Below are 144,179 nucleotides of genomic sequence, written 5' to 3' on the forward strand. Positions count from 1 at the left end.
AAGGGGTCCCAGTCAGTCTCTATGTCTCCTGGCTCCTGTCTCCACTGCAAGGTTTGGCCTCTCTCTGCTGGGATGTTTCTCACCAGATTTCAGCAGCACATCACCTCTTGGAATTAGTGGGAGAAGTCCAGCTTTAAGTCAAGCAGGCTTTGCTATAGGGTAAATGACATCACTAACTTGTCATGATTTCCACAAAAGGGATTGGTGGAGTGTCACTACCCCCCTCCCACCTGTGTGCTGATAGGACAAGGCGATGGGGGAGTGCTTTGGGTTGGCATTGTAAGAGAAAACGTCATCATCCCACTTTGACATGTGTGCTTTGTCTGCATTAAGACTTAAAATTCTCACTGCATGGCAAATACCCCTAATTGTCACTTCTTGACATGTATGAATACATTTTTGAGCACTCCATTGCAAGGCAAATCAAACGAGACTAATGTGGACTCTGCACACCTTTCCTGTGCAGAGATACAGTTTTTCCTCATTTACTCATTAGTGAAAAATATGCTGCTTTTGTGGGCATCATAGTAATTATGATGGTCATGCTTTTATCAACTGATCGCATCTCTGTAAATCACGAGGAGGCCCAAATCACATTCTCATTACTAACTTTAATTGTGTTTATCCCTCAAAAAGCGTTTGAGAATGGTTAGAATGGGTTGACTGTCAGCTTTAATGAAAGCCTGGAATGACATTTGTGCAATGTACATGTCCATTTTACACGATAAAATGTATTTCTCCCATTTTAAAGCAATGTACAGTTTTACTACTCATTTTCTAGACCCCCACCTTTTTTAAATTTTCACTTCTCCCCTGTTAGGCACATGGCGTTGGGGTAGCAGTAGGAAAAGGAAGCTGGTCTGTGGGATATTGTAGATTTTGGCGGTAACTAGAGGCACAGCCTCGACGTCAGCAGAGGGATCTATGTTTATATTAACCTACCCCTTCAAGGCCTAATGGCCAAGCTAATGCACTTTTTATGGGACTTGTGACCTGGAGGTCACACATGCTTCTAGAACAGAACGGGCTTATCAGTTCCCCACTGTATTTTCAATCTAAAACATTGCATTTCTTTCTCTATAGTGAAGTATTGGCTTTGATTGATGATGACACAAAGGCCAGATCTTCAGGGCAGCAGGGGGAAGAATGCTGAGGTTAGTTTCACTTCTGAAGAAACTGAACTTTGCTTTCATGCACCCAACCACAAATTGCCTTTTAAACTCACATTTCACTTTTAAATACACTGTTAGAAGGCAAGCAGTTTCAGCATATATATAAGTGTCTGTACTAAATTGTCCCTTGCATAGCACTTTTAGATGAGAACATCATATTCATATTTTCTGTGTTGTTTTGACGACCATTTCGGTTTACAGATTGTCACTTTGGAGAGAAAAACAAAATGACATTTTATTTATTTTACACATGAAATGAACTCTGATTCACTGCAGCTGTTTGAACACAATTATGGTATCTCATTGAGGATTCTGTGCACTGCTGTTTCATATGTGGGGTGGAGCCCTCCGTGGATTTCTCAAAACATGATTTCCACATGTCTTTCGCTTCCTTCATGAAAGGCAGTTTGCATATTTTAGCATCTTGAGATTTGGGACTACTTTTTTCCTTTCATGTTTTAGTTTCACTAGGCCTTATGTCCGACATCATTTCTGTGCAGGACTTGTATTTTGGTGAGTCCTTATAACTGACTCTGGCCTCTTTATTCCCAGCATCCAGGGGTTATTGCACCCCACAAGCAGCAGGTTACTTCCCAGAATAAGTGGAAAAAATCCCAGGTCTGATGCAAACTAGTTTACTTATAGGGCAAATGACATCGCAAACATGTCATGATTTCCACAAAAGGGATTGGTTGGTTTTCTCAACCTACCTCCCACCTGTGTGCTAATAGGGCAAAGAGATGAGGGGTGTAAGTCTGGAAATCTGTAGGAGGAGAACGCTTTGTCATCCCAAACTGACATGTGGGCTTGGCATGTTCAAAACTCTGAAAATCTATCAACATGGCAAGTACCCTAATTTTTCAAATCTTTCCATGTATGAATATATTTTTATGATCTACATTTTAAGGCAAATCAGATGTTGCTAATCTGAAGTCGACACGCCCTTTCTATGCAGAGGTACATTTTATCTTAATTTACTCAGGTGCCGTACCAGTGAAAAATATGCCACTTCATAGTTCCCATGTTAATTTTGTCCTTCACCCTCACACCATCTTTCAAATCTCTCGGAATCAAGGGAAGGCCCGAATCAAATTTTCATTAAAAATATTAGTTATGTTTATCACACAAAAATTGGTTTAGCATGGTTCAATGGGGTTACAGTCACCTTTAATAAAAGCCTGGAATGACTGTTGTGGCATATACGCTGCACCTTTTATGAAATAATATGTATTTTCTTATATACTAAACTCCAGTTTTTTTCTTTATTCGCTTTCAGTTTCATTTTCCCTTGAGCATGTGATCAGGCAGAGGCTGGCTCATGTTTATCTTCGCCCCTCCCTTCATGGCCTTTAATGGCCATGGCTGCTACTCTATTGGACATTTTATGGGAATTGTGACCCCAACGGCACTTCTGCTGAAAGAACAGGCATGGCCTTATCTGTTTCCACCATGGTTTAATTCTAGGCAGTGTATTTCTTTCTATATTTGTAAGCAATGGCCCTGATTGATGGTTGACAACCAGACCCTCCTCTTTAGGATCAGCAAGGAAAAGGTCTTGGAGGTTAAGTTTAATCTTTAGGAGAAATTACCAGCTGCATGTAAGATTCTGCAAGCGATGGCTTATAAACTCACATACAATACATTTTAAATGACATTTTATAAGGCACTTGGGCCTTATATCCATGTGTAACATACTTCATTAACCTCACAGTTGAAAAATACATGAATATCACTTCTGGACTGTCCATATGTATAGGGCAGTTATATGATAAAACCATGTTCAAACTCTGAAAGTCTAGTGAGCGCTTCTCTTAGAATACTGTCATTTTGATGAGGAAAAGGGAAGTTCTTTTATTTTTTATAATTGCAATGAGCTCGGTTTCACTTGAGATGACTGGAGCACAATCTGGTATTACATTGAAGATAATGTACACACTGCTATCTGTCTCTTTAAGTAAAAGTGCAGCTCTCCATGGATTTACTAAAACAACATTGCCAGCCATGTGCCTTTCTTTTAATTGGTGAAATGCATTCTGCATATTTTTGCACTTTTGAGATTCAAGCCCACTTTCTTTCCTTTGAGATTTCGGCCTGTTTTGGTTCAATAGGCTGCATGTCTGACATCACCATTTCTGTACTGGCCTGATACTTCAATGGGACTTCCCAAATCACTCTGGCCTCTTTGGCATTCAGGGGCTCTATTTCACCTCACAACGTAATAAAAATCAAACTTCACTTAGCATTTCAGTTCATGCCTAGACAGAATCACAGATAGAACTGCTCCTGGTTGGTACTCAGCAGACACTGGAAAAACTCTCTGCCTCCTATTAGAAGTTCAGCACATCTGGCTGTCCCATAGAGGTACTTCTGAAGGTTAATACATTGGGGGTTTACCTCAACGCCACCTTGTCAATGAAATATCATGCAAATTCTCTCACCTCTTCCTCGACTTACCATTTAGGACTACTTGATAAGATCTTGCCTTTTATCTCAGAAGGTAAGGATGCCAAACCTATTGCTCTGCATTTCTCTGCAAGTATATGTGGGATTTGGGTTAAGGTAATGAATACGGCAAGGAGTGTATGGGAGCAGCAGGTGGTCTCCCCCACACATACTTGCAGTAAAAAGTAAAGAACATTTTGACATTTTCGTATTCAGATGTTTTCCCCTCGCTGTGATCACATAGATCCGAAGATAACAGTGCTGTGCATACACGGGCAATCATAAGTGCCATGATTGGCTACTGTGGGAGTCTCCTGGCTAGGACCTCTGAACATAATCTTTCAAGGCTACAAGTAGTCCAGAATCAGGCAGTGAGGAAGTGTCTGTACTGCATGTGACGAGAACTGCAATCGAAACACAAGGCACCAGTGGGTAGAGTACTGCCCTTCCAACAATGCAGTAGGTTAAATTCTCTTGTATGTACTACAATGCGCTACTCTACAGAGGAAAGCTACTTGGAAGTGCTTGGGAAGGGTCGCTCTAGGAGCATTATAATGACTGCCGTCTATTTAAGTGAGGGCCACCCAACATTTCCCTCTCTCTGCAGGTGGTGCCACTTCCGTACTGGCCCTTCCCTTCCCCTCCTTTCCTTCTGTGTCGTGTGTTACAATACAAACATAAATAGAAACCAACTGGAAAAGGGAAAAAGTTCAATGAAAAAAGCTCCTTTCAGTGTTGAAAAATTGAATTGCCAATGAATGGCTGCAGGGTGCCGCGCACCGTATACGCTGCACAGAATGTGCTCTACATAAAGGGAGGCATGGCTCTGTGGAAAACACTGCAGTGGAATCGGGTAGAAAGGGCTAGCTGTAAAAATAGTTTATTTTGGGGTTGCTGTATGTTTGGAAGCATGTAAGTGTGCAACAACTACTACAAAAAATCTTCCTGTACTTCCAAGAAGGGCAGGAAGGCATTTTGGATAGGACGTGCAAAAATCATAATGGCAGGAATAGTCAGATGAATGCTATTTGTTGGAAAAACTCTTTGTGCTGTGAGATGTCATATTCCCATTTCGGAAGTACAACATTTTCACATCGTAAAAAGGCACAAATAGACTTCTTCACAATGTACCTCACTTTCTCCATTTCTGGACCAAATGAAAAATAACGCAGCCACATCTGTGTCTGCGTAATGCAATAAAAAATGATGCAGGAGATTGGAAATATATGCATGACCTGGGCAAGTGCCTCCTTCATCGCAAACGGCACTGAAACTCTGGTAACAAGGTGTGAACATTTCCTTCCACAATAAAGAACAATAATGTCGGCTAGAACGTGCATCATCAAAGTCACAAAAAGACAAACCAAAATCAGTCACTTCATTGCAGGTACTCCATACCAGTACAAATCCACATGATAGAATCCAAAATGAGCAGCCACTGCAGTGTTTTCCATTCACTTTCAATCAATGTATTCAGAACTCCCCCAAAACCCGTACGCTGTGCCTCGTGAAACACACAGCCATAACCTCACTTCTGCAGTTCTGTCGACAAATACACTGGGCCTCATTCCGAGGTGGACGCAAAGGGATACCGGGCACCGTTAAGGACAGTAATCCCTTTGCGCCCTATTCCGAGGTCCCTTAGTGGGTCCCGCAATGGTCACCTGGTTTTACCAGGCACCCTTAGCGGGAGCCGCTATGGGACCAGAGAGCTAATAACGGTACCGCAAATTGCGGTACCATTATTAGCTACTTCCCCATTCCCATTGAGCCCTGTGGGGGCTCAAATGGGAATGGGCAATGGATTTATCAATGGGGATTTACCGGTCCCTCCAGGGTCGGAATGGACCGGTAAGTCCCCATTGAACCAGGTCGGATCCGGACCCGGTATGGGAGGTAGTCATGGTACAAATAGTGCCATGACTACCTCCATACTCAGAATGAGGCCCACTGTGTACCACAGTCTGTGCATACAAACCACACCCAGAAACCTTATTGCACAATCCCGTAGCCTCCACAGGGCCATTTCTATGGCTGCCATCTGCAAAAGGGCTGGATGTGACACGTCCAACCCTGCAACTATCGTAATGTCTGCAAACTTATCTTGCTGTGCACGTGGGAGTGGGGGAATACATTTCAATCAGGGAAGGGGATTTCGTTTGTAGTGCTGCCCCTGAAATGAGCCTTTGTTTTTAAAGCTGCTTCCATAGAAACACCTTTTTCCAGTTTTTTTCTTTTTTGTAGTTCGCCTCACATTTTTACAGTAGCATCTTCAGTGCAGCCTGTTGATTGTAAAACAAAATATTATTGCCACTGGTCGTCAAAGAAATGCCATTTGCCTTGAAAAGGTGTACATATCAAGACCCAATGTTGTCATTCTCACAGGAGAACATCTCAGCAGCATTCAAGAAGTCACACATGCTTCTGTTGATAAGACCCCTTCCGACCTCTGGCTCGCGACAACATTCATTGGAATAGTGCCATCATTTGCTTGGTGTTATACTTGAGAAAAGCACTGTCGCAGTGGGAAAAATGTGCTTCACTGCTATCATCAACTGCTTCAGTTGATGGTACACACGTGAACAAGCCGTGGAACCCAAATGCAAGGCTCCATAGTGCACGACCACAACATGTACAGTTGCGAAAGTGGCCACTCGTCAACATTTTGCAAGCACAACGCAGACATCTGCATTGCACCACAAAGTCTCCACTCCCTCCAAATCAAAATTGCAATAAAAGCCTCTTTCGTTTGCATGCTGGAACACATCTATCACAAAGGCATCACCCACGGTGAAAACTGTGCGTCTCTCGATATCTGCCAGCCTTACTACACAGAGTAATAAAAAAAAATATTACTGCCCTTTCCTGTGATGCACACCCTGAGCACCTGATTGGAGAATCTCCACAGTCCCATTTCCATTGGCCAGCATGCTGAGAAGCGCAGAATGTGGCACGCGTGCTTCCCCAAGTACAGCTAGGGCCGTGCCCCAGTAAAGCAGGAGCAGTCTTTCTTCCCTTTCCACTATTCTTTGTCCCTCACTACCTCATTGGGTACTGTTAAATAGTCACACACGCATCCACCAATGGCATCCAAGATGTTAGCATCTAACACTGTCACTTCTGTACAACACTTCGTATGTACCATTACACACTCAGCCTCCGAGTGTCGTGTCATTGGAAAGCACGTCCAGTAGAAAGATCAGTTAAAGAATGCAAGATTTGTGCATCAACATTCATCCACATGAACACCCATCACCACAAAGTGGAGGTATGAATACATTTTCTGCACTATGTTTACTGCTCTGTTCTAAGTGCCTGTGCGCATGGTATCTGCCACTGTGCATCCATTACATCCTTAAAAAGCATACCATCTGTTAAGACGGATTTCTGAACTCTGTCCTGGTGGCGCAGAAGTTCAGAAGGCCAACCTAATTACTTGGAACAGGGTAACTTCTGGACAAGCCAGACCAATCAAGGTAGCGATCGCGGCGGTCAAGACTAGGTCTCAAGAGGGGTGAGGGTGACTGAAAGCCCGCAATGAGCACACAAAGCAAGATCACTTACAAACTACTCCAAACAGTTGTTATATTAAAAATATATACACATTTATTACAAGGCCTTTAAAACAATGACCGTAGCGAGAAAATCACAATATAATGATAGTAAACCAACACATACCATATCAACACAATATATATACAAATACAACAAGTCTCAAGCGTTATATGCACGAAATGTGTAGTCCACCTAAAAGGGAGGGAAAACAGGCAGTGCGCAATAATGCTTAGACCCAGTTCACCTTCAGAGGCACCTAACTAGATGGAAGTCCGAGCCCTGCGAAGAGTGGAGCCTTGTGCTCAAAAGTACCTGCACGCGCTGGTGCCAATGGGCAAAAGGAGAAGCTCTTCGAGGGAAATCAGGCAGTTCAGTTTAGTGCACAAAAGAAGAAGAACAAGTTCCGCGACTCAAGCGCAGCCTCCACAGTGGGCAGAAGCAGAGCGCGAGTACGGAAAAGGGTGCTGTTTGACACAGCGGGGAAAAGCAATGGGCTCCTGCAGGAGGGCGACCAGATCCTAGCTATGCTACTCACCGGTCCCCGATGCAAGCAGACCCAGGCTTCTCCGCGTCAGTTTCAGCAGCTGGCAGGTTCAGAAGAGCAGGGAATGCCTCGTCGTCGTGTTGAGTAAAAAGACGTCCCAATCGAAGAAACCGGCACAGTTTGTTACCACAGCAGGGCAACGGAGCGGCCGTGTGTATCTGAGCCAAATGTACACTACTCACTTCAGACCTGGGAACGCCAAGTGTACGAAGCGTGTGAGAGTGACAAGGACTCGAAATACTACACAACCTGGCGGCGGTTACAGAGCAAGACTCCCGTGTAAGCTGGTCAGTCAGCTGGATGGCCCAGAGACGCTTCCGAAGGCTTACTGGCAGGAGATGGTGAAGATGCCGAGAATAGCTGTTCCCGCTATTCCAAGGGTCGAAGTACCAGTACAGGCCTTCTGGTTCGATCAAAGGTGAAAAGGGTTTCACAAGACGACAGCAGTGCAGAGGAGAAGTCCTTCAGCGGGTCACCAGCGATTCCTCGGTTCAGCCTCTTGGTTGCAGGATACTTGGCTCCTGTATTCCTTTGTTTGTGAGAACTCAGGAGATCGACATGGTAGTGGTGTTTCCAGCCCCCTCTTATCCACGGTTCCCTTCGCGCCAAAACGGAGGGGACCCAATGGGAGATCCGCTCATCAACACTCACACCATTCGTGGACCAATCACAGACCACGGTGGTCCCAGGCATTCACACCACCCTAGACTCTCTGGCACCCAGGATGTGTATTGGGACCAGACATCCCAGCCCACATCCTGGAGGCACACACAAGACATGTAGAAGCCCGCGAAAGCATCCGTGTTTCGCGGGAAAGTACATGCCCAAATAAGGAAGGCCCCGGGTCGGCTCGACCTGGGGAAGGTGAAGGGAGCAAGACGGTCAGCGGACAGGACAAAGGAGCCTCGTGGTCTGGCCATTTTGGGAGCCAGGCCACCATTTTGGGTTAAGCGCGAGAAACGCGCTTAGAACGCCAAAAGGAGCTCAAAACACAAGAAACGATCGCTGCCACCATTCCTGTCCCTGAATCACTTGCACCGATCAGATACAATCCTAAATGAGTATCTAGGGTCTGTAGAAGGCTAGAGACCCAAGAGGGCTGTAACTTAGCTTACAGTGCCCTCTTGTGTCATGTTGCACGAAAGCCGCAACATGATAAAAGAAACTACGGGAAACAGCGTTCCCCGGTACTGACTGTCTTAAGGGCATGTCAGTTTCCCCGTAAGAAAGGAGCGAAAGCCCAGAGGAGTGCGGCAGAAGGCTGCACTTCTCTGGCAAAGTCAAGAACAAGGTGAAAAACAACAGCAAAAAGTTTAGGGGTTGCCACATGGAAGGAAAATTACCTACAATTACGAAATCTTTCCTAACACTCGGCCCTCCCAGACTATGGACAGGGGGAACTAATCCACCCCTGGATGAGTCTCTTGTTCAGGTCGGTTAAACATTCTGGACAACCCATCAGCATTGCTATGTTGGACACCTGGCCTATGCTCAATAGTGAAGTCGAAGCCTTGTAGACTTATGGACCACCTAAGCAACTTTGGATTCTCCCCCTTCATGTTCATTAGCCACTTTAAGGGCTTATGGTCAGTTTGCACAGTGAAGTGGGTCCCATAGAGGTAGGGCCTCAGCTTCCTTAGGGCCCACACAACAGAGAAACATTCTTTCTCTACCGTGGACCATCTGAGCTCTCTGTCCTTAAGCTGGCGGCTAATAAAACCAATAGGGTGTTCCTTACCCTTCTCATCTACTTGTGATAGTACAGCTCCTATCCCAGTGTCAGAGGCGTCCGTCTGCACAACAAAAGGTCTTTGATAATCAGGAGCCCTGAGGACAGGGGCCTGGCACAAGGAGTCTTTTAAGCCATTGAAGGCCTTCTCACACTCGTCGGTCCAAGTTACCTTCTTGGGTTTCTTCGGAGTTGTGAGGGCAGTCAGAGGGGCAGCTATGGTGCCATAGTCTGCCACAAAATTGCAGTAATACCCCGTGAGTCCTAAGAAGGCTCTCACTTGGGTTTGCGTAGTGGGGGTAGGCCAGTCTTGTACTGCTTGTACTTTACTGGGAAGAGGCTGTATCCTCCCTCCACCTACTTCATGTCCAAGGTAAACCACTGAGCCTTGTCCAATCTGGCATTTACTAGCCTTTATGGTCAGGTGTGCTTTCTGAAGAGCCTGGAGCACAATCCCGAGGTGTTTCACATGGTCTTCCCAGGTGGCACTGAAAACTGCTATATCGTCCAGATATGCAAGACAGAATTCGTCCAACCCATTCAACACATGATTCACAAGCCTCTGGAAAGTGACAGGTGCATTCTTCAACCCGAACGGCATTACCCGGAATTGGTAAAGGCCGTCTGGAGTAGAAAATGCTGTCTTCTCCTTGGCATGCTCTGCTAACGCTATCTGCCAATAGCCAGCAGTGAGGTCAAACGTGCTGAGGTACTTGGAGGCACCCAAAGTATCCACCAGCTCATCTGTTCTAGGCAAGGGGTGTGCATCTGTCTTGGTGACAGCATTCAGAGCCCTGTAATCCACGCAGAACCTCAATTCAGAAGTGCCTGCCTTTGGAACCAAAACCACAGGGCTGGACCAAGGACTACTAGAGGGTTCAATCACCCCAAGGTCTAACATCTTGTTGACCTCGGTCTTAATATAAGACCGTACTTTGTCTGACATCCTGTATCCCCTACTTTTGGTAGGTACACTGTCTCCTGTGTCAATGTTATGTTTGCACCAAGGTGTCAAACCAGGCGACTGTGAAAACAGGGGGGAAAACTGCCTAAGCAAACTTTTCACCTCAGCCTGCTGATCAGAAGTCAGGTGAGGGGCCACTCGGACACCCTCAAAGGAGCTATCTGAAGGACCGCTTTGGAACAGGTCGGGGAGAGGTTCAGACTCCTCTTCCACAACATCTGAAGCCAGTAGCAGTGCTGCGATTTCGACTCTTGGGACGAAAGCCTTCAGCCTATTCACGTGAAACACTTTTGGAGCCTGTCCAGGCCTTCCAAGGTCCACTAAATAGTTAACCTCACCCAGGGGCTCCACCACTGTGTAAGGGCCTGACCATTTGTCCTGTAAAGCTCGAGGCCTTATGGGATTCATGATCAGGACTTGCTGACCAGGTGTAAAGTTGATGAGGGAAGCTTTCTGGTCGTACCAATGTTTCACCAGCGCTTGTCCTGCTTTCAATTTATCACTAGCCAAGCCCATCAGAAGTACCATCCGTTTTCTGAGCCCTAGCACATAATCAACTACGTTGGTAGTAACAGGGGGAGTGGGCATCTCCCATCCCTCTTTGATGATGGCTAAGGGTCCCCGTATGGGATGACCGAACAGAAGTTCGAAGGGGCTGAAGCCAACACCTTCCTGTGGTACCTCTCGGTAGGAAAACAGTAAGCATGGTAAAAGAAGATCCCATTTTCTTCTCTGAGGTTCCTCCAGAGCCCCAATCATGCTCTTTAACGTTCTGTTGAAACGTTCCACCAGACCATTGGTCTGGGGGTGGTATGCAGAAGAGAACTTGTAGGTGACCCCACATTCTTTCCACATAGCCTGCATATACTTCGACATAAAGTTGCTGCCACGATCCGACACAACTTCTTTAGGGAAGCCAACCCTAGTAAATATGCCAAGTAAAGCTTTTGCAACTGACTTGGCAGTTACAGTTTTCAATGGGATGGCCTCAGGATATCTGGTTGCATGGTCGACCAGCACCAGGATAAACCTATTGCCCGAGGATGTTTGCGGGTCAAGGGGACCAACGATGTCGATCCCTACCCTTTCAAATGGTACCCCCACAACTGGGAGCGGTACCAACGGAGCTTGGATTGTCGCGCCAACCTTACCAGACAACTGGCAGGAGGCACAACTCCGGCAGTGACTTTCTACTTGCACCCCCATCTTGGGCCAGTAGAAGTGCATGGATAACCTTTGCTTGGTCCTCTTCATACCAAGGTAACCAGCAAGGGGAACTTCATGCGCCAACTGCAGGAGGAAGGGCCTAACAGCAAGGGGAACCACCAACCTCCTATGGTCTCCTTCTGTAGACTCTGTGGGCTCACTATACAGGAGTCCACCTTCCCAATAAATCCTATGCGTCCCAGGAGGTTCACCCTCAAGCTGGGAGCAGGCCTGTCTCCTTAGGCCTTCCAGAGATGGGCACTCACATTGGCCTTTACTGAATTCGTCCCTATCAGGACCTCATTCAACTAACAAGTCTTTTAGTTCAGGATGATCGTTGGGGTCAAATACTTCAGGCATCGCCACCTCCTCGTCAGGCCCGGGCGATTGACCAACTTCCTCCACCGCAGTGGTAGGCAAGCTCGGGGGAATATTCTCTTCCCCCCGTCTTGACTTGTCGACTCCTTTCGCCTTGGGTTTCCCCTTCGGCTGGGGCAGCGTATTGGTCTTGGCCAATGCTGCCCGTGCTTGAGACCGTGTGTAGGGTCTTTCGGCAGTGTCTCCTACGAGCCCTAAAGCTCTGAGATCATTACCTAACAAGACCTTTCCCGGGACGTTTCTCTGAATGCTCACTGGAATCCTGACTGCTGTACCATTTAAAGTAAGATTTACAGGTATTACTGGGAACATACGGAGTGGGCCGTCAGCCAACTTAGTGGGCATCAGAGTAGCTCTGGCAACTTCCTCTGAGTCTACCAAGGTAGAATCCACTACAGTGCGACTGCACCCACTATCCCTAAGAGCTGGAGTATCTACTCCATTGATCAGCACACTGTCTTTAAAGTAGTGCTTGGTATTATCCGGAATCCTAGCATAAGCCTCTGCGACTTTAGGCTCCCAGGAACCCAGGGACACTAAAACTACCTCAGTCTCTATCCCGCTGGGAAATGAGTCTGAGGAGAAGGATGCTCCTGTAATCTCTTCTTCCTCGTAGGAGGAGAAGGCCAGATTAGCGGAGTGGACCGCCAAAGGTCTAACCTTACACCGGGGATCCCCCTTCACGTGGTCAGTTGCTCCACAAGCAAAACAAGATCCATTGGGTCTGTTTACATAGGGAGGCTTATTGTAACCAGAGTTCTGTTTCGGAGGCTGACCTCCACTACTCTGTGAGTTCTCTTGTGTCTTACCCTTATTTTTCTTTTTGTGGCCCTTATGAGAAGAAGATTTATCAGATTCTCCACCCTCCATATCTTTGGACTTTTTCCCTTCCTCCTGCTTACCAGGATGAGTTTTGTCCTTATGGGACACTCGATGTGACTCCCATAAGTCGGCTGCAATGGCCAGCTTCTTAGGATCTATCTCCTTCGAATCGGCCAAATGCTGCTTAAGCTCCGGGGAAGAAGATGCAAAAATGTGTTCCAGCATGACAAGATTTATCATGCCTTCGAAGGTAGAAACCTTATAACCTTCGACCCAGCCAGTTAAGTTTTTCAACGACTCAGTGACATAAGATACCCAAGTACCACCTTCCTTTTTCTTATACTCTCTGAAACATTTCAAATATTGGGCCGGAGTCTTCCCAAACTTTAAAATGAGAGTTTGCTTTAACATTGCGAAATCAGCTCGCTCAGCCTTTGACATTTCCATAATGGCACTACAGCCAGAATGGGGCAGTCTGCTGAGTAACCAGGCAATCTTATCAGCATTGTCAACTTGTTGAACTTCGCATGCATACTCAAACGCATTCAGCCAGTACATAATGTCATTCCTTTCCTCATACACACTGAGCAGATCTTTCGGAAACCGTGGATGAGAGGAGGCCCCAGACCCATGTCCAGGACCCTTGGACCCATTTGCAACCTGAAGCCTGGCCAGTTCCAACTGGTGATCCCTCTCTTTTTGTTTTTCTGCCTGTTCGATTTTTAGTTTGGCTATGCTGAATTCAAGCTCCTGCTGCCTAAACCGCAGCTCTTGCTTCTTGAATTCAAGCATAGCCTCCCCATCAGCACTGGCAGAGGAAACATTAGACATCTCGTCCTCCCTGTCCTCGTAGTCGCGATGGATCAGTGCAGCGGCAGAACCGTCGGTTCTACCAGTGAGAGCAGCCCCACCTCCTTCCGCACTGTCCTCAGAAGTTATAGCGTCAATCTGCGCTTCTTGCCACGCCACGATTCTTTGGATCATTTCCAATTTCGTGCCTTGAGAGGAAACACCTCTCTCCGCACACATCTTTTTCAATGTTTCTGATTTGGAAGCATTTAAAGTTAACAAGGTATTTGTTTCCATACTGTTAGATAGGACTATGGCCTTTTTAAAGTTATACTACAACAATTCACTACGTGTCCTGGTTGGAATAACCTGAAATGCCTTAGTTCGTGCGCAACACTGGATACCTTCAGTCGTATCCCACCGCTGTACACCAATTTGTTAAGACGGATTTCTGAACTCTGTCCTGGTGGCGCAGAAGTTCAGAAGGCCAACCTAATTACTTGGAACAGGGTAACCTCTGGACGAGCCAGACCAATCAAGGTAGCGATTGCGGCGGTCAAGACTAGGTCTCAAGAGGGGTGAGGGTGACTGAAAGCCCGCAATGAGCACACAAAGCAAGATCACTTACAAACTACTCCAAACAGTTGTTATATTAAATATATATACACATTTATTCCAAGGCCTTTAAAACAATGACCGTAGCGAGAAAATCACAATATAACGATAGTAAACCAACACATACCATATCAACACAATATATATATAAATACAACAAGTCTCAAGCGTTATATGCACGAAATGTGTAGTCCACCTAAAAGGGAGGGAAAACAGGCAGTGCGCAATAATGCTTAGACCCAGTTCGCCTTCAGAGGCACCTAACTAGATGGAAGTCCGAGCCCTGCGAAGAGTGGAGCCTTGTGCTCAAAAGTACCTGCACGCGCTGGTGCCAACGGGCAAAAGGAGAAGCTCTTCGAGGGAAATCAGGCAGTTCAGTTTAGTGCACAAAAGAAGAAGAACAAGTTCTGCGACTCAAGCGCAGCCTCCACAGTGGGCAGAAGCAGAGCGCGAGTACGGAAAAGGGTGCTGTTTGACACAGCGGGGAAAAGCAATGGGCTCCTGCAGGAGGGCGACCAGATCCTAGCTATGCTACTCACCGGTCCCCGATGCAAGCAGACCCAGGCTTCTCCGCGTCAGTTTCAGCAGCTGGCAGGTTCAGAAGAGCAGGGAACGCCTCATCGTCGTGTTGAGTAAAAAAACGTCCCAATCGAAGAAACCGGCACAGTTTGTTACCACAGCAGGGCAACGGTGCGGCCATGTGTATCTGACCCAAATGTACACTACTCACTTCAGACCTGGGAACGCCAAGTGTACGAAGCGTGTGAGAGTGACAAGGACTCGAAATACTACACAACCTGGCGGCGGTTACAGAGCAAGACTCCTGTGTAAGCTGGTCAGTCAGCTGGATGGCCCAGAGACACTTCCGAAGGCTTACTGGCAGGAGATGGTGAAGATGCCGAGAATAGCTGTTCCCGCTATTCCAAGGGTCGAAGTACCAGTACAGGCCTTCTGGTTCGATCAAAGGTGAAAAGGGTTTCACAAGACGACAGCAGTGCAGAGAAGAAGTCCTTCAGCGGGTCACCAGCGATTCCTCGGTTCAGCCTCTTGGTTGCAGGATACTTGGCTCCTGTATTCCTTCGTTCGTGAGAACTCAGGAGATCGACATGGTAGTGGTGTTTCCAGCCCCCTCTTATCCACGGTTCCCTTTGCGCCAAAACGGAGGGGACCCAATGGGAGATCCGCTCATCAACACTCACACCATTCGTGGACCAATCACGGACCACGGTGGTCCCAGGCATTCACACCACCCTAAACTCTCTGGCACCCAGGATGTGTATTGGGACCAGACATCCCAGCCCACATCCTGGAGGCACACACAAGACATGTAGAAGCCCCCGAAAGCATCCGTGTTTCGCGGGAAAGTACATGCCCGAATAAGGAAGGCCCTGGGTCGGCTCGACCTGGAGAAGGTGAAGGGAGCAAGACAGTCAGCGGACGGGACAAAGGAGCCTCGTGGTCTGGCCATTTTGGGAGCCAGGCCACCATTTTGGGTTAAGCGCGAGAAACGCGCTTAGAACGCCAAAAGGAGCTCAAAACACGAGAAACGATCGCTGCCACCATTCCTGTCCCTGAATCACTTGCACCGATCAGATACAATCCTAAACGAGTATCTAGGGCCTGTAGAAGGCTAGAGACCCAAGAGAGCTGTAACTTAGCTTACAGTGCCCTCTTGTGTCATGTTGCACGAAAGCCGCAACATGATAAAAGAAACTACGGGAAACAGCGTTCCCCGGTACTGACTGTCTTAAGGGCATGTCAGTTTCCCCGTAAGAAAGGAGCGAAAGCCCAGAGGAGTGCGGCAGAAGGCTGCACTTCTCTGGCAAAGTCAAGAACAAGGTGAAAAACAACAGCAAAAAGTTTAGGAGTTGCCACATGGAAGGAAAATTACCTACAATTACGAAATATTTCCTAACACCATCCACTACCGTCAAGTGGCACTTCAATTGTATATGCTTGCAACGTTTCCATTTACCCATATCACCCATTGTAATATCGAATTAGGAACTCTCTTCTTTCCTTTAGACAATACTATGACTTATTTCCGCACTAACCCATCTGTTACATAAATTGTAAAATGATGGCACCAAAACCAGCACTGAATGTATGTTACCAACCTAAAGCAAGTTCTTAAAAGCTCACTGTCTCCACAGTTGTGGTTGTCTCTAGGCTGGACTATTACAGCAGCCTTGTTCTAACTCTGCCAGCTTCTACTCTACACCCTCTGCAACTTATCTGGAAGAGGACAGCGCGCCTTGTCCTTGGCCTCAAGTCCAGGCATTATATCTCTCCGGGACTAAAATGTCTGCACTGGCTCCCAGCAGCTCCGAGGAATAATGTCAAAACCCTCTGCATTATGCACAAGGCCTTCTGGGCCCTCGGCCTGCTATACTTGCAACTCTCATTTCCTAAATATCTCTGTGCTCCAGCTCTTCCCTCATCCACCTTCAACTCTCTCAGGGCCACTCGCTTCTGCAAGCAACCAGTTGGTGGTAGCTCTCTTTCTTTGGCTGGGGCCTCCCTCTGCAACAGCCTCCCTGCCTCCCTGAAACTTGAGGAGAACCATTGTCAATTCTGGAAGCACCTCAAAACCTTTCTCTTTCACTCTGCTTTTTGTCCTCCTCTCCCCTGCTGACTTCCTGTCTGAAACTGATTCTGCATTTGTTACCTGGCCACCCTCTGATCTGGGCCCCAGACCACCCTCACCCGTCAGTCGGATCCCGCTGCACTGGCTTTCTGGCAAACCCCTCACTTGGGGACTGTTTTCTGTATCTCTAACAGTTCCATCACCACCTGATGTCTGCAGTTATCCTTGCACTTGCCACCATCGGGCCATATTTTTACATATTGTCATGTTTTCTTCTTCCCATGGACTGCTCTTTCTCCTCCCCACTCCCCATGCACTTGGGTGATCTGTGTGACACCTGGCCTAGTAGGTTTGTTGTCTTTGTCTCCCCTCTGTTCGCCCTCCCGTGCCTTGTGGCGCCTTCAGAAACTTGTGTATATGCGCACTACAAATGGCATATCATACAATATCATATCATATCATCTACACATTGCTTTCATGACAACAGGATGCCTGCCACTTACCTTGTACACTTCACAGATTATTTTTCCACAGCACCCCTCTTACTACAAACACACGAAAAATGATCTCACAAAAGCAACACTAAGTGTTTATTAGCAACTTCAAACAAGTAAATACAGTGCATGCATACAAACAGGATGCCTGCCCATTACCTTGCCCACTTCCACCATAGCCTTCTGCATTTCTCTGTACAAAGAGACCTTATGCCACAGGTGTACCCGTACACATCACAACCGGAAACCTTATTGAACAATCCCTTAGCCTGCACACTCCCATTTCCATGACTACCATCCTGAAAAGGGCCAGATGTGGCATGTGTAATTCTGAAACTACTGCAGAATCTGCAGAGTTATTGTGCTAGGAAGAGGGGATGGGGAAGAAGTATGTACTGGTTAGGGGACTGGGTCTTTATTGCTCCCTTGGAAAATACGTGTTTTTGTGTGTGTTTTTTTGGTGTTTTTTTCGTGCTTCTAAAGAACCTTTTTTACTTTTGCTCTTTATGTGAGTTTCCCTTTTGCTTGCCTCCTTATATTGTTACAGAATTGTCTTCAAAACTTTTTGCACAGTAGAACACAAAACAGCAATGCCACTGTTGGTCAAATAAATGCCATTTGCATGGAACCACTGCAAATTCAGCTCATTAATGATGTCATAGTCAGTGGAGAACCTCCCAGCAGTGGACATAAATTGACACATGCTTCTGTTAATGAAACACCTTTCTATCTCTGGCTGGGGACAAATTACACCAGCATGGTGCCATGCTCCTCTTGGTGGTATGCTTGAGAAAACCACCCTGACAGTGGTAAAAATCCACATCACATCTTCCATAAACTTCTTTAGGTGACTAAGAAAATGTCCACATGACAAAAACCCCAAATGTAGAGCTCCATAATGCAGTACAACAACATCTACAAAACTGACAGAGGCCACACATCTGCAAAGGTCATCCATACCTGCCCTCATAGACGGTGCCCCAGAAAGCCTCCACTCCTTCCAACGCAACATTAGCAGCCATGCTTCTTTGCACGGCATACCTGTACAGATCTTGCACAAAGGTATCACCCACTATTAGCACTTTGAGTCTCTCCATCTCTGCCTACCACCCTCAGTACACACTCAAAAACACAGGTGAACGGATCAAAGTAACAAGCACCTGCTGATGGTGATCAAACCCTTACTGTTCGATCACCATCAGCACATAACAGTCAAGTACCACAGTTAAACATTTTGTATACTGGTTTTTATGTTTTGCAGTATCTACATTAGGATTATTTTAGGTGTGGTGCTGAACATCATAGGTTTCACGTTAAGGCAATAAAGATTTGCACAATTGAACAAAAAACAAGTGAGATTACTTCCACATATGTCTATACAGTCAACAAAAATGCAAATTCCTACTGTCGATACATAACGGATCACATAAACAGATGAAACAAATATACAGAATGTATTTCAAAACAAGGACAGTGGAACAACATTGGCGACACTGTGGTTGGAAAAATGCATTCGTCTACACCAGGGTGTTTCAGCCGTCTATAGGGACTAGGTGTGCCACAAATTTCTCACAGCCTTTGTCAGGACGGAAAAGACAGTGTTGTCAAGATGCTCAGAAAATGCTGAAAAGTGAATGAGATTCAGTAAGGGGAGTGCTAAGGACATGATTTTGGCAATGTACAAATCACTCTATGTCTCACACTTGGTTAGTGGACATGGCTTACCTGTGGGATAGTAACTATGCCACAGATGTAACAATGGGAACAGCAATGTCCCACCGGTGAGGGTCGCGATGGACTCCTATTGACAATGGAAAGATAAAAGTAGGAGAGCTAAATGTAGTCTCCTGTTTCATTTAGGAAAATGGGGAGGTTGTTGGGTGTGGGGGGGAGAGGAGGCACATATTAGTTGTGCAGTATAAAATGTCAACAATAATCCAGCCTGGAGGCACTTACCTAAAGTTGGATATTGCTGTAGATGCAGTCACTTCATGTTTGGCTGGACTGGATCCAGAGGACGTACCCTAAATAGAGCACAGAGTCAGTGTGCGTTTAAATCTAACGCAAACATCGTGGCAATCTGATGCAGCGATCTATTGATGAAGAACAGGATGTCAAATACCTTTAAGGGTACTTTTCTACATGTGTACCCTGGAGCGTTGGGATGCCCAGGGATCCTGTATGCCTAGGGGAGCGTTCATCAGCGTAGGCTTCTGTTCCGATGTAAGGCATGAAACTGCAGCACTACGGATGCCATTGCTAAGTCACGTAGTGATATATTGTGGCAGCCATTTTGGAACGGTGTGTGTTTGATCAAATACAATACATCAGGAAAGCCTAACGAGTGCCGATTTGCCCCATTACAATAATTATGGTCAAAAGGTAGCTGGTGCTCAATAAAGTCGTGAAATTAAAAGGCTTGTATATGGCCGTTGCCATGCCAACGGTCCGGCGACCAGTGCAAGGCTTGACACAATTATGTTGTGTCAATATCCTAGAACGGCTGTGGTTGCAGTCCCGGGGTGAAGTATAAAATACACCCCGATCACTCCAAAAAGAACAGTACTCTGTCAGGGGCATGTGGATGTGATATGCATACGGATAGAGCCTTTGGCTATCCGCCCCGTGCTGGGAAGACCATGAGAAGAAGGCATGCACGTGTCCCTGTGGATAGTTCGCAAAGTAAATGTCATATTCACATGATTTAGCTGGACAAAAGATATTCACATTTGATTCTTATTGGAAATTGCATATAATTCGTATTAGAGACAGCATTTGCTAAACATCAGGAAAGTCTATCTGCTTTGTTTGCGGATTGCTACACTGGCAAGCAATACACAACAGGGGTTTTCATTGAAACAGGCCAGTTAGTGATACATTGTGTTACATTCACATATCGAACTGGTAAATTGAGAGTGCTTTGTTGACAGCCATACATGTTGAAAGTCCTAAATGTATCTGTTTACATGTGCTCTCTGTATTGGAACAGAACAGTTACACATTGATCTTAACTCAACCAACATATGTGAATATGAAGAAGGGCTATTTTCTCCCGTCATGGAGGGTGTCTCAGTGAAATTACCCATCTGTAGAGTTTCATATACAGACAAAAACCCATCTGATGATACAAGTTCTTACATTCTCATCTAGACCTGGCAGTATGCGAGTGCTTGGTGAAAGACCATATATACTGGCGAGATCAATGTGGTTCACTAGAGGAAGGATTTCCATTCAACAGAGATATTTGGGCATGACTGCACAGTGTCCAATTTGTGAACCCATCTCGGTTTTAATTGGGTTAGGGTCTTAAGATCTCCCTTTCTTATGATGGGTGTCACTTTTTGGAGAACAAACCATCTTAAGTCTGTGTCCTTGTTGTTTTTCTTAATGAAGTGATCTACCAACGGTTTGTTGGGGACCTTGTTCCTAATACAGGAGCAATGCCCTGATATGCGCATTTTGATCGGGCGGATGGTCTTGCCTACATAGAGGAGGTCACAGGGGCATTGTATGATGTAAATGACACCTTTAGTGTTGCAATTAGTATGTTCCTTCATAGTCCACTTGATGTTTCTGTGTTCAAAGACTTTCTTTTGTAGCGTAAGCTCACAGGCCACGCATTTTCCACATTTGTGGTGTCCTACGACAGGAGGAAGGTTCCACAGAGTGTTGTTAACTCATGGGGCTGGTTCTCGGAAAGTGTGCACAAGAGAATCTTTCAGATTCGTGTTCCTTTTGAAGGCAAACCACAGGACTTTATTCAATGACCTTGCTTGTTTTACCAGATGCCAATTCTTTTTAATGGTCTTCTGTAGCATATTGCTTAAGGGACTGAAGATGATGACACAGACAAGCCTGTCGAGTTCCTTTTTGGGCTTGGTTTCTAGACAGACGTCTCTCTGGGTGTGTGTAGCCTTTTTCTGGTATCTCTGATTGCCTTACACGGGTATCCCCTTTCTGATAGCCTATTATGTAGGTCTTCTGCATGTTTTTTTAACCTGTCTCCTTCCGTGCAATTCCTCCGAATCCGTAAAAATTGGCCATATGGCAAATTATATTTAAGACCCTGCGGATGGTAGCTCTGGAAATGCAATAGACTGTTATGATTTGTGGGTTTCCGGTACAATTCAGTCTTTAGATGTTCCTCTGATCTGTATATCTGAAGATCGAGAAAATCAATCTGATGGTAGTTCCATTGCTTCGTGATGTTGATGTGTGGGTTGCGCTGGTTGACCCATTGGTGGAAACTCTGTAGTTTAGTCACTGATCCATTCCATATTAGTATTATGTCATCTATGTACCTTTTCCAGAGGCCGATGTTGGGTAGAAAGGGATTCTCATTTGAGAAGATGTTGATTCTCTCATATTGTGCCACATATAAATTAGTGAGATCAGGGGCAAAAGTCACCCCCATACTAACCCCTTTGGTTTGCTTATAGATCTGGTCGTTGAATAGAAAGACATTTTCAGACATCGCCAGCCTCGTGCACTCCAAAATGAACTCTGTGGTGGTCGAGGTGATGTTACTTCTTCGGTTAAGGACCTCTCGGATGGCTTCTATGTCTTCAATTTGTGGGATAGATGTGTATAACGCTTCAACGTCCATAGTAGCAAGTAAACTGTTGTGTTTCAGATGTACATGGTCAAATAGATTGATCCATTAATCTACTTAACCTGTTTTAATGAACACCCCGGGTTGTGTATTGCTTGCCAGTGAAGCCATCCGCAAACAAAGCAGATAGACTTTCCTGATGTTTAGCAAATGCTGTCTCTAATAAGAATTATATGTAAATGTCGCTTGTTCAGTTAAATCATGTGAAAGATTAGCGTTATCCCAATAAGACTCAAATGCGAATGTCTTTTGTCCAGCTAAATCATGTGAATATGACATTTTCTTTGCAAACTATCCACAGGGACATGCGCATGCCTTCTTCTCATGGTCTTCCCAGCACGGGGCAGATATCCAAAGGCTCTATCCATATGCATATCGCATTCACATGCCCCTGACAGAGTACTGTTCCTTTTGGAGCGATCGGGGGGTATTTTATACTTCACCCCGGGACTGGAACCACAGCCGTGCTAGGCAATTGGCACAACATAATTGCGTCAAGCATTGCACTGGTCGCCGGACCGTTGCCATGGCAACGGCCATATACATGCCTTTTAATTTCACCACTTTAATGGGCACCAGCTACCGTTTGACCATAATTATTGTAATGGGGCAAATCGGCACTCGTTTGGCTTTCCTCTCTCACTGGCTCAGCATCCACTGACAAATCACTGTGTCCCCCTCATCCTCTTGGAACATTCTCCAGAGTTTGGATATAGCCATGCTAGTTCCCCTAATAGAAAGCCTGTATGTATGTCAGTAGTTATTGCTGTACATCCTTGGAGAATCATCTGCATGGTAGCCATGGTTTAGTCAGCTTCCTCTCTGTGCCTTTAGACCATTATATGCTATATTTGTATATTTTATCCTTATAGGGTGGGAGCGTCTTACACAGGTGCTGAAGGAGCGTGTCTAACCCCACACTTCCCTTGATACATTGCTCTTGCGGTAACCTGACCTCAAACTGAGGGTTTTGATTGTCCGCTGCCAAGGAACAAATACACTGCAATCACATTGTTGTTAATGTACTACAAGCCTCTCTGTCTCTACAAACTGTCAGGCATGTTCCGCACCCCACCTTATTTCAAATGTGTTGCCTCCGGCATACTCACAATCTTACGCATGCACCTTCTGCACACCACCACTTGTTCATCTTGCGTGCCAAATTCAAGTTTTTCAATGATAGCTCCTCACCGTCTCGTATTCTCTGTGTCTTATGTACAAACCTGCAGGTGATATCACCAATACACTAAGCCCATAGCGCTGAGAAGCCAAATACTGCACTCACAATGTTATATCCTGTTACCCCACAATACACAAAACCCCAACACCAACCCCACAGCTGTCTTCCTGCCTCCAGGCACAGTATATTATTTTCTTGTGTTTGATTTTGTTGGGTGTCTTGACCCACGTTCAAGTTATTAGGCTACAACATTTGTGCTGTGGGCTTTGGAAATCCAAGAGGGCAGAAAAGCCCACATTGCGCCAGAATCCAGGAAAACCGTGCAGTTTTGCGCACACCAAAATGGTCGCCTGACCTGCCACCCACCAGTGCGAGTGTGATAGGCCAGAAGCGCCATGAGTGAAATGTGGTGCCCAAGGAAAAACAGCAGGGTCTGTTAGATAAAAAGCGCTTTGAAATCACCTTTGTTTCTCTGAAATGCAAGCTAAAAATGCCTATTTTAAGCATTGCAAGATATTCAAAAATCTCACTGAACACCAGCAGACATTTGGCAGAATGTATTCTTGTGTGCATACTAAATCTGGAAAGATAAAGAGCCCAAAACAATGTTTATAACAAAACTGGCTGAGCTGTGGATGTCAGCATCTGAAGTGAAATTGGACTGAAAGACATTAAAATCTAAATGTTTAAAATAAATGAGTGACCTACTGTTGAGTGTCACATAGTTTGCAACTGTTAAATGTCATAGTTTTGAACTTAGAATCAGTGTTCTAGCTGCATGTGTAAAAATTGCAAGTTTGGTTTGAATGTAGAAAACTGGGAACAAAAGTGACATTTAGCTGAAGCCTGGCTTAAGAGAGTGAATTCTGCCCGGCAACTACCCCCGACAGGAGTTGAAACTTGATCAGCAGGTGTGCTCCCAGGCCTGGCTGCATTCTGCTGCCCGTGTCAAAAGGAGATGACACCTCTCTGATTGAATCAGGGGAGGAGCACCTGGGGACTGCAGGAAACTAAACAAATCCCTGTCCTTGGCCCAGGCAAATGTTAAATTAGGGGGGTTGTAAATGGCTTCCTCTTGGAAGGAAACGGGGAGGAGCACTGCATCTGTGAGCAAGCTGAGCTTGGGGGAAGTGGATAAACCAGAAATTCCACCATGTGCTTTGGAAAACCACACTCCTTTGGGGCCAGAGCATAATTTTAAAAAGATGGATAATTCATAGTGCGGACTTGTAAAAATTATATAAATAACATCATCATTCTTGTGATTTTTCTGTGCACATTTTAAGAGGTGTTAGGACTCAGTGATATGTTCTTGGGGATAGTAGCGGAAAAAAGGTTGGTACTCCAAATGTATGCATGTTAAAAATCTGACACTTTATCATCTGAAACCCATATCCCTGGTGCACATTTGTGTAAAATCTGGAAAGGTTTAGTGATCGTTATCTGGATGAAAAGGGGAGAATTCTGTCATAAGTGGACGAGACATCTTACAAAGACAGGGACCGGATGGTTTGGTGCTACAGAAAATATGTTAACTGGACACATAATATTAGAAAAATGGTACATCGATAAATATGTATTTGGATCAGAAATAGATTTTTGTGCAATTTGACAAGGGGAGGATCCTCTGACCAAAAACCTACCTCATCACTCTGACTCACAACCCAGTTCGCCCAATCAAGGGAGAGAGGAGGAACTGGCCAATGATAAGTTGAGAGGGTTAGGCATGCAGAATGAGCCGACCCACCCACTTTCTAAACACATAAAAGGAGACTGTGCAGGACAGGTAGGGACATTCAATTTCCATTTCCTTGCAGAGCACGCTGACAGACGACTTCACATCCAGAGATCCAGACTTCAAATCCATCAATCTCCAGAGACCAGAGAGACCAGACCCAGACCAGATCGCTGAGAGCTGACCCAGATCGTTGTGAGCAGAACCAGAGAACCAGTACCCAGTGGCGAGAGAACCGCAGCAAATCCTGACCCGATCCGTGACGAAGTCGCATTCCTGTCCAAAAAATAGTGTGAGTACTCAGCCAGAACTGTGCAAAACCAATCTCTTAGTTTAAAATAATCTAATTCAAACTATGTTAACCTATTGAGAACTGCATCATAGAAATCGTGTCCCTTCTTTTGATTCAAAGCTGCAAAACTGTCATCTGTCATTCTGAACTTTAAAATTTCATTTCGAGAATCTACCTTCACAAAATAGTCTGTATCTCCGGAACCGTTTGTCTTAGGAACGTAATCTAACTTTCATCTTAAAGCTAAGATTCTAAGCTTTCCAACAAGCCCTACACCACTTGCTACTCCTTATAGTGCCTGCGTAATTGCGCTCGACAAGCGATGCCACGATTTGACATTTTACTTCATTCCAGCCACGTGTGAAAACATTTATCTTTTGCTTCCATCACGGAATTCTGTTTTCAACTTGATAACCATCCCTAAATCATTGATAGGGCTGGCCTGAACTGATGTAAAGTATCTCTCACTCACCCTGAACCTCCGATAGGGAATTAAAAGCAATTTGAGTATATTTTTCACTTCATTGCCACCACATTTAAAAGGATTTTGCCTGTGTTTAAAATCATACCTGTTTTCCTCTAAGCTCGCTGGGGGGAACTGGAACTTTGTATTGCATTTGTGTGTATTCCTGAGAATTGTGCGTGTTACTTCCATCTCCTTACATTGCATAGGGGGGGAGTGAATTTTCAAAGAAAAAGTGATCACATTATCTTTTGCTGAAATCATATCAAGTTTATTTCTGTACTGCCTTTTATTCATCTTTGCATCTCCTTGAAGCCATAAAGCATTCTCTGATACCTTATTCCCCTGTTCCTAGTCATAAGTCACCAGAACTGTGCTATTGTAGGATTACCTATTGCTGATTACTGCTCATATTCACAAGTGTGATATCAATTATTAATTTATTATAAAAGTGCGATATATATATATATTGTTTAATTCTCAAATAAACCTTTTAAATTTGCAAAACAAAAACTTACTTCTTGGCTCAGTGTGGTCAGGGGTATTCTAAGAAAGGGGTGTTATATAAGGGTTGTCATCCAGAGTACACGGACTGGACATAAAAATCTATAAATAAGGGCTTCCCTTGGGCATCCCAGACCAGGTACTGACTTAGTGGTATTGCTTGATTGGAGTCATTAACAAAGTGGGGGCTCGTAGCCGGGGATTCTGGATTAGATATATCACTTGTGCAGATTAATACAGTGTGCCAGCTGACAGGATACATATCCGGTTAGATCACCACGCTGTGTCACGCTGTAAAGCACTCCTCAAAGGAACGCTCTAAGGAAACGGTCTGTTTTGCAAAATAAAATACAAACGTCTGTAAGTCAGGAAGCAAATCAATCTCCAGAATGACGACCTTGGTAGATATGAAGATAGCTAGGGAGCACCTCTTACATAAACTGTTTGTGAGAGGTGAATGGTCTGAACAGGACCAAAATGTATGGGTGCAGGCGATCACACAACAGGTCACTACAACTGGGTCAGATATGTGGAGAGATCAGGGTCCCTTACATGTGGCCCTGAGTGAACTATATATGGCTCCCAAGGGCAAAGATGAAGACAATAAGATTGCCAGGATAGCGGCATATGTCTATCTATATATGGGAGCTATCCAGGACAAATGTGCTGAAGGCCAAGATCTGGCAAATAGGCAACAGATGGCGTTAGAAAAGGCCCAATCTGACCTGGTCTTTTCTGAGCAGAGGCTGCACGAGGCCAGGAGTCAGAAAACGAGAGTAGACAATACATCATTAAAATGAAGGAGGATATGGATATCCTGCAACAGGAAAAGGCTGACCAGGACACCAGAATTCTGGCTTTGCAGAAGGAGCACCAAGACAGTTTGGACTCCTTACTGCAGAGCCAGAAAAAGCTGGAGCAACAGATAGATTTCAACAGGGCATGCACAAAGCAGGTAGCCACCCTGCAAATCCAATTGGATAGAGAAAAAGAGGAGAGCAATAAACTGATTCTGAAAGACCTGGACACCCAGACAGAATTTCAGGAAGAGCGCCAGAAAGCTGGTGCCTTTCAAAGGCAGAGGGACGACCTGGAGGCACAGATGCAGGATCTTAGTCAGGAAAGAGACACCTTAGGCCAGGAAGTCTGCCAATTAAAAGAAAAAATTGAAGAAAATCACCTGGCCCTCCAGGGGCTGGGTGACCTCCAAAAAGAGTATCACGACTTGGTAGAGCACACCAGGAGGGTGGAAGATGCTCTGGCAAGAAAGGAGCAGGCCAGTAGGGATGGGACTCAGGAGGTAACCCTCCTGCAGCAAAGACTGGCCCAGTACTCCAGGACCAATCAGGAGGCACAGAGAGAGAATGAGGCTCTCTGTCAGCACAATGATAGGACCCAGCAACAGGTAGCCATGCAGGAGAGACTGACAGAGACTAGTAAGGCCTTGGTTGAGGAACTGAAAGCCCAGGCTCTTGCATTGCAACCAGGAGCAGGGGCTGATAGAGATGAAGTTCGCTGCGAAAGGGAAACACCTGAGCATAACCTCAGGAGCCCTAGTACCAGAGGCCTTCATCTCTCCCAGTCCCTGGACTCTGCCACCCTCATGTCCCCTGGCGCACATGAGCACAGGGCCACAGGGATGGCAGATTACTAACCAGCCAAAAGGATGGGGCTCATAGGCCAGTAACACCCAGGAATGGATGGGCGGGCATCCGGGTATGGGCACACAAGCACAGTGCAATTTAGTGGGGAACCCCAGGAGAGTAGGCCCACTAAGGGCATCCTGAAAACCTGTGCCCAGTTAGGTCAGTGGGGGGGTAACCAGCAAATCCTGGTAGCCAGGAGGGATCTGAAGACTCCTCTGAGCATCACAGGACACAGGAGATCAGGTCCCCACATTCTGCCAGCCATTCCCAGGCTCGGGAAAACCTGGAAGATCAGACGGGCACCTCTGGGAGGAGTGCTTCTGAGTCTGAGGATGAATGGACCAGGGTTACCCGAACCAAAAAGGCCAATAAGGCAAAAAGGGCCTTGCTTAAGGACCCCTTAAAACAGATTAAGGCAATCAGGAGTGTCATCACGCCTTATCACAAGAACTCCAAGTATTCTGTGTGGGAACACTTGGAGCTCTTTGAGCAAATGATGGAGACCTTCCATTTGAAGGACAGCAGTAGCTGCATCCAGTACGTCAAATGGACATTCTCCCCTGAATACTCCAGTTTCTTTGCGGGCCTGGAGGACCAAAATCATTCAAGATGGTCCACCTATAGGGCGGCCATCTAGAAACATTTTTCTGATCACCGGAATCCCCAAGAGGCTCGCAAGGCAGCCTACAATTTGCAATGTGGTGAGGTTCAGGCCCCACAAGAATTCGTGCAAGAATTGAAGCGTGTCTTTGCGCAGACCACCAGAAGGGTGCGCACGGACAGCAGAGAATTCATCAACACATTTTTCTATGCTCTCCCCAAATACATAATGACCCAGCTCGTGAGATATTTTCACAAGAAAAGATCTTTAGACTGGGCCATTGAGCAAGCCACCCGCATCTATTAGGTGCAGATCTTTAGACTGGGTCATTGAGCAAGCCAACCGCATCTATGAGGTGCGGAAACCGGTGGAAAATGAGAATCAGCCCAAAAACCCCAAAACCAACAACACCCCTGCTGCTGCCAAGGTGGCAGACGTAAAGGTTGCCCCCGTTTTAGATTTGGAGATGGGGGGACCTAAAAACCAGCCTGCACCAAATAATTCACAGCCCAGAAGGCCCTCGGGCCAGTCACAGACAGGGAGTCAAGGAGGTAGTCCCACAAATGGGGTCCCCCGCTCCCATGACTATGTAAGTCCCCGCTATAAGGGAAACAGACCAATCCTGGGTTATGTGTGGACCCCTCGGGCCCAAGGGGGGGGATCCAACCAAGCGCCCAACCCAGGGAACTTCCCTCCGCACTTCCCCCAGGAGGGCAGAAATTCACCAAATCCTGGGCAGAACTTGTTCCCCAGGTATCCACCAAACTTCCAGCCCCAAAATCATCCATCCTTCTTTCCCCACTTTCCTGAGCCCAGACAACCTAATCCGGGAGAGGGGAGGCCAAGGGTGGAGGGGTACCCAAATCTTCCCAACCCACGGTATTACCAGAGAAGGGATAGCTGCCCTTCCCGGGATCAGCCCAGGGGAGAAAACAGGACCCCGTATCAGCCTGAGCGGCTTTTTCCAGTTAGAGCGCCAGGTTCAGAACATGGCACAGGATTTGGCCCGCATGCTGAGGGCCCAACAGAACCCTCAGATGGGCATGCCTGCACAGAATGCCCCAAACTCTGGACCTAGTGCTCCAGAACAATTACGGGGGCAGCACCCCGATAACCCACCGGTTCCCAGGGAGGAGGCACAAGGGGAAGGGGGGTGTAAAGCCTTGGAGGAAGCTTCCTTCCCCACTTGTAAACAGCCCCTGGAAACCCAGGAACCGGAAACAAAATCTCCTACCCCTGGAAGTCTGCCGCCCAAGGAGCAGAGAGAAGGTAGGAGAAACAAAGTACCCAAACAGACCCATTTTGTGGAGGAGGTACAGGTCTTCCAATTTGAGGGAGAGGGATCCCAAGAGGATCTTGGGGAAAGGATCTTCTCCTTCAGAGATGGGGGAACTCCTCCCAAGGAAAAATGGGTCCCAAGGGATTTCAATCCAGACTGGGTAGATGTGGGGATTGAGCTGTCGCCGCCCATCATCCCATCCAAGAACCAACAATACCAAAAACCCCTGGTTCAAACCCATCCTGGTGACTGCCTCCAAAAAGGGGAGGTCGCCCAGAACCAGGGGAACCTAAAAACCGAATCAATAGACTGGGTAGATGTCGGGATTGAGCTGTCGCCGCCCATTATTCTATCCCATAAATAACAATACCAAAATCCCATGGGTCAAACCCATCCTGATGACTGCCTCCAAAAAGGGGGGGGGCGGCCCAGAACCCGAAACCATTTCCAGTTGCCAACTTTTTCTTTCAGATTCCCCAGGCTCTTCACAGAATTCTGCCCAAATCTCTTCTCTCGCCATGTCCAAAACCAGAAAATTAGCCCACCAGTTGTCCAAAAATGTGCATTATCTGTCCCCCCTTGAGGAGAAGGAGGGATGATACTATGCCCCGGTACAGGTACAGGGGCAGGGTACAATTTTGGCAATGGTGGACACTGGATCCCAAGCTACCCTTCTGTCCAAAAGGGCCTTTGATGTACTAAATGCAGGAAGGGGTAGAATGTCCGTATTCCTCTCACCTCTCTTCCTGGACAACTCCAGAACTTTGACGGGAAGGAAATTCCTGTCGAGGGGACGGCAGATTTTGACATCAGAATTGGGCGACATAAGGTGAAACACCCGGTCATAGTAGTGATTCCAGAGGGCACCCCTTGTTTACTAGGGAATGACCTCCTGAGAAGGTTGTCACCCCTAATAGATTGCGTAAACAAGGTCCTCTGGACCCAGACTAGCCGACCAATAAAAGTAAAACAGAGTGTCAACCATGTTAGTTTAAACGGCACCTGCCACATGGTTGAACAAAAATCTGACCAAGCAGAATTTCACTTCCAGAACAACCAAATTCCAGATGTGACAGTAATAGCAGTAGGACAACAGACTGGTGATGGGGGGTCCTCTCTATTTCTGAAAATCAACCTTCCTTCCAGTTTAAGGTGGCATTCCACACTGGAGGGAAACACCCTGAAATTCTTTACCAATCCACAATCAGACACTCCCACTCCTATAGTCCAGAAAGATGTGAAATTAGCTCAGAGCCTGGCTGATATTCAGCAAATTGGAGAGCAGTTGTTCATCCCTGTTCAGTTAAATGATGGGAAGGACTCTGTTCTCGCTCGAGTGTGTGTGAACAACGGTAAGAGCTTCATCAGCGAAGCCAAGTTCCGCCAACTCCCAAAAGATCCAGCCATTCCCACATTCAAACTGATAGACAAATGGGAAATGGACCTGGAAGCACCCAATTCCAAACATCCTCTGCCAAGCAGGTGTATGCTCAAAATCTCCATTGGCAACAAGAGCATAGTCCATAATTGTTGGGTCGTGCGAGACGTCACTGCCGCCTTTTACTTAGGCAGTGACATTCTCAATCGCTTTGCCATTAGATTGGACCTAATAAACTTCAAAGCTTGGTCCCGATTATCGGATAATCCAATGGGCTTTGTTGATCCAGAAAAAGCATTTAGGTCAGCTCAATTGCTACCTTATGCAGTTGAAATTCAGATTAAAGAGGAAGTCACCATCCCAGAAAGGACCCGACAATTCTCCCTGGAATTGAAAGTTAAAAGAGGACAAAAATTGAAAAACCCTGATGCTTATATTCATCTAAGTGCTTTCCTTCAACAGCAAGGGTTAGGGGTAAATCCAACACCATTAGTCAACGTAGAACATGACACCATTCAAATAGAGGTGGATAACAGCGACTTAAAGAGTATTACTCTAGCCGCAGGCACCATTATTGGAATGGCGGTTGATGACCGACATTTCTCCATTGATTTAGGAAATGAACTGTTAGGACCAATCCCCAAGGACTGTTTTGACAGTGACAGTGATGACAATACAACACCAGACAGGATCTTCACCCGGCATGGGGGGAACTTCCTGGTGTACACTTCCTGCCCTTATGATAGGAGGAGGATGTGACTTGTGACTTCAGAAGGGATGAGGTGATTTTCCAGGTCCATGAGGGCTGCCTTTCCCACCTGAAGCCCCCAGTCCAAATCAGCACTCTGACCAGGGACTTCTCCACCCAGCTGGAGGAGGCTGCGGAGATAGAGAAACCAGAAGTCTTTCCAGGCTTCAGGCAGATGGTGGAAGAGAGAGTCAACCTAGCTGATGCCTGCGTGACTCTGGAACAGAAGCAAAAGTTGAAACAAGTTTTCTTGGATTTCGAAGATCTCTTTGCGGTAGACTCATATGACTGTGGTCGCACCGACATCCACACAACAACAATTCCCACGGACCCTGGAATGACTCTAGTGTTTGTGAAGCAAATTTGTTTGCCTCTCGCATCCATGGAGTCCCTTACTGAAAAAATTAAGAACCTTGAGTCCCGGGGAATAATCCGTCCAGTACACAGCACCTTCAATAATCTGGTGCTGGGAATATTGAAGCCAAACGGCTAGTGGAGACTCTTTGCCGACCTTAGGGAGCTCAACAAACGGGTCCATACTTCCCGATGGCCTCTGCCCTACATTGACCAAGGGCTGGCCCAGATTCAGGGGTCACAGGTATTCACTGCAATAGACCTGACCAATGGATACTGGACAGTGCCTGTCAGTAGGGAGGACCAATACAAACTGGCTTTTACCTTTGGGGGCCAGCAGTACACATGGACCCCGACTCCTTTCGGATACCTCAACTCCGGCAATGAATTCAACATTTTCCTACACAAGGCCATGCCCGACCTGGGTGCGCGGGGTAACTTGGCTTATGTAGATGATGTCCTCATCAAAAGTTCATCTGTGGAGGAACACATAGCGGAGATCCAATATGTTCTGACACAGTTGAGGGCCACCGGAGCAAAACATTCCTTTCAGAAAGCACAGTGGTGTAGAACCCGTGTCAATTTCTTGGGGCATGAGATTACTCCTCAGGGTCTCTGTCCCCAGGAAAAGAAAGTGGTAGCACTTCAGAAACTAAAAGACTCCACAACTCTGCGGGAACTAAGGAGCCTCCTTGGACTGACTAATTACAGCAGAAAGTTCATTGAGGGCTACGCAGAGATCACTAGACCCCTGATTCATCTTTTTTGAAGGGGGGGGGGTCAAGTGGAAATGGGATCCAGAACAATCCGAGGCAGTAAGACAGCTCAAAAGGAGCCTCTCACAAGCACCTTGTCTAGCTTACCCTGTCAGAAACAAGGAGTTCTTCCTGGAGACAGGGTTCTCTAATACGTGTTTGACGGCAGTATTATACCAAAAGCAAGACAAGGTCAATAAAGTAATCTCCTATGCGAGCAAAACTTTATCCTCTGTGGAGGAAAAATTCAACGATTGTGAGAAGGCACTCCTGGCAACGGTGTGGGCATTGAAGAATTACCGACCGTTCATCAAGGTGGAACACATCATAGTGGAGACTCCACACCAGCCTCTGCAATACCTCCAAAGTGACAGAATCCGGGCCGGAAATGTGAGTAATTCCCGAATTACTTCCTGGATTCTGTCAATGCAAGGCTTTCCTGTGGAGGTCAGACATGGCCAAAACAAGAAGAGTCCCCTCGCGCAAAGTCTGGCTGACTTGCATGATTGTGCCAGAGAAAACTGTCTCGAGGACGAAAGTCTAAAAATCAAGGACAACATGGAGGCATACCTTAATTCCCCACACAAAGTCTTTGAAGAAGACAAGTGTGAGGGAATGCCCACTGTCTATGTGGATGGATGCTCTTACCATGTTGTCAACAACGGGGAAAAAGAACTGGTGGCCGGCGTAGGGAATGCATGGGTGAATGAGTCCCCAGAACCCTCCGCTGGGTACAAAATTGGTCCCCGAGGTAGTCAGGTAGTTGAGTTGATGGCTGTGCATCAAGCCATCCTCACTGCTGTCCAACATCAACTCCACAAACTGGTCATAATCACGGATTCGGATTATGTACGGAACGGGTTCGTGGAGCACCTGGTCAGTTGGAAAACCAGAGGCATGTTATGTGCTAATAACAAACCCCTGAAACATGGGAAGTTAATCCAAAATATTGATGATCTGGTCACATCGAATGGGATGACCATCTACTGGAAAAAGATGAAGAGTCATTCCAAAGTAGAGGGACCAGACAAAACTGGAAATGACTAAGCTGATCAGCTGGCCAAAACCGGGCAGTGTCCTTGTTGGGGGAAATCCAGGTCACTGCTATCACTAGGTCCCAGACAAATGCTCACAATGATCTTTCAACTGCACAATGGAGTAAGGAGACCCCTGATGCTGATTTAATTACTGCTCAAACGGGGGATCCAATAATTGGTAAGTTTTACCAACACATTGAGGACCCTGAGTACTTTTCCCTGACGGATACCGATAACATTGGGAAGGAGGACCTTAGAGTGTTGATGAAATGTCCATAGATGTTCCGAATCCAAGACGGTTTGTTGGTAAGGAAATCCCAAGCTGGCCATGATCAGTGGGTGGTCCCTACCTCATTCCGAAGCCTGATGTTAAGTCATGCCCATGATGCGGCCACAGCCGGTCATAGGGGGTTTCACACAACACTTGAGATCTTAAGAGAGGTTGCATACTGGCCACACATGGGGCAGGACCTCGACCAATACTTGAAGTGGTGTCTGGTGTGTGCACAATTTCAGCCATCATCCCTCACACACCGTGCGCCTCTCCAAAAGAGGGGGATGACACTGCCATGGTCAGATTTGCAAATCGACTTCGTAGGCCCTGTGATTTGCTCGTCTAAAGGAAACAAGTACATGTTGACGGGCACATGCTTGTTTACCAAGTGGGTGGAATGTCTCCCGGCCCCAAACTGCAAGGCAGAAACAGCAGCTGCCCTGATGATTAACCACATCTTTTCCCGTTTTTTTCTACCTCAAAGGATTGAGTCAGACAGAGGTAGCCACTTCACTAGTGAAGTGATGGCAAAGATGTGGAAGATACTGGGCGTCAAAAGGAAGCTACATATTGCTTGCCGGCCAGCTTCTTCTGGGGCAGTAGAACGCTACAACCGGACCATTGTGAGCATCTTAAAAAAGTTTGTGGCAGATTCTGGGCCAAGTTGGGATATCCGATTACCTCTGGTCCTAATGGCCATCAGATCTACCCCTTCATCTGCAACTAAAATGTCACCGTTTGAGCTGATGACTGGACGCAAGATGGTGCTTCCCCAGCATTTGCTCTACAGGACCAAAGAGAAGACATTGATAAATGCCTCCACAACTCATGAGTATGTGGAGAATTTAAGGAAACACCTTCAACATGCTTTTGCCAATGCTCAGCGGAATCTAGAAAGATCAGCTGATAGCATGAAGACCCATTACGATTTGAAAACTTCTAGGAAAGTATATAATGTGGGAGACCGGGTCTATCTATACAATTTCCAAAGGAACCAGGCCAAACAGCGAAAATGTTTGCCTACATGGAAGGGACCGTTTGAAATTATAGACAAGATCTCCCCAGTAGTTTATAAGATCCGCATCCCCAAGGTAGTCTGGCGGAAGGGGAAGACAAGTGGGTCCATATTAATCAGCTAAAGTGTTGCCATCCCAGGCACACTCTGCAGCAACTGGAGGAGTCCTCTGCAATACCAGAGGGGACCGCTCCAGATTAATTCAGTTCCACCCTAAAATATTCCACATATAGCCTATAAAATTCTATGATTCTTGAATATGTTCTTGCCTCCTGATTTAAAAAAATATATATGTTCATGTTTTTGACTATAAAATGTATATGCCGCCCCACTATATAAATAGTGGGGGAGAAATGTCTACAAATAGGTATTGCCGCTTTTGCTTTATCATCCTAGGAGAGATGAAACCCGGAGACTGACCACGGAAGACGACCTGGAGACCGGGAGCAAAGATCCGAGGGGCCCGGGATACCACCCAATATTCCCATCAGGACAGGCGAGGAGAACCGATCGATCCAACCGGATGGAGGAAAAGATGCTGAACTGTGCCATCTGCGGAATTGGAAGAAGATGATGCGGACATCCCAACGCGTGGATCAAAACATCCTTTGCCACCGACTCCCCCTTGACTCGAAGTGCAGTCAGGCGGGGGGGTTTGTTGGGTGTCTTGACCCATGTTCAAGTTATTAGGCTACAACATTTGTGCTGTCGGCTTAGGAAATCCAAGAGGGCGGAAAAGCCCACATTGCGCTAGAATCCAGGTAAACCGCGCAGTTTGCGCACACCAAAATGGTCGCCTGACCTGCCACCCACCAGTGCGAGCGTGATAGGCCAGAAGCACCATGAGTGAAATGTGGTGCCCAAGGAAAAACAGCAGGGCCTGTTAGATAAAAAGCGCTTTGAAATCACCTTTGTTTCTCTGAAATGCAAGCTAAAAATGCCTATTTTAAACATTGCAAGATATTAAAAAATCTCACTGAACACCAGCAGATATTTGGCAGAATGTATTCTTGTGTGCATACTAAATCTGGAAAGAGAAAGAGCCCAAAATAATGTTTATAACAAAACTGGCTGAGCTGTGGATGTCAGCAGCTCAAGTGAAATTAGACTGAAAGACATTAAAATCTAAATGTTTAAAATAAATGAGTGACCTACTGTTGAGTGTCACATAGTTTGCAACTGTTAAATGCCATAGTTTTGAACTTAGAATCAGTGTTCTAGCTGCATGTGTAAAAATTGCAAGTTTGGTTTGAATGTAGAAAACTGGGAACAAAAGTGACATTTAGCTGAAGCCTGACTTAAGAGAGTGAATTCTGCCCGGCAACTACCCCCGACAGGAGTTGGAACTTGATCAGCAGCTGTGTTCCCAGGCCTGGCTGCATTCTGCTGCCCCTGCCAAAAGGAGATGACACCTCTCTGATTGAATCAGAGGAGGAGCACCTGGGGACTGCAGGAAACTAAACAAAGCCCTGTCCTTGGCACAGGCAAATGTTAAATTAGGGGGGTCGTAAATGGCTTCCTCTTGGAAGGAAATGGGGAGGGGCACTGCATCTGCGAGCAAGCTGAGCTTGGGGGAAGTGGATAAACCAGAAATTCCACCATGTGCTTTGGAAAACCACACCCCTTTGGGGCCAGAGAATAATTTTAAAAAGATGGATAATTCATAGTGCGGACTTGTAAAAATTATATAAATAGCATCATCATTCTTGTGATTTTTCTGTGCACATTTTAAGAGGTGTTAGGACTCAGTGGTATGTTCTTGGGGATAGTAGCAGAAAAAAAGGTTGGTACTCCAAATGTATGCATGTTAAAAATCTGACACTTTATCATCTGAAACCCATATCCCTGGTGCACATTTGTGTAAAATCTGGAAACGTTTAGAGGTCGTTATCTGGATGAAAAGGGGAGAATTCTGTCATAAGTGGACACAACATCTTACAAAGACAGGGATCGGATGGTTTGGTGCTACAGAAAATATGTTAACTGGACACATAATATTAGAAAAATGGTACATCGATAAATATGTATTTGGATCAGAAATAGATTTGTGTGCAATTTGACAAGGGGAGGATCCTCTGACCATAAACTTACCTCATCACTCTGACTCACATCCCAATTCCCCCAATCAAGGGAGAGAGGAGGAACTGGCCAATGATAAGTTGAGAGGGTTGGGCATGCAGAATGAGCCGACCCACCCACTTTCTAAACACATAAAAGGAGACTGTGCAGGACAGGTAGGGACATTCAATTTCCATTTCCTTGCAGAGCACGCTGCCAGACGACTTCACATCCAGAGATCTAGACTTCAAATCCATCAATCTCCAGAGACCAGAGAGAGCAGACCCCGACCAGATCGCTGAGAGCTGACCCAGATCGCTGTGAGCAGAACCAGAGAACCAGTACCCAGTGGCGAGAGAACCGCAGCCAATCCTGACCCGATCCGTGACGAAATCGCATTCCTGTCCAAAAAATAGTGTGAGTACTCAGCCAGAACTGTGCAAAACCAATCTTAGTTTAAAATAATCTAATTCAAACTATTTTAACCTATTGAGAACTGCATCATATAAATCATATCCCTTCTTTTGATTCAAAGCTGCAAAACTGTCATCTGTCATTCTGAACTTTAAAATTTAATTTCGAGAATCTACCTTCACAAAATCGTCCGTATCTCCGGAACCGTTTGTCCTAGGAACGTAATTTAACAACCGACTTACTACTCCTTATAGTGCCCCCGTAATTGCTCTCGACGCACGCGACTAAATTGCCGTGATTTGACATTTTGCTTCATTCCAGCCACGTGTGAAAACATTTATCTTTTGCTTCCATCACGGAATTCTGTTTTCAACTTGATAACCATCCCTGAATCATTGATAGGGCTGGCCTGAACTGATGTAAAGTATCTCTCACTCATCCTGAACCTCCTATAGGGAATTAAAAGCAATTTGAGTATATTTTTCATTTCATTGCCACCACATTTAAAAGGATTTCGCCTGTGTTTAAAATCATACCTGTTTTCCTCTAAGCTCGCTGGGGGGAACTGGAACTTTGTATTGCATTTGTGTGAATTGTCAAAGAAAATGTGATCACATTATCTTTTGCTGAAATCATATCAAGTTTATTTCTGTACTGCCTTTTATTCATCTTTGCATCTCCTTGAAACCATAAAGCATTCTCTGATACCTTATTCCCCTGTTCCTAGTCATAAGTCACCAGAACTGTGCTATTGTAGGATTACCTATTGCTGATTACTGCTCATATTCACAAGTGTGATATCAATTATTAATTTATTATAAAAGTGCGATATATATATATATATATTGTTTAATTCTCAAATAAACCTTTTAAATTTGCAAAACAAACTTACTTCTTGGCTCAGTGGGGTCAGGGGGATTCTAAGAGAGGGGTGTTATATAAGGGTTGTCATCCAGAGTACACGAACTGGACATAAAAATATATAAATAAGGGCTTCCCTTGGGCATCCCAGACCAGGCACTGACTGAGTGGGATTGCTTGATTGGAATCATTAACAATCTGTACATGCTGCGTCGCCTAGCAAATGATACACTTCCTCGAGACTTAACCAGTCGAATCACCTTCAGCAATCTCAGGCAACTCCCTTGCTAAACTTTACTGGGATACCGTTGTCTATGACCAGAGTTAAAATGCCCAACCCACAGGAAATCTACTGTTTACATACTTCTGTCATCCGTGACTTGAGTCAATAGTCTAGGTTATTCAACAGAACCATTTACCTCTAACCCTGAATGTGCCCTAAGCACAGATAATGAAGTCTACCTCCGCTCCTGTCCCTACTAAGCATCAGCAATACAAAACAATACTTTGACAATACTCAACAGTACTCAACAATACTTCACAATACTCAATACCTTCCCCACACCCACAAATACTGTGTGACTGGGTCAATACTTAAACTCTGTGGACTGCTGGTACTGTTCGGCTGCCGCATCCCGCAAAGCTGCGCTTCCCAGTCCTGGTCTGTCTGGACACCTTGCTGGCCTCAGGCAGGATATTTTCCAAGCTGGCTCCTGATGGCCTATCCACAGGTATGCATTCTGTGGGGTACATTTACCAGCCCAGCAGAACCCCCCTGCACCACCAAACTGCATTTTCAGCAGTTACAAGAATAACGGCCTTGCTGGGTCTGCTGAGCACATATTCCCTTGCATCAAAACTGCATTTTAGCAGTTACCAAAAATAATGGCTGCGTTGGCTCTGCTGAGCACATATGGGGCGAGATGGAACATAGAATACCCTGAGAATGGCCGCATTTATTTTCTTCATGTGCACCAAAAAGAAAAATTCAAAAGCACCCTGGCTCAGCACTGCTATGCTGCCAGCTCAAGACTTCCAACTGAAACAGAAAATGTTCTGTGTTTAAAATGACTGTGCACTGATGCTATTTCCATCTTTTCAACATTACACAGTTTGGTTCAACTAAAACACATCCATGCCCATCTATCTTCAGGATGAACACCATCAAAGGAGGGCCATTTCTCCCTGAAAGAAATTGTTAGTCAAGTAAAAAATTTGAAAGAGCAAACGTTTACTTGTGCAACAAACTAACACAGGCAAAACTCTCCACAAGAAGCTCTCTCTCTCCCTTTGCTTATGTCAGTTTCAAAGAACCCTTTTCTTGAACAGATTCCTGTAAATTAGTAATTGACCAGAGCTATGGAAATGTTCAGAATGAAGATGCAAGGAAAATCGCATTTGTAAATGAACAGGAGAAAGGAAAATGAACCTGTGTTGCACTGCTCTGCTGTGACAGTGTAAGTGCCTGGTCTCCCTTTTCTCCCCCTTCTGTCGAACTCTCCTCACCTGAACCGCCGGTATCGCTGTCGGGGTCCTGCAGACGCCATCGGAGTAGATAATCCTTCTCCTATTTCCGATGAGCTTGCTCGTCACGGAGGAAGGCCACCGTGACCGCTGAAGGGAACAGCTGTCTGAGGACCTCCCTTCCGGAACCAAGCCGAAATAGGGGAAAAAAACCCCGAACGGGGAAAAACCCTTGGACTCCTCTGGTCTGTAGCCCGGAAGACGTAGTTCCAGCAGAAAAATAGACTTTCAGATGGGTAGGAGGTAGATAGTAGACTGGATCCGTATGCGTAACTGAAGGTAACACTGCAGTGGAACAGGGGAATCCTGTCGTGGAAGCCGGAACTCCCACCAGCCAAGGCCTGCAAGCGGGGCAAGGACCGGAGGAGAGGTAAGCAAAGGAGAAAGGCGCCAGGCAAGTAGCGGAGAGAGAAAAAAAAAGAAAAGCGCAGGGAAAAGGGGCGGTGCCTATCCGCGGGGATGGGGCCGCAAGGAAAGAGAAACAGAAACCGCCGAGGCGCGGCGGCAGCAGAGAAAACTGGAGGGAAGAGAAAGTAAGAAGAACACTCGCTGTAGGGCGCGAGTGACTGGAGCCTGGACAGAGCGAGGCAGGAGCGAAGAAACCCGGAAGAGCGAGAGCTTCCCAAGGAAAGTTGCAACGCAGGGACCGCTGGGCCGGGAGAGTAGATATACTCCCAGCGGCCCCGCGCTACAAGGAGAAAAAAATAACGGATACAAAGGAGGGACTAGTACCTCCCGTACCTATGTCCCAAAACCCAGCGCGGAAGAAACCGCCAGTCGGAACGCCTGCGGGTGACAGTATGCCCCCTTCTAGTCCGCACCACACCAGGTTTCCCCGGGTGCAGGCGGTGGAACCTAGCGAGCAAGCGAGGAGCATGCACCTGAGAAGCAGATTCCCAAGAGTCCTCCGACTCCGGATAACCTTTCCAGGACAAAAGGTATTCCAACCTTCCTCGGTAGAACCTAGAGTCTCTAATGTTGGAGACCTCAAATTCTGCTTGATTGGGTGTCTGTGAGGGAGTGTGTCTGGGCACTGGTCTGTGATGAGAATCGGAATAGAAAGGTTTTAAGAGAGACGAATGAAATACAGGGTGAATGCGATTTAGAGAAGGAGGCAGCCGAAGACGGTGAGCCAAAGGATTGATCCTGAGAAGAATGGGAAAGGGACCCAGAAAGCGAGGGGAGAGTTTAGAGGGCCTTGTCCATCTGGGTAAAAACCGAGTGGACAACCACACCTTGTCGCCTGGCTTCCAGTCTGGACATTCTTTGCGGTGTTTATCTGCTCCGATCTTCGATCGTCTCCTTCTGTTCTCTAAACTTCGCAATGCCGTGGCATGGGCTTCTTTGATCTGATCCAATACCTCTTCGGCCGCTGGGGAGTTGGTGAAATTGGGAACCTCAGGAAGAATGGACTTAGGGTGGACCCCATAAGTACAAAAGAATGGCGAGAGACCAATGGCAGCGTGCCTGGTATTGTTATACGAGAATTCAGCAGTAGGCAGTAGAGAAACCCAATTGTCTTGATGCTGAGTGACGTAACATCTCAGATATAGTTCTAGAGTAGCGTTCAGACGTTCCGTCATCCCGTTGGATTGGGGATGGAATCCCGAAGAGAGTGCTCTCTCAATCCCCAACAGGGTACACAGGGCTTTCCAGAATCTCGAGGTGTACTGACTACCCCGATCAGAGATGATCTTGTCAGGTAAACCGTGAAGTCTGAAGATATCTCGTGCAAACACCTCAGCCATCCTGGTGGCTGTAGGAACACCAGAAAGAGGAGAGAAATGTGCCATCCTGGAGAACGCATCCACCGTGACCATGATGCAGGTACAGGATTCGGATAACGGTAGGTCTACAATGAAATCCGTAGAAACCAACCCCCAGGGGCGAGTAGGCATCTCAACTTGGGTGAGTAACCCCAACGGTTTCCCTGTAGGATATTTAGACCGAGCACAAGTAGGACAGGTCTTCACAAAGTTCAGGGTATCTCTTCTCACAGTGGGCCAGGAAAAATTCCTCGAGATGAGCTCCAGGGTGTTGATTCCCCCACGGTGACCTGCAAGGCGAGAAGTGTGACACCAATCCAGAATCTTCTTTCACAGCATGCCTTCTGGAACATACAGTCGTTTCTTGAAGAACAGCCAGCCGTCCTTCTCCTGGTAATGAGAGTCGGAATGTAGCGGTAATTGGGGAAGTTCCTGAACCACAGCGGCTTTAACCTCTTGTAGGAAAGAGCTAACGAGGGCCAATATCGGGTTGCGAGGAAACATAGGTTCAGCGGATAACAAAGCCCTTTCCTTGCTGGAGTCCTTGCGGGATAGGGCGTGTGCCAGACGGTTTAGTGACCCAGGAATGTAAGAAATCTGGTAATCATATTGTGAAAAAAGATAGGCCCAACGTGCTTGCCTGGAATTAGAACACTCCATTTCCTGGAGGGCTTTCAGGTTCTTGTGGTCAGTCCTGATAAGGAATGGATGTCGGGCCCCCATGAGCAGATGGCGCCATTCGTCACAAGCCAATTTCATTGCCAACAGCTCATTTTCTAGAACAGAATAACTCAATTGACTGGGTGAGAGTGTCTTAGATAAGTAAGCTACCGGATGTTCCACTCCACCGACAGCCTGAAGTAGTACCGCTCCGATGGCAATTGCAGAGGCATCGGTCTCCAGGATGAAGGGCTGAGTTTGGTCTGGGTGTCGGGGTATCGGAGCTGAGCAGAAGAGATGTTTGAGCAACTTGAAACTGTTCTCGGTATCGGTTGAACAGCGGAACGGCAAGGCCTCTTTCTTGAGTAGGCGAGTGATGGGTACACCACTTCCGAGAAGTTGGGGATGAACCTTCGGTAGTAGTTGGAGAGTCCCAGGAACCTCTGCACCTCTCGGACAGAAGTGGGGGCGGGCCATTCAAGAATGGCCTGCACCTTCCTTTGATCCATGTCTATTCCCTCTTCTGATAACTTGTAACCCAGATACTGCACAGAAGGTACCGCAAATTTGCACTTCTCGGCTTTAACCAATAGCTCGTTCTTCTGTAGACGTTCAAGAACTTGAGTGACATGAACGATGTGTTCCTGTAAGTTTGAGGAGTAGACCAAGATATCATCCAAATAGATGATGACAGAAGTGGAAAGCATGTCGGAAAACATTCTGTCCATAAATCTTTGGAACACTGCAGGAGCGTTAACCAGTCCAAATGGCATCACCTTATACTCGTACAGGCCGAATGGAGTGCGGAATGCCGTCTTCCATTCGTCACCCTTGGAGATTCTGAGCAGATGGTATGCGTTTCTGAGGTCGAGTTTGGTAAAAATTCTGGCTCCTTGTACAGCCTCGATGATATCGGAGATCAATGGCATGGGATAACGATCTCGGATAGTCACCTTATTTAGGCCTCTGTAGTCTATACAGGGTCTAAGTTCAGTAGAATCCCTTTTCTTGATGAAAAATAAGGGAGCCCCTGCAGGGGATTTCGAAGGCTGAATCAGCCCATTCGCCATATTTGTGTCCAAATAGTTACGTAACACAAGCTTCTCCGTAAGTGTTAAAGAGAACATTCTGCCGAAGGGAACTAGTGCATTGGGTACCAGATCTACGGTACAGTCCTCGGGCCGGTGGGGTGGCAGTTTGGAGTGAAGGCTTTCTTGGAATACTTCGGAGTATTTCAAACAAAAATTGGGTAGTGCAAAAACCCGCACACAGTTGGAGGTGTGAGCCGTAATAGATTGAGGGGCCTTCTGACTCTTCGGTGGAAGACAGTGTTCGGTGCAGTATGTAGAACAGAAACTCAGCTGGTTGTTAGTCCAATCGATTTGGGGATTGTGTCTGCAAAGCCATGCGATCCCCAAAATAATTGGAAAATGTGCAGCCTGGATGATGTCGAACCTTATCACTTCCGAGTGCTGAAAAACTGTTAAGGATAGCTCTTCAGTGGTATGGGTGATGAGTCTGGATGATAGTGGAGAGCCGTCAACTCCTTCTATCTTCTGACCTTCCTTCCGGGGTATCCTGCGTAGACCGACCTTATCGGCCCATAGCGTATCAACGAAGTTTCCTGCTGCTCCGCAGTCCAATAACGCGAGAGTCACCACCTTCTCACCTTCTATCATGATGATAGCTGAAACTACCATGACTCTGGAATCTTCCTTGGAGTTGGAAGAAGAAACAGTTAGAGAAACATAGGGACGAGTAGACAGAACTGGAAACCCCCAGACACTAGTCCCTATTGATGCCGAGGGTGATTGTTTCCCTGCCTCTTGTTAGGCAATTCTGTGCAGTCCTTCAGTAGGTGTTGATCCGACCCACAGTAAGCGCAAAGTCCTTTTTCTCTTCTTCGCCGTCTTTCAGCAGCAGTCAGAGGTGCTCTTGTGAAGCCAATCTGCATCGGTCCCTCTGAAGCGGCAGCGGGAGAACGACTAGGGGGAGAGTATGTCCGAGAATCCGGGAGGAATCCTGAGCCTCGTTGTTTGCGTCTTTCCATCTTCCTTTCCTGTAGGCGATACTCGATATGTAGTGCCGCAGTTAGCAGGTCCGAGAAAGTAGGTGAGCGAGTAGATCTGGCTAACTCATCCTTAATCTCCTCTTTTAGACCCCTCCTGAAAATGGCATACTGTGCCGGTTCTGGCCAGCCTGCGCCAGAGGCTACTGTTTTGAAAGCAGAGATATACGACAGGACGTCCAAAGAACCTTGCTTTACATCCAATAACTCTTCAGAAGCAGTAAATGACAACTCTGGGCGTTCGAAAGTCTGTCTCAGAGAATTTTGGAACGCTGCGTAATCCTGGAGAATGGCATTGTTGCTTGTGACTAGGGGAGTGGCCCAGGTCAGAGCGTTGCCTGTCATGTTCAAGATTAGGAAGCCGACCTTCGCTTGGTCTGTAGAGAAAGTGCGGGGTCGGAAAGTAAAGTAGACGGTACACTCCTCTAGGAATTCCTTCACTTTCTTGGGGGCACCATCAAATTTTCCCGAGGATAGTGTTGTAGGCGGTAGTTCTGGAGGAGGAGGTTCCTGGGCGGATACCATTTGTCTAAGGAGGGCGTTCTCAGCTTTGACTCCCTGAAGTTCCTGAGACATAGCTTGAATTGCCTTCCAAAGTTCTTGCACTTGCCCTTCGGCTGACATGGTGTCTTTCTTTGGCGTTGCAATCTGTGACAGTTTAAGTGCCTGTCTCCCTTTTCTCCCCCTTCTGTCGAACTCTCCTCACCTGAACCGCCGGAATCGCTGTCGGGGTCCGATGAGCTTGCTTGTCACGGAGGAAGGCCACCGTGACCGCTGAAGGGAACAGCTGTCCGAGGACCTCCCTTCCGGAACCAAGCCGAAATAGAGGAAAAAACCCCGAACGGGGAAAAACTCTTGGACTCCTCTGGTCTGTAGCCCGGAAGACGTAGTTCCAGCAGAAAAATAGACTTTCAATGGGTAGGAGGTAGATAGTAGACTGGATCCGTATGCGTAACTGAAGGTAACACTGCAGTGGAACAGGGGAATCCTGTCGTGGAAGCCGGAACTCCCACCAGCCAAGGCCTGCAAGCGGGGCAAGGACCGGAGGAGAGGTAAGCAAAGGAGAAAGGCGCCAGGCAAGTAGCGGAGAGAGAAAAGAAAAGAAAAGCGCAGGGAAAAGGGGCGGCACCTATCCGCGGGGATGGGGCCGCAAGGAAAGAGAAACAGAAACCGCCGAGGCGCGGCGGCAGCAGAGAAAACTGGAGGGAAGAGAAAGTAAGAAGAACACTCGCTGTAGGGCGCGAGTGACTGGAGCCTGGACAGAGCGAGGCAGGAGCGAAGAAACCCAGAAGAGCGAGAGCTTCCCAAGGAAAGTTGCAACGCAGGGACCGCTGGGCCGGGAGAGTAGATATACTCCCAGCGGCCCCGCGCTACAAGGAGGAAAAAATAATGGACACAAAGGAGGGACTAGTACCTCCCGTACCTATGTCCCAAAACCCAGCGCGGACGAAACCGCCAGTCGGAACGCCTGCGGGTGACATCTGCAAAGCAGTGAGTTGACATTGTACAAGCCCAATGGAAATAATACTGTAACATGCCCAGAAACAAAACTATATATTTTGGGAAGAAAAGCTGCCAAAATATAGGTAAATTGTACTCTGTGTAGTTTATTTTCCCCCCACAAAAATAACTTCAACATCCTGGCTATGCTCAGAGATTGCTGTCAAACCAGTTCTTGCACGGCAGGCACTTCTAATGTACCAGCCCCATGGGAAAGGAAGTTCCTTTACCACATGAAAGGCCCAGAGGTGTGGGAAGTGGTGACTTTGTCAGACTGAGCGGCGTTGCTGCAGCATTGGACAATGGACAGCCCTGGCCTGTCACTGAAGTGTGAATTCCTCTGACACCTCTCCTCAGCTTCAACTGCCTATTATCAAAGGGGAGTCATAGCAACCTCTGGGCAAAGCTGACCAGTGCATTACATTTGGCTCAGGGTTGAAAGGACTGCCCACATTTCGGAACTAAGCCGGCCCATGTGATTTAAAAGACTTTTGAGACATTTATTTCAGTAATCTAAAGAAGCAGCAATGTAAAGTTTTGACAGCTCGAATGACATTTTTGTGCCATGAAAATTAGACGATGTGGTTCTTCCTAGCATGTGGGGGATGTGAAAAGCATTTAATTGACATTCCTGCTGGAAGCGTACACAGTACAGTTATGAAACTTAAATGCAAATATGTCCAACATTGATAAGCTTCTGTGTATGCATTTGTAGATTTTTAGGGGAAATAGTTTCCATGGAAATTGTGAAAGATTGCCAGAAGGACTGAACAGCATCGTACACACTTGGGGTTTGGAATTGTATTCTACATGTGAAATATGATATTTGCCTATCTAATTTTTTATAAGGGTGATGTTTATAAATAGAAGAGTTTTGTTTCATAACTAATTTTGGCAAAAGTAACTAGTGTATAACAAAGTACCTCATAAAATCACCCACACTAAAACTGAGTCACTTCCTTCAGTCCAATCTGGTTACAGGGAGGCGGCGACATTTACAGCCTGACCTGTCCCATCTTAGAGGTAGGTCTAGGTTATTTCTGCCCACACAGTAAAAATCCTCTGATGTCATCAGGCCTATATAAGGAGGAGACAGTCAAAATTCAGGACTTTCAAGAATCAGGAAATTCATAAAGCAACATCCAGAGATCCAGACATTCAACATTCAACCTGCAAGATTCCAGATTCCAGGGCCAGGCCAGGGGTAGCTGATCCATATCCATGCAGTACCTCCTATCCAGGCAGAACCACCATCCAGAACTAAAGCCTACAAAAATCCCAATAATTCAAGGAGAAAGGGGGAAAGGCTGCTGAACCCTTTTGGGATTATCATGTGACCTGACCTGCTTTGCCCAGCTGATGCACCCCGCTGTCCACTGAGACCAGACCCCAGTTGCCTCGCTGTGTCCATAGAGGAGAGCCGCTGCTGCACAGTGACCATACCCCTATCCCACTGTCCAGAAACCCGTCTGGCCGTCTGAATTACCCCATTCAAGTGCTGATTGTAAGTATTATCTTCCCCAGTAACCAAAAAGCTGCATCCATTGCTTTGTTACCTTGTATTATGTCCAATCCCTTAGAAATCGTATAAATGCCTTAGTAAATTCTTATTGTCAGAATCCTCTGTGTATCCTGTCCTTAGGAAAATCTGTGTTAATGTCCATGTGTTAGCGCAATACTTTCCAAATCATTTCAGTCCGTCGTATGAGTCCTTAGCACTACTTGGAATAAATTAATTAATTCCCATATAAAGAGGCATACAGCGTGAATGGGTTAACATTGCAAATTAACCTCGTGGGCAGTGTCCTTCTTTAATAATCTAGCCACTAAAAAAATAGTCTTAGTAGAACCTTAATTTTCCTCTTAAAACTGATTTTGCCCGTGTAACTGCTTTCATTATAAAATCCAAGTGTTCCCTTCCATTTAAGAATCCCATACTGTCCCCATCAAGAGTCACCCTTTCACTTTAGTATCATACCTCTTATGTGCCTTTGTCCTTTATCAGCAAAACCTATTTTTGATTTTGTCTGTTTGTAAACTGTATGCCCATTGTTAGTACCTTGCCTTGTAGCTTGCAAGTTTTCTTGCTTCTTTGATACAGCCACACATTCTTGCCTTATCCGTTCAACCACACATGTAAAATCACCATTCAGTAATTCCGAGTGCCACTTTGCTTATTTTTCAAGGGTGCTTAATCTTGCTTTCATTTAATTGTGCATTGTTTGTCTTATGGTAGAAGGTTAAATTAAGAGTTTCCTATACATTTACTCTCTAATTATCACTGCACTGGTGATTGCTGCCCTATATTGAATGTTAAAAATAAATAAATATTTTATTATTACACACCAACCTGATTCATGGTGCATTGGGCCACAGGGTGTACGTTAAAGGGGGTGTGAGACGGGTTGGCTGGCTTCTCAACATTTTTATCTGAAGGTAATAAACTTAAAAGCGTTTTAATTGTGTGCTGCATCCCTGGCCAGGAGAAAGAGTCCTGGTCTGGAGTCTGCCGTATCTTTAAAATCCTTAACATTTCCCCGTCATTTCTCAAAATATAAAAGGATCCTGCAGTCCCTCAGGTTCTGTGGCGGAGGAGACAGCTTTGTGCCAGGCTGGCGCAGCCATCCATCAACTCTGCTTGCTACCAACTTGTTGGGTGGAACTCCCAGGTATGCTAGAGCGAGACTGGGTCTCCGCAGACTCAGTGGCCCAACACCCTCCCCAGAATAAACAGAGGACTCAGTCAGACGGCAAGTACAACTGCAGTTTATTGCAAATAAAACCAACAAGACTCAGTACAAGAAAATAGGAAGTATCTGGTTCATCTCAATTATCCATGGAGTTCAGGCCAGTTTTGTTTGATTTCTACATCATAATTTGGGCCCTTCTCCAAAACCCTATCAGTCCGAAGGATTGGGTATTGAGAATTCTATGACCTAAACAATCACCTATAGGTTTTATTCTACTGGCTCTTACATGTTAGGTGGGTGGCCTGTCCCATCCCCAAGGAATGATATATTACATTGTTTCAGAGTTAATGGCTTACTATTGGTTCATACCCTTTGCCATCCACCCCTGGGTTACTAGGCTGTGATTGATTAGAGCTGATCCTCCCAGGCCTAGGACTCGTTGGAGCACTTGTTCCTTGCGATTCTGTGTTCCTGAATTTGGGTAATGGCAACAATAATAAAAGCATTGACAGTATGTATATGTATCTGTCCTCTAACTATAGAACTGTCCATTCAATTTCTTCATGTATACGAGTATGTGTTTGTGTAACTCTGAGTGCGCTTCATTTCTAATGCTACTATGTCATGGTGTCACTAATGACGTCAAAACCATGGCTTCTTGGTGCTTAGTCAAGGCTGTACATATAGGCATCTCTGTCCATGATCATTGGCTCTTCTCCCACACAGGGAAAGATTTGCATTGTATTCGGTCTGTATGGCTGGCTAAGAGGATACCTTTCAGTGTACTTGTCATTCAAGGGTGCATTTGGGATATGTCCAACGCAAGATGAATGGTGACAAATGTTTCTAGCTCTTCGTCCTGATATGAACTTGGCTGTGTGGAGGGGTGGTCTTGTGACCTTCTCTACTTTGTCTCTTCCTAACAATTTGGAGGAAGAAGGCACACAATCCACCTTGTGAAGAGGCATGTCACTTTCAACATGTTTTTGTTTCCTCTGGAAGAACAGGCCACTGGTCCAATGATGTCTACTTGAAAAGCAGACCATGGTAATGTGAGCCCTCTTTTCTGTCAAGGGGCTCTGTGTGTTGGAGAACTTGGTTGGAATTGAGCAAACACAAGACTTTCTAAAAATCTCCTATAACCAGCAGTAGCCATGTCATGCACATGGTTTAGCACCAGACCTCAGAATGAGGTAGGTACCACCCACTGGTCATATCCAGACTGGGGTTTTCTCCCAACAGCCAATCTTGAATGAACGTTTTCTGCAATTTCATCAGAATACAAAGGCCTTCCTTTCCTTGTCTGGATGTTCTAAGTACTCATAGAATTTCCCAATAATGGGATCCTTTTTTGGAGCAGCAGTCAAGTATGCATCAAGAGCATCTCTACTCCACTGAGCAGCCTTATGTTCACTGTCAGTGCATATTTGTGATCAGGTCACTGCAGTGACCTGGATTTCTCCCAGGATTGTTCCTTGCAGAGTTCCTGTTTTGGCTAATTGATCAGCCAAGTCATTTCTAGTTTTAATCCGGACCCTGGAATGACCTTTGATCTTCTTCCAATAGATGGTCATTTTATTAGACATCACCAGATCATCACGTCTGGATCAATCTTCCATGCTTTAACGGTTTATTATTTTCACAAAGCATGCCTCTGTTTTTCCAATTAATCAGGTGTTCCAAACCATTTCACACATAATCAGAATGAGTGATAATCACCAGTTCTGTGAGTTGGTGTTTTATTGCAGTGAAGATGCCTTGATAAATTGCCATCAGTTCTGCCACTTGAATACTTTGGTGGCCTATTTTTTTATCAGTAGAGGGATTAGGAAGATCATTTACCCACGTATTACCAATGCCAGCAGCCACTTCTGCATCCCAGTCTTTTGTAACATGGTAGGAATACCCATCCACATAACCTGTGTGTATCCCATGACATGTATTTTCTTGATATTCCTTGTGCCGGATGTCAGGTATGCCTCCATATTATTATTCATGATTAGACTTTTGTCCTCAAGACAGTATTCTTAAGTCTGCCAATCCTTGAGTGAGAAGTCTCTTCTTATTTTGGCCTTACCTGACTTCTACAGGAAATCCCTGCATTGACAGAATCAAATAAGTGATTTTTGAATTAGAGATATTCTCAGCCCATATTTTATCAGTTTGTGAAATATTGTAACAGATGGTGGGAGGTTTCTGCGATGATGTGTTTGCCCTGAATAAATGGGAAGTAGTTTTTCAATACCAATACTGTTGCCAGGAGTACATTTACGCAATCATTGAATTTTTTGTCTACAACGGCTAATGTTTTACTCCCACAGGTGATTACTTTCTTGACTTTGTCATGTTTTTGGTATAACACTGCCATGAAGCAGGGATCTTGGAAACCGTTTTCTGATAAAAACTCCATATTTTTGATGGGGAAGCCAACCAAGGAGCTTGTGACAAGCTTTTGTTCAATTGCTGCTTCACTGCCTCGATTGTGCTTCACCCCACTCCCATGGTACCCCAGTCTTCAATAAATGTACACTTGGAAGGGCATTGAGTGAGGATATTCAGATGGAGACAGGCAGGCAATACAAGTTTGTTAGTGGATGTGTGTCTGTGCATCTGTTGACACTATATTCCAGTTTATTTCACATGATCTGGCCTTCCAAACTGCACTGTTGAGTTCCTGAATCTCTAAAACCTTCTGTTCATCTGCTTCCATTGTAAGCTGAAGTAAGGAAGTCAGGCAGTCATGTAATCCCTAAATGTAACTAAAGTTAAGTCTGTGTGGAGTTTGTGTATTATGTGGGATAGAAATCAATTGTGAAAGCAATGCTGTGCATAAAGTAGCAAGAGTTTGAATCAGGGGGATCGAAATGCAGGCATTGGGGACCACAGACATGTCCAGCTGTCAGGGCATTACTCATTAATAATGACAAGACACATGTTCATACAATGATTCTAAAAATATGCAAATTTATCTCCTGAATATGCAACATGTTTGAACCCCTGCAGGCCTGGCGGTCAACATGCCTTGCTCAAAAAATTGAGCAATAATCAAACTGGAGTAAGAGGATGGGAGCAGGACTTTGGTACAAACAATTAGTAGCCATGTTTCAGACAATCAACTCCAACACAAATTTGCAGACAGAGTGGACAGCAATATATCTTTGCACAGCAGACTTGACCTCAAGGGAGACCTTACACAATTTCACAGGACAGTCAAAGTAACTGGGGACATTTAATCCAAAGTTCATCAGTTTATGTAGGAAGATCTGGTGCTTAAGAGAATTGAGGCAGAAGACCTTAAAACAGAGAAAGAGGGCAACTCAGTGCAGGGGTGTTGGCGAGCAAAGGAACAGAATGTGGGACAATGATGATATTATGAACGCATTGGGTCTTTTGCATCAGGCCACCGATTTAAAGGAGGACATGGATGAGGAATTTGTACCAGTCACTGCTTGAATAGAGAACAAGCATGCTGAGTGAAAAAGAGAGGTTGTAGGAGGGCACTTAAGTAGTTGAACAGTGTGTGAAAGGCAACAGTATGAATGTTTTCAAGGTGTACAACTAATGTGAGGGTTGGATTCTGTTTGGAGGTAAATTACATTCATTTTTAACTAAAGCATGGGCATTTCGGCATACGTTTCTACACCAATATTTAAAATAAACTAAATTAGAGCATAGGTTTTAGGGTGTTTTAAACTACATACTGCTTTGCAATTGCTGCTATCTGGATGCAACATACATTCTATCTATACCAACACAATAATGAAATCAAAGTATGTAATAGTTGCGTCCTAATGCGCTATTATAATCTATGAATAACTTTCTTAATGTATTTCTTCAATTGAATGATGTCAGAGCAATTAATTAACTCAGCATATCAGTTTCTCAAATATATTAAAAATAAATTACCATGATTTAACTACCCCTTTAAATATATTTCAGAATAACATTTCTCAATGTTTGAATAGTCCTTAATACATGACATTAGAGGAACAATTGCTATGTTAAATAATTCAAAATCTCAATATTTGTCGAATATCCTTCAATCTTGAAATTCCTTGACCTTAATATTCCATAGTGTATGAAATGATTCAAAATTCCTAAATAAAAAGAATATTCTTCACCGTTAGAGTTCCTTGCCCTACACGTGTTTAACCGTATGCAGAATAAGGTCCCTCGGCATCGCCTGCTTTTCAGGGGCTAAAATACAAATTGCATAAATGACCTATCTTTTTACTAATGGGGAGTGTTACTGCCTGGTTCCCCAATTTTAATAACATTTATATACTGTAGTTTCTCTTTCTTCTAATGTGATGATCTTCTGAAATATCCAGTGCCGAATTGCACAAGCAATTCTTTTATCCTGAAACAATGTATTCCCTAAAATTAATTGTATGCATATTTGTTGTGATATTCCAAAAATCTTTTTTCTAAATCACTTCTGTATTTGATGAAATTATTATAAACGTAAATTGAATAATTCATCATTTATATTTATTACAAATAAAGATTGTCAAGTTCTCACTTAATAGATCCCATGATAGGGATCCCCTGTACTTGGCTTCTTTTATTGTGTCATAAGGTTTGATAGCCTAGACAAATATTTTATAAAAATTGCCTATCAGATCTCTGATTTCTCCTCTATATTCTTAGCTCCATATTAAGATTTATCAATATTTGTAGGACTAGAACAGCCATTACCTTCTCTTCAAGTGACCATACGCGTTAGGATTCCTGTGTGTTTCCTGGCGTCCTGAATGCTCTAGCACCATTTTGTATTAGCTTTAAGTTATCATATACCATTAAACATATCTGGAGGGCTAATTTTGGTTCCACAATTTCAGCTATCTTTAAATATATAGGTTGTGCTGTGTAAGGGGATTCAATTCAGCACTACAGCTAAGTTAACGCCTAGTCTAGAATACTGAATGAAAACCCTTATTGATATATCTTTAGGTCCAGTTCATGCGTTCTGGATGACTACCCCTATATAACACCCCTCTCTTGGAATCCCCCTGACCCCACTGAGCCAAGAAGTAGTTCTGTTTTGCAAGTTTAAAAGGTTTATTTGATAATTTAAAATAGATATATCACACTTTATAATAAATTAATACTTGAATATCACCCTTAATCTGATATGTTAAAGATTAACAATGGAGAATCGGGCACTAGCACACTTCTTTATAATCACTAATGAGTTGACATGAAATGGATAAGATAGCACACTGGTAAATAGGAACAAAATTATAATGTGGTAGAAAATGCTTTATAGGGTTCAAATGGATGTAATGTTGAATGAAAATGCAATACAGAAAATACTCAATATGATTTCAACAAACAAGGTAATCACTTTTCTCTGGCAATCCCCTCCCCCCCTTGATGCAATGCAAGGAAATGGAAGGAAGCACACAGTTCTCAGAAATGCAATCAATGTAATCAGTTCAATCCCCCCCAAGCTTACAGAAAACAGATAGGAGTTTTGAAAACACAGGCCCAAATGCTTTGATATGTGCTAGCAATGGATGAGAAATATGCTGGAAATGCTTTTAATTCCCTTTCAGAGGTTCAGGGTGAGTGGTATCTAGTTAATATTAGTCCAGGCTCACACTAGCAATGATGCAGGGATAGTTAGCAGGTTAAAACGAATTTCTGGCAAATGAAAAGCAAGAAGCAGCAGTTTTTACATGTGAAGAAATTGCAAATCGCGGTAAAATTCGCGGATGCGTGTTCCACGATTGCGGTAAAACTATAAGGGGTAGGAATGTGGTTCTTGGTGCGATTCAAAGCTACGATTCTAAGCTATCAGAGGAAAGTTACTGCAAGTCTCTAGCCCAAATGGTCGCGGAGATATGAGCGATTTAATAAAGGTCGTTTTTGGGTTTGCAAATTTCAAAGCTCAAAATGACAAGTGCAGCTTGCAACTAGCAAATCACAGGTGACAGCTTTACAAGTGACAAGTGACAGGTGACAGTTAGGAGACAGTTCTACTTAGATTAAAATAGGATTGAATTATATTATTTTAACTAAGAGATTGGTTCTGCACAGTATTCTAGGTACTCACACTATATTCTTGAGTGAAATGGGCCTCGCCACGGATCTGGTCAGGGTTTTAGACTGGACTCTGGTCTGGTCTGGTCTGCACTTCACAGTGATCTGGGTCAGCTCTCTCTGCTGGTCTGGGTCTCTCTGGGTACAGCACTGCTTTCTCTCTGGTTCTCTTAGTTCTGGATAGATTGAAGTCTCTAGTTTGGCTTTCTGGAGGTTGATGGAGGTAAGTATGGATTTTTCCGGCAGAGCGTCCCGCTGCAGATGGATTTGGAAAGTCCCTATCTGTCCTGTCTGTCTGCTTTTATGTGTTTAGAATGTGGGTGTGTTCTAGCATCACTGACCCTACCTCTCTCTCAGCTTCTAATTGGTCAAACTTCCATTTATCATTTGATTGGGGAATGAACTGTGAGTCAGAGTGATGTCATTTTACAGCCTGCAGAAAGTCCACTCCTCCTGTCAACTTACACACAAATCTAGATTTGAAACAAATACATATTTGCAGAGGTACATATTGTTTTAAAATCATATGCACCCATCATGCATTACAGGAGGTATACCCTGTTCAAACTCTGCTCTTCCTGGGAGCTTGCCTTCAGAAATGGCACATATTTCACTTTTTAACTGATTTTGCAATTTCTGACATTGACCCAACTTTACATACATGTGTGCAGGGAGTAGGGACATTAACTGATGAAGTTTCAGATTTTTAACATGCATACATTTAGAGTAATATCCATTTTTCCGCTAAAACCCCCCTGAACATGCCACCGGGTCGAAAAACCTCTTAAAATGCGGGCAGAAAAATCACAAGAATTATGGTATCATTTATAAAATTTTCACATGTCCGCTCTATGAGTTATTCATCTTTTTAAAGTTATGTTCTGGCTCCAAAGGGGTGTGGTTTCCCAGGTCACATGGTATAGAAACCAGTCTTTCCAGTTTCTGCCAAGCCAGCTTGCTCTCACAGGCAGTGCCCCTCCCAGCTCTTGCCAAGAGGAAGCTACAATTTACGACTGCGGTAATAAAAACCTTTGCCTGAGTGAAGAGGGCTTTGTTCACTCTCTTGCAGAGCACAGATAATTCAATTATCAGATAGATGGCATATCCTTAGTGTGGGCAGCAAAAGGAAGGTTGGCCTGGGAACACAGTGGTGACTCAAATTTCACTCCTGATGGGGGTAGTTGCCAGGCAGAATTCAGTTCCTTAAGCCGGGTTTCAGATAAAATATCACTTTTTGTTCCCCAGTCTAAGTCAAGACATTTTTTTACATATGCAGCTAGAAGGCTGATTCTAAGTTTAAAACTATGACATTTAAACAATTTCAACCTATGTGACACTCAAAAGTAGGTCACTCAGTCAATTTGAACATTTAGATTTGTAGTGTCTTTCAGTCCAATGCAACTTAAACTGCTGAAATCCACAGCGCAGCCAGTCTTGTTATAAACCTTGTCTTATGATCTTCATTTCCCAGATTTTGTAGGCACACAAAACTCCATTCTGCCAAATGTCTGCTGGTGTTCAGTAAATATTTTGCACATATTGCAATGTTTGAAAATAGGCATTTTGACTTGCCTTCAGGGAAACAGAGTGGTTTTAAAACGCCGGCTTTTGGATAGTGGTGAGTACTGGTACTGCACCCATTTTTGGGATTTAAGAAATGAACTCCCCACAATTCTAGGTTGCATTTGGCAATCAGCATTGCCATTCCCAATGGTTTCAGACTACTGTGCGGGTAGTCCAATGGTGGTTTTAGGCAGCGTCCTTCTGTGCCCATAACATCGGCAAAAATGGGTGGCAGCCTATTCTTCCTGCATTTCCCTGTGCATTTTCTGGGAAGCTCTGGCCATCATGATGTTTTCCATGTCAGTACTGCACAGTTTTGAGGTAGGGCTAGGATGCATGGGTAAATACATCCCACAAGCCCCCCTCTTGCGATGGCCATTCTATTTCACGAATGGGACTCGCAAGATCTGGGATGTTTCCTCATCTTCTTCCAATAGATGGCACAGTTCAGCATCTTTTCCTCCATCCGGTCGGATCGATCGGTTCTCCTCGCCGGTCCTGATGGGAATATTGGGCGGTACCCCGAGCCCGTTGCGTCTCAGCTCCCGGTCTCCGGATCGTCCTCCTTGGCCCGTCTCAAGGTTTTCTTTCTCCTAGGACGACAAAGGAAGAGCGGCAATACCTATTCATAGACGTTTTTCCACCACCGTTGAGATAGTGGGGCAGCATATGCATTTCATCATCACGAAACATTACATTCTTATTTTGAAAAAAAAAAAAACAGTATAACTAAGAGACAGTTTCATGCAAATCACAATATTTTAGAGACTAGATGTGGTATGTTTTATGATTGGAACTGAATTAGTCTGAGACAGTACCCGCTAGGATTCCAGAGGATTCCTCCAGTTGTTGCAGAGTGTGCCTGGGATGGCAACATTTCAACTGGTTTATGTGGACCCACTTGTCTTCCCCCTCTGCCGAACCGCCTTTGGGGATGCGGATCTTGTAGGCCACAGGGGAGATCTTATCGACGATCTCAAAGGGTCCTTTCCATGTAGGCAAAAATTTGCGCTGCTTGGCCTGGTTCCTTTGGAAGTTGTATAGATAGGCCCGGTCTCCCACCTGATATTCCTTCCTGGAAGTTTTCAGGTCATAGTGGGTCTTCATGCTATCAGCTGATCTTTCTAGATTCCGCTGAGCATAAGCAAAAGCATGTTGGAGGTGTTTCCTTAAATTCTCCACATACTCATGAGTAGTGGAGGCATTTATTAGTGTCTGCTCTTGGGTCCTATAGAGCAAATGCTGAGGAAGCACCATCTTGCGTCCAGTCATCAACTCAAATGGTGACATTTTGGTTGCAGATGAAGGGGTAGATCTGATAGCCATTAGGACCAGAGGTAATCGGATATCCCAACTTGGCCCAGAATCTGCCACAAACTTCTTTAATATGCTCACAATGGTTCGGTTATATCTCTCTACTGCCCCCGAAGAAGCTGGCCGATAAGCAATATGCAACTTCCTTTTGACCCCCAGTATCTCCCACATCTTTGTCATTACTTCACTGGTGAAGTGGCTACCTCTGTCTGACTCAATCCTTTGAGGTAGACCAAAACGGGAAAAGATGTGGTTAATCATCAAGGCAGCTGCAGTTTCTGCCTTGCAATTTGGGGCTGGGAGACATTCCACCCACTTGGTAAACAAGCATGTCACAGTCAACATGTACTTATTCCCCCTAGCCGAGCGAATCACAGGGCCTACAAAGTCGATTTGTAAATCTGACCATGGGAGTGTCATTCCCCTCTTTTGTAAAGGTGCCCGGTGCGTGAGGGATGATGGCTGAAATTGTGCACACACAAGACACCCCTTCAAGTATTGGTCAAGGTCCTGCCCCATGTGTGGCCAGTATGCAACCTCTCTTAAGATTTCCAATGTTGTGTGAAACCCCCTATGACCGGCGGTGGCCGCATCATGGGCGTGACTTAACATCAGGCTTCGGAATGAGGTAGGAACCACCCACTGATCGTGGCCAGCTTTGGATTTCCTTACCAGCAAACCGTCTTGGATTCGGAACATTTGTGGACATTTCATCAACACTCTTAGGTCCTCTTTCCCAATGTAATCGGTATCCATCAGGGGAAAGTTCTCAGGGTCCTCAAGGTGCTGGTAAAATTTACCAATAATTGGATCCCCCTTCTGAGCAGTAATCAAATCCGCATCAGGGGTCTCCTTACTCCATTGTGCAATTGAAAGGTCGTTGTGAGCATTTGTCTGGGACCTAGTGATGGCAGTGACCTGGATTTCCCCCAACAGGGACTCAATCTCAATTAGATCCCCTTGGATGGCCCCGGTTTTGGCCAGCTGATCAGCTAAGTCATTTCCAGTTTTGTCTGGTCCCTCTACTTTGGAATGACCCTTGATCTTTTTCCAATAGATGGTCATCTCATTCGAGGTGACCAGATCATCAATGTTTTGGATCAACTTCCCATGTTTCAAGGGTTTGTTGTTAGCACATAACATGCCTCTGGTTTTCCAATTAACCAGGTGCTCCACGAACCCGTTCCGTACATAATCCGAATCTGTGATTATGACCAGTTCGTGGAGTTGATGCCGGACAGCAGTGAGGATGGCATGATGCACAGCCATCAATTCTGCCACCTGACTACTTCGGGGACCAATTTTGTATCCAGCGGAGGGTTCTGGGGACTCATTCACCCATGCATTCCCTACGCCAGCCACCAGTTCTTTCTCCCCGTCGTTGTCAACATGGTAAGAGCATCCATCCACATAGACAGTGGGCATTCCCTCACACTTGTCCTCTTCAAAGACTTTGTGGGGGGAATTAAGGTATGCCTCCATGTTGTCCTTGATTTTTAGACTTTCATCCTCGAGACAGTTTTCTCTGGCACAATCATGCAAGTCAGCCAGACCTTGCGCGAGGGGACTCTTCTTGTTTTGGCCATATCTGACCTCCACAGGAAAGCCTTGCATTGACAGAATCCAGGAAGTAATTCGGGAATTACCCACATTTCCGGCCCGGATTCTGTCACTTTGGAGATATTGCAGAGGCTGGTGTGGAGTCTCCACTATGATGTGTTCCCCCTGGATAAACGGGCGGTAATTCTTCAATGCCCACACCGTTGCCAGGAGTGCCTTCTCACAATCGTTGAATTTCTCCTCCACAGAGGATAAAGTTTTGCTCGCATATGAGATTACCTTATTGACCTTGTCATGCTTTTGGTATAATACTGCCGTCAAGCACGTATTAGAGAACCCCGTCTCCAGGAAGAACTCCTTGTTTCTGACAGGGTAAGCTAGGCAAGGCGCTTGTGAGAGGCTTCTTTTGAGTTGTCTTACTGCCTCGGCTTGTTCTGGACCCCATTCCCACTTGACCCCCCCCCTCAGGAGATGAATCAGGGGTCTGGTGATCTCTGCGTAGCCCTCAATGAACTTTCTGCTGTAATTAGTCAGTCCAAGGAGGCTCCTTAGTTCCCGCAGAGTTGTGGGGTCTTTCAGTTTCTGAAGTGCTTCCACTTTCTTTTCCTGGGGACAGAGGCCCTGAGGAGTAATCTCATGCCCCAAGAAATTAACACGGGTTCTACACCACTGTGCTTTCTGAAAGGAAAGTTTTGCTCCGGCGGCCCTCAACTGTGTCAGAACATAACGGATCTCCGCTATGTGTTCCTCAACAGTTGAGCTCTTGATGAGGACATCATCTACATAAGCCAGGTTACCCCTTGCACCCAAGTCGGGCATGGCCTTATGTAGGAAAATATTGAACTCATTGCCGGAGTTGAGGTATCCGAAGGGAGTCCGGGTCCAGGTGTACTGCTGGCCCCCAAAGGTAAAAGCCAGTTTGTATTGGTCCTCCCTACTGACAGGCACGGTCCAGTACCCATTGGTCAGGTCTATTGCAGTGAATACCTGTGACCCCTGGATCTGGGCCAGCCCTTGGTCAATGTAGGGCAGAGGCCATCGGGAAGTATGGACCCGTTTGTTGAGCTCCCTGAGGTCGGCACAGAGTCTCCACTGGCCGTTTGGCTTCAATATTCCCAGCACCGGATTATTGAAGGTGCTGTGGACTGGACGGATTATTCCCCGGGACTCAAGGTTCTTAATTATTTCAGTAAGGGACTCCATTGATGCGAGAGGCAAGCGATATTGCTTCACAAACACAGGAGTCATGCCAGGGTCCGTGGGGATTGTTGTTGTGTGGATGTCAGTGCGACCACAGTCATATGAGTCTACCGCAAAGAGATCTTGGAAATCCAAGAAAACTTGTTTCAACTTTTGCTTTTGTTCCAGAGTCACACAGGCATCAGCTAGGTTGACTCTCTCTTCCACCATCTGCCTGAAGCCTGGAAAGACTTCTGGTTTGGCTATTTCAGCGGCCTCCTCCAGCTGGGTGGAGAAGTCCCTGGTTAGAGTGCTGATTTGGACCGGAGGCTTCAGGTGGGAAAGGCAGCCCTCATGGACCTGGAAAATCACCTCATCCCTCCTGAAGTCACAAGTCACATCTTCCTTACCATAGGGGCAGGAAGTGTACACCAGGAAGTTCCCCCCATGCCGGGTAAAAATCCTGTCTGGTGTTGTATTGTCATCACTGTCACTGTCAACGCAGTCCTTGGGGATTGGCCCTAACAGTTCATTTACAAGATCAATGGAGAAATGTCGGTCATCAACCGCCATTCCAATAATGGTGCCTGCGGCTAGAGTAATACTCTTTAAGTCGCTGTTATCCACCTCTATTGGAATGGTGTCATGTTCTATGTTGACTAATGGTGTTGGGTTTACCCCCAACCCTTGCTGTTGGAGAGAAGCATTTAGATGTATGTAAGCATCAGGGTTTTTCAACTCTTGTCCCCTTTTAACTTTCACTTCCAGGGAGAATTGTCGGGTCCTTTCTGGGATGGTGACTTCCTCTTTAATCTGAATTTCAACTGCATAAGGTAGTAATTGAGCTGACCTAAATGCTTTTTCTGGATCATCAAAGCCCATGGGATTATCCGCTAATCGGGACCAAGCTTTGAAGTTTATTAGGTCCAAACTAATGGCAAAGCGATTGAGAATGTCACTGCCTAAGTAAAAGGCGGCAGTGACGTCTCGCACGACCCAACAATTGTGGACTATGCTCTTGTTGCCAATGGAGATTTTGAGCATACACCTGCTTGGCAGGAGATGTTTGGAATTAGGTGCTTCCAGGTCCATTTCCCATTTGTCTATCAGTTTGAAGGTGGGAATGGCTGGATCTTTTGGGAGTTGGCGGAACATGGCTTCGCTGATGAAGCTCTTACCGTTGTTTACACACACTCGAGCGAGAACAGAGTCCTTCCCATCATTTAACTGAACAGGGATGAACAACTGCTCTTCAATTTGCTGAATATCAGCCAGGCTTTGAGCTGATTTCACATCTTTCTGGACTATAGGAGTGGGAGTTTCTGATTGTGGATTAGTAAAGAATTTCAGAGTGTTTCCTTCCAGCGTGGAATACCACCTTAAACTGGAAGGAAGGTTGATTTTCAGAAATAGAGAGGACCCCCCATCACTAGTCTGTTGTCCTACTGCTATTACTGTCACGTCTGGAATCTGGTTGTTCTGGAAGTGAAATTCTACTTGGTCAGATTTTTGTTCAACCATGTGGCAGGTGCCGTTTAAACTAACATGGTTGACACTCTGTTTTAATTTTATGGGTCGGCTAGTCTGGGTCCAGAGGACCTTGTTTACGCAATCTATTAGGGGTGACAACCTTCTCAGGAGGTCATTCCCTAGTAAACAAGGGGTGCCCTCTGGGGTCACAACTATGACCGGGTGTTTCAACTTGTGTCGCCCGATCTTAATGTCCAAATCTGCAGTCCCCTCAACGGGAATTTCCTTCCCGTCAAAGTTCTGGACTTGTCCAGGAAGTGAGGTGAGAGGAATTTGGTAATTCTCTCCCCTTCCTGCATTCAGTTCATCAAAGGCCCTTCTGGACAGAAGGGTAGCTTGAGATCCAGTGTCCACCAGTGCCGAGATTGTACCCTGCCCCTGTACTTGTACCGAGGCATAATATCTTCCCTCCTTCTCCTCAAGGGGGCACAGATAATGTACATTTTTGGACAACTGGTGGGCTAATTTTCTGGTTTTGGACATCGCTAGCGAAGAGATTTGGGCAGAATCTTGTGGAGAGCCTTGGGAATCTGAAAGAAAAATTTGGCAACTGGAGATCAGAGCCATTGTGGGTTCCCCTGGCTCCGGTTCTGGGCCGCCCCCCCCTTTTTGGAGGCAGTCACCAGGATGGGTTTGAACCAGGGGATTTTCTTGCTGTTGGTTCTGGGATGAGATGGTGGGCGGCGGTAGCTCAGTCTCCACATCTCCCCAGTCTGAATTTGCATCCCTAGGGACCCATTTTTCTTTGGGGGGAGTTCCCCCCTCTCTGAAGGAGAAGATCCTTTTCCCAGGATCCTCTGAGGATCCCTCTCCCTCAAATTGGAAGATCTGTACCTCCTCCTCAAACTGAGTCTGTTTGGGTCTTTTGTTTCCCCTACCCCTCCTCTGCTCCTTAGGAGGCAGACTTTCAGGGGCAAGAGATTTTGTTTCCGGTTCCTGGGTTTCTAGGGGCTGTTTACAAGTGAGGAAGGAAGCTTCCTCCAAGGCTTTACACCCCCCTTCCCCTTGTGCCTCCTCCCTGGGAACCGGTGAGTTATCGGGGTGCTGCCCCCGTCATTGTTCTGGAGCACCAGGTCCAGAGTTGGGTGCGTTCTGCGCCGGCACGCCCATCTGAGGGTTCTGCTGAGCCCTCAGTATGTGACCCAGATCCCGCGCCATGTTTTGAACCTGGCGCTCTAACTGGGAAACCCGCTCAGGCTGATACGGGGCCCTGTTTTCTCCCCTGGGCTGATCCCGGGAAGGGTAGCTGTCCCTCCTCTGGTAATACCCCGGGTTGGGAAGATTTGGGTACCCCTCCACCCGTGGCCTCCCCTCTCCCGGATTCAGTGGTCTGGGCTCAGGGAATTGGGGAAAGAAGGATGGATGGTTTTGGGGCTGAAAGTCGGGAGGATATCTGGGGAAAAAGTTCTGCCCAGGGTTTGGTAAATTTCTGCCCTCCTGTGGGAAGTTTGGAGGGAAGTTCCCTGGGTTAGGTGCTTGTCTGGATCCCCCCCCCTTGGGCTGGAGGAGTCCACACATAACCCAGGATGGGTTTGTTACCTTTGTAGCGAGGACTTACATAGTCAGGAGAGCGAGGGACCCCATTTGTGGGGCTGCCTCCCTGGCTCCCTGTCTGTGACTGGCCCGAGGACCTTCTGGGCCTAGCATTATTAGGTGCAGGCAGGTTTTTAGGCCCCCCCATCTCCAAATCCAAAACGGGGGTAACCTTTACCTCTGCCACCTTGGCAGCAGCAGGGGTGCTGTTGGCTTTGGGGTTTTTCTGGGCATTACTTTTGCTATCTACCGGTTTCTGCACCTCATAGATCCGGGTAGCCTGTTCAATGACCCAGTCTAAAGATCTTTTCTCGTGAAAATCCCTCACGAGCTGGGTCATGATATATTTGGGCAAGGCATGGAAAAACGTATTTATAAATTCCCTGCTGTCCGTGCGCACCCTTCTTGTGGTCTGTGCAAAAGCACGCTTTAACTCCTGCACAAATTCTTGTGGGGCCTGATCCTCCCCACATTGCAAATTGTAGGCTGCCTTGCGAGCCTCTTGAGGATTTCCCAATTTGTAAGGGGATTCAATTCAGCACTACAGCTAAGTTAACGCCTAGTCTAGAATACTGAATGAAAACCCTTATTGATATATCTTTAGGTCCAGTTCATGCGTTCTGGATGACTACCCCTATATAACACCCCTCTCTTGGAATCCCCCTGACCCCACTGAGCCAAGAAGTAGTTCTGTTTTGCAAGTTTAAAAGGTTTATTTGATAATTTAAAATAGATATATCACACTTTATAATAAATTAATACTTGAATATCACCCTTAATCTGATATGTTAAAGATTAACAATGGAGAATCGGGCACTAGCACACTTCTTTATAATCACTAATGAGTTGACATGAAATGGATAAGATAGCACACTGGTAAATAGGAACAAAATTATAATGTGGTAGAAAATGCTTTATAGGGTTCAAATGGATGTAATGTTGAATGAAAATGCAATACAGAAAATACTCAATATGATTTCAACAAACAAGGTAATCACTTTTCTCTGGCAATCCCCTCCCCCCCTTGATGCAATGCAAGGAAATGGAAGGAAGCACACAGTTCTCAGAAATGCAATCAATGTAATCAGTTCAATCCCCCCCAAGCTTACAGAAAACAGATAGGAGTTTTTGAAAACACAGGCCCAAATGCTTTGATATGTGCTAGCAATGGATGAGAAATATGCTGGAAATGCTTTTAATTCCCTTTCAGAGGTTCAGGGTGAGTGGTATCTAGTTAATATTAGTCCAGGCTCACACTAGCAATGATGCAGGGATAGTTAGCAGGTTAAAACGAATTTCTGGCAAATGAAAAGCAAGCAGCAGCAGTTTTTACATGTGAAGAAATTGCAAATCGCGGTAAAATTCGCGGATGCGTGTTCCGCGATTGCGGTAAAACTATAAGGGGTAGGAATACGATTCTAAGCTATCAGAGGAAAGTTACTGCAAGTCTCTAGCCCAAACGGTCGCGGAGATATGAGCGATTTAATAAAGGTCGTTTTTGGGTTTGCAAATTTCAAAGCTCAAAATGACAAGTGCAGCTTGCAACTAGCAAATCACAGGTGACAGCTTTACAAGTGACAAGTGACAGGTGACAGTTAGGAGACAGTTCTACTTAGATTAAAATAGGATTGAATTATATTATTTTAACTAAGAGATTGGTTCTGCACAGTATTCTAGGTACTCACACTATATTCTTGAGTGAAATGGGCCTCGCCACGGATCTGGTCAGGGTTTTAGACTGGACTCTGGTCTGGTCTGGTCTGCACTTCACAGTGATCTGGGTCAGCTCTCTCTGCTGGTCTGGGTCTCTCTGGGTACAGCACTGCTTTCTCTCTGGTTCTCTTAGTTCTGGATAGATTGAAGTCTCTAGTTTGGCTTTCTGGAGGTTGATGGAGGTAAGTATGGATTTTTCCGGCAGAGCGTCCCGCTGCAGATGGATTTGGAAAGTCCCTATCTGTCCTGTCTGTCTGCTTTTATGTGTTTAGAATGTGGGTGTGTTCTAGCATCACTGACCCTACCTCTCTCTCAGCTTCTAATTGGTCAAACTTCCATTTATCATTTGATTGGGGAATGAACTGTGAGTCAGAGTGATGTCATTTTACAGCCTGCAGAAAGTCCACTCCTCCTGTCAACTTACACACAAATCTAGATTTGAAACAAATACATATTTGCAGAGGTACATATTGTTTTAAAATCATATGCACCCATCATGCATTACAGGAGGTATACCCTGTTCAAACTCTGCTCTTCCTGGGAGCTTGCCTTCAGAAATGGCACATATTTCACTTTTTAACTGATTTTGCAATTTCTGACATTGACCCAACTTTACATACATGTGTGCAGGGAGTAGGGACATTAACTGATGAAGTTTCAGATTTTTAACATGCATACATTTAGAGTAATATCCATTTTTCCGCTAAAACCCCCCTGAACATGCCACCGGGTCGAAAAACCTCTTAAAATGCGGGCAGAAAAATCACAAGAATTATGGTATCATTTATAAAATTTTCACATGTCCGCTCTATGAGTTATTCATCTTTTTAAAGTTATGTTCTGGCTCCAAAGGGGTGTGGTTTCCCAGGTCACATGGTATAGAAACCAGTCTTTCCAGTTTCTGCCAAGCCAGCTTGCTCTCACAGGCAGTGCCCCTCCCAGCTCTTGCCAAGAGGAAGCTACAATTTACGACTGCAGTAATAAAAACCTTTGCCTGAGTGAAGAGGGCTTTGTTCACTCTCTTGCAGAGCACAGATAATTCAATTATCAGATAGATGGCATATCCTTAGTGTGGGCAGCAAAAGGAAGGTTGGCCTGGGAACACAGTGGTGACTCAAATTTCACTCCTGATGGGGGTAGTTGCCAGGCAGAATTCAGTTCCTTAAGCCGGGTTTCAGATAAAATATCACTTTTTGTTCCCCAGTCTAAGTCAAGACATTTTTTTACATATGCAGCTAGAAGGCTGATTCTAAGTTTAAAACTATGACATTTAAACAATTTCAACCTATGTGACACTCAAAAGTAGGTCACTCAGTCAATTTGAACATTTAGATTTGTAGTGTCTTTCAGTCCAATGCAACTTAAACTGCTGAAATCCACAGCGCAGCCAGTCTTGTTATAAACCTTGTCTTATGATCTTCATTTCCCAGATTTTGTAGGCACACAAAACTCCATTCTGCCAAATGTCTGCTGGTGTTCAGTAAATATTTTGCACATATTGCAATGTTTGAAAATAGGCATTTTGACTTGCCTTCAGGGAAACAGAGTGGTTTTAAAACGCCGGCTTTTGGATAGTGGTGAGTACTGGTACTGCACCCATTTTTGGGATTTAAGAAATGAACTCCCCACAATTCTAGGTTGCATTTGGCAATCAGCATTGCCATTCCCAATGGTTTCAGACTACTGTGCGGGTAGTCCAATGGTGGTTTTAGGCAGCGTCCTTCTGTGCCCATAACATCGGCAAAAATGGGTGGCAGCCTATTCTTCCTGCATTTCCCTGTGCATTTTCTGGGAAGCTCTGGCCATCATGATGTTTTCCATGTCAGTACTGCACAGTTTTGAGGTAGGGCTAGGATGCATGGGTAAATACATCCCACAGCTGTTCGTGCAGTGATATTCCAAGCACTTTTCTTATGTATATTAGCACATCGCAATATCAACTCACTGACCCAAATTACATCTACATCATTGATTGTCCATAGTTCGTTCCCATATTAGTTTAACTCTTCATTTACTTTTAAACAATTCCATGCTCCTGAACATAAATAAAGAACTACCAATCGTACCCCAGTTTTGGCCATCTGGAAATATTTTCATAGTACTATGAAAACATACTATTTTAATGCCTTCGCTACAATTATGAGCAGAACTATTTAACCTTAGTTGTGTCCATATTGTCAGTCATTATAAATGAATGTACACATTATAAAACATTGCATAATGAATTCATAACACATCAAATTAAAACATATTAAATGTATCAAATTTGAATGCTATTGTGCTACAATGCACTTTTATAATTTATGCTAAACTCTATCATTCATCCATAATTGCATGGCATTTATTATCTAATATCTGTTAGCATAACAATTACTGTTGCTTATAAGATTCGACCGTCAAATACTAATTTCAATCCCAGGAAGTAGGAAGATTAATTGAGTTCCACAATCTCCAGTCATTATATTTAAAACCTTTGTATGCTTTTATCCTTCCAACTTGAGTCCATTATTTACCCAAAAAACCATTAAGTTCTTTATCCTTATTTTATCCAACTTTCATTATGTTCAAATAAAAAATGAATATGGCCTCTTATCTCTGTAGCATATGTTCTCTGTTTCCCCTCTTTCACTATGAGGTAGCCCAATCATCCCAAAAAATCTCAACTCACTTTAACTTTGTCTAATATGCTCTAGTTTCAATGCAATCCTAATGGGAACCTTTCATATTTCATTCTAATAGTTCTCAAATGTTCAGCTATATGTTCTCTAAATTTCTTATTGTACTTTCTATGTACAGTTTTTGACATTTACAGACAATAGCATGTAAAACATGCATACTGTTACAGTTAAAGAATTGCTGCACATTTACACGATTGTTTTAATGATCATGATGCTCCTTAACATTATTTAATGCAAGAAATCAGTTATTACAATTTCCAAATTTGTGAAACCCACATCTCTTAGGATTTAGCCACGTACGATATGTGAGAGTTTCCCCATGAAGATGACATGGTGACATTTTAGGCTCTTTCATGAGTCTTGGTGTGCTGCTAATGATCTCTGTCTTAATGCCAATAAGACAGAGATCATCCTCATTGGGACCCCGGCTCCTGCTTTCTCACTTGCACTCTGGGAATCCACTCTTGGTCCGAAACCCTCTCCCACTAGTGAGGCAAAAAACCTGGGGGTCATCTTCGACTATACTCTCTCCTCCTTTTCTCACATCTCGGACATGTCCAAAAATTCCCACTACCAGCAGCACCTCTTAAGAGGTATTCAATCTTTTATCACCTTCCCCCAGAGGCTCACTGTCTCCAGTGCATTGTTTCGCTCCAGACTGGACTACTGCAACAGTCTCTTTCTCAATCTTCCTACAGCTACTCCTCGACCTCCTTAACTTATCCAGAACAGAACCGCAAGTCTTATCCTTGGCCTCAAGCCCAGGGACCGCATCTCTCTGCTGTTGAAATCCCTCCACTGGTTCCCTGTGGCTGCAAGGATCTAGTTCAAGTCCCTCTGCATAGTCCAAAAGGCTTTCTGGGGCTGGGTCCCCTACTATCTACAAAGTTCTGTTCCTAAATTCTCTCCATGCAGAACCCTCTGCTCGGCCTCCTCCAACTCTCTGAGGGTGAGCCATTTTTCCAAACAGAGATTTGGGGTATATCCTTATCCCCTACAGGTACCTCCCTCTGGAACACCGTACCTGCATCTCTACGTCATGAGCTGGACCTCCTTAAGTTCTGGAAACTCCTCAAGACTTTCCTCTTCTCCTCTTTCTCTCTTCCTTGCTAAACTTCCTCCCTCTCCCTCATGTTTCCTTCCTTTGCTCGCATCTCCAACTTATTCAGTCAGCTGACTGGTCACCTCGTGCACCTCCAGAGCCTCACAGGTCCCAGGCTCCCCCGCCAGTCCTGCACTTGGCTCCACACTCTGCCTTGTACTACTACACTCGGAATACCTTCCATGAGAGTGACACCCACTCTGCACTTAATCCTGGCCCCTGCTGGACTGGGCGCACTTGCCCCCCTCACACTTCTGTCTGCGCACTGCACGACCTTGAATGTACTAGAATTAGCATGCCAGTCTGCGATGTCCTCCTCTATCTCCCCTCCCCAGCTTTCTGTGCCTGCATGCAGAGGTGCATTGTAGACCAACCTTTGTCTTGTATATCCCATTTTCCCCCTATACTATTTATTGCTGTTAGATCATTCTGAATCTTCAAGGCATAAGAATGACGACGATATCCCCTTGTTCTCTTCCTGCCTTGAAGCGAGTTGAAGCACTTCACTTGTGTACACGCGCTTTACAAATAAACAATTACAATTATAATTACAAAGTTGGATGGTATCCCGGCGCTAATAGCGCAGGGATACCGCCCAATGCAATTAGCGTTACTGTAACTCAGTCCAGCACTATTTTCGCTGGATCCTGAGTTCCGGGGATGGGGACGGTAAGTCCCTATTCCCATTGAGTCCGTTGGGGGGTGTTATTACCAAAGGCGGTAATAGCGCCAGTGGTAATAGCGCCAAAACTGCTGGCGCATTCACCTCCAGCTCAGAGCTGGAGGCGAATGCCCCAAAAAACGGGATTGGGCAGAGGAGTAAATGCAGCAGTAATAGTGTTGTCACCACATTTTCCCGCTCTGCCCAACTCGTGATGACCCCCTTTTGTCTCTTATGGTCTTAGCTCTAGTGAAGGTAACCAGTGGGTATTCCGAAATGTATTGGCATACATCTAAATAGGATATTAGCACTTTCCACTGCTTGTTCAACCACTTGTAAATTAGACCACTGTTAGAATTATAGCAGGTAATTCGTTTGATGTGCTTATCTCTTTCTTGTGAAATGTTATCTCTTGGTATCAATAATTCCAACCGTATTCTATTTTGTACCTCTGATTCCGATTCATGAACAATAGTTTTGTTGTAACCTCTTTTCTTTGATGTGTTTACATATCAGTTGGGCTTCACTTTCATAGTCCTTACTGAGGCTGCAATCTCTTTTCACCCTTATAAAATCCCCTGGGTGTATATTATTTATCACATTTCTCGTGTGACAGCTTGCACTGTGCAAAATACAATTGGCTTCTGTAGGCTTATGATAAGTCCTAGATACCAATTTCCCATTCTGTTAAAAGGTTTCTAGATCTAAATCATTCAGTGATGAGTCATTACCCTTCTTAATCCCCTTTAATACTTTTGAAATTTAACATTTTGCATGGTGATGGGCTGCCATATTCAAGGAATGTGATAGTGCTACCTGCTGTACCATGAGATGCAGATGCAATGGCACTTGACACCACTGTATTTAGGGTTCTCGGTAAGCACGTAATCGATACATTTACAAAGTAATCCAAGATGTAGCGTACACAAGGCAAGCAGAAATGCTCTTTATTACAGCTGGGCAAGCACAAATCAAACAGCACAGTGTAACATAGCTGGTTGATGAGAGCTGACAAAACCGCTCACCGCGGCCCAATTTTTTACAGCGAGAACAACATTAGCACAGCGAAAAACAATTGCAATTACTTCTCCAAGATATCAAATGTCCCTCAATGCTAATTGGTGGGGCTCATCAATCCCCTATAGATATACATAGGTTAGTTAAAAATGATTGAGCAAACAGTCCCACCGCCCCCTTGTTCACTGCCTCTGTCGTGGCACCACATTCCTTCCTGCTTCACCTCAAAAGTTAGTGGTTACTACACACATAGCACACATTGAAAAAAAAACATAACACATCCTAAGCTTGTGGGAATGGAGACATTCACACAGAATTTGACCAATGAGATGCCTCGTGGACATCGGTGAGAGGACAACATGCATGTTACTTTCCAGGAACACCAAAACGTACCTTCTGATTGGCTACTTCACGTATCACCCCTCAGCCCACATCCCACCTCGCAGGCCCACCTGCCAAGGGGCAATTTTGAAACAGCTGGACATACTTTGGCTGTACCTTCCAAGGCATGTTTCTGTGAGCTTATTTTCTTCCTGATACCAGCGAGTGCCCAAATGTTTTTCTCACCATCCTTGAATATATCAGCTAATTCTGTTCCCAGTGACTGTTGTCTCCTGGGAAGGGTCTATCTGAGAGAATCTCCCCACCCTACTGTTGTGAGGGGTCCATGCAGTCCTGTGCACAGCCTGTCTTGTTCCCCCATGCTGGCTATTCACCGGTCATTTTCGTCTGATTCAACCTCGTGGCCATACCCCCTATAGTTACGCAATCATGTGCAGTTCTTCCCAGGAGCCTCTGCACACCCTTCATTCCCCTACCTTCTCAGGCTGCATGCATGCTCGAGGCACTAAGAGTGAGGTGCCCCCTCCTTTTGCCCCATTCCCGCAAATGGTACATGCGACCCCCTGGGCAGCAATGTATCAGCACTTTCACTGCATTTCCCCCTTCAATCAATCCATCGATCAACACTCTCTTTCCCATAATTTCTTAACTCACTGCCTTCGGCATCCACATTCTTGCTACCCTTTCCATGTTCCCTCCTCCTTCTTCGTAACCCTCCAGTGTGTCTCCTATTACCAGGTAATCCTGCCCATCTGGTGATCATGCTACCCAAAAGGCATCATAATCCTCTACCTTCACTGATGGTGCTGTGAAGACCACCTGTACACCATCCTCAGCGCTATTCATTCTTGAATGCTGAATCGCCCTTGTACTGCCCTCCTTCCCCACCTCATTAGCAGACATTATATATCGAACCCTTTTCTTTGCACACTCACAATTCCTGATGACCCACTGTCCTGCACAGATGCAATGAGAATCATGATGAGCATGGGGACAGTTATCTTAAACAGGGCGGTTTAAGGGAGGCATGGTATCACAAGTGAAGGCAGACACAAGAGATGCAATTCAAGGGTGTTTATTACACATCAAGATTTGGAAAAAAAACACCTATCTAGCCCTATAACTAAAGATGGGAGCAAGCTTTGCTTTTATTTGACCCGAGTGACAAGAAGTTATACACTGCACCCAAAAACGGTCTTGATTTACTTTTAATTCACATGAGAGCAAGAATTTCAACACTAAAATCAGAAATGGCTTTTGCTTTCCCTTTCACATGAACAGCATCACTTTAAACACTGCAAACGAAAAACGGCTTGGCTTTTCTTTTGTTTATGTCAAATTAAAGAACCATGTGGAACGGGGCCTAGTCCTCATTATCAATGGACCAACAGCAAATGAAAACTTGCTCAAAAAGGAGAAATCACTCACACAGCAAATGTCATGGAAATATAATGGGGGGGGGGGTTGGCCCATGCAAATGTACATTATGTTCCAACCCACAAGACTCCAGTCACCTTTGAAGAGAGACTTACTACAGGAAAAAACTGTTGGGCTGAGGCAGGAAACTTCACAATTAAAAGCCCCGCTTCCAGCTGGAAGCTGCACCTACCACTGAACCAGCCTGCAGTAAAATGTGACGCTGCTGAGGGTGTCATAATTCTCTGCTTTTCCAGACATGAAGGCAGGAGCCCAGGGATTTCAAAGAAGGCACAGTGCGGCTGAAGCTTGACCAGAAGGTGTGAGCCCTTCCTGCACCCTCCTCAAAGAGCAAACTGCAAAGTTCAAAGGGTCTAACAAAAATCTCTGGTCACCGGCTGAGCCCAGAGGAAGACAAATGGCTGTGGGGGATGAAGCGGCCCTCCCATAGTGGGGACTGACGCTAACAATTGACATTAAAGGACTGATTTCATTTTAGGCATTTTTCTCAGCACTCAGAATGAGAATACATTTTGTTTATTCATTTTTTCATGTAATTACCAGGTGGTTTTAAAGGTATTCATTGCATTTTCTTAGGACTTTGGGGCCTGAAAGGGCCAGTTGGACTGGTCCTTTGGCTGATTGAAACATGGGACAAATGTGACAGTTTGTGAAAAGATGGAAAATTAAATTAGGAACATGCCTGATGATTTGCAGAGTCATAACTATTGTTCATTTTATGAAACTGACAAAAATGTGCCAAAGGGCCATGCTACCATCTACGGAGTTGGTGATCGGCTTACCTAATTCCCTATGACCAACTAAAACCACATATCTAGTTCATATGGCAGGGGCTAGTATAATTATGAAGTTATGAGGCATAACTAGTTTTTGCCTAAAAGTGCTAATAAGAACAAAGAATTGTAATAAATGCAAGCAGACAGTTGGTGCTCTCTTCCCTTGAACCAATCATGCTAGGGGGCGGATAGAGGAATGGTAAACTGTCCTATCGAAGCGGCAGGGAGAATTACAGGACACTCCTCCTAGATTGTAAAGTTAGTGATGTCATTTGTGCTATATAAGGGGGACTGTACTAGGAGAGAGACAGACAACAAAGTTGGGAAGACCCGAGAAGGAGGGCTGAGGCGGCTGGACCTTACCATCCTTGAGAGTGCAGTGACCAGACCCCTTGCCGCAGCTGTCCAGAGTGTCCTGAAAAGTGTGGTGAAAACCCCACAAATTGCAAGTGTAATTCAGTCACTTTCCCATAGAAGAATCCATTACTAGCCTGTGTATGTTTCTCCCTTGGAAACCCTCCCAGTTGTCTGTGTAAATCCCTATTTTTTTTTGTAAATACATTAATTCCCCCATTGAAATTCACGGTTCAAGATTGTTGAAGTTCGAAATCAACCATCTTGTCCCTGGTGTTGTATTTAATTATTATAGTCCTTAAGGTGTTACATCAAAAGAATGATTCTCCTTGTAACTGAAAACCGAATGTGTCCGTTTACTGTGTGTATTACCAAACAAACTCCCATTTGCATCTGTCCTATTAAACCCCAAACCGTTGTTCCAATGCGAGCAATCCCTTTTGCCTAGAAGTCTGCCTTTTATGTGCCTCTGTCCTTGTCATTGAAAACCGATTTCCCTCTTGTAAGCTAAACCCCTTCCCTGAGCTGCCTTTCATTGTAAACCCAGTGTAAATGAATTTCCATTTGCCAGTGTATCTTTCCCTTTTGCATTTGCTTTCTCCCAAAACCGATTTTCCCACTTCGTGTCTATTTTTGCCCTGGTGTGCTGATTAGTATTCTATAAACTTTCCCATTCTCTGAAAGTGTAAGCAATACGAATTTCCTTTCATTCTCTCCCCTAACTATTGTGAGTAATAATCAAAATTCCATTCTGCCATTTTGCTCCAAAAACAGGATTTCACTTTCTTTGCTAGCTTCCCATCTTGTGGTGGTCTGCTTTACCTCAAATCCGATTTTGTCTCTCTATTCCTACTCCTTGCCACTGCCTTCCATTCAAAGGAATCACGTTTAGCTGATGTTTGGGGGTGAGTGTTGCAGGGGGGGTGCTAAACCGTTGGTGCTATCAATTTGTAAAAATGTTTCTTTTATTCCTGTTTTGCCATTAAAGAACCATGTGAATTCTAATAGGATATCTTAAACTAATTGTTCTGTAGAGATCATTGCACTTGTGCTTCCACAATATTGGTGGCTGTGAAACTGTTTGATTTTACTTTTTCATTAAATAATAAATTAATAAATATCTTATTGATACACACCAGACAAGTTCCTAGTCCATTGTGACACAGGGTTTTTGTGGAGGTTGGGTGCGAGACGGGTTAGAGGCCTGCTCAAAAAGAATCCGTAGGATATCAAAAATAAACAGTGTTAAGTAGTGCGCCACATCCTTTGTAGGGGAAGGAGTTCCCTAGCTGGCATGTGCTGTGTAATAAAACCGCGAGAAAGTGGGGGCTCGTCCGTGATTGAGAAAAGAGTTTTCTCCTGTGACAGTACAACACAGCAAACTAACCCATTGAAGGTGGTTACTTTTAGTGGCTAGAAAGCTGGGTTGCATTGTAGAGGCGCCATCCAAAAATGTGTACCCCAGGTATCAGGGCTATGTCTCATAAAATAATATTGCAACCATAAACTAGGCAGGAGCAGGGTGGTGATTTTGTCCTTGCATAGATAACCCAGCAGCAATAGAACATACTTCACAATGAGCACAATGGAAATTAACATGGCTTGACAACACCTTCTATCCAAATTTTCATCAGAGGGGAATGGGCAGAACAAAAACATGAAGCTTGGCTATCTAGTATGATGCAACAGGTGACCTCTATAAATATGGATGTGTGGCAGGACAGTGGCCTGTTACATCAGGTCCTGACCGAGTTCTATATGACGCAGAACATCAAAGATGAGCAAATTAAGTTGGTCCAACTCACTGCATACATGTACTTCCACATGATAATCATGGAAGAAAGGTACCAGGAGAGTGTAACTTCTGGGCAGAATCAATCATAGGGATTGGAGCAAGTAAAAAGGGGATTTAAGGCAGGTAGAGGAGAAAGTGTGAGAGAGCCAAAATTCAGAGTTAGAATTAGGAAACATTAGGAAAACTTCTGGGCAGAATCAATCATAGGGATTGGAGCAAGTAAAAAGGGGATTTAAGGCAGGTAGAGGAGAAAGTGTGAGAGAGCCAAAATTCAGAGTTAGAATTAGGAAACATTATTCAGTGGCTCAAGAAGGAGTTGGCAGTTCAGCAACAAACTAATTCAGAACAGGAGGCCCAATTGTCTGCACTGAAAGAGGAGTGCCAGGAAAGGTTTGACTCTCTGAAAGAGAGTCAACTAAAATAGAACCAACAAGTGACATACAATAGAACCTGTTTAGAGGATATGATTGCATATCAAAAGTAAATTAAGCAATTGAAAGAGGAGCATAGTCAGTGGGCTATAAAGGAGGTCCATTCGCATGCATATTTTGACCAAGAGCACCAGAAGTTGGATGCTATAAAAAAAGCAAATAGATCACTTCAATGAACAGAATAGCAGGCTGTGTCAGGAAAAAGATGTCATGTGCCAGGAAGTGTGCCAGTTGAAGGCAGACCTGGAAAAAGGAGAGTCAAGTCTTCAGGGACTGACTGACCTAAAAGCAGAGTATGAAAAATCGATGGGACATATGAGGCAAATAGAATTTTATCTAGTGTAGACAATACATATCAAAAATCTGCAGAGTGAGGAGATGGGTCTCCTGCAACAGAAAGTGTCTGAGTATTCCCAGACAATACAAGAAGCACAGAAAGAAACTGGGGCCCTTGGTGATGAGAACAGGGGTGTCCCGGGGGTCTCCAGAGCCAAGTAGCAGCACAAGGGAAGGTCATAGATGTCAGTCAAGCCCTGATAGCAGAGCACAAGGCACAGGCCTTTGCATACTATCAAGAAATAGGGGCTGAGAAAGAGAAATTTAAGAGGTTAGACAAAGAGTGTGCTAGGTCTAATAAGGACTTGAGGAACCCTGAACAGTTAGAGAGTGACAGGGCAATCCCTAATCATGGTATAAGGCCCTATGTACCAATTTACCACCTCGTATGCGCAAGGCACTGCTAAATTAATGTCTACCAGTTCACAAGAACCGGGAACCATGAGGCAGCCGATCTCAATTAGGCTTAGTATGGTGGAGCCTGCAGGTCAGCGTCCATCAGAGATTGATGTACGTGCATCACTGCATAGGTTCAAAAATATTTTGGCGAGTGTATCTGACCAGGAGGACTCCTATGAAGAGAAGCTCAGGGAATTAGAATGGCAGAAACATCAGCTACAAAAGGACCACCTTGTCCACTTTGCAGATAAACAAGAGTCTAAGTTTAGGCCCCAAAAGAGTATCCTGAAAACCTCCATCCAATCAGAGAGGTGGGGGAGTGCTCCACCAACCCCGGAAGAAGGGAGGAGTCAGATGAGTAGTCCCTTGTGCGAAAGAGGGAGTACCAGGGAAGTGACCCAGTGAGACCACAATGCAACAGGGGAGAAGAGACTAGGCCCCGTCATTCTGAGAGAGACTCTCAGTCTCCAAGAATCAGCGAGTACCTAGAGGATAGGGATGGGACCTCAAATAGCAGAAGCTCTGAGTCTGAGAGCAAATGGACTCAGGTGCAGTGGAAAAAGAAGGCTGCCAAACAAAAGAGAACTTTGGTAAAAGACCCCATTAGACAAATAAAGCTATTAGAAACTTCATGACCCTTTTCCATAAAAATGCCAAGTTCTCAGTCTGGGAGCATCTGGAGCTGTATGACCAGATGATAATGACATTAAGCATTAAAAATTACTAGAATTCTATGGAGTTTTCCAAAAGGACATTCTCCCCAGAATACTCCCTCTTCTTTGCTGGGCTAGAGGATCAGAATCATTCAAGGTGGTCCACCTACAAGGCGGCCATCTTAAAGCACTTCTCCATGCAGCAAAACCCCCAGGAGGCTTGCAAGGCAGCCTACAACCTGTAGTGTGGAGAGGGTCAGGCCCCCAGAGTATTTGTCCAAGAATTGAAGTGGGCATTTGCACAAACCACTAGGCGGGTGCACACTTACAGTAGGGAGTTCATCAATACCTATTTCCATGCACTCCCTAAGTACATTATGGCGCAGTTGGTTAGGAACTTCCACGATGAAAGGACCGGACTGGTTAATAGAACAAGCTATACGTATCTATGAAGTCCAAAAGCTGGTATAAAATAAGAATTCCCCCAAAAACCCCAAACCAACAAACACCCTGCTGCTGCCAAGGTGGCGGAGGTGAAGATTACCCCCATTTTGGACCTATAAATGGGGGGGTATAAATAAAACTCCTGCTAACGAACCAAACCAGAGGCAGAGAGGATCCTCTGACCAGTCCCAAACAGGTGGTAGCCAGGCAGGGTAACCCACAAAGGGGTCACCTGACTCTACCCTATATCAGCCCGAGGTACAATGAGAATAGACCCATCTTGGAGTACGTATGGACTCAGGGCGGATCCATTAAGGTGAGTACCACCGCAGAGAACTTCCCCCAAACTTCCCTCCAAACTTCCCTCTGGAGGGCAGTAATATTCCACCCTCTAGTTTAAATTTCGTCCCCAGATACCCTCACAACCCCAACATTCAGAACAACCCTTCTTTCTCTCCACACTTTCAGGAGTCTAGGCCACCAAATCAGGGAGAAGGGAGACGAAGAATGGAGGGCTACCAGGGAAACATTCCATATCAAAGTTACTCTGGGAGAAGGGACAGTTACCCTTCTCGAGAACAGCAAAGATTTGACCCAAGACCACTGTATCAGCCAGAGAGGGTGTCACAACTGGATCGCCAGGTCCAGAGCTTGACCCAAGACCTGAGCCGCATGTTGAGGGCTCAGCAGAGCCCTCAAATGAACATGGATGCCCAGAACAACTCAAACCCAGGGTCTGGCACCTCGGAGCTATGACGGGGAGAGAACCCCGACAACCAGCAGGTTCCGGAGGAGCAGGCTCCGGAGGAAGGGGGATGCAAAGCCCTAGAGGAAGCTTCCTTCCTCACCAGTGAAAAGCCCCTAGAATCATCTGAACCTGAACCCAAATCTCCTACCCCCTGAAAAGCTGCAACTTAGGGAACAGAGGGTATGTAGGAGAAACCAAGGGACAAAAAAGGCCCATTTTGTAGAGGAAGTCAGTGTTCTCCAATTTGAAGGGGCAGAATCCCTGGAGGATTCAGGAAAGAAAGTCTTCTCTTTCAAGGATGGGGGGATTCCTCCCGAAGACAAATGGGTCCCAAAAGACCATAACTCGGACTGGGTAGGTATGGGGACTGACCTAGAACACCCATCCCTGAACCACAGAAATGTCATCCCGAGAACTCCAAAATAAATGAGGGATCCTCCCCCAAAACCAGTTCAGGCGACTGTCCCCAGGAAAAGGGGGATAGCCCAGAATCAAGGGAAAAAGGGGATTCCAAAATCCCTCAACTCTCAGAATGCCAAATTTTATTTACAGATTCCCGAACTCTGACACAGAAAACTGCCCAAGATCCCATGGTGTCAGAGTCCAAAATAAAGAAATTAACTGCCCAGCTGGCCCAAAATGTCCATTTCCATTGCCCCCTGGAGGAGAAAGAAGCTAGGTTTTATGCCCCCATCAGGGTGCAAGAAAAAGGGTGCCCTTTCAGCATTGGTGGATACAGGATGCCAAGTCACCCTCCGGTCCAAAAAGGCATTTGAGCAGCTTAATTCAGGAATGGGTGAGAGTCACCAAATTCCCCTCACACCTCTTCCTGGACAACTCCAAAACAGTTATAGTCGTTACTCCAGAGGGAACACCCTGTCTCTTAGGGAATTACCTCCTTCAGAGATTGTCACCCCTAATAGACTGTGTGAACAATGTCCTCTGGAACCAGACTAACCAGCCAGTAAAATTAAAACAGAGCACCAGCTATGCAAGTCTAAATGGCACATGCCATATAGTTTAGCACCGGTCTGACAAAATTGAGTTCCACTTTAGGAACAATCAAGTCCCCAACATAACTGTAATTGCTGTAGGAGAACAAACTGGTGATCGGAACCCTTGTCCATTCCTGAAAATCAACCTTCCTTCCAGTTTTAAATGGCATTCCACACTGGAAGGAAATACCCTGAAATGTTATAATGATCCGCAATTTGAGAACCCAAACCCCATGATAAAAAGTTATGAAAAAACAGCTCAAAGCTTGTCTGATATTCAGAAAAAGGGTGAACAGCGGTTTCTCTCCATTGAGGTACATAAGGGGGGCAGGGGGGCTGTTCTCGCCAGAGTATGCTTGAATAATGGAGAAAACGTCATCAGCAAAGCGCTATTCAGGAAACTCCCAAAAGATCAGACCATTCCCACATTTAAATTGATTAATAAGTGGTAAATGGGCCTGGAAACTTCCAATTCCAAACATCTCCTGCCTCCATTGGTGATAAAAGCATAGAGCATTATTTTTGAGTTGTGCAAGATGTCCCCTCTGCCTTCTACTTAGGCAGTGACATTCTCAATTGATTTGCAATTAATTTGGAGCTCGTTAATTGCAAAGTCTGGTGCTGTCTGGGGGGTAAACCCCTGGGCTTTGACAATCCTGAAAAGGCATTTCAGTCAGCTCAATTGCTACTGTATGCAGTTGAAATTCAAACTGGAGAAGAGGTCACCATTTCAGAACTGACCCGAAAATTCACCAACCCCCGAAAAGTTAAAAGAGCCGGATTTGTGGCTGATTAACCCCTTAAGTGCCAAGGGCGAGGTATCTTGTCCTTGGGATTACGCCATGTACGCCATACTCGTAAAACTCTAGGCCCTGGCCAGAACCATCACATCATATTACAGCAATGCATACACCCATAGTATTGCTTAGCAGTCAGATGATTCCAGGGAGGGTGTACATTCTTGGGTGCATGGCCAAAGGCCATGCCCCCAAGAACGACCTTATAAGCAGTGGAGTTATAGCCAATGTACATTCAAATATCTATGGACATACATCCAAATCTCTAAGCCCTGCCCACAAACACTGCAGCATACTAGACAGCCACGTTAGTGGCTGTGTAGTTATGGTGAAGTTGCTGTTTCCATAGGAAGAGCACTTTTTGGGTGCCTTATAACTGTGCTCCCCTTGGACGAATCCTCACCAAACTTTACAAAAAAAGTATATCGGACACTCTGAATTTCTTTGGAAAGTTTGGTGATGTTTGGTTCAGGGGGGGAAAAGTTATAAAGGGGGGTTCTCAAAATGTCTCTTTTCCCCTTAGACTGAATGGGGGAAAAAGTTTGTGCCCGCGGACATGTGGCGCTTTCCCTGATTGGTTGTGGACAGCGTGAAGTACGTCAGCTTTCTTCGGTGCCCCCGCCATCTTTTATTCATGTTTTGGTGTACGCGGACATCGCCAGAAACACATACAAAACAAGACAGCATTGCACTTGTCACACTTATGTAATACTATTTCAGAAGGTGACCTTTAAGGAGGCTGGGATGGGATGTGGGAGCACAAACTGAAAAAGTGGAGATTTCTTGTCACCAAAGTCATACGTTTAAATGGAAGTTCGTGCTCACTGTACCACTACCAATTAGTACGTGTGGGTTAAAATGTTTTTGGAATAATATTGCCGTCAGACTGGCGTCCTAAGTTTTGAAAACTAAGGCCACCATCTGCACTGTTTGCTGGAAACAGCGATTTTGGACTTGTATGGGAGTAGCGGTTCTCATAATTGGATTTCAATATGTTGTTGCAAAGTAAGAATGTATTTGCCTTCTGAGTGAAGGTCACATGAGTTGCTTTTTTGGTTGGACGCTCAATAGGCCCACGCATCCGAGTGAATGTATAAGGGGCAATTGTTTTTGACCTTGAGCGAAAGGGAAACCTTAGAAGAAATTCAAGGAATGAAAGGGTCGAAAAAAAAAGCAATTGATAAGTTTATGTTTTAAAATGTTTGTAAGGCACATGCAATATCAGTCCACGAAGATTCTTCGGTGCGAATACATTGGTGTCTGACTTGCACAAAAAGAATGGAGGCAGTAAATATTATGTAAATTTACTTTTGACCACTCTACAGCGAACCGCGTTTTAATTTAACATTACCGAAAATCTAATTGTGACAATATAACTGAAGTATTATCTTTCTGCGCTGTTATATTTTTCCTGCAATAATGCAGAGTGCACAGGTTCCGCATTTGTAGGGTATGACTACACTCATCCTTTTTTAGCATTAATATTTCTTGTTTGAAACGTTATGTTTGCCCACATAGCTATGTTTATCACTCTGCATGTTCTTTTGGTCTTGTTTGAAATCATAATTTTTTTTTAATTGTCCATTCATTTTGCCTTCATAACTGAATTATCGTCTTCCTGTGTAGTTGACATTTTTTTAAATCTTACGGCGGATGCAGAATCTCAGCGTTTGTAGCCTATTACTATAGTTACACATGGTCAATAGTAATATTTCACTAAAATGTCATGTTTGACCACTTACATTGTGTATTACTTTGCACATTTTTTGTGTCTTTTTTGAAATTTTTTGCTAGAGGTTGGTTATTGACACGTATTTTCTGTTACTTTTTCCACCCAGGTACATCTTGCCATACTGTCCATGCCATGGTTTCCAGATGCCGAGTGAGGGCTTTTTCGGACGGAAAATACAAGTGGTCGTGAGCGGTTGCCTGTCCATAACAATTATGTGGGATGACACCCTAAGCCTGCTTTGCCCGTATGCTGAACTCGCTATTCGGAGCAACATCACATCATTTATGGTGCTGTAGGCCGAAGGTCATGGCGCCTTCTTGGAAATCACTGTGGAAACAAAGCGGCTGCTTTAACCAAGAACCCATAATGTTTGTATGGGAAAAAACCAACGTGTTCCTCATCTTTAACATTTGCAATGACGCCCTTAGAACCATTGTTATCCTTGCATTGAAAATGGGATTACTCCAATGGTCTCTGACAGTTTGTTGTTAAATAAACCTACAATACGAACTCTAAAATGTTAACGTTTTCTTTTACAATCCAGTCTATTATTTCAAAATGTAAGTTATTACGTTGTACGTCGCTGTATGTTTATTTACAGGTTCTGCGTCACGTCACGTACTTGTGCTTTTTGCGGCCTACCATGGAAAGTGAAGAGGGGCTATGTATGAAACAACCGCCATCCCTTTCTATGGTGGCCATCTTGAAAAAGGATTTGGTTTTGTAATCCGACCCGCCAAAGCCGCCACGGATTATAACCAGTAATCCTACTTTTTAGTAGCACACGTTACTGCTTTGCAAATCTAGACTATTAGTGGCAAAGATTATTGCGTCTATGTATTTTACTGAGAAATATGAAGTACTTGGAGTGTAAGCAATTTTCTTTTTCAAATTTATTTACACTGTGAAAGGTCGCTATTAACGGAATATTTACTTTGTTTACGGGTGGCTTTATTTTTTGGTACAGCAGGTAACAAGGCAATTTGCGAACGGCAATGAGCAAAGAAGCAACAGACGGTAATATGGGTCGGTAGATGTACAGCAAAAAATGTGGTGCATTTGTTATTTGCAAGGTAGCTGCACTGTTTCTCATGCTTCTTCATTACAGCAGTGCTGCTATTTCTTGGGGAGGAGGGATGGCTTTAGCTGATTTCATTTTCAGATAAGTAAAACCTTTGCTAAAGATATATAATGTGTAGTGCACTAGTAATCGCTGCATACCAACATGTGTTGGTGCTGTGTAAGGGAAATGTTGAAGGTGGACGTTCCTACATCAATATAAAATCTATTTCCACACTGTCCACGAGGCATAGATCTTACTGTTAAGTGTGTACTGATTTTGGGACACGTCACCGTGCTATACGCCAGCATATTGTCATGTGGCATTCTTCGCAAGATGTATACTGTTTAGCAAAATAACCTTGCTAAAGGGACGTTATGGTTATATTGCCCTACTGAAAATCTGTGACATTCAGTACAAAATGTTTTTACTAAAATGACGTTATACTTAAATTGACCTACTAAAAACCCATAAAATTCACTCAAAAAAAACTTTGTTAAGGGGACGTTATGGTTAAGTTGCACTACTAAAAACCTGTGCAATTCACTAAAAAAACTTTACAAACGTGCCATTATGGTTCAAAGTAAAACCGAAAAACCCCTGAAATTCGCCAGTTATGGTAGGTGAAGCAACCATACCTGCCCGCACCACAGTGCACTGCTAACACCGAGGACATGAAAGGTGGCATAACAAATTATTTAGTAAAAAAACGTTTTTAAAGGGACATTATGGTTCACAGTAAAACCGAAAAACACTTGACATTCGCTAATTATGGTAAGCTAAGCAACCATAACTCGCGCCACCTATGTGCATTGCTAAGAACTAACACCCAGGACATAAAAGATGACATCACAAATGTTGTCCAACCCACAAGGCTCCAGTCACCTTTGAAGAGACACTTACTATAGGAAAAAACTGTTTGGGCTGAGGCAGGAAACTTCACATTAATAAGCCCTGCTTCCAGCTGGATGTCGCACCTACCAGTGAACCATCCTGTAAAAAAATGTGATGCTGCTGAGGGTGTCATAATTCCCTGCTCTGCCAGACAAGAAGGCAAAGTGTGGCTAAAGCTTGATCAGGAGGTGTGAGCCCTTTATGCACCCACCTCAAAAAGCAAACTGCAAATTTCAAAGGGACTAATAAAAATCTCTGGTCACCGGCTGAGCCCAGAGGAAGACAAATAGCTGTGGGGGATGAAGCGGCCCTCCCATAGGGGGGCCAACACTCCCAATTGACATTAAAAGACTGATTTAATCCTAGGCATTTTTTGCAGCACTCAGAATGAGAATTAATTTCGTTCATGCTATTTTTTCATGTAATTTCCAGGCAGTTTTAAAGGTATTAATTGAATTTTCCTAGGACTCTGGGGACTGAAAAGACCAGGTACACTGGCTTTCTGGCTGATCTAAAAATGGGACAAATGTGACAGTTGGTGAAAAGATGGAAAATGAAGTTAGCAACATTCTTGATAATTTGCAGAGTCATAACTATTGTACATTTTATGAAAATGACAAAAATGTGCCAAAGGGCTACGCTACCACATACAGAGTTATTTATTTATTTATTTATTTATTTATTTATTACATTTGTTATACGCCCAGACCCGGGGGTATCACGGCATAGTTACAGACAATGGAAAATGCAATCTTAGAATGAACATAGTGGTGTACAGGTATAACAATCAAAAATGTACCATAATAGGAATCAAATATACAGTAATATACAAAGCAGTCAAGTAAAATAGTTGATTGGAGGGGATTAGTGCACTGGTTCAGTTAGAACTTGTTGAAGAGCCAGGTCTTCAAGAGGCTTTTGAATTTGGGGAATGAGGTTTCATTCATGATGTGGGTAGGTAGCGCATTCCAATGTCTGGGGGCCAATGTTTTGAAGCTGCTGCCCCCTGCTTTCTCTCTTTTGTATCTGGGGGTTTCAAGGAGTGCGTTTTTGTTGGACCTGAGGAGTCTGGTGTGGGGCTTCATCATGACTGTGTTGTTGAGGTATTTGGGCGCTTTGTTAGCCCTGCATTTGTGGGTGATGCTCAGGGTTTTAAATAGAATTCTGGCTTGTATGGGGAGCCAGTGGTGGTCTCTTCTGGTGTTGGATATATGTTCAGATTTTTTGATGCCTAGAGCTGCTCTGAGGGCTTTGTTTTGCATAAGTTGAAGTTTAGCTATGTTGGCTTTGGAAGTGCCAAGGAATAGGATATTACAATAGTCTAGCTTGGACAGTATGAGTGCTCTGGCTAGAGTGACACAGTTGTTGGTGGAGAGGAATTTACGGCTGAGGGAGATGAGTTTAGAGGTGTAGGAAGTGGATGAGGCTAATGTGTTTACTTGTTTAGACATGGATAGTGTGGCGTCTAGGTATACTCCGAGGGTCTTGACTTGTTTAAGAACGGGGATTATGGTTCCATCGATGGTGAATGATTTAAAGGCGGGCTCAAGGGTGTTGATTTTGCTGGAGGAGCCTAGTATGAGGAGTTCGGTTTTGTCGTCGTTGAGACAAAGGCTGTTGTTAGCCATCCAGTTTTGGATGAGTGAGTAGATTTGGTTAACCAGGAGGGAGTCTTGTTCATGGTTACCTGTGAGAGGAATGAGGATTTGGGTGTCATCGGCGAAGTTAGTATAGATGACACCCAGGGCATCCAAGGCTGCAAATAATAGCTTGGTGTAGGCGTTATACAGAGTGGGGGATAGGCAGGAGCCTTGTGGCACACCTGCAGGGACGGGCATTGGGTCTGCTGATTCTTTGCCGATGGATACTCTGGAAGTCCTGTCAGCCAAGAAGGATTTAATCCAATTGGTAGCGTTCTGAGCTAGGTTGAAGTTGTTTGCTAGAGTGTTACAGAGTTTGTCGTGGTCGACCAGATCGAAGGCCGCTGAGAGGTCCAAGAGCATCAGGAGGCAGAGTTTACCTGCTTCTCTGGTGGCATCCATTTGGATCTTTAGGTCAAGGAGGGCTGTCTCTGTGCTATGGTTGGGACGGAAGCCTGACTGGCGGTCTCCTAGTAGGTGATGTTGTTCCAAGTGGTTCTGAATTTGGCAGTAGGCTATTTTGTCGATTATTTTTAGGAGAAATGGGACCGTTGTAATAGGTCGGTAGTTAGTGGGTATTGTTGGGTCCAGGGTAGGTTTTTTTAGAAGTGGTGTCACCCAAGCTTTTTTGATACTGGTGGGGACTGTGTTTGTGAGGAAGGAGGCGTTAATGAATTCAGTGATGATAGGTGTGAGAGTGGGGGCGCATAGTTTCACTAGATGGGATGGGAATTGGTCTTCCTTGCAGTTGGAGGCTTTGAGTTTCATTATAGTGTTGAGAACTTCTTTGTTGGTCACTGGTGAGAATTGGAATGGGGGACCAGTAGTGGCGTTAGAGATGGTCGTTGATATGGTGGGTGGGGTTTTATCAGCTAGGAGTGTTTTTTTACTATCGATTTTGTTTTGTAGTAAGAGGATTTTGGATGAGAGTGGGTTTTGAATGGTGGTGCACCAGTCTTTGCTAGCGTTTGAAGGTGCTAAGATTTGACAGGGGTTTTCGAGCTCTCTAAGAATGGTAAAGAGTTCTTTGCTGTCTGAGGACGCGTTAGCAATGCGGAGGTTGAAGGCATTGGCTTTTTGAGTGATTATTGCTAATTTGTATGTTTTGTTGGCTTCAGCGAAGGCTGATGCGGAATCTGGGGTGTTGTTTTTCTTATGGAGGTGTTCAAGTGATCTTTTGGTGCGTCTTAAGGCTATAAGCTCTTCATTAAACCAAAAGCAGGAGCGTTTATCAGGTCTACGGGTTTTGGTGGTGATGGGTGCAAGTAGGTCGATAGTTTGGGTGAGGCATTGTTGGTATTGTTCTGCTAGATAGGAGGGGTTGTTGGTGCCTAGGACCGTGTGGGCAAAGCAGGCACTCAGGGCTGGTATGAGTTTGTCGGAAGAGAGCTTTTTGATGTTTCTAGTCTCAAATGTTTCTGGTTTTTTAGGGGTGATGTGTTCGGTACTGGCATTGTCTATGGTGAAGTTAATTGCATGGTGGTCTGACCAGTTGACTGGTAGGATGGAGTCAATGGTGACTAGAGAGTTGAGAGTGAGAAGCCAGTCTAAGGTTCTTCCTTTTGAGTGGGTGGGTTTATCTACCAGTTGTATGAAGTTCATCTCTGACATGGCTGTATAAAATGTAGATGCTTCTGCGTCGAGGGGGTCATTGTAACCTAGGTTAAAGTCACCGAGGACTATGCATTTGGTTTTAGGCTTGATGAGGGGTGTTAGGAGTAGTGGGATGTCCAAGTCAGGGTGTGTGTTTTTGTTAGGGGATCTGTACACCACTAGTAGGTTGGTGGTGCTTTTGGGGTTGGAGGTATACTTGACTAGTAGGAGTTCATAACCTTGTATCTGTTCTATTGGGCATGCTCTGATATCCAGGGTGGTTTTGGCTATTATAGCAACTCCGCCTCCTTGGGTATTTGTCCTGTCTGTTCTCAGGATGCTGAATCCTGGGGGAATAGCAAGGGCTAGAAGTGGTCCTGCTGCTGGGTGAAGCCAGGTTTCAGTGACTACCAGCATATCAAGGTGTTGGTCTACAATGAGGTCGTGGATATCTATGGCATGGGCACCTAGTGAACGGGCATTGATGAGTGTAGTTTTGAGGGTGGAGGTAGGGGCAGGGGGTGGTGTGTTACCTTTGAGGGGGGGAGAGTCAGTGATTTTGTTGTTGGTTAGGTATTTGAGTGGTGCGTTGTGGAGTCTTTTGTGTTGGAAGTTAGTGGGCGATTGGGCAGTTAGCGATTGGCTTACCTAATTCCCTATGACCAACTAAAACCACATATCTAGTTCATATGGCAGGGGCTAGTATACTTATGAAGTTATGAGACATAACTTGTTTTTGCAAAAATGTGGTAATGAGAACAAAGAATTGTAATACATGTTCTCTTCCCTTGAACAAATCATGCCAGGGGCGTAAAGAGGAATGATAAACTGTCCTATCCAAGCGGCAGGGATAATTACAGGGTACTCCCCCTAGATTGTAAAGTTAGTGATGTCATTTGTGCTATATAAGGGGGCCTGTACTAGGAGAGAGACAGACACAAAATCCGGGGTGACAGGAGAAGGAGGACGGAGAGAAGGCGGCTGAACCTTGCCATCCTTGAGAGTGCAGTGACCAAACATCTTGCCTTAGCTGTCCACAGTGTCCTGAGATCCAGCTGGCTTTCCTGAATCCTAAACCAAGGATTGCTTTGTTAGTAGCATATACCCCAGCCCTAAATTGCATAAACCCATCATTTTTGTAGCATTGCATCCAATATTTCTTCCATTGAAAACCCCATTGAAACCCTGATGGTAAACCCCACAAATTGCCCGTGTAATTCAGTCACCTTCCCATAGAATAATCAATTACTAGCCTGTGTATGTTAGCAGATCTCCTTTGGAAAACCTCTCAGTTTTCTGAGTAAATCTCTAGTTTTATTTTTTTTAGTAAATCAATTAATTCCTCCATTGAATTTCATGGTTCAAGATTGTTGAAGTTTGAAATCAACTATCCTGTTCCTGGTGTTGTATTTAATTATTGTAGTCCTTAAGGTGTTGCCTCAAAAGAATGACTCTCCTTGTAAATGAAAACCGAATTTGTCCATTTATTGTGGGCATTACCAAACAAATTCCCATTTGCATCTGTCCTAGTAAACCCCAAACCGTTATTCTATTGTGAGCAATCCTTTTTGCCTAGAAGTCTACCTGTTATGTGGCTTTTGTCCTTGTCATTGAAAACCGATTTGCCTATTGTAAGCTAAACCCCTTCCCTGAGCTGCCTGTCATTGTAAACCCATTGTAACCGAATTTCCTTTTGCCTCTGTATTTTTCCCTTTTTCATTTGCTTTCTCCCAAAACCGATTTTCCCACTTAATGTCTATTTTTGCCCTAGTCTTCTGATTAGTATTCTATAAACTTTCCCAATCTTCTAAAGTGTAAGCAATACACATGTATTTTCATTTTGTCTCCTAGACATTGTGATTAATGATCAAAATCCCATTCTGCCATTTTGCTCCAAAAACAGGTTTTCACTTTCTTTGCTAGCTTCCCATTTTGTGGTGGTGGGCTTTACCCCAAATCCAATGTTCTCTCTCTATTCCTACTCCTTGCCACTGCCTTCCATTTAAAGGAATCAAGTTTAGCTGATGTTTGGGGGTGAATGTTGCAAGGGGGAGTGGTAAACCGTTGGTACTATCAATTTGTAAAAAAAAATCTTTTTTCCTATTTTTCCATTAAAGAACTGTGCGAATTGTAATAGGATATCTTAACCTAATTGTTCTGAAGAGCTCATTGCATTTGTGTTGCCACAACATTGGTGGCTGTGAAACTGTTTGATTTTCCTTTTTAATTAAATAATAAATTAATAAATATCTCATTGATACACACCGGCCTGGTTTCTAGTGTACTGTGACATGGGGTGTTTGTGGAGGTTGGGTACGAGACAGTTGGAGGCCTACTCAAAAAGTATCCGTAGTATATTAAAAATAAACAGCGTTTTATAGTGTGCCACATCCATTGTAGGGGAAGGAGTTCCATAGCTGGTTCTGTGACAAGTAATCGTCCTCCTGTTTTGCAGTAGAGGTACTCAGAGGTAGATTCACAGGTTGGATTTGCACGATCAGAGGGTCATTATTATGAGGCTCAGCACTATCTGTCAGAGAGCCCATTTTCCGGGTCCCTCGATGTGGTTTATGATGGGTTACAGGGTACGTCTTGACAGGGTACTGATTATATGTTAGGATATATCTCGCTGCAGCATAGTCCGTACCGAGACATTGCAGAACCCGTTGTTTGATGCTTTGAAGGATTCCAAATGTACTAGCTCCTTGTTCCCCTGTGACTGGCTAAAAGCTGTATGCCCAGGAGCTACTTTTAGCTCCTGCTAATCAAATTGTTATTTTGGCCCCTGTGACATAAACCAGTTTACAGAAAGCACTGGTAAATATTTTGTCACTACCACCATGAAGCTAGTACATTTTGCTTACATCCAGTATGAAAATGAAGAAACTGGCGCATCGGTCTAGTGGGATTTTTAAGTATTTGCTAGGCTGTCCAAGTACTAATCTATGGGAAACACCACCACAAACTCTGCAAAGGCCAACCAAACCCAACAGCTACACAATTAAAACTCATACAAACAAACCATCACAAACACCGAAACACCATCCAGCCAATACTAACAAGTAATAACACAAAAAACGGGGAATGACAGGTTGAGGTGAGCTCAACTTTTTCCAAATTGTAGTTAGTCCAATGCAGCAGACACTGCACAGGAGGTTCCCCTGGGTTCCTCGAACAGTTATTGGCATAAAAGTATCAGTTGTGCACCTATACTGCGCAGAGGACTCAGTATTCAAATGCTCAGTTCCTTAGTATTTGTATGAAAGCTCAAGTGTCCTTGAATAAGCAAAAGTGATCATCCAATAATGTGAATGGTGATTTATTGTAGTCACAGCCGACACTTGTTTCGACCATAAGCTTTCATGCCAACCTACACTAACTACACACAAACCAAGCACAGCGTGACTGGTTTTCCTGAACAAATCTACCAACAGCATGCCGGGGTTCGAAATTGAGATTCGATGAGCAGATGCTAAAACCAGCTCCAGGGTGTCAGGCATCACCCTGTAGGCAGGCGCTACAGCAGGGGAACCAGGAGCTTCCAGACATGCTCTTCTAACTTTTTATAAGAACCATTGCGTTTAAATGTATTAGATGTGTTGTAATTCTTTTAACATTATCACATTCTCAAAGTAAGTCATCACATTTACATGTTTGGAATGCACCGGCTGGCTCTAGGAGCCAAAAGTAGCTCCTTAACTTAGCTGATTTCAAGCTAAACAGGCTCCCCTTGGATAGAACCACGAGCTAAATAGAACACAGCCCCCCTCAACTTTGAACCCTGCACATCAAAGCTCTCTAGCAGTCTCCCTCCCACTAATCAAATCACCTTCTCCCCTGTGAGGCCCCCTTCCTTGTCAGATCTTTGAGAGCCCCTGTAGACCATGAAAATGGCAGCTATACAAATCACCACCCAACTGCCACTGGTATGATGGTAGAAAAGAAGCTGTTCCATACAGGCATATGGTAGTTCACTTGTACAACAGTCACAGCCACCACCACTGCCCATCTGAGGCACAGAATGCTTTATTTCTGCTACTCTTATCTAGAAACAAATCTGCACAGAAGCCAGAAACATCCATCTTTGTGCAGCAACAAACAGAAAAGCAACCTTGTACTTTTCCATCCTCGATCCATTCCTCCCAAATTTCAAAGCACTAAGAGACGAGGCGAATGGCAGCAGTGTGCAGTATATAAAACACATTAAATTCATTTACCAGCAAAGACTTTTCAGGCTGTATGAATTTGTATGATTATTTTTGTTTTAGAGGGATACAAAACTTTGTTTGAGGTTTTAGTTAACACAGGGCTGGCAAACCCCTCCAAAACTGGATTAGTTGGCATATGACACCCCAGAAGTGGCAAAAATATAGATTCTGGGAGTGAAAAAATAGGGACATTTGGGAGCACTGACCCGATACTCTGCATTTATTTTCCGCCACCTGCTTTCTAGTTCTTTGCTAAACTCTGCTACTCACCTCTGAGGTAATATCCTCACCCCCCCCCCCAACAATTTGTGTCCCCTGCACTGCTTAACCTGCCTAGGCATCGGTGGTGGTGTCTCACTCCTGTCCCTTCCACTACCTCACCAGCTTCTGCCCCTTTGTGTTCTGTTATAACCCACCCCTCTTTCCCATGACCCTCCCCTGTGCAGCGGCCTCCAGTAAAAGGATACGATGGGCTGCACCATCACTTTCTGCACATTCGGGCCCTGTCCCTGATACGCCATGGCTGCTGCTTCTGGAAGCGCGAGACAGGCCGGAAAGAGTGCACGCTAGACAAAGAACAGCTAGCGTAAAGAGATGTATCTTCAAGTACATGTGTTGTGTTTTTTCAACCTGCAACAGTTTGAAACACACAGCAGGGCATTTGCCTCCTTTCCTGTTGATAAATCACTGTGCATGCTTTTACATTGCTCCTTGGGTCACTTTTCAAGACTCTGGAATCGACCCGAAGTCAGTCCTTCCCAGGCAGGGGTACAGGCCTAACTTCTGAGGCCTCAATGATGGACAATGTACACTTCTCAGCTTAACATGCTCTTGCAGCTTTGCAGAAGTCGTCCTTCCTCGCCTCCAGTCTTTCCTACTGTGTGTCTCTTTGTGGCAAGACAGGGATCCCCTTCAGAATCCAGCCTCACAGCCTGCCTGTTGCCTTCCCAACTGCAGCTCTCTGTTCTGTACAGGGCCACTCCTTTTATACAACTGGGTACTGTCAATTGGTTGCAGGTGTACGTGATTGAGGTGGAGTGTCTGATCCTGCCTGCCCTCATTAGTGTGACAACATGGTGGATTCCCATTTGAAACCATGATCTTGATATTCCTATGGGAAATCTTCATGACTCTTCCTTTTGTTTGTCTCAGTATTTGGGGAGAGGGAGACAGAATGTGTGTGTGAATATCTCCTGACTAAGGAAGAGGGGCTAGATGGAAAATATGGATGAGGGAATGTGGTGTCTCTACCTGAGGCACTCTTCCTCTAATCCCCTGAGACTCCTTATCTCGGTAATTCTTCTTCAACTGGCCACCCCCAGGATCGGGGTCTAGCAGAGATGGTTCTCCCATAATCCCCTGAATAAGGAGTTCCCCAGAAGGGGGCAGTGAAATACCCTTGTGTTTCTCACAGCGGACAGCCACTCAGTCACTGAGGCAAAGAATGAGTTCAGCCAACTGTCTGATGTGATGTGCTGTGTCTCTATAATCATTTTCTCATGTTATGTTATGTTATTTAATGTTAATAGCAATTGTAGAGTGCACAAACAACTACAATGGCACCTTGGCGCTAGGAAATGAAACGGCAAAAGTCAGAAGCAACATGTCTAGAAAAGTAGAGTTTTTAGAGAGCACCGAAATTGCAGATGATTCTTTAAGTTCCGCATTGCAATGGGCAGCTGATTACAGAGTTTTCCAGCTGCAACCAAAAAGGCACAGCCACCCAGCCGGGCTCCCCGAAATTTTGAAATAATGACCAGATTAGCCGTTTCAGAATGGAGAGACCGATAATGATTGTATGGCCTGTATTTGTCCTTTTGGAACTCAGCACCATGACAGTAGTATGCATGGTGAACTAGACAGAGTGCCTAAAACTTAGCCCTTTCAGCCACCGGGAGCCAATGAAGGTTACAAATCACTGGTCTAATGTGGGCTCCATACAGAGAATCTGTGGTGACCCTTGCCTCCATTTTCTGTAAGCTTTGGAGCCACTGAATCAGACCTCTAGGTTGAGCTAAATAGAGGGCATTGCAACAGTCAATGCGACTAGTGGTCAGGGAGGCAACCACCTGAGGGTGTAAGGCCTCTGGCAAGAAGGGCAGAATCTTGCGAAGAATCTTTAGCGAGACAAAGCCCATCTTACAAACGGTGCTCTCTTGCACTGCCATTGATGACCTAGATGAAAGTGAGACACCTCCATTCTTTACTGATCCTACCAGAGTAGGGGAGTCCCCCAGAACTGAGAGCCAAGAAGATGAAGTCCAAACAGTGGCCCTAGATAAGGAAACCCACCACCATCATCTCCGTCTTGTCCCAATTCAGCTTAAGCCAGTTGCCGTTCATCCAGCCCTTCACAGCAGACAGGCACTCACACAGCCTCAACGACACCTCAGATTGGTCAAGATCTAACCGCACCAAGATCTGGGTGTCGTCGGCATATGCATAGCATCTGAAGCCATGAGAGAGGATGAGAGAAACCAGTGGCTGAGCATAGACATTAGATAACATGGGGGACAAGGCAGAGCACTGAAGAACACCGTAAGGACAGAGCGTGAGACACTGACAGAAAAGGAGGTAGAGAGAGTGACTGACCCAGTCCTGATAAAAAAGAGGAGAACCAGGACAGAATTGTTCCTGAGGGACCTGCTGTAGCTAGGCGAGACAACAGGATGAAGTGGTTGACAGTGTCGAAAGCTGCCAACAGATCTAGCAATATCAAAGCACCTACTCCATCCTGTTCTGACAGCATGGTGAGATCATCCATCACCGACACCAGGACACTCTCGGTTCCCCACCATGGTTGAAAACCAGACTGAAACTGATCAAGACCGTTCAAGTGTTCAAGAAAAGAGGATAGAAAGGGAGACACCAGGGACTCTAACAGTTTAATAAAGAAGGGAGGTAGTGATATGGGATGATAGTCAGAACTGCAGGATCAAGTGAAGGCTTTTTTTAAAGTGGAAGAACAATGGTCTGTTTAAGCTCTGAGGGAATAAATCCCAGCTGAAAAGAATAATTGAACGCAGTAGTTACACAGGCCCTCTTAACTCAGGAAGAATTACCTGCAGCACGGCGACCAATAAAGGGTCTGGCGGGGTCGCATATTTCAATTTGGTAATCCCATTGAGCACATCCTCTGAGGAGAACTTAGAAAAATCAGACCAGGTGTACAGTGGCATGGTATTGGCCTTGCTTATGCCTGAGCTTGCACTCTTAGAGAGGTCAATGCAAATTTGAACACAAATACCCGTAACCTTGTTGATAAAAAAATCAGTCAGAGAATAACACAGGGTCTGAGACAGGGCTACCTTGAATGTAATAGCAGCAGTTGAGGTAAATGATTTAATGACCCAAAATAGCTCTTTGGACTGATTTAGAGCAGATAGAACTCTGTCCCTAAAGAAGGTTTGTTTCGTCAGCTTGCTTGCCCTATGATAGCTGTAGGTAAGCTTCTGAAAGCACATTTTCTCCTGCATCCCATAATTCCTAGGCCACCTCCACTCCACCTGTCTTAGCTCCAGGAGGGCTGCTTGAAGATCTGCTGAGAACCAAGGTTCAGAGTGGCGTTTCATGGTTGAGTGAGTTTGAGGGGGGCAGCTATGTCTGCCACTTGTAGAAGAGTATGGGTCAAGAAGGGCAGGTCAAGTAAGGGGGCAGAGCTATACTTATCAGCAGTCAGTGCAATCTGAAAATCTCTTTGAATTTCTTCAACTGCCTCAAGCAAACCATTGGTGGTGTCATTACCGGGAACTTCCATGCAGAAACTGCTGCCGATCATCTGGCAGACCCTTCCTACCATTGCTGTCATTATGTCCAGAACAAACCTATTCTAAGTGCTACCAAACGTAGTGCTCAGGGTTCTTCCCTCACTGCATTCAGTTCTTTTTCGGTCAAGTGTGCTAGCAGTAGCACTTCATATCTTGTGATCTGTAACCACTTGGTATTCATGGCTGTTTCCACTCCACATAGCAAAAATGACATAAAGAAAACAGATGCCTTAATTAACAACTTCAAATGTTGCAGGATAGCATACACACTTTGCGAGAATTCTTTTGAGATACAGTTGCTGCTTCTTTTCCTCCTGGTTGTTTTGCTTCCCTCACCCTTCCTCTTTTCCTTGCTCTTCCACCATTCTCTTTTGCGGCAATATAGAGGGATCATTAAATGGCAGTAAGTCACCTTGTGGCACAACCAAAGCAGGGCTGTGAAGTGTAGCAAGGGTGCACACTCCTCCCCAATCTGGAGGAAACTGTCCTTAGACCCACATGCCCACAACCAGTCCATCATCACTGCTATTCCTCGCAGGACAAGGCAGCAGTGTTGTGCGACGCAGGTGTGCACGAGACACTGCCCATTGGTACGTAATGCATGGTGACTACCTCCATGGATCAGACCATCTGCAGCAAATCCGACTTTGGACAAGGCTGCAGCGTTGTGCGACACAGGTGCACAAGAGACTCTGCCTGTTGGTACATCATATGTTGCGCCTACATCCACCATGTAAACCTTTAAAACCAAGGATCGGACCCTTCCGCAGCAAAGGCCTCGCAGTACAATGCTGCGGTGTTGTGTAACATAGGTGTTTGGTGACAAAGGGGTCAGAAAGCAGTTTGCTAGCATGCAGTGTAGCCATTGACCAGGCATTACTGCATCCTACTAAAGCATCATACCTCGTATGTACCTCCATCTCAATGCGTATCTCACCTTGCATTGCATTTATTAGGCTATCCCGCTCCCGGGTAGTCATGCTTTTGTTTGCTGCTGTTCTTGCAAGCAGTTTCTCTGTTTTCTGTTGCATTTGCCACATTTATTCACCCTCTAGGTATTGTTTAGGCCTGAATCAGTCAGTCAATAGTGTTTCTTCAGCATTTTTGCCGTCAGCACACAGAATTAATAAAACACCCACATCCCATAAATTCATACAAAGATCCAGTATACAATGAAAAGTTCCAAAATACATAGGGTCGCTCCAATAAGATCAATCAAATAAAAAACTTCAAGGATTTGGTCAAATAACACATAGAAGTTTCCTTCAAAGCCATGCATGATGAATGTTTTTGGCAATAGAGAAAATATAATTTGCCACCACTGTAGATCACCATAGAGCAACTGCTTCGAAAACAGTTTTAGGTACACATTTTTCAAAACTGTGGGATCAAATACAGTTTCCACAAATCACTAAAACATTTGCAAAATAGAAGGAAATGCACAGTGGATTCAGGGGCTAGACCACAGGCTGGACAAATTGTAGAGTTTCCACTTCTTCAGCCACTTGTAAAATTTGCAACTTGTAGGGTGCCAACTCTGAATGCGATAAACAAGGGGCAACTTGGGTCCTTCCTTTCCTGTATCTCACTCTCTACCTGTGGTGTTCCCCAGGGGTCTAACCTTTCTCCCTGGCTGTTCAACCAATACCTGGCCCCTCTCACCCACTGCATTGACACTTCCTGCTCCAACTTTCAGTGCTATGTGGATAACATTCAGCTTGTTTTCAGGATCCCCTCTGCCACCTCTTCTCCTTCTCTCATCTCTGACTGTCTATTTGCTATCCAGGAGTTGTGCACCGCCAATGATCTCCGCCTTAATGCCAGTAAGATAGAGATTCTCCTCATTGGCACACCTGTACCCTCCTTTCCTGTCGCTCTCTGGCTGGCATCCATTGGCCCTCTTCCTGCTCCCACCTGTGAGGCCAAAAACCACAGGGTCATCTTTGACTCCACACTCTCCTTTTTCCCCTCACATCTCTGACATCTCTAAGAAGTCAAACTGCAGCTCCTCAGAGTTATTCTTCCTTTCCTCTCCTTCCCCCAGAAGCACACTGTCTCTAGAGCTCTGGTTCTCTGTAGGCTGGGCTACAGCAACAGCCTCTTTCTAATTCTGCCTGCTTCTACACTCTGCCCTCTGCAACTTATCCAGAACAGGACTGCAAGACTTGTCCATGGCCTCAAGCCCAGGGATCATATCTCTCCAGCACTGAAATCTCTGCATTTGCTCCCAGTTTCTGCAAGTATTAAGTTCAAGACCCTCTGCATTGTCCACAAGGCCTTCTGGGGCCTGAGTCCTCAATACCTCCAACTCTCTCTTTGCAAACACCTTCCTACACAAGCTCCACACTCCTCCACCTCCAACTCCCTCAGGGTCAGTTGCTTCTCCATGCAACGAGTTGGTGGTAGATCTCTTTCTTTGGCTGGGGCTTCCCTCTGGAACAGCCTCTCTGCCTCTCTTAAACTTGAGGAGAACCATCTCTGGTTCGGGAAGCACCTCAAGAACTTCATCTTTGCTTCTGCCTTCTCTCTTCCTCTCCCCTGCTGATTTCCTGTTTGATACTGCACTGGTCACCTGGCTACCCTCTGATTCTGGCCCAGGTCCCTGCCCGCCCAGTTGCACACCCGCATTGCCTCCCGGTAACCCTTGCACTTGGGTCTGTATCTGTAAGCCTACAGTCCCCCTACCTGCACTTTAGGACACCTGCTGTCTACACTTACCCTTGCACCTGCCACCTGCTGGCCACACTTCTTGTTATTGTTATGATCCCATGTACAGCACTGCCCCCATCCCCTGGCACTTTTTCCCTCCCACTGCCCTGCACATGCGCGATCTCAATGTCACTTGTCCTAGTAAGATTGTTGTCTCTGTCCTCCTTCTGTTCCCCCTTCCTTGCCTCATCGCGCCTTGTACCACTTGTGTATAGGTCCGTTACAGATGCCATATCATATTATATCATGCATAGGCTGGAGTAATTAGATTTAATAGCTCTCTCAACCTTGAATAACTTCAGAGGATAAATAATCCAACCCAAATTTCAGTCTTAAACATGACATCACTAGACATTCCTGGTTAACAGGTCTAACTGACAGCTTAACATCTATTTTTGAGCTATTAGTCATGTTCAGTGGATTCTTCCAAAGCTCACTGAAGATTTCCAACCCAAGTTGGTGATTTACATGGCTTAGCCGCTATAATAAACAACCTCCAGAGTGGTTTAACACATCTGAAAGGGCTTCTCAACATTTTTCAAGCTCTGGGGATCCCCACAGTCTAATCCAGTAAAAAACAGGTTTCTTAGCCTTAATCACTGTTTTCTCTGCATTCCTCTACTGTCATGCTTTTTTCCCTCTAGGTGAATGTATTGGCCTCTATCACTCTGCCTTGCATCTTATGCTGTGATCTCTACCGTTGCCCTCCATACTTTTTTCTCTCTTGGTTGAGTGTGGCCTGGTTGGCTCCCATTGTATTCTCCATGCACTGCCTATTGCTGCCAGTGCTGCGCTCTGATGTTGCCTATTGCTCTCTCGTTACCCACCCCCTTGTTCCCGACTCCCCTCCTTTTGCACCCTGTGGGGTACAGCTCTGTGCAGTTTTCCTTCTCTTCTCCTTGTCTCACTTTTCCTTCACCACACTCTATCACACCCACTATGGTGCTCTCAATTTTTCCCATATTCTCTAATTGTCTTTCTATCTCCTATCCTTTCCTTCTCACTACGTCTGGAAGGAAGAAGCTCAAGAAGGACACTCTGGTCTCCAATACAGGCCTTCCCATCGCTGACACCTATTTCAGTGCCTCTTCCACCAACATCCTCTTTGTTATTTTGTCACCCGACCTATGGACCCTTCATATGTTCGGACTTCTCTCTCCGGCCTACTTCTCTCCCATTAATGGTGGCACCCGCTGGGAGGTCCTCATGGCCTCATTCCAGTCTTCTAGAGTCTGCTTTAATGTATATCTAAATGGCATCGTCATGGTCCAGGGCCCTCCATCAAATTTCCTTCTATTGGATAGGTGCCTCCCACGCCTCATCAACTTCCATCCTTCTCCTGCTATTCCTTCTACCACTTCTCGGGCTACTCTTCCTCCTCCCCCTTCTACTCCTCTGGATCCCTTGACATGCACTACATCTTTAGCTCCTCGGCCACCTCTATCGTCCTCCTCTCAGGCCCCCTTGCCATCCCTACCTCTCTGGCTACTTTGATGCCTCCTTCTTCTACCTATCTGACTCCTCTGCAACTCCTGTCCTCCACCTCTCAGGCTCCCTTTCTGCCCTCTTATCTGGCTCCTTTGCCACCTCCTCCCTCCACATCCCTGGCTCCTCTGTCACTTCTGTTGGGGCCTCCTCGCCCCTGTACCACCCTCCCCCCCCAGGAAGTCTTTCAAAAGTCCCAATCTGCTCCACCTGGCTAATCTCAACTCTCGCTCTGCTGTCAAACACTCCTTTGACATCTGCCACCTGCTTGAACTTCTGGACCTGGATTTTATTGATCTTACCAAGACATGGCACAAGACCTTCTCTGCCACGAGTTTTGACACTCCTCCCTGATGGCTAAAAGATCCTCTCTGTGCCCAGGCCCCACAGGCCTGGAGGCGGATTGGCCCTGATTGTTCCTGAGGGGAATCCTGCTTCCATCATCCCCACTCAGACCTTTTCCTCCTTTGTATGCCTGGTCTGCAGGCTCTCTATCTCTCCTGGCCTCTCTCTTACCGTAGAAACCATCTACAAGCCACCTGGCCCGTCACCCTCTTCCTCTCTGGATGGGCTGATCTCTCCTTCTCTCCCCAATCCTCCACCTCCCAGCTTCTCCTACTTGGGGATTTCAACATCCACCTGGACTCCCCGGGCTCATCTGGGCTCTTTCACAATCTATGTGATTCTTTCCCTCTCCATTCTACCCTCTGGTCTGACTGATTCTGCCGGCCACACCTTGGATGCTCTCATCTCTTCATGCAGCCCCTTCTTTCATTCTCTCACTACTCCTCTCTCCTATACTGACCACTTTCTTCTCTATTCTCATTTGAAATGTCCTGTCTCTTTGTCAAAGGCTCTCCCAGCACTGCCAGCATCCTTCGCTGTCATTTGACGTATGATGCGAGTGTCAGTGGCCACTTTTGCTTCCATCTTCTCCCCTCCACCTACTCCTGCAGCCGACTCCCCTCCTGACACAGCCCATTCCAAACTTCACCTCTCCATCTCTAACACTTTGGATATCATTGCCCCTGTTATGAGGATTCGCCTGAAGCCTACCACAGAGTGCAACTCTTAGCATGACTCCAATTTGGCTGCTATGAAATGCAAGTGCAGAGTATCTGAGTGGAAGTTGGGAGCTTCAGGTGCACCCTCTGACAAACTGGCCTGTCAGCTGCTCCAAAGGCAATACAGACTCTATATTTTCTCTAAGATAGCAGCAAAACTGCTGTTGAGAGTGTGGAAGACAAGGAAAAAACCACAAGTTGAGAGTTGGGTGAATGACATGCTGATATTATCAGAGCTTGAGCATGTTATGCCTCAGAGGCAGGATTGAAAAGAAAGCTATTTGAATCTCTAGACACCATTTAACGACTTACATGGTGGATTAATTTTTGATAGGTTTATGAGCATCTTCAATTATATTGAGTTGATGAAGGAGTTCATAAATAATACAATGATATCCCCCCTTTGTTTTGTCCTCGTGATTGTCTGAATGTTGGTATGTTTGTCTTGTGTTACTGTTTGATGTACAAAGATAAATTGTTATTGAGGCGACTATATACATGAAGGAAGAATCTTGCTCTGTTTGAAGTAATGTACAATTGATTTAACAGGGTTAAGATTGATTTGATAATTGCCTATGCAGTAATGTATAACAAAATTATCATATTGTTCAAAGAGTTCACAGTTGTAATCTTTTATCTCTTTAATTTGAAAACATGAAATAAAGATGATAAAAAAAAGAAGAGGGTCCACATTCAACCCTGCATCTCTGCGGACTCTAACAACATGGCCAAACATTTCAAAATCTTCAAGGAGCTGGCCAATCCTACTGCCGTATCCTCACCCTCTACACCCACCCAGGTCCTCTGCATGGCTCTGGCTTCTCATTTCACCATTAAAACCCAGCACATACTGTCCGCACTCTCCACCACTTCTGTCCTCTCTCCCTCGACCCCTATCAAGCCTGCCTTGGCCAGCCCCCTCTCCTTCTCTCCTCCTTCTGTCCTGTGTGAGAAACCAGAAGGTGCCTCACCAGCTAGTCCCCGGGGGTCTCTCTCTCAGGAGACCAGGGCATGACCATTGCCTTTGGATCCAGACCCTGGCAGTGGAACAGTGTGTGAGGATCACCTGGGTCAGGGGACTTTGGGGAGTGGGAGCACACCAGATGGTTGCGATGTGGCATCACTCCCCCTGTAACACCTTGACCCCATCCTACCAGGTAGGATACTTAGGGTCTTTACCCCGCCTTTCCCTACGCAAACACTTTCACACGGACATCCTGCTCTCGGAGAAAACAGACTCACACCCGAGAATTACATCAGACATGTCACAATACTGTGGTCAGGCAGAGTCAGGCAATTATTGTTAACCACTCACAGCTGACTTCCATTAAGCTTCCTCACACAGAAAAAAGGCGGAGCACACAGGCACACTCTGAGCGAGGCAACAAACACACAGGAATATTGTTTTCCAGTTGGCAGCTGACCGAGGGGAGAAAGGCAGCAAACCGAGAAGGGAAAGCAAGGAGGGAGATACATTTGACCTTTCAACTGAGAAACTGTTACTTTCTGATAACATTCAGATTGGAATGTGTAAGGCCAGGAAATCAGACTAAAGAGTCCTGCATTGTGTGACAAAGATACCCTGGGCCCTGCTGCATGATTGAGCAAGTCGAGGAGGAGCTGCATCTGCAGTGGTACCGCGCTTTACTCCAGGATCAAAGCAGGGCAAGAGAAATCAACATAGCCGGTGAGTTGGGGAGTCCGATGCAAGACTGGTCTGTGTTGAAGTCAAGTTTGCAAGCAGCAACATTGCATGAGGAACTTAAGAGCAAAGAATGAATGCGTGTGAAGAAAGACACAAGTAAATCTCAATTGCTATGGATGTTGGAACTCTAATGCGAAACAGCAAAGGTGCAAAATAAAGTAACAGAGTGGTCCAGCACCGCAGGTGTGCTCAGTCGAAGGTCTCTGTATTACATACCTGGCCAAGAAGTAGCAGAAATCGAAAGAGGGAAAAGATAAACTAATTAATGGAATGAATCAAAGTGGTTCGGCGATGGTTTGAGAGAAATCCATCGCACAGTCGAAAGTCTTTGAATTTTCAACTGTGAAAGAATACAGGATTAAAGTGGTCCAAGCGTGGCTGTGGGAGAGCAATTGTGAACTTTTGTAAAAGTGGTCCGAGCCCGACCGAGGGAGACCCGTGATGAACAGTACACCAGAAACTTTGTGAATGTGAAGATTCTGATGAGAAGAAGACTTTGATACTTGTTTGTTACACCTGACACTCTGCAATACAAGACTTTTATTGGAAAAGAGACTTTGGCACAGAAGGCCCAGATACCTATGTTGTGAACTGTTTCCTTGTGGCAGAAAAGCCACAGTGTGTGCAAAACTGGAGTGTGCCACCTTGTCCCTTGCTGAAAATGTGGGCAAGGGAAGGCAACTGCTCATCTATCCTGACATAATGTTTCTTGAACACTTTTCTTTTACATTAATCATTTTCCCATTTGTATTTAGAAGAAAGGATTGGCAATGGATTTATTAGTATAGGCCCTTTTTATTTTGACAGAGACTCCACTAGGACTGTATTTGTATTATTTGATGGTCACAGTTTGCACCCATCTTTAGACTTAGGGTTAGATAGGCGTTCTACCATCCCACTGAAGTTCAATAAACACCCTTGAAATGGGATCACTTATGCCTGTCTTCACTGTTTGATACCATGCCTTCCTTACACCTGTCACACCTGAAGATGATTCCAGACAAGTCCCATCCATAAAAGGCTAATCTAAACAGGTGACACCCTGCTCCTCCAGAACCATCAAGGACAAAATTGGTTCTCTTACTCCAGCCTTGGCCGATTTCTGTAATCAATCCTTCACCACTGGCACATTGCTCTCTCCTCGCAAGCACTCCATTGTGCACTCCCTCCTAAAAAAGCCTTCTGCCAACCTCTCCATTCTGGCAAACTATCACCCAGCTAACCCTCCACACTGAATATGTTGGTTGTCTCCATGACCATCAGTCTGGCTTCAGAGCAGCCAGAGGCATGGAAACTGCAATCCTGAGCACTCATGAAGATCTGCCCTCAAATCTCGACTCTAACTCTCCCTCTGTCCTCATTCTAATCAACCTTTCCTCTGCTTTTGACACGGTAAACCACAACATCCTGATTACTTATCTGTTATCTGTGCATGACCCACAGCCTCACAGATCAGCCTCTGGCTTGGCTGTCCTCCTTCCTCCTGGACCAAACTCCCAGGTCCAGCTTTGCTCCTCTCTCTCCACCACCTCTCTCTCTCTACATGTGGTATTCCCCAGGGTTCTATCCTCTCCCCCTGGCTCTTCAACATTTATCTGGCCCCTTTAACCCTCCTGATCTCTACCTTTACCTCTAACTTTCAATATTGTGTGGATGACACACAGTTCTCTTTCAGGCTACCCTTGGCCTTCTCCTTCTCACTCACCCCTTACTGTAGATCTGCTATTGAGTCATGGTGCACCTCTAAGTATCGTTGCCTCAATGCCAGCACAACTGAGTTCCATCTCCTTCTATCCTCTGCAGGTGCATCGCTCTGGAATGGCCTCCCTGTCTCCCGTTGCCTTGAAACCAGACCTCCTTATGTTCCAGAAACTCCTCAAGACCTACCTTCTCTCACCCTCTACCCTGCTAACCTTCTCTTGCTCCTGCTCCGTATGCTGACTGACTGCCTGGTTGTCCTCCGAGTCTTACAGGACACTAACCCCCCTAACCAGTCCCCCTGCCACTTGCTGCATGGCCCTACTTGTACTTTCTCCAGACTAGCCTTGCACTACAGGGCTCAGATTGCCCCTTGGAGTCTCAGCCTCCCAGCACTTAACTGAGGGCACTGCTGCTCTGGGTGCACTTCCCCCTGTACCCTCTCCCCTTCACTTCTTGTTTGCGCACTTGCACAATCTCAATGATACAAGGCCTAGTAAGATCATTGTCTTGTCCTCCCTCTGTTCCCCCTCCATTGTCTTGTTGCACCTTGAACCACCTGTGGCAGATAGTAAATAACAAATTAATCAATCAGTCAATCTATCACAAGTCCCACTCTGCAATATGGAGATGCTCATCGTCTTCCGGCCGCCAGTGTTCATCCCTGGTATGCTTGCCCCTGCTGCGCTGAAACACAAGGAAAGATGTGTAGGAGGCTTTATATGAACTGGTTGCTGTGTCTCATCTATCCATGTCAATGTACAATAGTATTCCACACTCCCCTGCAACTTTCATTTATTGTTCTGGCCACCACTCCTTCAAACCCTACTAGCCACTCTGCATGACAATGTAGCATCCCTCTTTCCCTTATCCTGTTGTGAAACACTGAACCCCATATTCTCACCAGGGGTCTGGTGTGGAACAATGGGATATGGTGTCCTGTTGAGGTTTTGCAATATACATTCTGGTGGTTCGTGACAACATTTATACCCTTCGTGCCCCCTCTGTAACACATTCACATACTATATGCTTTGAGGCTTCTTTTCTGGACTTGCTTTCTAACTTTATATAATTGTCAGCATAGACCTCCCCACCTTCTACCTAATAGTCCTTCACTGGCCTCCACCGTCTGGCCTGCATTAAGCATCCCCCCGCGTCTAAGTCAAATCTACGGGCAGGAATTTTCTTGGTGTCACTCTGATGTGTGGGATTAGCGTGCCCGCATAGCAACTCCAATTAGCCCTCTCTCACCGAAGAGCTTCATCTCATCATACTAGATGTTTCCGGATGCAGTGTCTCGGTCCCCCGATTGCATTATCAAACGTTTCCACTCTGAATACACTTCTTTTGTCACATGTGCCCTTTTCATTCTCTTTGACTAAGCCCCTATATTCGTTGTATGATAAAAGCCAGAGAAAAGAGAGACAGAAGAAAATGACATAAACCAATGCTATCCCTATTAATAACACATTATTTTGCATCTTCTCCCATTCCCCATGTCCATTTGTCATGCATGCTCCTTGTACATGTGCCTTCTGTATAGTCTTATCGCAGAAAAACATGTTAATGATAACTGTGAAATGCTTCCCATCATGTTTGCCCCCTCTCTTTTTTTCTGGAAGGGGAAACGCTGTTGTTTTTCCAAACATCCGATGAATGGATCCATACTTTCTTCTCTTTTATCTTCACTGCTCTAGGAGTTGCATATACCACAATGTTGGGCCCGTGAACCTTGGGTCTTGCCACTTCCGCACAAAATTGCAGATGTAAATGTTATCCTCGGGATTGAAGGGAGTCGCTTGTGGAAATTTCTCTGTGTCTTGTGCAGTTGTGGATGTGTCATTGTTTATTTGCTCAATTGTTGAATGTTGGACCTGGTGAGACACATATATTAGGGATTTGGTCAATTCAGTCAAATATACTTGCATTTCTTCACCCAAAACCTGTGCTACTGTGTGAACATCTAAAATTGTATGGACAGGGGGGACAGGTACATGCATTCTTCTGCCAGTAACAATTTTAGAGTCAGGTGGTGATCTGCACCAGGAGAATTGCATAATGCAAAGATTGCTAAAGGGAGGCAATATAGCCAGTTCTTACACAAAGTTGCTGTTAGCTTTGCTAAGCATTCTTTAAGCAAGCCCATTAGACATTCGACAAAGCTGTTTGCTTGCGGTCGGTACATTGTGCAGAGTCATTGCTTTATTTCCAATAACTGTGTTATTTCTTTAAATATGTCATTTTCAAAATGTTGCCCATTATCCGAACTTATTTCATCCCATATTCCCCATCTGGAAAACACTTGCTGCACCTAAAATAATGAGCCGATTTAGCATCATTGTGAGCACAAGGTCCCGCTTCAAGACAATATGAAAAAGGACAGACAACCACAAGCATATACCTGTAAGGGGTACATCTCTCTTGCATATCGACATAGTCAATATGCAGGTGCCGGAAGGGCCCTTCCAGTCGCGGTAATGTTCCACATATTTCTTTTAATGTATGAGCAGACTAACATTGTTGGCACACCACACAGTTGCCAATAAATTCTGCAACAAGTTTTTGTCATTTGGGGATATGATATGATGTGGGTTTTATAACGCGCCTGTACACAAGTATTTCTAGGTGCAACAAGCCAAGGAGGGGGAAACAAGTGAGGACAAAATAACAATCTTAATAGGCCTTGTGTCATTCACATCGTGCAGGTGCAGGGAAGAGGGAAGGGGAGATGTGCAAGGGGAGGGGAAGGGGGAATTGCATTTAACTCACAAGTGCAGCCAGCGGGTGGCTCATAAGTGCAGAAAGAAAGGACTGCAGAGTTGCAGATACAGACCCTTAAGTGCTGGGGAGCCCGGAGGCAGTGCAAGGACAACTGGACATGCAGGAGCCTGTGCCTGAGTTCAGAGGGTAACCAGGTGACCAGTGCAAGAAGCAGTCAGGTGCATTAGCAGGGGAGAGGAAGAGAGAAAGCGAAAGCGAAAAGTAAGGTCTTGAGTTGCTTCCTGAACCAGAGGTGGTTCTGTTCAAGTATGAGAGAAGCAGGGAGGCTGTTCCAGAAGGAGGCCTGAAATGAGGAGATAGATCTGTCCCCAACTCTTTGCTTGGTGAAGCATCTGACCCTCAGAGTGTTGGAGGTGGATGAGCGTAGAGCTCAAGACGCAAGATATTTTGGAAGAGAAATTTGGAGGTAGAGCGGTCCCAGGCCCCAGAAAGCCTTGTGGTCGATGCAGAGGGTCGATGCACATGTGGTTCCTTGTAGACCTGCTGTGGCTTCAAAAGCTGGGAATCCAGAGCTTGGCAAGGCACAGAGCCCAATCAGGTGCCTACAGAAGAGCTTGTTAAGAGGCACCTGGACATACCACCCATCACGTATTTCTGCTGCCACATGTTTTTTGGAGACATAGGCAGGAAAATGTAACTTTTCTAGCGCAATCGTTAACAATTGCCTGGGCATTACTGGTTCCCCCATTCTATTTTGCCTCCAAACCAATTGATGGGTGACAATGAGCACCCACTCTGTATCCACAAATCTTTTTCTGCCTGGGGACCTTCTCTCTCTAAGTCAATTATTTACACAATTTATAGGGCACTAAAGGGTTCTGCTCCACTTGATCCTCTGCTTCTTTTTCCCCCGGCTACCATCATTGGCACCCTTCCTTCCGTGCCTGGGTATAACCGTGTTGTCCCTCCAGGTAAATAGCCCACTTATTTTGTTGCGCGGCCGGCCATTTTGTTCCCTTGAGAAATCAAGTCTTGCCCACACACTGTGGGTTGCACACTTTATGATAGCCACTTCTATTGGCATCTTCAACGCCTCTATTAGTTCATTTAGTAATTCAGCATGTTGTACTGGGGGCCAGTCCCTTCTTATGAATCATCTCCTTTCCTATTGTCCCAATCCAGAATGTATAGTCGATGTGACATAACCAGAGTCCGAAAAGATGTTCCCTACATGCCCCTCCATCATGTGTAGCACACTTATCATGGCCACTAGTTCTGCAGCCTGTGCTGGGTAATGCAATGGTAGCCTCTTCTAGGATGCAATAACAAACCTTCCTTCCCAGTAGTAAACTACTGCAGCCCCAGTGTGTCTTCTTCATGTATTCAAATCGATGCTTGATGATCCATCAATGAAGACCTTGGGCCTCATCGCGAGTTGGGATTTACCCCTTAAATATGGCAGTATCCATATTAGCGCTGCATTTAAAGGCTGGCCCAATAACAAGTTTGGCCCTGCCAGGATGCATTCCCCTCCTGCTCTGAGCTGGTCGTGAATGCGCTGGGGGAATGGGGGATGACAGCTATGCTGCTACTCGTGATCCGGCGCAAATTGCGCTCGACCAAGTAGCAGTAACGCTAATTGCAATGGGGGTATCCTTGCACATTTACTGCTTGGAAACCGACAACCTCCTGATGAGGACCATCATATATCCTCCCTCTATCTCTTCTTCCTTTACCTGTAGGTTCCCTTTTATTCAATCTATATATGCTGAACAGTCAGAACAGGCTGGTTCCACAAGGAATGTCGCCAAATTAACAACACTGCATCTAACTACCTAAATTGCCGGGTTTGTCAGTATTTTTAAATTTATTTATTGGGCATGTACAATGCACCTATACAGGAAATAGTGTTTCAAGGCACCGCAAGGTAAAAAAAAGGGGGGGGAAAGGGATGAATAATAAGAAAAATTGTCCTACTAGGCCTTGTGTCATTCGGATCATACAAGTGCAGTAACGAGAAGTACAGGGGAGTGGGAAGGGGGAGAGTGCCGGTCAGAGCGAGATGCGATAATGCTAAGGAAGGATTGGAAGTGCAGGTCAGAGTGGATAAAGTGCAAGTGCTATGGGGAGGAGAAGGAGGGAAGAGGGCTCCTGGGCTAGGCGAGTGCTAGGGGAGGTAAGGTAGACAAGTGCCAGGGGAATACAGGGAGTGCAGGGAAATAAGGTCCCCAAGCTAATTGAGAGGACAGGGCTGGACTGGGCTCAGTAGAGGTGCAGGCCCCACCTGGCTAGAAAAAGGGGAGGGAGCCCAAGTGCAAGTACAGGAATGGGGGTGTCGGAGGTGGGACAGGTGATGGGGAAGACTGAGTGAGGGTCTGGTGCCCTATATGACTCAGAAGTAACCATGCAGCCAGCCAAAATGCAGCAGAAGGGGAAATTAGCTGGGAAAGGGGAGAGGGAAGGAAGAAGAGGAATGGAGGGTCTTGAGAAGTTTTCAGAACTTAAGGAGATATGACTCAAGCCTGTTTGGGGCAGGGAGGCCTTTCCATATGGAGGCTCCAGCAGAAGAGAGAGATCTACCCCCACTCTCTGCTTGGAAAATCATCTGATTTGCAGAGAGTTGGAGCAAGAAGACCGAAGGGTTCTAGCAGGGAGGTATTTAGGGAGAGGGGGTTGGATGTAATGGGGTCCCAGGCCCCAGGAAACCTTGTGTATGATGCAGAGGGTCTTGTACTTGCTCCTCGTAAAAACACATGGGAGCAAGTGAAGAGATTTTAGGGCTGGAGAGAGGCGGTCCCTGGCTTAAGGCCAAGGATAAGTCTTGCAGTCCTATTTTGGATGAGTTGAAGGGGGAGAAGGGAGGATTTATGAAGTTGAGGAAGAGGCTGTTGAAGTAGTCTCGCCAAGAGAGGACCAGAGCTCAGGAGAAATTGAGTTTCTGGGGAAAGGCGAGGAAAGGGAGAATGCCTCTGAGGAGGTGGAGCTGAAAGTTGGCTTTCTTGGCAAGGTCCACAATGTGAGCATAGAAGGAGAGATAGGAGTCGAAACTAACACCAAGTTTTTTGCCTTGCAAGAGGGTCAATGAAGGGGCCCCATGTAGGGGAAGGACGAGATTTATATATATAGAAACGTTTACACAAGATGAAATAAAATAGATTCTAGAGGACACTAACCAAAAATTGGATAATTACAAACACAAACTATAGTCAAAGAAAATTAGGAAATTTAGGAGGGACACTGTGGGCTATACTCTCAGAATAGTAGACATTTGAAAATAATATTACTGGCAATCACCAAACTCTAATATGCAGATACTAGAAAAAGAAGAGGAAGTGGTTCAGGAACCACCTCATCAGATATCTCGAGTGGAGAATCAGAACAAGGAAAAACACAAGAAGGAGTTACAGTAGGACAACAAGGTCCAGCTAGAAGGAGTGACAAACATTCAGAAGAAGGAAGGATAGCATTGGCTTCTACGTCAAATAGACCTTTTGACGTAAAAAAATAGATCTTTTTTTGAAAAGAAACCTACCAGAAGATGGAAGAAGAAAAAATCCTCAGTGGAACTAACCCAAGCAAAGAAGAGCTAGTCATTAATATATCATGAGTTCAGCTCACCAAATTAAAAAAAGCAGTATAACAGAAAAGTCTATTCTTCTGTTCCGCAAACAAGTACACTGATACAAGAACAAATAGACTTCTTCAAGTTAATGAGGAAGTTGAAACTCAAATTCTTCTTTGAAAACATGGAAGAAACGGACGATCCAGAACCACCAGAATTTCTGGAGATGAAACCAAAGAGCTATTTTTAACCGAGGTACAAACACCATTTTAACAACATTTGAGAAATGGGTTCTGGAGGATCTGCGTAAAATTAAATTCAAGCAGAACAAATACATTAATTTTACTATCAGAGAGAGACATGCATTTAAGGCTCTCCTAGACAATGAAGAGATTATATTCAAACCAGCGGACAAAGGAAGGGCGCTAGTCTCTATGGATACAAAAAACTATCTATAGGGGATCAATAGACAACTGAATGACACAGAAACACATAGAGAAGTCCATCACGATCCTACTGGACAGATAAAAGCTTTGATAAAAGAAGTGGTGGAGGAGGCAGAGAAAAAAGACGTCTTAACGGATCACAAAACAAACATTTCTGACAGTTGATTATCCAGTCATGCCAGTGCAATACATACTACCAAAGATCCAAAAAAGCCTATTAGACCCCCTGGGAAGACCGATCATTGCAGCAAAGGGAAGTGTACTGGAACCGCTAGCACAGTACCTCGACAAAGCAATGCAGCTAGTGATAGAAAATAACTCAACCTATCTCGGGACACCAACGCTCTCTTATTGAAATTAAAGAATGTGGACTTTGTTCAAGGATGCAACACACTATTTACCATGGACATCTCATCATTATACACTAATATTGGTCACACAGCAGGGTTGCAACAATGGAAAGGCTATTCATTTCAAATGATGCGTGTAAGCCAGATGAGGTGTTTATTTTGACAATGTTGAAGCTAGTACTCACAAATAACTTTTTCAGATTTGAGGATCGATATTTTGTCCAGATATCCAGCAAAAGCATGGGGGCAGCAATGGCCCCCAGATATGCGAACACGTAAATGCTGTATATTGAGACACAATTTGTTTTGAAATCAGAAAGATGGCAAAGGAACCTGATTCTCTATACCAGGTACGTAGATGACATATTTGGGATCTGGAAGGGCCCAGTGAATGAACTGGAGAACCTTTACATGCACCCCCGCATAAAGTTTACAACAGAACACAGCTTCAATAAGGTCCATTTCTTAGATGTGGGAGTGTACGCGGAGAATAACATGCTGAACACTAAGATCTTCATAAAAAGCACTGACAGGAACAATCTACTTCTCTCCACAAGTTTCCATCCTAAAGGTAAAACAGAGAGTATTGCAATCAGTCAATTTATGAGATATGGAAGAAACATCCCATCAACAGAAGAGTACAAAACTCAAGTGAAGCAATTGAAAGAGAATTTGCTGTGAGGAAATAAGATCCAGAATTAATAAAACATCTGTATTGAACAAGCTGGAACAAATTCCTAGAGAGGATTTACTTATATCCAAAGCAACTTAAGAAAACCCATCATTGGTTTATGTCACCACTTAGTGCAAAGCCATAAGATCAAAGGGATCATTAAAAGGAATTGGGAGAGTAATACATTAGTCAGTACTCTAGAGAAACTGTTTCCAGAACCTCCAGTTTTTGCCTACAAGAAAAGCTTAACATTGAGAAACATGTCGGTGCGAGCTGAATTTGAGGAACATCACTACAAAGTCAAATATACAGGCACACAGCCGTGACACAATTACCAACACTGCAGTAATTTCTTGAAAGGCAATTGCATCACACACCCCTACACAGGCAAAAGAAATCCCTCTGAGATATTCTAGCACCTGTGATCCGCCAACGTGGTTTATGGCATAAAATGCCCATGTGGCTTTTATTACGTAGGGATGACAATACATAAGGCTAAAACCTGTTATATGGAACACAAGTCGAATGTAAGAAAAATTAATTTAAAGTCCCCAGTAGAAAGCCACTTTCTAGAGGCAAAAAATACCATTGCACAGATAAAATTTGTGATTTTTGAGAAAGTGATGATGCCCAAAAGAGGGGGTGGTCTGAAGAAGAGGTTGCTGTAGAGGGAGATTAAGAGGAAAGAGAATTTGGAATCACTGATCCCAAGGGGTATGAACACATAGTGGGACCTGTCTTATTTTCTGTAGACTAGAAGTGAGTAGAACAGATTGTGAACAGACCAGAGGCATTTATAACGTGCCTATACAGAAGTGTTTCAAGGCGCAATGAGGCAAGTGAGGGGAACAGAAGGAAGACAGAGACAGTGATCTTACTAGGCCTGGTGATATTGAGATTGTGCAAGTGCAGAGGAGGTGGGGAAGGGGAAAAGTGTGAGGGGGAAGGAGGAGGGAAAGTGCTGTACATAGGATAAACAGTAAATAAATAGAAACAAAAAGTATGAAAAATAAATAAGAAGTGCGGCCAGCTGGTGGCAGGTGAGAGGGTAAGTGCAGACATCAGTTTTCTAGTGCAGGTGGAGGGCTGTAGGGATACAGAACCAGCCCCGGAGCGCAAGGGTTGCCAGGGGGGCAGTGCAGTTGTGCAACTGGCAGGGATGGGACCTGGGGCCAGAAACAGAGGGTAGCCAGATGAGCCAGGTGCAGTTTCAGATTCAGCCAGGAGTTCAGCAGGGGAGAGGAGTAGAGAAAGCAGAGGCAAAGAGGAAGGTCTTGAGGTGCTTCCTGAACTGAAGATGGTTCTCCTCAATTTTCAGAGAGGCAGGGAGGCTGTTCCAGAGGGAGGCCCCAGCCGAAGAAAGAGATCTACCACTAACTCATTGCTTGGAGAAGCGACTGTCCCTGAGGGAGTTGGAGGCAGATGAGTGAAGAGCTTGAGAAGGAAGATATTTAGGAAGAGAGAGTTGTAGGTATTGAGGCCCCAGGCCCCAGAAGGCCTTGTGGACAATGCAGAGAGTTTTGAACTTAATCCTCACAGGCACTGGGAGCCAATGCATATATTTCAGTCCTGTTCTGGATGAGTTGCAGAGTGCGGAGAGTAGAGACAGGCAGATTTAGAAAGAGGCTGCAGTAGTCCAGCCTAGAGAGAACCAGAGCTGTGGAGACAGTGAGCTTCTAGGCGAAGGAGAGGAAAAGAAGAATACATCTGAGGAGGTGCAGCTTGTAGTGTGACTTCTTGGAGACATCAGAGATGTGAGGAGAGAAGGAGAGTGTGAAGTCAAAGATGACCCCAATGTTTTTAGCCTCACAAGTGGGAGCAGGAACAGGGCCAATAGAGGCTCGCCAGAGACTGACAGAGAAGGAGGGAGCAGGTGTGCCGATGAGCAGAATCTCAGTCTTACTGGCATTAAGGCAGAGATCATTGATGGCACACCACTCCTGGATAACAGACAGACAGTCGGAGATGAGAGAAGGAGACAAGGTGGCTGAAGGGAGCCTGAAACTGAGCCGAGTGTCATCTGCATAGCACTGAAAGTTGGAGCAGAGAGCAGGAAAAGCGGTGGGCAAGAAGTGCCAAGTATTTATTGAAAAGTCAGGGAGAGAGGTTAAACCCCTGGTCGTGGAGACAACCAATAGATTCAGTGTGAAGATTACGCTGGGGGATGGCCAGCTTTTCCAGGAGTTTGCCCAGGAAATGAGTGATGGAGATTGGGAGATTGGGAGCTGGGCAGGACGGGTCGTCAGAGGGTTTCATATGAAGAGGGTGCACAATGGAGTGCTTCAGAGGGGCAGGGAATGCTCCAGTGGTGAAGGGGTGGTTGAAGAAGTCAGCCAGAGCAGGCACCAGGGTGTCAATGTGACTCTTGATGGTTTTGGAAGAACAGGGGTGAACATATTTAGACGTGACTTTCATAGATCAAACTTGTCTAGAAACCTCATCTGAGGATAACAGGGGAAAGGTAGAAAAGGAGGGAGGAGAGGTGGCTGAAGAAAGGCTAGAGGAAGAGCAGAGAGTAGAGGGAGGAGGGTGAGAGGAAGAGAGAGAAGGCGCTCTTAAGGTGAGCCCGTCTGTGCCTGTCCATGCTGAGCAAGGGCTGGAGGGGCGCCGATTCAACTCAAGGAGTCAGTTGAAGGCGCTCGCTCCACTCTATACCATTCTACTGCAAAAATGGATAGATGCGTCACCTAAAAGGACACCCGCTCTTGATGGTAGCACTCCTGCTGCATATACAGTCATTCAATCTCATTCTCTATTGTTATTAAATACTCAGTCTCTACCGGCGCATGCTACCAAAATACACCATCTGGTTTCGGAACGCTGCCCGGCTCTGCTTTGCTTGATGGAAACATGCCTGGTTCCCAGCTCTGCTCCTGCCCTTGTTCAAGAATTCCACCTAACTACTGTATCATCCACCTTGACTGCCCCTCTCCACATCATGGTGACAGTATTGCAATCATCTACAGATCAGAATTTACTGTTACTCAATTAAGTTTTCAACATAGCCTAAACATGGAAGCTTGCCTTGTTAGATGTATTATATCTCTGGTATGTTCCTGCCATTTTCTGCTTATATACCGCCCTCCTGGGAAATTTGGGGAACTTTTGACGGACCTGTTGGCTGACCTTCAGATGAGATATTCTCACTTAGTAGTATTGTGGGACCTCAATTTAAAATGTAACCAACCTAAGCCCCCTGCCCTGAATCTTTTTTTCAACAGCATGCTTGATCTTGACATACATCAAATTGTATCCACTCCCACGCATAAATTAGGTAACGTATTGAACCTGATTTTTGCTAATAATTCCTTGCTGTCGCTACAATCAGTTGAGCCTATAGTATGGTCAGACCATTTTCTGATAACATGCAAGCTCAACGGACTGAAACCATGTGCCAAGATACCAGTACCTAAAATCTGGCTTCGCTCATGGTGCTCTGTCGACACACAAGGTTTGGTTTCTCATGTTGCAGCCAGATATAATATGGCCCCTTCTATCTCCCTGTCCATGCTGGCCCAATCTATAAATGAGGCTGCGGATAAGGTTGCTCCACTTAGACTTGTATTACCATGCAGGTTACCATCCAAGCCTTAGTTTTCCGATCTTCTTAAACAGAAACGCTGAAACTAAGACAGGCTGAGTGCACCTTGTACAAAACCTATGATTCCCCATTTCAAAGTATTATTCAGGCGGCAGTTAGCAGCTTATTCTGCAGCTTTAAATATAGTGAAAACTCAATATATCTCTTAGAAAATTCAAACAGCTCTTTGCCAACCCAAAGCTCTGTTCACTGCTGTTAAATCTCTCTCATCTTCTGATAAACTGACCTCAAGTGTCAGACCCACACACAAATTGTGTGATGAATTGTCTCATTTTTTCATCACCAAAATTAGTGATAATCATCACAACATTGCAAAGGCCATTCCTATCTCTTCTAGTAATGATGATGGTTTTACCCAGATGGCAGAGAACTCTGGATCATCTAAGTGGTTGACTTTCACAATGTTTTCAGAAGAAACTGTTTTGGCAGCTATTTGTAAGATTAAATCATGCTCCCCTTCTGACACCATCCTGGTAGACATTATGAAAACAATCTCCCCTGATCTTTTAGGAGAAATTACAGCAGCCATTAACAACTCTTGTCAGTCTGGGACAATTCTGCCTGAGATGAAAGCTGCAAGAGTAACCCCTCTCTTAAAGAAGCCCTCACTTGACCCCATTGTTCTTGCCAATTTCCATCCCATTTCTCTTCTCCCTTTCCTTGCTAAACTGTTGGAGTTCTTGGTTTCCTCTTTACTGTCGTCATTCTTAGAACCATGTTCTCTTCTTGTCGATCACCCCATCCTGCTGTCCCGTCTTGCCCAGATGGGTATATCTGGTCAAGTACTGCCATGGTTTACCTCGTTCCTGGCGGATCGTACTCAGACTCTCTCTATGCCACCTTTTTTTATCTATTCCCTGCCCTCTTAGCTGTGGAGTTCCGCCGGGTTTCTCCTACTCGCTGATTCTTTTTAACATCTATAACTGGGCCCCGCTCTGTCTATTGCTCTTTCGGCATCAGATGTTGTTCTTATGCTGATGACACTCAGATCCTGATATGTTTAGATCTAGATCAGGCTGAGAAGGCGTTGTGTCTGTGAAGATGTCTGACTGCTGTTGGCAAGAGGATGAACCACAACTGGCTCAAACTGAATGGAGATAAGACTGAGGTCATGGTGGTGGGTTGTCCTCCTGATCCTTCACTTTGGGTGTCCTCCTTTTGGCCTATAGCCTTTGATGACCTTGCCACTCCTACAGGGAAGGTGAGAAATCTGGGTGTAACCCTATTGGCTTCGCTTTCTATGGAGAACCAGGTTGCTGCTGTTTGTCAAACAGGACACTTTCAGCTGAATGTCCTGAAGAAAGTGCTCCCTTTCATTCCTGAGCACCTTCGTCCTTCGGCGGTAGCAGTCCTTATACTATCCCGGTTGAACTATTGTAATTCTTTATATTTGGCTCAACCTAAGGGACTCATTCAGAGACTGCAGCGCCTGCAAAACCTGGCTGCTAGATTGGCTACTGACTCCCCCTATGGAGTCCATATCTCTCCTGTTTTACAATCCCTCAATTGGCTTCCTGTGAATCAACACATCAGGTTTAAGACTCTGTGTATTTGTCCACCGGGCTGTACAAACCTGGGAGCACAGTTTCTTCGAGCCAAGTTTGTGCGCTATTCTCCGAGCCGCCAGCTGCGTTCTGCAACTGCTGACCTACTTATCGTGGCGCCCGATCGACGAGCACGGATAGGAGGTCGGGCCTTTTCCGTGGCTGCTGCTATTTTATGGAATGAGCTGCCACATCCGATAAAGAAATTATCTGACCATCTAGCCTTTAGGAAAGCGATTAAGACATATATATTTTTAATAGAGCTAGCTCCTTTCTGTCCTCCTGTTATGGATGTTGTCTTCTCTCCAGTGCCAAGATGCCCTCGGGTGACCGTTTGCGCTTTAGAAACGCTATTTACATAACATAACATAACACAACATAACAGAGAGGACAGGATGTCCTGAGTTTTAGAGATGACATGAGAAGCCAGAGTCGTGTAGAGGGCCTGGGAGGGGATAGGAGAAGTAGAGACTGCAGCATGATTGGCCAATTCCTTGCAGATTTTTAAGAGTTCAACCAAGTTGGTAGATGCCGCAGAGACGCTGGTTTGGATGTGAGCTCTCTTTTGGTGTGGACAGAGAGCCGGTATTGCCTTTGGAGCAGGCAGCAGGCCAGTTTGTCAGAGGATGTACAGGAGGCACGCCATTTCCTCTCAGCTACCCTGCACTTGTATTTGAGGGTGACGAGGTCTGCACTTGGCTTTGTGATTCAAGTGGATCCTCATGACAGGGGCAAGCACATCAAGAGTATCATATATAGCAGAGTGGAACATGGAAAGGGCTGTGTTAGGGTGTGAGTCAGCCAGAGGTGGAGGTGGGGGGGTGAGAAAATGGTGGCAAAAGCCTCAACTGACACACACTTTATGGGTCGGATAACTGAGAAGGTGGGTGACAGTGCTGGAGGTGGCTTGGCCTGAGGGGTAAAGAGGGTGAGCTGGCAGGAAAGGAGAAAGTGATCACTCTATGAGAGAGGAGTGGTGAGAGGGATAGAAAGGGGACTGTCAAAGAGATCAGAACATCCAGTGTTTGTCCTGCATAGTGAGTCAGGCCAGAGGGAAGAATAGAGAGTGAGATAGAGTTGCAGAGGTCACAAAAGAGTCCAGAGGAAGGACAGGAAGCATCCAGGTGGATGTTAAAGTCTCCAAGAAAGAGGAGTAGAGTGGTCAAGACCAGGAGGGAAGAGGAGAGGTCTGCCCACTCAGAGAGGAAGGCAGAGATCTGACCAGGTGGCTGCTAGATTGTAGCCACAGTAAAGGAATGGCTAGGAGAGAGAGAGAGCCTCCAGATTATGCATTTCAAAGAGGATTAGGCCTATGTGGAAATGACAGAGGCAGGAATCCACTTGGGGCACATTAGGGCTACAACCCCTCCGAAATGGTTGGACCTGGGCAAGGAGAGAATCTTGTAGCCGTCAGGTAGGAGAGTGTCAAAGCTTGTGACAAAGCTGGCCGTGAACCATGTCTCAGTGAGACAGAGGACATCAAGGTCAAGTTCTTCCGGAAGGCAGCAGATTTCACAGGACTGTTTGACAGCTGAGCAAGTGTTAAGAGTGGCAGTATGGAGAAGGTCGCCATCCTTGAAAGACTTCCAGGAGGGGTACAAATCAGAGGTACGCCCTGCGGAGGTGTAGAAGGAGCCCAAGGGGGGACGGAAGAAGAAGGAGGCGAGGGCGAGGTAGCCAAGGAGGAGACAGCAGGGGGAGGCAAGGGAGCCATGCAGGGAAGAGAGGGGACAGCAGGAGAAGGAAGGAAATTGCTGAGGCTCAGGAAGCGTCTATCAAAGAGGAGAAGATTGGCCTGAGGGCCTTGGACCAGGACGGTACCATTCAGGTAAACATTTATGATGACCATAGAGTAGTAAAAATTAGGCCAGGAGGGCCTGACAGTCCTCCCTGAAAGTCCATGACAGGATTTTCGGCTCAGGTGCTGGATAACCTTCAGTAGAAATGTAAAATTGTGACTGGAGCCCTGGTCCGGGAGGGTTTAAGAACTATTGATGTGTAGACTATCTCATGTGACTTAAAAATGTAGGATCGGGAAAATCATAAATGATAGAAGATGTTGTGGAAAGAAAAGGAGGGCCAGAAGTGGATAGACAAGCTAGAGGTAAACACTAATAGGCATGTGGTAAAGCCTTACCTAAGGGAGTCCTTTGGAACTTACCATATGAATACGTTGTTTTACGTAATGAACCTATGCAACCCGTCTGAACACTTCCAAACTACAGCACACTATGAACTGCAATCAAAATATGCACAGCCTGAGCAACTACACAAAGACCTCATGAACGGTCGGCAGCCTGAACATCGACACAAATTGCTGGCACATGATGTGTCGATGCTGGGTAATATGAGCGTAGGTTAAGACATATGAGGAATCCGATCATGAGGAAACCAGGACAGTAGATCTGGTTACACTGCAAGGGTGATAGAGTGACAACCACTAATATTAGCAGATTAATAGTACATTTTACACCTTTAAAATTCAAAAGAACAATAACGCAAGTTATTGATGGTGATGCACCATTGTTATTGGACATCAGAGAAAATATACATATAGTGTATTTTGTCTGGAAACTGAAAAGGTGTGACCATTGTGATGGATAGACTGATGGGAAAGGCTGGGTATTAGAACTAGGTCAAATAGCTGCCACGCGAGTACAGGCATAGCCTCAGTTTTTCAATGATGGTTGCCATTTGTAGATTGTAAATATATAAGTGGACGCGAGGCACGCGACCGGTTCACCGATTGGATGCCTCACAGCCTGCGATAAAAGAGCAAAAGTCTGACACAGTAAGTAGAGGGAAGAAGGGGTAGATCATGCAAGAATGTCTTGCAAAGGTTTTTTTTATGAGGAAAATGATTGCCACACCACTAATGGGACCGTATGTCCCATTAGTGAGAACTCTGCACAGGGACACAGAGGAAAGCAGAAGCCGAATATAAGTGTTAGCCGACATACTGTCGGGTAAGTCGGGACAATATTGTTCCTCTATGAATGGATTAAATATGTACGTTTGTTCAAATCTAGTGTTACCTTGGGACACTATAACAGGTTTGTCTTTTTTGTCTTTTGGTTTTAGATAATTTAAGTAAAGACCTGGGAATCTTGGAGGTGGGTAAACTACACACATTTTATAGAATAAGAGTAATAGAAAAGAATAAAGAAGCCACACCAGTGTAGCCCAAGAAGAAGGATATAAAGAACTATCTGAAAAATGTCGGCAGCTACATCAAAAGATGAAAAATATGTTTTATTTTTTGTTATTTGATATATAATACCTCATGATGTGGATATGGATGAGTAGTAGTTGAACAACATATATAACAATCACTGTAACTACAATGGGTAACAGATGAAAAGCAAAAGATGTGTTAACAGTATGAGTTTGGTTCTGTAAGCCTTAGGACCTTCTTCTTTCTCTTGTTAGATAAATCAGTTTAAGAAAAGAAATGTGTAAAAATAAGAGAAAATTAAACATTTATTTTGCGAACTTGCACTACTGAATGTTATTGAATGTAGTGAATATGATTACTTAAATGTAATAAGTATGATTTATTGGGTGAACTAGGATTACTTGCTGGCAACAACAATCTCTTGATGGATGCCCCATGGAGGGGGCCAGGGAGTAGGAGGGAAGGAGGGAGCTGGTTTCACATGAGAAGGATCTCAGTTTTACTGGCATTAAGGCAGAGATCATTACCAGTGCATCATGCCTGAATAGCAGGCAAGCATTCAGGAATGAGAGAGGAAGAAGAGGAAGCAGCGGAGGGAAGCTTGAAGGGGAGCTGTGCGTCGCCCGTTCCAGAGGGGCAAGGTAGATGGTGAAGAGCATGGCATCAGGATAGAGCCCTGAGGGACACTGCAGGTGGAGAGTGGAATGGAGGAAAGAAAAGGGCCCTGTTGAACCTGGGAGGGTCGGCTAAAGAGGAAGGAAGTCAACCAGCCCAGTGCCAGGATTTATAAGGGTGGTATGATTGACCATGTCAAAGGCAGAGGAAACTTCACAAAGGATGAGAACAGAAGGAGAGTTGGAATAGAGATTTGAGAGTAAGTCTTCACAAGTGTTCAGGAATGCAGTTTCTGTGCCTATGGCTGCTCTGAAGCCAGACTGGTGCTCGTGGAGACAACCAACAGATTCAGTATGGTGGATCAGCTAGGAAATGACCAGCATCCCCAAGAGATTGCCTAGACAAGGGGTAATGGAGATAGGGTGATGGTTAGTGAGGCAGGAGGAGTCGGCAGCCAGCTTTTTGAGGAGCGGGTACACAAGGGAGTGCTTGAGGGGTAGAGGGAAAGAGCAAGTGGCAAAGGAGTGAATGCAGAAGTCAGCCAAGACAGGAGCAAGGGAGGCAATGTTATCCTTGATAGTTCTGGAGGAGCAGGGGATCACCTTTTGGAGAGGGACTTTCATAGAGAGGACTTGTCTAGAGACCGTATCCGGTACTGTGGGCAGGAAAGAGGAGAGAAGGAGGTAGGGGGCCAGAGGAGGCCTCAAAGAGGGTGAGGGAGAAGGGAGAGGTGTAGAGGAGAGTGAGGACAGGATATCCTGAGTTTTGATTATGAAGTGAGAGGCCATTGCATTGCAGAGGGTCAGGGATGGCAGAGGAAAAGAGTAGATTGCAGTAGGATTGGCAAGATCCTTGCAGATTTTGAACCGTTCAGCCATTTTGTTACTGTCCCCAGAGATGTGGGCTTGATTATAAACCTTCTTCGAGCAGAAGGAGAGTCTGTATTGCCTTTGGAGCAGGCGGCAGGCCAGTCTCTCAGAGGATGCTCTCGAAGCCTACGACTTCCGTTCAGCATCTCTGCACTTGCATTTCAGAGAGGCTAGGTCAAAGTCATACCAGGTGTTGTGCTTGGAGGCAGGCTTAATGTGGCTACTCCTGACAGGGTGAAAAGACAGCCCCTGAGCGACGGAGATGGATAGGCCATGCTAGGCCCAATTGTGAGAGTGAAGCTAGCTAAGTTTAGAGTTCCATTTCAAATATAAAAACCAGTACAAAACATTGATTTTAACATAAGGCCTAGTGAATGAGCGAGAATGGCCATCCCTCCACTCTGTTAGAATGTACAGGCACTCAGCGGAAGAAAGTGCAACTTAGAACTGGAATATTGTTAACTGCATTAAATGGGTTCTGGACGACATGGGGCACTTCAGATGCTGACTTTGTGTAAATGCCCACTTTGACAGATTCAGAACTGCAACAGTGCACATGGAAAGAGAAATACACTGGAAATACCATGCATGTGGAAGCTAAAAAGGAGCAATGATGCTTTACCTTTGAAAAGTAAAACATTGAAGTGTCGAATGACAAATTGCCTTCATGAGAAATAAAGAGACTTAATTTCAGCACATAAAATTACAACGATTATAAGGAAAGGGCTATTTCGTTTTTGCATAAATTAACACTGGTTTCTTATGTAACTGTGGCATATTCTGTGAAGAATACCAAGAGTGAACTTATTTCTGTTTATACAGTACATAAAGAAAGATTATATTGTGAACAACAGGCCCTTCTGCAGTTTTGAAAGTTACATGCACACAGCAGGTAAATGCAAAATGCCGGTCTTTCAGAATTGTGAACTGCAACTTGTTTTTCTCTGTGAGCTGAAACTGTGACCCTTAGACCTTTGGGGCTGGGCCCACCAAGGAAACAGGTCTGGGTGTCAATTTAAATGCTAAAATATACAAAGAAGTAGATTAAAATTATGGGATTTACAGATAACATGACCAACCAAAATGAACTTTAAGGTCAAGTTTCACATAAAATGTGCATTAGCTCTGAACAAAGATCCTTTGAAGCTCAGAAGAAGAGGGTAAAGTAAACATTGATCCGAGCAGGTAGTTGGTCACATGCTTAAAGAAAAATGGAAACTTGGAGGAGAAATGAAGCTACCTCTCATATCATGCAGTTCCGTTGATGAAACATTGAACACATTTTCCTAAATAAAAAAAATAAAAAAAACATTTTGTGTCCTATTGAGCCCGCCCCAGGTTCATTTGAAAGTGGAATAAAAGCCAAATGGGACCATGTAAAATGACATTTTAGTGATGTACATAACTTAAGTTATTATCAAAATTATGATTTTGCATTTTCATAAATGTGAGGAATTGGATATATTGATAGATTAATAGACAGTGAAATCAATGTTGGACGTATGTAATGTCAGAGTTATTACTATTTTGGTGCAGCAGCAAACTGCAGAAAAACAGTTTCTCCACCCAGGAAGGGTGTGCCGAAATAAAATTAGTATTTTCTGACTCGCCATAAAATGTAGAACACAAAATATATATATATTCATGTGGTTATCTGAAAGATTAAGAGCGTTGCCACTTTGTGAGATTTTTTCAGAACACAACATGTAAAATCCACTTGTCACTTTGGGATGAAGAATCTTTCTCCTCCCTCAGCCTCTCTAGCTCACACCTCTCAACTCCTGGTCCTATCACCAAAGAGTGGGAGTATTGGTGGGAGTGGAAGGGAGAGAGCTATCCAATCCTTACAGTGGGAATTATTATAATGTTGGAGTGTCAACAACCCTATAAGAGGGCATGTTTGCATCAAAACATGTCTTTTTCACTTTATTCCTGGAAATAGCCTGCTTTTGGACTCTTGTGAGAAACAACTAGCAGAGTGGCCTCAATCCTTGCATTGGAGACAGTGATAGGGACATCTAGAAGCTAGCTGGGACCAACCAGAGGAGCCAGAAGGAGTCTCGGTACAGGAGAAAATCCTTGATTGAAAGCCCTTGAACAGCTCTGTGCTTTCCTCAGAGGAGCCCTGCTGTTTTTCTCCAACCAAGGCCTCCCATGTAAGTGGACTAATCCAAAATCCATCAATTGTGTGGGGAGCTACCTGATTTCTCCCTTTCACTTAGTGGGTGGGAGAGGGGGTGAAACTGGGTAGGCCCTTGGCACATTGTATTAAATCTAATTCAAATTAATTACACTACAGAAAATCACCCCATTCATTTGAATTGCATTGTGTTGGGAACATCCCAACTTAATCCTTTCCATTAAATTGTGTGGAAGTGGGAAGCTGTCTATATCCTTAGTACATTGGGTTGACATTAAATCAGTGAATTCCCATATAGAAAATCATGAATGAATGATGTTAGAATTTGAAATGAACAAAGTTCATGCCCAGTTTTTTAGAGCCGGTATAGACCATAAAGTCTTGGGTGACTGTCCTGTCCCGAAGGGGGGTGTCTCAGGAGGATAGCTAAAGGGCAACATGCTCGCCTTGGAAGCAAAACAAAACAGAGCACCACAGGTTCTATCCTAGGGTCCGCGCTTAGAAACTTCTTGGTATTAAGCGCATTATAAATAACCTATCATATCATATTATATCATATTCCCAAAATAAGTAACCCTAAAACACTGCTATTCAAATGTATGTGAGGGTGCAAAACAAAATTCCCCCTTTATTCCCTCGTATCCCAAACCAGAATTACCAAGCATTGCTTTTCATTTGAATGTGTGTTGAAAAAAAGTCCCTTTGAGTTCCTTTGCCAACCTTGCCTTTTAAAAAGAAGTTGAAAAATGATTTTTCTGGTTTTCTGGTTGAATTCCCTTCCCAAACAGTGCCTTTGAAAATAAGAAGGCAAAACAATTCTTTTCCCATTGAATACCCTTCCCAAACAGTGCCTTTTCAAATGAAAGCCAAAAAAACGATGTTTCCATTGTGCTCTCACTCCCTGCCCCTCGCCTTTAAATTAAACAGGTCATATTTAATTGAGGCCTGGAGGGTGGGGGTTGCTGGGAGAAAAGCATTGTTCCAAATTAAACCATCCCTGTGTATCTTGTATTATATTGTGAATGTTTTATATTGTTTCCTTTACAACAAAACCTGACTTTAATTCTGACTGCAAATCTTGCAATTCTATCTGTGTGTTGTAGTAATAAAACACTTAGTAGAAATATATGCTAGTCAATTGGTGGAGAAAATTGGAATTTGTTGATGGCTGAGTTGTGATTGTCTTGTTATTCTTTGTCCAAACTTAAATAAAAATATATTCTGACTATACACTGGCCTGGTTCCTCGGTCAATGATAGGGTGCTTGTCGGGGCGTGTAAGATGGGTAGAAGGCCTCACCAAATTTGAATTTGTAAATTTGTGCGCCACTTCGCTTAGGGGGAGAAGGATTTCCCTGATGTGAGAGTGAGCGTTCGAATAATACATAACAAGGGGAAAGGATATCAAGGGTAATGGAGATAGAGAGGTGAAGGTTTTGAAGGGCTGTGTGATTGTGAAAGTCAGTGGCTGGAGTGGAAGGGGGAATGAAAGTGCTGATAAAGGCAGCAACCGACACTCGCTTCATCGGTCGAATGTCAGAGTAGGAGACTGGCATTGCGGGCAGGCGCTTATCTGGGTGGCTTAAGAGCTCTGGTTGAGACAACAAGAGAGCATGGTCAGACCAGCAGAGAGGTATAGTGAGAGGGATGGAGATGGGGATGTCTGCTGAGATGAGAGCATCCAAGGTGTGTACAGCTGAGGGCGTCAGACCGGAGGAATGATTGGTGAGGGAAAGAGAGTCACAGAGGCTGCGAAAGAGACCAGGTGCCGCATCAGTAGAGTCAAGGTGAATATTGAAGTCTCTGAACAAGAGAATCTTGGAGGTGGAGGCCAGAAGAGAAGATGGAAGGTCAGGCCACTGTGAAAGGAAGAGGGAGACGGGACCAGGGTTCCTATAGATGGTGGCAAGAGTCAGCAAGAGGATTGGATAGACACCATGCCTGCAGGCGAGGCATTCGAAGGAAGGGTGGTTCTGACTGGGAATAATAATAGCGGGGACCCATTCTGGGAAGATCAAGGCCACTCTGCCCCCAGCCCGATTAGACCTAGGCTTAGTAGGATCTTGTAGCCCTCTGGGGGTAGTGTGGCAAAAAACTGTGACAGAGCTGGCAGGGAACCACGTCTCGGTGAGAGCGAGGACATCAAGGTCTAAGTCTTCAAAGAGGTGACAGATTTAATGGCAGAGAGACAGTTGAGGGTAGCTAAGTGATGCTGGTTGCCACCTTTGAAGGTCCTCTGAGGAGGGTTACAGGAATGCGGTATGTCTGTCAGCGTTGGCAAAGGGGCCAGAGGGGTGGCAGATGGAGGAGTGCCAGGAAAGGTAGGGAGTTGATAAGAGATGGAAGACACCTATCAAGAAGGAGGAGGTTGTGCTGAGAGCCCAGGACCATGACAGTGCAGTTCTGCTAGACTTTAATGATACCCCTTGAGGATGGGAAGTATCCCAAGAGTACTTCCCATCAGGTTACAAGATGAATGGGTGTAGAAGAGAAAGGGGGATGATAGAGAACATATGGGGAATCCAAATGTCCCTGGGAGGAATGACAAAGATGATGTCAGTGACTGTCTGAAAAAAGCGCTGACATAGGTGTCAGTGATGGGCAGGCCTGGATTGGAGAAAAGGAAAACTTTCTTGCAATTTTTCCTTCCAGACTTAGAGAGATAGGATAGGTGATAGAGTAGCAGTTGGAGTAGATAGTGGAGATGGAAAGCACCATAGAGGGACAGACCAGTGAGTTGGAAAGGGGACGAGAGAGTGAACAGAGAAGCTGCATGAAGCATGACAAACTCACCAGGTGTCCTAGCAGAAAGACAGGCACAGATGAATCAGGTGCACGTGAGGATGTCCACACCAGTGAAGAGAGTCCTGCGGCATGTGGAGGGTGAGGTTGGCAAGTAGGTTGAGAGACTTGGGGCCCAATTCATGGAAATATTTGCGTGGAAAATAGATACTTGTGCGCCAAACTTTGTGCATAATCACGTTCACCTATCAAATGCACAGGATATTCCTTGGACTTGCGTGGATTTTAAGTATGCTCACCACGGCTCTGCCCACAGCTGAGTGACTTCCACAAGACTCCATGCAGAGTGTGGGTGAGGCCTGTGCAAAGGGCCGAGTAGGGGGCAGAATTCGGAAAATAAGGAATAACAAGGGAAAAAGTGGGCGTTATGAGGCACGGGCCATAGGCACTCCAGAGCACGCCAACAAATGTGCAAGACAGAGCGTATTCATGGATGTGACCGCGCAACCTCTTGATTACGAAATGCCCCTGCAAATCCCTCAATTTCTCCACCACCCAAAAGCAGGCGTAAGGACACTTGCACATAGGATTCACAGGGCCTCATTATGACCCTGGCGAACTGGGTTTAACGGCGCCGTTAAAGGTGCCGGCGACGTTAAACCCATTCTGCCGCATTACGAGGTTCCCTCGCGGGACCCACTCTGGACGTCTGGTAAGACCAGACATCCTTTGCGGGTCCTGCGAGGGGACCAGCATGCTAACAACGGGCCCGTTGGTAACGGGCCCGTTGTTAGCATCATCCCCATTCCCATTAAGCCCTGCGGGGGCTCGAATGGGAATGGGGATGGTCTGGGTTCCCTGAATGGGGAAATACTGGGCCCTCCTAGGTCGGAATGGCCTGGTAATTCCCCATTCAGGGAACCCGGACCCGAGTTTGGAGGTAGCCATGCCCTTATTAAGAGACAACAAGAGAGCATGGTCAGACCAGGAGAGAGGTATAGTGAGAGGGATGGAGATGGGGATGTATTATTAAGGGCATGGTTACCTCCAAACTCGTAATGAGGCCCACAGTGTGGAGATGAGTTTGCATGTCTGATTCAGGGGTGTATGCACACAGATGGGTTCCCAATTGAACTTTGGGGTGTGCATACACTGCGTAGTGGGGTGCTGGCCCGGTTTACGGGGGTTCGCACACAGATTTTCAGAGTTTTAGCCAATTTATGAAGTGTCATATGCATGTTGTCAGGGGGCCTGCAACAGTTACTGGGGACCCAAAGCAGGGTCCGTGAGATGCAGGCCTGCTTGCGGGTGGCCGCACACACTGTTTCAAGGGTGCATAAATTTGCACCTGGGTGGGTGCGCAAAGGTAGATCTTCTGGCTGTTTATGCTTTGCGTGGGGGCGTGTCAGGGGCGTTCCAGGCGCGACTTGCGAATATGGCTACTTTGCATGGTAATTTCCATGAATACGCAGTGCGCACAGTTATGATTCTGCGCGCAGCCCTGCACAGTGTCATTCTCTGTGCATGGCAATTGGGGGAAAAATGTGCACTTTCTCATGAATCGGGCCCTTGGTCCATTGCCAGGTGTTACGGATGGCCAATCAGGCCGTGGCACACTCCTCAGAGGACATGCGAGGCAGGGCCAATGCAGTGGGCTGCCTCAGGCCGAAGGAGCGGCCATCTTGTACTGGATTAGATGCACCGTTTCACACAGTGGCAGGGGAGACACCCGGCACCAGGAGTCACACAGGCCACAGAAAAAAAGGGGTGTTACACAGCTCCAGCAGTAAGAGGTGGAATGCCCCGAGGCACAAATAGGATGGTTGAGTGATCCGCAGCATCTGCCCTTCTGCTCCAGTGTGAGGGTTCATGATTCACGTTGGGGCACTTTTTTACTCAAATTGCCATAATTAACCCTGCAGCCATTTCACAGATTAGTCCATACGGGCTAAAGCAGCAAGCAGTGGGTACTGCCATTAATGTAGCTTTGGCTTATTTATACCAGAAGGAGGTGTAAACCCTTCAGGTATTTATCTCAGGAGGATCACTCCTGCCCTACAACCAATGGCCTTCTCCTGATCTGCTTCAGCCTGGGAACGCACACTGTGGGATGTTGCCCACAACAAAGATGGCCACTAGATTGTGGGCATCAAGGTCGGACTTGCCACAAACGTAGGGAAGCTGTTACTGGGCAAAGTGTGCAATTTTAAGACACCAGCAGGCCCACAAGGCTGGTCCCTCTTGGATCCCCTGCTAGGTGAGATGGCATTTCATTGCAAGCAGAGACAGCACTGAATGTCTCACTTCCAGAAGAGCTTACTAAACATCCACTTGCTGTGTTGCAAACCTTCCGCTAATCATGAGGCTTCACAGACATCTCCTTTAGACTTCTGGGCTTTTCTGATTTTTCTTCCCCTGCTATGACTGCGGCTCGGCTCACGATCCGCTCCGCTATGCAGAGATCCTGGCATTTCAGCACTGGGCTTTTGCTCCATGGGGCTCCAAACCCTTCCCTCGACTCCGTTCCTCTGGGTTCCAGTGGAGAGACAGGATCTCCAGGGCCATGCTCACAATGGGCCTCAGTCTGACCCTACTCCACAGATATTGAGCGCTGCAGCCGCACCATCCCTCTCAGGTCCTCTCAGTGTGATGCACTGCCGGCCTCTGGCATTGCTGTGGAACACCAGCAATGTGGGGACTGACGTGCCCGAACAAGGGTTCCAGACAGGGTACCACAGGAAAAACTCACTGACAACCACCTCTGCTCTGTGGAGTATCCTATCGGACCTGCTGAGTGTGCGTACCCGTCCGCCAGCAAAGCAGAGCCCTCCGTGCGTCTTCCAAGGTATCGATCGACAGAAGCTCTGCATACTCACTGATCACGATCAAATCAGTGGACTAGTTCTGCTATCAGCAGGCGCAGGGACTTCCCCTCCACTGATGGATCCTGCGCTGTCAACCACTTCAGGGCAGTTGCCAGGCTTTATCTCCGGCTAGCTCCCGGGTGAGGGCTCCTTAGTCTTCTATGATATGGGCACCATCTTAGATCGTAGCACCAAAAGCTCTCATCTATTCACAACTCTCCACAAAGGCCAAAGATCTGCTCTCAGCTCAAGCAGAATGTAGGTATTACTTTCTGGAAATGTGGGAGAGCTGTTACTGGGCAAAGTGCAAATTTCTAGGACTGATTTTGGACATCTGGTGGGCACACAGGGCTGCTCCCTCGTGGAGCTCATGGATAATCGCATAGCCTGAAGCCCTCTGCATGGTTAGTGTACTCTTTGATTTTTCCAGGATGTCAAAAAGAGAGTGTTCTACATATAGAACTACTGTGTACTATGTACACATGGAAATAGTTGCTGCCTTTTCTATTACAAACGCAGCAGCCGGAAGTGCTTGGTCCCAGGGAAGTGTCCCTGCATCACTGGGTTTAAGTGACCAATGTAATATGCCAGAGGCTTGTGACCCTGCAACTTCTTCGGCGTGAGGACCACCGTCATCACAGAGCCATCTGAATGAGAAAACAAAAAGACCTTCTCTTCGTAATTATAGACTGCCAACACTGGCACATGGGCCAGTGCCTCTTTCAGTTCGGCAAAATTGTCATTCATCTCTGAGGTCCACTGTATTGCCCTTTTATCTTTATGTGCTTCCTTGAGTGCCTCTTATAGGGGTTTAGTATAGGTGGAATAGTCAAACACCCTAGGCCCTGCAATAATTGCATGATCCTGGAAACTGTTGCATCTCAGTCAATCTGCATGGGTGTGGAGTCTTATGTATTGCTTCTGCTCTCTCTTGCGTTATCTTGTGGCCTTCTATGAATAATATTTATAACAAGTACACCACCTCCTCTTGACAGTATTGTAACTTATCCTTGTCCATTTCATACCCCTTTTCTGCTAGCAAGGTCAAAAGGTGCATCTAGTCTGCCCTGCACTGATCCTCTATTTCACTGCACACAAGTAAATCATCAATGTATTGGATCACTGTGCTGGTCATCTGTAAATTGCTTAGATCCATCTAAATCACTCTGTTGAAAATACTTGGTGATTCACAGTACCCTGGTGGGAGCCTAGTATCTTCAAATCTGGTCCCTCGATAAGTGAATGCTGTGAAGTGTCTGGATTTGGGGTTTAGGGGATGGAGAAGAAGGCATTCTTCAGATCAATGACCATGAGGTATTTAGCCTTGGTTGAGATGTTACATAATATTGTGGCAGGGTTCGGCACAAGTGGGAATTCTGCTTCCACAATGTTGTGTAAGGGGCGTAAATCCTGTATGAATCTCATGACCCCCCGCCTTTTGACTTCTTTATTGATATTGATATTTTATTTCTATCGCGCTCGTACACAAGTTTCAGAGCGCGATAAGGCAAGGGAGGGGAAGAGGGGAGAACAAAACAACGATCTTACTAAGCCCAGTGACATTGAAAATGCACAAGTGCATGGGAGAGGGGGAGGGGAAAAGTCCATGGAAGGGGGGAGAAGTGGAAAGTGCGGAGAAAAGGAGAAACAGATAAATAACAAATAAATAGATAATAAAGGCAACAAACAGTGGTAGTGCAGCCAGCAATTATCAAGTGCTGGTTTTTAGGCAGCAGACAGGGTAGGTCTGATAAGTGCAGGAAGAAAAGGGGGGGACTGTATGGGTACAGATACAGACGCCAGTGTAATGGGGGGCCCGGAGGCAGTGCGGGAGGGTGGCAGGGTGAGCAGGTTCCTGGGCCCGAAGGGCAGAGGGTGGCCAGGTTCACTTTGCCAAGAGAGAACAGATCAGTAGGGGAGAGGGGGAGCGAAGGCAGAAGCAAAGAGGAAGGTCTTGAGGTGCTTCCAGAACTGGAGATGGTTCTCCTCAAGTTTGAGAGTGGCAGGGAGACTGTTACAGTGGGAGGCCCCAGCTGAAGACAGAGATCTACCCCGAGCTTGTTTCTTTATAAAATGACTGACCTGGAGAGAGTTAGAAGTAGAGGAGCGAAGAGCTTGAGAGGGGATGTATTTGCGGAGGGATAGTTGAAGGTATTTTGACCCAGGCCCCAGAATGCCTTGTGGACAATGCAGAGGGTTTTGAAATTAATCCTTGCATCCACTGGGAGCCAATGGAGAGATTTCAAAGCTGGAGAGATACGATCCCATGGCTTGAGGCCAAGGACAAGTCTTGCAGACCTGTTCTGGATTAGTTGCAGAGGGTGGAGAGTAGAGGCAGGTAGATTTATAAAGAGTCTGTTACAATAATCCAACCTAGAGAGAACCAGAGCTTGGGAGACCATGAACTTCTGGGGGAAGGAGAGGAAAGGCAGAGTACCTCTGAGGAGGTGCAGTAGGAAGTTTGACTTTTTAGACACATCAGAGATGTGGGCGGCGAAGGAAAGTGTGGAGTCAAAGATAATGCTGAGGTTCTTAGTCTTGCACGTGAGGGTAGGAGGAGGGCCAAGGGAGGCCGGCCAGAGTCTGAGGGGAAAGGATGGTGAAGGTGTGCTGATGAGGAGGATCTCTGTCTTGCTGGCATTCAGACAAAGATCATTGGTGGCACACCAATCTTGAATGGGAGTTAGGCAATCAGAGATAAGAGAGGGAGAGGAGGTGGCCGAGGGCAGCCTGAAAATGAGTTGAGTGTTCTCAGCGTAGTACTGGAAATTTGAGCAGAAAATGGCAATGCAGTGGGTGAGAGTTGCCAGGTATCGGTTGAAAAGCCAGGGTGAGAGGGTAGACCCCTGGGGAACACCACAGGTAGAGAGGAAGATAGATCATAGGAAGGGCCCAAGTTGGACCTGAGAGGGTCCATCAGAGAGGAAAGACGTCAGCCAGGCCAGAGCCTGATCAGTGATACCCAGGTTATCATGGAGACGGTTGAGCAGGATGGTATGGTTGACCGTGTCGAAGGCAGAAGAGAGATCGAGGAGGATGAGGACAGAGAGAATGTTAGTTTAGTTTAGTTTAGTTTATTATTTGATAATGCGCACCAAACCCGAGGGTAGCCGGGCGCAGCAGGTACAAGGGTACTTAAGCTTAGGTTACATACATAGGATAAAAATCAAACCAATACAATACATACAAGTCAGTACAAGCAATTGGAGTGAAGAGCTAGCATATTACAGTATTACAAGAATGTACAAGGTACGAAGGGAGAAAGCAGCATCAGCATTGTCTTAGACTAGGGTACAAGGGTATCATAGCTGTAGGGTGCCACGTGAGTTAATTGTTGTTGGACCAGAGCCAGTTTTTTACCTCCCATCTGAAGTTAGAGTAGGGTAGGCTAGCTCTCAGTGCAGTGGGCAGTGCGTTCCAGGCCTGGGCAGCTCTGACAGGGAAGCTTGCTCCACCCGCTTTAGATCGTCTAAATCTAGGAGTTTCGAGCAAGAAGTGGTTGGAAGCCCTAGTGTGGTAGTCGAGGTTGGAGAGCAGATCTTTACAGATGATCAGGAGAGCAGTTTCCATGCTCTGGCAGTTCTGAATTCAGACTGGTGGTCATGGAGACAGCCAACAGAATTGGAATGAAGGTTAAGTTGGGACATGGCCAACTTTTCCAGGAGTTTGCCCAGAAAGGGATAATGGAAATTTGGCGATAGTTAGCCACACAAGAAGGATCAGCTGTGGGTTTCTTGAGAAGAGGATGCACAAGGGAGTGCTTCAGAGGGGAGGGGAAGGATCCTGAGGCAAGGAGTGGTTGCAAAAATCAGCAAGGGCTGGAGCAAGAGTGTCAATGTGGTCCTTGATGGTTTTAGAGGAACAGGGATGAGCCTGTTTTTGATGAGGCTTACATAGATCGGACTTGTCTAGTGACCTCATCAGTGGCAAAAAGAGGAAAGGACGAGAAGGAGGGAGGAGGGGTGGCTGAAGGAGGATCAGCAAGCACAGACAGAGAGGTGAGAGGAGGGGAGGGGTGGAGAGGGTGGACAGAATGTCCTGGGTTTTTGAGATGAAGTGAGAGGCCAGGGCATTGCAAAGAGCCTGGGAGGCAACAGGAGGGGTAGAGACTGCAGCAGGGTTGGCCAGCTCCTTGCAGATCTTAAAAAGTTCAGCTGAGTTGTTATATGCCGCAGACAGAGAGTCAGTATTGCCTTTGGAGCAGGCGACAGGCCAGTTTGTCAGAGGATGAAGAATAAGCCCTCCATTTCCTCTCAGCTGCCCTACACTTAAGTTTAAGTGTAGCTAGGTCGGAGTCATACCAGGAATGGCACTTGGCTTTGGACTTCAAATGGATCCTCATGACAGGGGCAAGATCATCAAGAGTATCATAAATCAAAGAGTAGAGCAGAGACAGGGCTGTTTCAGGACGTGAGGCAGCCAGAGGTGGAGGGTGGGGGAGAAGGTAGTGGCAAAAGCCTCAATTGACACATGCTTCATGGGCTGGATGACCGAGAAGGTAGGTGGCAGTGTTGGGGTAGGCTTGGCTTGGGGGGAAGAGAGGGAGAGATGAGAGGAGGGAGTGATCGCTCCAGGAGAGAGCAGTGGTCAGAGGGATGGAGAGGGGGAGGTCAGAGGAGATCAAGACATCAAGTGTGCGCCCTGCAGAGGGAGTCGGGACAGAGGGGAGGATGGACCGGGAGAGGGAGTCGCAGAGGTCATGGAAGAGTACAGAGGAGGAACAAGGAGAGTCTAAATGTATATTGAGGTCACCGAGGAGGAGGAGTTGAGTGGTAGAGGCCAGGAGGGAGGAGGAGAGGTCCACCCACTCAGAGAGAAATGAGGTGATTTGACCACTAGGCCAGTAGATGGTAGCCACAGTAAGAGAATGGGTAGGAGAGAGAGAGAGAGCCTACAGACAAGGCATCCAAAAGAGGAGTAGGTCTGAGTGGGAATGATAGAGGCAGGAATCCACTCAGGAAAGATCGGGGCGCCCCCCCGGACCGGGAGGATCTGGTTGCAGAGAAGATCTTGTAGCCATCAGGGTGGAGAATCTCAAAGCTTGTGACAGAGCTGGCCATGAACCATGTCTCAATGAGACCAAGGACATCAAGGTCTAATTCTTCAAGGAGTTGACAGCTGTCAGAGGAGTGTTTGACAGCAGAGCGAGAGTTGAGAGTGGCAATATGAAGTAGGTTTCCAGCCTTGAAGACCTTCCGGGGAGTGGTACAAATCAGAGGTATGCCCTGGAGGGGCAGAGGAGGAGGAGAGAAAGGGCAAGATAGCCAAGGGGGGAGAGGAGGGGACAGCAGGAGATGAGAGGAAATTGATGAGGCGAGGGAAGTGCCCATCAAAGAGGAGGAGATTGGCCTGAGGGCCTTGGACCAGGACAGTGCCATTAAGGTCGACATTAATGATGACTTTAGAGGAGTCAAAGGAAGCCATGAGAACTTCCCAGCGAGTGGCAACAATAATGGGAGAAGAGGAGATAGGACAGAGCATAGAGCTCATATGAAGAGTGCATAGATCTGGCGAAGGAACGACAAAGAGGATGTCGGTAAGGGTCTGTCTGGAGGAAGTATTGGAGTAGGTGTTGGCGTTAGGAAGACCAGGGTTAGAGGCCAAGATATCCTTTTTGAACTTCTTCCTACCAGACTTAGTGAAAAGGGAAGGATAGTCAATGTAGAAGCAGTTGGAAATGATAGGAGAAACAGAACGCGCTGTGGGGGTGGAAGCGAGGAGAGGATGGATAAACTGGGGGGGCTAAGGCAGGTAGGTGTGGGACAAAAGAGAGTGCTGAGGTCACTGGGCTGGCAAGTTACAGAGAAGCAACAGTATACAAGAAAAATACAGAGAATTTAGCAAAAACAGCAAGAATTGAATTTCCAATCAGGGATTCAGATATTGGTAAAGGGTTTTAAGAAGCACTGCACATCAGGATGACAGCATGAGAGAAACAAGCAGAAAGAACAGTGATAGTCAAAGATGGTAGGAGTGAGGAGTTAGTCCAGAAGGAGGGAACTAACCTACAGTTCTGGAGGTAACAATGCCAAGGCAGTCCAGATTTCTTAGAGTGAGGTGGCATCATCATTGTGGTTAAGGAGCAGGGAGGACCCCAATTAGCGTTCTGGAAGTGGACAGGGAGCAGATAGGGGCCTTAGAAGTGGGCCTTTGCTGAGAGGGTGGGCCAAAGCCTGCTGGTACCTGGTTAGATGGAAGAAAACACTCAGCAACCAATGGGAGTGCTGCACAGGGAGAGGTAGTTCAGCCAGCCTGCCTACACAACAAAGAAAACCATGGCGCCCATCTTGGAAGGGCCAAAAAAACATTCAAATAAGCAGGCAATAGTGGGAAAACCTGTGCCTTCAAAAAAGCAAGGCAGCTTCAGGTATTAATAAAACTCAAAAAACGGCACAATGAAAATGTCCAATAAAACAGTGCTTCTCTGGCAGATTTTGTTTTTTTTCTTCTTTTCTTCTTCAATTATTGGATATATGGTGGTGTTGCACAGTGATTTTGATGTCTGTATTATGCCCTGTTGCCATAATGCTTGAAGGGTGGAGTATATCCCTCTGTTTGCCTCCCAGGATTGCCAGTATTGCTTTGCTTGTTTGTAACAGAGCTCCCTCTTTCAGTTTTATTTTTACTGCTCATATTCCCTTTAGTACCCCTACGTCATGGGGTCCTGTGGTCCCCAATTTCTCTGGGACCTTCTTTAAGTCCTCGTGTGTGTACCTGCTCCTCTTTTTCACCAGTTGTGTCGGTTGCAGCACCAGCTTTTCTAGTACTCTTACTGGAGAGGGGATTTGTAATGGGAACACCATCTCTCCTTCTTCCTTCTCTGAAAAGAGTTGTTCACCAGTCACCCTTGTTATCGTCAATGTTGGGTCAATGCATAGATCTGTACGGCACTGCATGTCATTGTCATCTGTCCTGCATAATATCACCATGTCTTTGCAGATCTCCACTTCTTCAACCTGTAACACTACAGTAGTGCCACTGACTTCCTCCTTCTGACATTCTGGTTGAAATAAGTCTGATGCTAGTCTGAACACCTTCCCCTGTATCCCTGGTACCCATCCCAACAGTATTTGAATTCCATAGAGAAACAACTCGGGGTACAAGGGCTGTCCTTGCAGTTTGCTGTGCGTGTGTGATGCCAGAAGGTACACACCTGGTGTCGAGCACACATCCCCTTTTCCGTAATTGATATTGTTGAATTAAGCTTGCTTAATAGATCCATCCCCAAGATGTTTATTGGGGCGTCCTTTGAACACAGTAGGGGCACCACCATATGCTACATCCTTATTGTCCCTATCGTCACTATTGTTTGGCAAATCCATTGTTATTGGAACCATGACAATAGCCCAGAGAAGCCCTGCTTGTCCATAACTCTGCCTGACAATGGGAATCCATCACCCATGGCCCTGCATCTAATCCACGCCTCATTGCCTGTGTTCCTCCTGTCTATGCTTTCTTGCGATTGGGGAGGACACTTGACCAGTTCCTTTACTGCTCGTCACTTTCTCCTCTCCTCCTCTGCTTTTGCCCCTTTCTCCTCTCTTTGGTGTTCATTGTTCATCCTCCCATTTAGTCACTACCTCCTCCTCCTCTTCATCCTCTGACAGGGTGCTGTCCACGTCCCTCCCCTCTGCCCGTTTCTCCATCATCCATTTTGAATTTTATCCCTCCTCAACGTGCACACTTTTTCTTCCGCTGTGCCTCTCTTCTCCCGTGTTTTCCTCCTGACCTCCTTGTTGACAATTCTATCCACTTTATCAAACAGCATGTCCACCTGTTGCCGTTTGATCATTTCTATATGAGCTAGATATTTCTTCTTTCTGCTGTCATGTGTCTCCCTCCTTTGTGTTTCCCCGCTCTTCTTTTTCCCTTGTTGCCCCTCTCTTTCTGGGTACACTCGCTGCATGTTTGTATAGTTTGCCATAGGTCTTAACGCTGGATATATTCCATATGTTGGGGTTGGGGCACCGGGCTCGTCCATCGCTTTTTCTTTGTTAACATCTTGCTTTGTTTGTTCATCCTTTTTCTCCTCATACAACTTCCAGAGGCCCAAAATACTCTGCCTGCTCTTCAACTTAGAGCCCTTATACTTACTTAATAATTATGAAATCATATGTTCTATTATTCTGTTGTCAAACGTTCTGCCGTTTCCTGAACCCATTGAAAATTATACTTTATTATTTTATTGCAGTATTGGGGTTGATTTTCACACAAGAGGTTGAGAAGGGTATCCTGAAAATGCCATTGTTCACCCTATCCCCCTCCCTATGTTGTACCCTAACAGTCCTCCCGTTTTTCCCTTTTCACTTATTTCCCCCTTTTCTCTCCTCTTTTCCTCTCTCTCTCTTGTATTCACACGACACCCTCATTCACTCCTCAAACCTGCAACTTACCCCGCTTCTCCTTATAGACCCTACACACTCTCTCATTCTGGGATTCTCCACAGTCCCACTCACTCACTCCTTTTCCATGCACACTGGCCCTCTCCACAGGCCCGCCCACTCACTCCATGTTAGTACACCGCCGGCTGTGTCCACAGGCTCACCTTTGCCTATGTTAGTGTAGGAAGATGTTCTGACTGCGAACATCCCCTACTTTGACGTTCAAATCTAAAATGCCAAGCACAATAAAATACACTAGGCACCTTTTGGCGTTGACCCTTCCACCTTTGTCCACACTACATGATGAACGAACAATCCTTAAGAACAAATACTCCTCCTTTACTCCTTCACGACAAAACACCACTTCACCAAATCCCAAAACAATCAACGCCCATTTCTCCCCCATTGATGCAACTATACAATCGCCTGCAATACGCGCATCTCCCTTCTGACGGGGTCTGCCTCTTACTACACACCTTCCCTGCTCTACCGCTGGTGTGTCCACTCATGCACTGTTGCTCCCTATGGGATAGAGTACACTAAAATCTACCACTACTACAGCTGATCGTCCTCCCACCTTGAGGATGCTTCCTAAACACCTTAAAAAGAAACCTCCACCCTCGTGGGAATGCAACCATGATACAGCACATTCATGCAGAGGTACACTCTCATGTCCAAGAGATCCTCATGCGCCCTCGGAACCTAGCATTCCCTGCAGGCTCGCTCCTCCTCCTGAGAGGGAGAAGTGCTCAAGACCAGGAGTATTTCACAAACTCAGCATCTGCAGGGCCTCCTCTGTGGTGCACGTAAAACTGGTCTGCGGTCACCGGACCCACATCCCCCAGGAGGGCAGCCATAATACCCCCAGTTGGCCGACAGAACTGAGGATCTCGCTGGGGCCACCAAAAATGTATTCAGGGTCCTCTGTGAGCACATGATTGGTAAATTATCAAAGTAATCCAAGAAGTAACGTACACCAGGCAAGAAGTAGGGCTCTTTATGACAGGTGGGCAAGCACAAATCAAACAGCACAGTGGAACATAACTGGTGGTTGAGAGCCTACAAAACTGCCCACTGTGGCCCAAACTTTTATACAGTCAGTACATTAGCACACAAAAAAACAATTGCAATTACTGATACGAGATATCGAGTTTCTCAATACGCTAATTGGTGAGGCTTGTCAATCCCCTATAGCTAAACATAGGTTAGTTAAAAATGATTGGATCAAACAGTTCAACAGCCTACTGGTTCATCACCTACCTTGTAGCACCACATTCCTTCCCGCTCCACCCTAAAGCTTAGTGGTTACTACACACTATGTAATTGAGCTGACCTCTGGCACTTTAATAACCTTTCATAGGTCAGCACATATTGAATTCCTGAGCTTGTGGGAAGGGAGATATTCACATGGCATCCAACCAATGAGGTGCCTTGCAGAAATCAGAAATAGCACAAGATACTTGTTACTTTCAAGGGTCACCAAAATTTTACTTCTGATTGGCTCCTTCTCATATCACCCCTCAACCCACATCCCTCTTCCCAGGTCCACGTGCCAAGGGGCAATTTGAAACTGATGGACATACTTTGGCTGTACCTTCCCAGGCATATTTCTTTATTTTAACAACTTTATTTAAAACCAGTTGAAGCAGGTTATATGCATAGCTTTGTGCAGTAAAGGTAACATTTGTTTTGAACCAATATCCCCTGCTCCTTTAATGGTTGTAGCTTCCTTTTCCTCTTTCTCTGGTGCCCCTTCCTTCTTACAGGTACCTCTGAATGTTCTTAAGACTGTAGAGTGAGTCTCGATTGCCATGGCTAGAAGGTCAATGCCGAGAAGGCCATGTCATATTCCAGGACTGGGTCCTAGCAGTCTATAAATTGGTGGAGTGTTCCTTCTTGGGCTGCCATGACCTTCTCGGCTACCAGGATGTCCAAGACCTAAGTCCAACATAGCGAAAGAAGAGGGCCTTCCCAGGATTTCGATTTGCAGGCGAGTAAGATCTTTGCTGCTAGAAGGAGATGCGCAATCAGCTTTGCATTCAATCCTGATCTATGGTAGCAGTCCGGTATTTGCGTTCCCAGGAGGCCCACCTCTGGAGTCAGCCGAAGTCCGCAATGGGTGATGGCATCTTTTGCTTGAAGTACTTGTCCCCAGAAGGAATGTACCACTTGGCACTCCCACCACATGTGAAAATAGGTTCCTCGTGCAGCGCATTGTCTCCAGCAGTTCGGGTACAATGAGCTATTGAAGTGGTGCAGACTCTCCGGCGGATAGTACCATCGATAGAGCAGTTTGAGTGCCCCTTTCCTGTTGGAGACACATCTGAAGGCGTGTTGTTTCTGGACCAGCCGTCGACCCACGTCTGATCGTCAATGTTGTGCCCTAGGTCTGCTTCCCACCGGGCCATGTATGCGGGCCTGATGACTAGCATGTCCTCTTGTAGAAGATTGTAGAGTTTTAAGATGTGCCCTTTCCGGGGGCCTTCTTGCAACACAAGTTCTAGGGGGTAAAGCCACCTAGTGGCTCTCTGTTTAATCAGAGATTGAGAGATCCATTGATGTGGCTGTGCATAGGTGAATCTGTCAGTTTCTGACAGGTTGAAACAAGCTTTACATTCCATGAAGGTTAGAGCGGGCCCATCTTTAAAGAGCTGGGAGAAGGTTCGAAGGCCCCCTTGGTTCCAATTTTGGAAGTTCGCCACCTGTAGCCCTTGAGCAAAGTCAGGGTTGTGGAGAATTGGGGAGAGAGGGCCCAAACTTCTCAGGATCTTTTTCCTTTGCAATGCGCTGTCCCAAATTCTTAGGGTGGACCTAGTTGATGAGAGAATTGATGGCCACTGCCTGCGTGCTGATGATGTGGTATATAGAAGGTCACTGAGCGGTATCGGGCTTCTAGCTTGTTCGATATTTACCCACTTTGGGGGGCACGTGGAGTCAGCCCATACCATGGAATTCATTAGCTGGTTCGCTGTGTGGTAGTTGCGTAGGTTGGTTACTCCCATAATGCCTCATTTGGCTGCCCCGTCATCGCTCTCTGTGGGATCTGAGCTTGCCCCTTCTCCAAATGAATCAGAAGATTTCTTTTTAGTAGTTGGAGGAGGGGTTTTAAGGGAACTTCCACCGGAAAAGAGAGCAACATAGGTACAGGAATCTTGGTAGTAAGTTCATTTTGGATGCTGTCACTCTCTCCAGGAGTGAGATTTCCTGGTCATTTCACCTACTGAGGTCTGCGTTTAAGCTACTGAACAGGTGGGGGAAGTTTGCTGCATACAGCTTTTTGGGGTCTGCCGCAATACGCACTCCGAGGTATTTCAACTTTGTTTTGTTCCATTTCAGAAGCCTGCCTCTCGTTCGAAGGCCTCCAACTCTGCTAGGGCTGCTGGCAGTGAATTTTGGCTCTTTGTGAGCGTCAGCATCATGTTGTCAGCATACAGGGACACCTTGCACTGTTCCCCTTCTAATGTCATTCCTTCGATGGAGTTGCTATTGCGGACTCTTTGGGCAAAGGGTTCCATGAATAGGGTGATGATTAGTGGAGTAAGCAGGCATCCTTGTCTCATCCCGCAAGAGAATGGAATGTGAGCTGATCTGTGCTAGTATACCCTCCGGGTTGTTTTGGGGGCCTTGTAGTTGGTTAGTAGCATGGTGCAAATGATAGGGCCAAATTGAAATGCTTCCAGAGTTAGGCTCATGAATAACCAGTCGACCTGGTCCAAAGCCTTGGTTGCGTCCAGGACGAGTAGGGCCAGTTCTTGATGTTCCCCTATTGCTATTTCTATGAGGGTCAGGGCCCGGCAGATATTGTCTCCAGTCCTTCTCCCCACAATGAAACCTGTTTGGTCTGAGTTAATAAGTGTGGGGATAATCCTTGCTAGTATGTTCGCCAATACTTTGGAGTAAATATTCACGTCTATGTTGAGGAGCGAGATGTGTCTATATGAGGTGCATTCTCTTGGATATTTTCCCGGCTGCATGAGGGTGGTGGATTCTTCATTGACGGGGTCACTGTGCCTGTCTCTCAAAACGAGTTTAGGATCTCCATCAGTTGGCCCATACAATACGTTGTAAAGAGTTTGTAGAATTTGGGTGAGAATCCATCTGGGCCTGGGGCTCTGGGGTTTAGGGATTTTATCACCTGATCCACTTCCTCGTTGGTGATGGGGAGCTCCAGGGTTTTCCTGTCTTCCTCTGATACATGTGGGAGGGCAGCTTCCACAATATTTTGCTATTGCGACTTCAGGTGTCGTGGGGTGGCCATCATGGTGTTGATTAGCTGGTGGCTGCAAGTTGGAGCTTAGTTTCTTTTGCGTATTGGGTGATCCCCTATGGTCTTTCAGATGGGTTATCTGATATTGGCGATGGGATTTGCTTAATTTCCTGACCGGGAACTTGTTGGCTTTGTTTCCATGTGCACAGTAGCTCGATTTCGTCTATGTGAGAGTTTGGGCAGTCTGTTCTGCATAATGTTCTTCTATTTTATTGCAGGTGATTCGCAGGGCCCAGGCTGCTTTCAGCGACCAACCCTTTTTATGGTTCATCTCTGCTATGGTTATATCCTTCTCCAGTTGCTCTTTTAGCATAGCCCAACATTTTTTGTAGGCTTCCGCTTGAGTATTAGCTATCCTCTAATGACCGCCTTCATTGCTACCCATCTTGTGGTGATTGAGGTGGGGCTGACTGAGCTTTCTTTAAAGTAATTCTGAATGGATGTGGCCAGGGCAACTCAGAGAGCCATATCATGCAAGATTGGCTCATAAAGGGTCCATTGCGGTAGTGGAGGAGGATCTGGATTACGGATGCTGACTGTCAGGATCACTGGTGCATGGTCCGAGAGCAATCTTGTGCCTATTCATACTTTTTCTGTGAAGGAGAGGAGTTGGGGGCTGGCAAGCAATAGTTCTATGCGGGATGAGGTGCAGTGCACCTGGGAGGAAAAGGAAAAGTCTTTAGCCATTGGGAGTAAGACCCTCCAGGTATCCACCACTCCCAGGGATTTGAAGAGTCCTCGTAGGCCCATCGCTGTTCAGGAGCCTCTTGGAGTGGGGTGGTTTGATTTATCCATGAGTGGATCTGGGACACTTTTGAAGTCTCCTCCTATTACTGTTTGGCCCTCCAAGAAAGGGAGCAAGGTGGTTTCTAGTTTTATGAAGAATCTATCCTGATTTTCATTGGGAGCATAAACTGAGATTAAGGTGTATAATTGGCCAAACAGTTCCCCTTTCACTGCTATGCAACAGCCGCCTGGGCTTTGTATTGTCTCTCATTCCATGAATGGGATACCTCTTGCTATCAGGATTGCTGCGCCTCCCTTCTTGGAGCCGCTAGTTGCCAAATATTGTTTTGAGAAGGTTCTGTCCCGTAGGCGTGGGAAGTCTACTTTGGTCAGGTGTGTTTGCTGGAGGAAGACCACTGAGCTGTTCAGTTCATTTAGGAATGGGAGAGTAGGTTTCCATTTGCTGGAGGAGTTGAGGCCTCTGACGTTTAGGGTCACAAAGCGCAGCTTTTGATGTGGCAGAAAGTCTCCCTGTTGGAGCGTCTCCACGTCTGGGGGTGGGGGAGCTTCGGGGATTGACTGCTTTCATCTGCCATTTGAAGCTTTGGGCATTAGGCCTGACCGCTGCAACCAGGGTTTTAACTTTTGTGAACTGGCGGTGAACATCTCCAAATAACAAAAAAATTATCGTCAAACCAAAATCATGTTCAACATGGGCCTTTGGGCCCTGGGGCCAGAAAGAGTATTCTCTCTCTCATGGCTGGGTTGAACCGTCGGAATTCTGAGCTCCTGCAGTGCTTTGTTGTTGGGAGCCTAAGCTAATCTTCTTCGGGATCATTGCTATTGTTACCTCCACGTGAGAGACCAGCGGAACCGTTCACGATTGCTTCGGGGAATGCGTGATTCCCCCCCTTTGCATTTCTTGTCCAGGGGTTTTGTCTGGGTTTGGGGGCATCTCCGAGGATGGGCTCCTCAGATCTTCTTCAGGGGTTGATGGCTTCCCCCCAGGATGCCGCCAGCCTGCTTGAGAGATCTGATCACACGGCAGTGGCCTTCAAACGTGAATTATAGGGCTGCTGCGAACAACAAGCAGTATTTTATTTTCTAGTCCTGGAGAAAGGTGGTAAGTGGTCTAAGGGTTCTGTGTCTCTGTACTGTGGTTGTCGCAAGGTCCTGATACACCTGTAATGGGGTCCCTTAGAATGTCAGCTCTCCTTGCGTTCATCTGGCTGCCATGATCTTTTGCTTTGTCATGAAAAAATTGACATGGGTGATGACATATGGTGGCTCTGTTGCAGCCGCCCCTCTGTGGCTCTGCAGCTTGTGGGTTCGGTCCAGCAGCAGCATTGCCTTCTTTCAAGGGGGGAGGGCTTGAAAGAAGTTGCTCATAAACATTTTTAGGTCCTGGTCCAGGATTGTTGCTCGTACCCCTCCAATCTAAACATTGTTTCTGTGTGCCCTTTTGTCTAAGTCCTCCTGTTTTCACATCACTTCTTCATTTTTCCCCTGCAGGGCCTGGAGTTTTCTCCTCAGGTAAGTTAGTTGGGCACCGTGCTCCAGGGCTTGGTCTTCGGTTTTGCTAATTCTATGCGCTAATTCTCCCCTCCGGTTGTCCAGTCCCTCCACTTTATTGTTGATTTCCACCATGCAATTTACAGAATTCGGATTTAATATCTGTCAGGAGTGACTGGATGTATTCCTTGGTGGCCCATTGGACTGCGGGCCTTTCTGGGAGTGTGTTGTAAGGCACTGAGTCTCTAGCGTTTTACCTTTCTCTTGCAGCAGTAGCATGGTGGTAATGTCCTTCGTTTTGTGGGGTTTGTGGTGTTTTGACAT

Source organism: Ambystoma mexicanum, chromosome 1q (genome assembly GCF_040938575.1).
Source record: "Ambystoma mexicanum isolate Mex_15411 chromosome 1q, UKY_AmexF1_1, whole genome shotgun sequence".
Taxonomy (NCBI): Eukaryota; Metazoa; Chordata; class Amphibia; order Caudata; family Ambystomatidae; genus Ambystoma; species Ambystoma mexicanum.